We start from the raw sequence: 113785 nt of genomic DNA, 5'->3' as shown, positions 1-113785 counted from the left end.
AGAAAAACAAACGAACATAGGAGAAGAATCTTTGGAATTTGGGGCTAAGTAGAGTTCTTAGCCTTGACACCAAAAGCACTCTCCATAAAAGGAAATATTGATAAATTGAGCTTAATCAAAATTTAAAACTTTTGCTTTGTGAAAGGCCCAGGAAAGAGGATAAAAAGATAAGCTGCAGGAGCCCCCCCGGGGGGGGGCTCAGTTGGTTAAGCAGCTGCCTTCAGCTCAGGTCACGATCTCAAGGTCCTGGAATTGAGCCCCGGGTCTAGCTCCCTGTTCAGCAGGGAGTCTGCATCTCCTTCTCCCTCTGCCCCTCCCCCCCCCATGCTCTCTCACTGCCTCTCTCAAATAAATAAAATCTTTAAAAAAAAAGATAAGCTGCAGACTGAGCGGAAAATATTTGCAAAACACGTATCTCACAAAGGACTATCATCTAGAATACATAAAGACCTTTCAAAACTGAACACTAAAAAAACCAACCCATTAAATTAGAAAATGGGCAAAAGACATGAACTGGTATTTTACTGAAGAGAATATTCTTATGGTAAATGAACATATGAAAAACTCTTCACCATTCTGAGCCATAGGGAAATGCTAATTAAAAACCACAGGAGATAGCATCACACACCTATCAAAATAGCTAAAGGAAATATAGTGACAACCTCAACTTCTGCCTGGGATGAGAAGAACTTGGATCACCTGTACTTTGCAGGTGGGGATGTAACATGGTCTAGCCACTGGGAAACAGTTTGGTAGTTTCTTAAAAAACTAAACATGTAACTTTGATTCGACCCAACAGTTGTATTTTTGAACAATCTGTACACAAATGTTCCTGACAACTCTATATGGAATAGCCCCAAACTGGAAATGACCCGCCCAGATGTTCTTCAACAGATGAAGGGTAAGCAAAGTGGGTGCATCCACACCAAGGAGTAAATATGTCTCAGCAATAAGAAGGAGCAAACTATTGACACCCAAAACAACTCGAATGATTCTCTGGGGAATTATGCTGAGTGAAGAAAGCCAATTCCCAAAGGGGAATTGGAATACTGTGTGATTCTGTTCATAGAACATTCTTCAAATGACAAGACTGTAGAAATGGAGAACAGATTAGTGGTTGCCAGAGTTAAGGATAGGGCGGCAGTGGGGTGGGGTGTAGGAGAGCGAGAAGTCCATGTGGCTCTAAAGGGGGAACATGGGGGCTCTTTGTGTGGAAGGACTTGTTCTGTATCTGCCCCAGTGTCAATGTCTAGGTTTTGCAAGCTGTTACCACTGGGGGAGAGCGGGTAAGGGAGGCTCGAGATCCTCTGTATTATTTCTTTCAACCACATGTGAATCTACAATTATCTCAGGATAAAAAGGTGAATTAAAACAAATACAAAAGAGGGGCACCTGGCTGGCTCAGTTGGTGGAGGGTGCGATTCTTGATCTCGGGGTTGTGGGTTCGAGCCCCGCGTTGGGTGTAGAGATTACTTAAGAAAAAAATTAAAATCTTTAAAAAACAACAATGGCTACAAAAGAATTAGAGAAAAACATAAGATATTATTTTTATGGATTTGTGACGGGGAAAGCTTGTGAGACAAGATACTCCACACAGAAGCCATTGAGGAACGGATATCAGTAAATTCAACCGCATCAAAACACACCATCACGGAAACTGAAAACCAGCAACCAACTGAGGGAAATACTTGCAACAGTTATAATATGCACACAGTTGATATACAAAAATGTAAGTATATTATAAATCAATATGAAAAAGTAAACAATACACAAGGAAACAGTGTAAAGGATATGAAAGGACAATTCACAGAAGGAGAAATCCAAATGGTCAAGAAACACAGGAAAGGGTGTAATATCTCAATAATAAAGGAAACGTAAATGAAAAGAATGAGAAGCCACTTTTTATTCTAACAGGCAAGGAAACTAGAAAGTTTGATTGATGTAGGGCTGATAAAGATGTGGACTAGTCTCATATTTTGTTGGTGGGAATATAAATTAGTAGAATCACTTCGGAGGGCAATTGAAAGAATCTATTAAACTTTAAAATGCACTTACCTTATGATCCAGTAAATCTGTTTCCTGGTACATTCTTAGGGCAATTGTCCTGTGTACCCAAGGCAGCAGGTAAAGGGCTCTCTTGTAGCTTCCCTTCTCATGGTGAAAACTGGAAATGGCCTCAGGGTCCATCACTGGGGGGATGGTGACACAAGTCACTATGGACTAGTGTGTGTATAGTCATTGAAAGTAGTAAAAGCAAGTTGCTGAATAATACGTAGAGAATGGGAGATACCATTCATGTAAACACACACACAGTTCCTGGAGGTAATTTTCATTTTAAGTGGATGACCACAAACCTCAAATGATCATTCCACATAGCCTGGTAATCCTAAAATGTTTCCCTAGTAAGTTTATTTTCTCTTTCTAAAATTATTATTTTGTATCTTCTCCCTCTTCACCTCTCCCACATCCCCTACCCACTTTACATCCAGCTGGTGACCTTGCTTAACACTTCCACCAAAAAAAAATAAAAATAAAAAATAGAATTACCATATGATTCAGAAATCCCACTTCTTGGTAGATGTCCAAAAGAACTGACGGTAGGATCTTGAAGGGTTATTTGCCTGCCCATGTTCATAACAGCATTATTCACAGCAGCCAGAAGGTGGAAACAACCTAAATATCAACAGATGAATGTTTAAACGAAAGGTGGTATATACATCTCATGAAATATTATTCGGCCTTAAAAAGGAAGGAAATTCTGACACATGCTACAATGTGGATGAATGAACTTTGAAAACATTCTGCCAAGTGTAATAAGCCAGACACAAAAGGACAAAGAGTGTATGATTTCACTTACATGAGGTACTTAGAATAAGCAAATTCATAGAAAGTAGAACAGAGCTTACCGGGGGCTGGAGAGAGGGAAGAATGGGAAGTTCCTGTTTAATGGGGACCGAGTTTCTGTTTGGAATGATTAAAAAGTGCTGGAAATGGATGATGGTGATGGATGCACAACGTCATACATGTACTTAATCCCACTGAACTGTAAAACTAAAAACGGTTAAAACGGTAAATGCTACATTTTGTATATATTTTATCCCCTCATACCTACAAAAAGAGTGAGGGGATTTATTATTCATCTTTCTTCCTGGCAGCAGGACCCACCAGACTACTAGGGCAGGTTAAAAAAAGTCTATCTTGTTTCCAGAGATACCCCCTCCTGCCGTCAGCACTAGCACAGAGGTGACAATTGGTAGCTGTGTTGGATGACGGGCGTCTGCGTGCTCCGTGAGCACCAGCAGCTAGAACCCGCACGCTGATCCTGCACGCTCGGTGCTCTAACGAGTCCTGCCCATTTCCAGGAGGTCTGCAAGGTTTTGGAGCCACAGACGACCCAGCCTCCCGTGCCTGTCGGCACACCCCCATCCAAGATAGTCCCTGTGTGGGTACCACTGACAGAACTTCTGCCAGCAAATAGGAAGTGGGGAATAAAAAAAAAAAAAATAGGAGGATCTGAGGGGAACTTGTTTGTAAATTGATGGCTTATTCCAGCCCAGTCTCTGGCCTCCACATGTCCAGGTTTTAAGCCTGCTCCGTGCAGCTGAGGTTTGCATCGGGATCTGCCAAGCAGACCCTGCAAACGAAACCATGCAAACGAAATGGCCTTTGGCTCCTCAGATTTTATACATCCTTCCAGACTCCCACAGCCCACATCTTCTGCCCGCCACCATGTGCTTTAGGAAATGCATGAGCCATAAATCAGATTAATCTCAGGAAGGTCCCCTCGCTTAATGGAACACATGTACTCCATCAAAGTGGCTACAAGGCGATGGGCTTTTAAGTGAACCTCATTTTCCCACTGATTGTCATTCTGAAATCAGGAATATGCTCTTCTGGAGAAAAATGATTGGTCGTTTAGGCATGATTTTTCTCAGCTTTATTGAGGTATAATTAACACATAAAGTTATATATATTTAAAGTGTACGAGGTGATGATTTGATATAAATATACATTGTGAAATGATTTCCACAATCAAGTTAATTAACACATTCATCATCTCATGGTTACTTGTGTGTGTGTGTTTGTGTGTTAAGATCTATTCTTAACAAATTTTCAGTATATACCACAGTATTATCATCTATAGTCCCCAAGCTGTACATTAGGTCCCCAGAGCTTATTCATCTTACAACTGAAAGTTTGTAGCTTTTGACCGAAATGTCGCCATTTCCCTCCACAGCCCCAGCCCTGACCACCACTACGCTACTTTCTGAGTCTGTGAGTTCTATGGTTTTTTTGTTTTTTCTTTAGAGTCCCCATATAAAGGGGACAGTATTTGTCTTTCTGTGTCTGACTTATTTCACTTAGCAAAATGTACTCCGCGTTTATCCATGTTGTTGCAAATGACAGGGTTTCCTATTTTTAATGGTTGCATGATATTTCATGATATACAATCACAGTTTCTTTATCTACACCTCTGTCAACAGGCGCTGAGGTTGTTTCCATAGCTTCGCTCTTGTGAATATTGCTTCAGTGAACAGTTCCTCTTTTTAGTAGCTGAATAATATTCCATTATGCATATAATAAAAATAAAAATATATTTGTTGCAATGCACATATAATGCTGGGAGCACAGATATCTCTTTGAGACAGTGATTTCATTTCCTTTGGATATAGACCATAAGTGGAATTGCTGGATCATATGGTAGTTCTATTTTTAATTTTTTGAGGAACTTTCATACCGTTTTCCGTAATAGCTATACCAATTTACATTCCCAAGGTTCCTTTTTCCCACATCCTTGCCAACATTCTTTTTTTTTTTTTTTTTTTTAACAATAGCCATCCTAACTGGTGTGAAATGAATTCTCCTTGTTGTTTTGGTTTGCATTTCCCTGATGATTAGTGATGTTGAGCACCTTTTCAAATACCTGTTGGCCATTTGTATGTCTTCTTTGGAACAATATTTATTCGGGTCCTTTGCCCACTTTTAAATCAGATTATTGCCTTTTTAACCTGTTGATTTCTGATGCATTTTCTGTCAGTTCCTCTGAGAACTTTATTATGAAAATAGCAGCTCAGAAAGACTTGACCTCTCTAAGAATTGCTTGGCTATTTACACATCCATCACAGATTTATTAAATACCTACCACACAAATGTCACTAAGAATATCATGGTATCATCCTTGCCCTTATGGAGCTTATAGTCTTGTGGGAGAGTCAGACATTAGACAAAGAATTATATATATATACACAGACATAAATACACATATAATGAAGAAAAAGGTCAGGAACCAGAGCACTTAATAAGAGGGTTATAACCCAGAGAAAACTGAACTGAGGAAGTAAGGTGTGAACTGAGGTCTGATAGATAATTAATTAATTTTCTTTACAGATATTTATTGAATGTTGACTGTGTTCCAGGCACCATTCTAGGCTATGCGGATGCAGTGATGAGCCAGCCAGCCAAAGTCCCTGTCCTCATGGAGCTTCCCTCTAGTCACAGTTCATGAATGACGTTGGGGTCATGAGAAGGGCAGTCAGAGGGAGAGCAGGAACCAAGGGCCTGGGGCAGAAAGGAACACGGCACTCTCAAGGGACAGCTGTGTGCTGTTTGGCTGGGGCCCAGAAAGGGAGAGACAGCCACAAAAGAAGCTGGACTGGTAGACAGGGGCCCAGACCAGAGCCTTGGGACTTCGGATGCCGGTAATGCAACCTTCAGAACACATCGGCCTTAATGGTCCCATTCCCAAGTGCCACCCACCGGCTTTATACCCATTGATGATGGTGGCTTGCTGGACTTGGCAATGGGCTGATTGCTTCAGACGTCATCCGACCAGCTGGGTTTTGCTTTCCCACGTGCGTGTGAGGCAGATGGCAGCAGCCTCAGCACCCAGCCACCGCAAGATGGACTCGCGGGACACCTGCACTCCCTAGAGTGTGTGTGTGTGTGTGTGTGTGTGTGTGTGGTTCCTTTGAGGACATCTTTTACTTGCTTTTACAATGCTGCTTACCAACCTGCGACCATGAGAGAGTTACACAACCCCCCGGGCCTCAGATTCTCTGCTGTCCTATGGAAGATAGTAATACCTCCACTGTGGTGTCGGATGACACGTGGGAAAGCGGACATGCGTGTGGAACCGCCCGGCACAGTACCCGGGACTCAGGTCTCGGGAGACGGGCATCCCTAAAGCTATCGCCTCTCATTTACCCCTATGCAGTTTGGAGTTTTGTTAAGTGAATTTCTGTGAAGCAAGTGCTGTGTGTTCTCAAATTACAGTTAACTGCTATTTTCCGGGGCAAGAGGTTATTAGCAAGGCTTCCTCTTGCAGTGGTGCAGGACCGGCCGGCGGAGATGGTGGAGGGGGGACCTTCGAGCTCTAAGGGTGAGACTTCATCCCGTAACAAAGAAGCAGCGAGGATCAAACCCAGGCCTTTGTCTTCCCCCTTTCGCGGGGACCAAAGTCATGTGCGGGCATGTATGTGAGAGCGAGCCATGTGACCACGTCAGGGCTCTAAAGCTGGTGCCTCTGAACGCTGGTCTCAAAACAAAATAATTGCATACAGACATTCCTTTTGATCACATTCTAATATCGATTTACAACTCTGCTTCCTTGTAACCCCAAAGAAAGCCCTAATCATGGGGCGCATACCAAAAATGGGACTTTTGGCGGTGTAGGAGTGGGTGTCTGTAAGGATGTATTTGTGTAGGGGCAGTGAGTGGAGATTTACTAATGTTTAGTTCTCCTTCCCCAAATTAAGCTCTCCATGTGGCTAGTGGGATATTTTCATCTGAATGGCTCAGTTGAGCACTGGAAGCAGAAGACAATTTTTTTGTGGTTTGCTGGAGGCCAGGCAGTTTTTCCATTCTGTTCTTTTATTATGATCATGATTACTTCATTACCTACCCCCGATGGGGTTTCTCTGGGTCCCAGTCTGTTTTTAATAAGAAGCAGACTAAAAACAAAGTTTTGGTTGTGTTTGAAATCTTCAGCTCTTTTTCTGAAATAATAGGTTAAAGAATTCTATTTGTCTTCTGAGGTTCTGAGCTTGGCTCAGAAATGCTCTGACCCAAGTCCTTTGGGAACAGGGTGATGGCACTTAGAATACCACCATCAAATGCAGATTCTTGGGCTCTGTGTCCATCCACTGAAGCCGAAGCTCCAAGGGGAGGCCCAGGAAACCGCACTTTTACAAACATTGCAGGTGATTCTTGTACACATTAATGTTTGAGAACCGAGTAAAGGAAGAAAAACCCATCAGCAGTATTTCTTTCTTTTTTTTTTAGCAATATTTCTAATTGTGATATAATCCAAATGCCATAAAATTCACCAATTTAAAGTGTACAATTCAGCGGTTTTTAGTGTATTCACAAGGTTGTGCAACCATCACTCTCCGATTTCAGAGCATTTCTAACGGTCCCCCTCCCCTGAAGAAACCTTGTACGTATTAGCAGCTAGTCCCAATTTCCCCCTCCCCCCAGCCCCGGCAACCACTAATCTCTTTTCTGTTTCTATGGATTTGCCTATCCTGGGTATTTCTTTTCTTTTCTTTTTTTTAAATCCTGGATATTTCATATAAACGATATAACTTATGGCTTTTGGGTTTGGCTTCTTTCACTGAGCATAGTGTTTTCAAGGTTTATCTATATTGTAGCATGTTAGAATTCATTCCTTTCTGTTGCTGAGTAATATTCCCTTACGTGGATGCATCACATTTTCTTTATCCATTCATCAATTGATTATTAATCAATATTTGCCAAGTACCATTTATGTGCAAGATGGTCTGTTGGGCTGCCCAGAGGATGGAAATGGGTTCTCTCCAATACTGCAGGGAATCAAGAATGAATGAATGAATGAATGAATGAACGATGAGCCAGAGGCCACACACACCAGAAAAGAAAGTTACTTGGAGAGGCAGCATGGTGCGCAGCCAGGTGGTGGGTGATGCTGCCCACGTTCAGGGCCCACAATGACGGATCACTCAGCCTTTACTGGTGGTTGGGTCTAGGCCCCGAAGTCCCAGAGATGAATCAGATGTGATCCACCCCACAGAGCTCACAGACTATGAAGGAAGCAAAACATGGACCCAAATTAGTATAATTTGGTATCCATGGAGGGTGGGGCAGAGGGGGTGAGGGGGGAGGCCCCTTTCAGCTCAGGGACTGGAAAAAATGAAGGGAGAGGTAGCCTTAGAAGTGAGCTTGGCAGCTTGGGTAGGACTTAAATGGGTGATTGACAGTGAGAGCAAGTTACCGAAAGGTCATAGAAATGTCTGACAGGAGCTCAGGGACAGAGTTCCAGGACACCTGTCTTACTTAGGTCTGTTGTCGTGAACCCTGGCTGCACATCAGAGTTGCCTGGGGGCTTAAAAAAAACTCCCAAGAGCCCTGCCCCTCAAGATTCTGTTTTAATGAAATTGCTTGAGGGTGACCCCAGGCAGTCATCTTTATTAAAACCTCCCCAAGTGATTCTAATGAGCAGCTAGAGTCGGGAACCACTGACTTGGATCCGAGGAGAGACTGTTGGACATTAGCCTGGAGCATTAGGTTGAATGGACTGGAGACAGGTTGGTCACATCACCTATTGTCCAAACTGGGACCCTTCTTTTTTTTTTTTTTTTAAAGATTTTATTTATTTACTTGGGAGAGAGAGAATGAGAGAGAGCACATGAGAGGGGGGAGGGTCAGAGGGAGAAGCAGACTCCCTGCCGAGCAGGGAGCCCGATGTGGGACTCGATCCAGGGACTCCAGGATCATGACCTGAGCCGAAGGCAGTCGCTTAACTGACTGAGCCACCCAGGCGCCCTGGGACCCTTCTTTTGCATGAGAGGAGGTGTTGTTAATTATCATGCCAGGGCAGGGGCGCCTGGGTGGCTCAGTCGGTTAAGCGTCTGCCTTCGGCTCAGGTCATGATCCCAGGGTCCTGGGATCGAGCCCCATGTCAGGCTCCCTGCTCGGCTGGGAGCCTGCTTCTCCCTCTCCCTTGGCCTGCCGCTGCCCCTGCTTGCGCTCTCTCTATCAAATAAATAAATAAAATCTTAAAAAAAAATCATGCCAGGGCAGCAGGCATAAACCAGACCACCCCAGACAAACTGGACTGCATGGTCACCTTAACCGCAGAAGACCCTGAACGTGGGCTGTGGGATTTGTGCTTCACCTCATCACAAGTGGGAGCCGTTGGAGGTTCTGGAGCAGAATACTGACACCTAATAAAACTGGTGCTTTAAGAAGATTAAGGAAACAGCAGGCTTAGGCAGATTGGAGGAGAGAGGCTAGAGGCAGGAAGGCAGAGGCATCTGGGCAGGATTGACCTGGGACAGCGAGAAGGCAGATGGAGTGCTGGAATGAGAAGTGCACCCCCAAGACCACTCCAAGTACACCTGCCGTTTAAATAAAAGGTGCACTTGCTGGGCAGTCTTTGCTTCAAGACAAGTCCATTCGCTGAGTCATTGTCTCTTTCTTCTACACGAAGGTAAGAAGTGGGGGGTGGGCAGTCAGACTCCCCCAGCGCCCGAGGCAGCCTCTCGTAGGGAGGTCCTCTGAGGACTCTGCACAGTTGCCTCTGCTCATTTGTGAACTGTGAGAACTCCAGGAAGTCGGCCTTGGCGCCCTGCCCCAGCCCTGCTATGTCCAGGCCACTCCCTTGAGAGTTTCTGCCCCTTAGGAAGACCCCAGTCCTTCTTTTCTCCAGCTTCCGGATCAATCCTTCTCTCTCCCTTTGTCTCCTGCCTCATCGTAGAGCTTTAGGTGAGATATACCTCTGTCCCACACAGCCCGAGGCCCCAGAACTGGGTGTGTTTGGCTGTGAACATGAGAGTTCACAGCCTCCCCTTCTCAGAGGCTGGCACCCCAGCAGGTGGCACTGAGTCAGGCCTTTGCCCTCCATGTCCCCTGATCCCCAAAGCAGAAAGTGGTGGCCCAGGAGCTGGAGTGGGAGAAGGAAGACGCAGACCCCCCCTACCTCCCCACCACCAGGCTGTGCTCCCTAGCGGAATCCAGTGGGGCACACAGGGGTGGTCCACACCCCTCTGCGTGGTCGCACAGTGCGGGGTGGGAGGTTGGGAAGGGGAGAGGAAGTGGAGAGCAGAATGACCAGCTTCCAAGCATTCCACCTCTTCATTTCCCTCTTTTCCAGCCTGGGGAAAATATGTTGAATTATCTCAAATAATCTCAGAACATCAACACATAAATGCATACCAAACTGCTCCTCCCTCGCACTCAGCCTTGTGGTGGCCAGGGAGGGCACTGGCTGCAGGGACAGTCCCAGCCCGGCTTCTAGCGTGTCCGGGAGTTGACAACAAGATGCCTCCCTGGCCAAGACAGCAGGGGACAAAGTGTGGCTGCCTCTGGCCTGGAAACCACATTCTCCCTGCCCTTGGACCCGAGGGGTGACCACAGCTGCACCTGGAGCCCAGGAGCGCCGCGGGTAGGCCAGCCCTGGGTTCCGTGGCCTGGGGGCTGGGGCCAGAGGGCAGCTCGGTTCCTCCCAGCAGGAGAAGAGGAGAGGAATTCCCGACGCGTCCGTGTGCAGCTCTGTGATAGAATCTTCAGTGCTGGAGGCTGGGACTTCAGTCTCTCAAGAAGTAAGTGGATGGTCTCCATGTCCTTATCTGGAGAATGGGCATACTGCAAATTTGCTGGTTCCAGGTAGTTTACCAGGCCAGAACGTTCCCTTCTTTCTAATGCAAGTTGCTGTCAGCTCCTTCTTTGTCTCGACAACTGGGTAAGAGCGACTTCTTTGTTCAGGGAACTGTCCCACGAGTGGCCCCTCGTGGTTGCCCACAGGTTAGGCTAGTGGGTCTTGATGTCTCTGGGGAAAGGATGGAGCCAGTTCCGGGGGGGAGGGCCTACAAAGGCAAGGCCCCTCTATGTGCCTGTGTGGAGGAGCAGGGAGTTCACTCTTTCGGGGCCAAGGAACATCTGGGAAGAAAGGGATGGAGACAAAGCCCCCTTCCATGTTGAGGCTGGAATTCCTCTGAGCATGTGCCCCTGCAGGGGAGGGCACCAGGAAGAAAGGGGGGGTCAGAACTCGTGGCCTGGCTTAATTTCAGGGCGTCTATGTGCCTGGGCCCGAAGTGTGGCTGAGAGTAGAATCCGCCCTGGGCTCAGCTGTCTCTGCCATGGTCACGCTGTGTGTGGGAACACGGCTACGTTCAGAGAGTGAGCTCTCGGCCTGACGCTGGGCACCTCTGAGGGCCCGGTGAAGGGCAGATCACAGCAGAGTGCAAGACCATTCTCCATAGAGACACCATAGTGCTGTTCCAGAAGCAACGGGAATCAGGACCTCTTGATTTTCCAGTGTGTCTCCGATTGCCATTTGCAGTCAGAATTACTCCTAGGACTGAGTATGCCCCCAAGTTCCTTGGGGAGTGGGTGTGGGATAGTGGGTGTGGGATGAGGTTTCCTGTTAATATGGGTAGATGGAGCTCAAGTGATTATTGAATAAATAGAAGTGACTGAATTTAAGCCCCAAACTAATGAAGTATGTTTGCTTAGGAAAAAGTCCAGAAAGTTATACAACAAAAAGTCATTAGTCATTGCCTCTAGCTGGTCAGATATCAGGTGATACTATTCTTTTTTCTTTTAATTTATCTGTGTTTTCCATTTTTTTCCTATAGTACAAACTCATGTAATTACTTGAGTTATTAAAAAAACTTTTATTTTTTTAATTTTTATTTATTTATTTATTTTTTAAAGATTTTATTTATTCATTTGACAGAGAGAGACACAGTGAGAGAGGGAACACAAGCAGGGGGAGAGGGAGAAGCAGGCTTCCTGCAGAGCAGGGAACCCGATGTGGGGCTCAATCCCAGGACCCTGAGATCATGACCTGAGCCGAAGGCAGACGCTTAACGACTGAGTCACCCAGGTGCCCCTTAAAAAACACTTTTATAGTGGCTCAAAAAAATAATTATTATCTAGAGGTCCCAAGGAAAGGCTACATTATGTCTGCTCTCATCTATCTGTTCCAGGAGGTGGAGAAGAATACATCATGTTTTGGAAAGATATTTCTTTTCTTTTTTTAAAGATTTTATTTATTTATTTGAGAGAGAGAATGCACATGAGGTGGGGGGCAGCAGGGAGAGGCAGGGGAAGATAAGGCCCTGAGATCATGACCTGAGCCAAAGGCAGATGCTTAGCCGACTGAGCCACCCAAGTGCCCCTGGAAAGATTTTTCTTTCTTTTTAAAAATTTATTTAAATTTAATTAATATTAATTATTATTATTATTATTTATTAATATTATTAGTTTCAGAGGTAGAGTGCAGTGATTCATCAGTCTTATATAACACCCAGGGCTCATTCCATCAAGTGCCCTCCTTAATGTCCTTCACCCAGTGACCCCATCCCCCCACCCTCTTCCCCTCCAGCAGCCCTCAGTTTGTTTCCTATGATTAAGAGTCTCTTATGGTTTGTCTCCCTCTCTGATTTCATCTTGTTTTATTTTTCCCTCCCTTCCCCTATGCTCCTCTGTTTTGTTTCTTAAATTCCACATATGAGTGAGATCATATTCACCCCAAAGATACAAATGTAGTGATCCAAAGGGGCATCTGCACCCCAATGTTTATAGCAGCAGTGTCCACAATAGCCAAACTATAGAAAGAGCCCAGATGTCCAACGACAGATGAATGGATAAAGAAGAGATGGTATATTAGAAGAGATGGAAATATTTTTCTTAATCACAAATGGTTAAAATAGGGAAGTGAGGTGCCTACTCGTACGTGTTCAATTATCTGGAGAAAATCAATTAGCAGAATCAGCTGAGCAGAGCTTGACCCACAGCGATGAGGGAGACCGAGCCACGGGGGGCTAGTTAAAGGGGAGGAAGACAGAAGATGGGGGTGGGGCCAGGTGTGGAGCATGATTTCCAAGTCTCTGAGGACTGCTATGGAGCGGGGGGAGCCAGGGTCCCTACTGCGCAGGACTTACAAGGGATGACATGTCAGGCAGGCCATACACGGAAGCCTGTCCAGCACGCCTGTGAACGGGATGTCTTAGGAAATGCTGTAATGAAATGACTTCAAACTTCAACTGACAAAGATGTTTTGTCCGGATCTGATTACATCATCTCAAACATGACAGGAGAGTCAGTGAGGATGGGCAGTGAGGAAAGAAAAGGTAGGACAGCTAGTCCAACCAAGAGGCTCCAAAGAGAGAAGACAATCAGGGCATGTGTGCCACCAACAATCATGGGCAGCTTGGGGGGGCTGGGCTCTCGCTGATGCGGGCATGTGGGGACAGTGCAGGTCCAGCTGGTATAGGTAGGGAAGAGGCAAGCGGAGGTCCAGCTCAGAACGAAGGGACCTGGGGGAAGGGAGGTGTGAAGCTCAAACACTGGTCCATATCATGCATTTGTGCAAATTAGGAAAAGGTGCCCCAAATGGGTGGATGCCTCCTTGCAGTAGGGGACATGGGTAAGTGTAACGTGGGCTGGATTTTATCCCTCCGTTGGCTCCTTCGGACAGCTGCCCTTGTTTGGTATACGGCCTGTGCATGTGTGTCCGGAGGCCCCGGGCAGTCCCAGGACAGTAGCGGATGGCTGTCCACGAATGACCTCAGCCAGCCCTGGGGATACAGGGGCAGGAGGTGGTACCCAAGTGAGGAGAGCAGCCCCATGTATGGCATGGTACAGAGCCCAGTTCTAAGGCCAGTAGTGAGCTGGAGTTCGAGTCAGGGAAACTGAGGCAGCATCCTATTTGTATGGACAGTGGCAAGGATGCAGGCAAATGGCTGGAGGGTGTGCCTGGAGGGTTTGCCTACCCATGCCTTCAGGACATATCTCTGGCCGTGAGACCCCTCTGGAATGTCCCGCCTGCAGAAGTCCTGCCTGCTTTAGAGGGAAGGGATCCCAGCAAGGGCCAGCAGAGTGGGCTTGCAGGAGCATCCGTGAGCCCCACCGGGGACCAGGACTGGCAGGTACGGACCAGGTACCAGACCCACTGATGGCCTTTGCTATTTACGTCAGGAAGAAGAGCCAAACTTGAGCATGTGTCCGAATCATCTGGAAGGTTTGCTGGGCCCACCCCTAGGTCTGGGGTGGAGCTGGAGGATTTGCATTTTGTATTTCTAACAAGTTCCCACATGCTGCTGATGTTGTTGGACCAGCGACCAGCGACCACACTCTGAAAAGCCCTGCTCTGTGAGCTGTTCTTACCTCCTGATGCACAAGGCATTCCCTGGGAGGTGGCAGACACCTGGTTCCTGTCTGCTTCTCCTTGTCAGCTCTCGGTCCCTGGAGGGTCCCCTTATACTATCCCTCCAGGCCTTTGTGAGGTGCACTCAATCTCCTCTGCCTGGTAGGATTTTACACCTGTTCCCTCCTTCTACTCTCGAGTTTCTCTGAAACAGCTGATCTTTCTGAGGAAGAAGGATTGGCCACTCCCCGCTTTGGGCAGTGGTAGGAGCTGGGGTGGTCCTTTGATCTCCTGCTGCTCCTGGCGCCTCTGTGCCCAAGGGGCAGCCACAGACCCCAGGGAGTGTGGACCCCGGTTCTGGGCCCTCCTGGCAGGTGTAAGGACTAAGAGCTTAGTTACTGGCTGAGCAGTGATTCTTTCCCCTGACATCCCGCTGCAGCCCTAAATCAGCCCCGTTCAGTGGGAGAGCCAGGTTCGAAGCGCATCACAGCCTGTGATGCTGGAAGGAGCTCCTGCCCCTGCCAGGGCCCCAGGGCCCCCGGCGCTAAAGGGAAGCTGCCCCAGGTACTCCCAAAGACCCATCCCCGTTCTGGCATTTCTTGACTCCGAGGAGAAGATGGATCAGAGAAAAGAGAGGGTTTGCTGGCAAGGGGTGGGGTAAAGGTGATGTCAGCCGTGGTGGGCTGGGCCTGGGAAGGCCGTGTGAGTCACCGGTCATGACAAGGAGGGGCTGCGGAGCCAGGGAAGGCTTTAATGAGGAGCCATGTGGTCCAGCCGCTGGTGAGAAGGCTGAAGGCTGGGGCTGGCAGTGGGGCTGGGCGTCGGGGCCGGTTAGCCTCTGACCCAGGGGGCTGGATCTTTAAGGCAGCGCCGGAGCCCTGACCCGGGACTGTGTGGGTGACTTATGGGAGGCCTCTGTGTGGCCAGGCCCTCCTGGCAATTCTCACCGGCAAGGGGCCTGCCTGACCCTCTTTGCTCGACGCTCCAGTCCTGGGGTCACTTCACAAAGGTTCCTGTTCCTCTGCTGGTCTCTTAGTGCCTCAAAGGCAGGGACCAGGAGTCCCCCATTTTGCATTGTCCTGCACGGCTTAGCTCAGCCCAACGCAGGACACACTGTGGGGACCGACAGTCCGATTCAGTCCAAAGGCAACTGGGTTGGAGGCTGAGGGTCCGACGGGCCCCGCTCCCTCCCATCCTTCTTGCCCTTGACCCTTCTCTGCCCGTTGTGGCTTTTGCAGAGACCCCGGGTGCTTTGCTGTGCTGGCCACCATGTGGAGAGGGGCGGGCACACCCAGGTGAGAGCGCCTTAGCCTCCCAGGCTCACAGACCAGGTGGAGACGCACCCATGCTCCCGCAGCTCCAAGGCCAGGCAGCCCGGGGGCCTGCGGCTCGTGCTTCCTGCCCAGAGGGCACCTGGCTCGTGGCTCCCCGACCTTCTTCGCGGCTCCAGCTCTGCCACACACGCGTGCTCCTGAGGTCCCCTTTCTTTTCTGGCATCGGTTTCCTCCTCTGTAAGTTCGGAGCAGTTACCCCTGAGGGACCGGGTTTCCTGACGCAGGGGGGTGCTACACCAGGGGTCCTGTTGTTGTTTAGTGCAAATCGCCATGGCAGGCAGGAGAGCCAAAGGGCTTGCGTCCCTGGATTCCTGCGGCTGGGCCGAGCTGGGCCCAGAGCCCCGGGGAGATGTTTGGGGGTGCGCAGGCATCTTGGGCCCTTGAGAGAAAAGAAGGTACTGGGAGGGAACCCGAGGTGGGGGGGCGTCTCCAAGTGGGTCATGGCTGGGGGAGGCAGTGCCCCCTTAGCAGGGGCTTCTGGTCAGGTGGAGGCTGGCTTGGGAGGTTATCTGAGGGCACAGGAAATATGTGGAATCTATGGGAATGGGAACTCAGGTCAAAGGGCACCTCAAATTAAAATTTAAAAAGCCCTCTGTATGAAGGGAATCAAAGGAGGTAAAGACATTTGCTCTTCCGGAGTCTCCTGTACCTAGCTGTTTGCAGTTAAAATTCTTGTGGGGGCAGACAATGGGCGCTGAGAACGGCTCTTGAGGCCCCGTGGGGCAGAGCTGCCCAGCGGATGAATGTGATTCTCAAGTGCCCTCGAGGACACTCACCCCAGGTTTGACTGAGCAAGCTGGTGCTGTGGGGGGATGGGGCGCTCTGGGCTGGGTGGGTTGGGGAGGGGGCCCTCTGTGTCCCCCCGCCCCCCCCCCCCGCCCCCACTCTAGGCTGGCTTCTCCTAGAATGAAATAGGATCCGGGATCCTGCTCCGGTCTGAGCTAGGGCAGCTTGTTAGCTGGAGGCCCAGCTCCTTTAGATTTATGGTCTGGAGCCCCTCATCTGAGGGCCAAGGTCTTTTGATCTGAGCCCAGGGTTAGGGGCAGGAGATGCCTGGGTTTTAATTGGTATCAGCCCGGCTGATGCTGACCAGGACTCCGTTCCAGCCCCAGCCGCTATGGCGGATGCTGATTGGCCATGCAGGGGTCTGGGAGGAGGACAGGGGTTTGGTCCTGCTCTGGGACCTCAAGTGCAGAAAGACCAAGAGTGAGAATTAACAGCTCCTGAGCATCATCTTTCTGCAGCACCCCCCGGCCTTGACCCATCCCTGATCCTGACCTCTTTCACTCCCCGCTCTGACCTCACCCAGATCCAGTGTCACGTCCTTCCTCGAGCGGTCGTCCTGTGCCTAGCCTGGAGCTGGGCACCGTGAGGCTACAAGGCCAGTTTAGCAGACAGGCAAGATACACACCCAGCTGGAACTAACAGACAAAATAATAGGCCGTGGTTTGAAGTCCTAGACTCCCTCAGTCCAGGGTGTCAATTTGCATGAGGGTTTTATTATGTGTTGTTCTTTTGTTTTCTGGCTGAAGGAGGAGGAGGGAGGTATATATATGGGGTACTTGGAGACAGAGAGACTTTAGGGAGAGGAGGGGGAGGAAGAAGAGTGGGGAGGGAATTCAGCTATTCCAAACCCTAGCTTAAAAGGCCGACTTTTCACATCTCTGTGCCCCACTAAATACTCTTTGGGCTTAAGTTAGATGGAGCTGGGCTTCTCTCCTGAACAAGGTGAGTAGCGAACAAATGAAGGAATGACAGTGTTGATGATCATGGACATTTTCTCTCAAACATCGGTAGGGTGTCCCACTCCTGTCCCATGCTGGGCCTTCGTGGGATGGGCAGCAGCTAGGACGAAGGTCCTGCACTCAAGAGTTGACCTTGGTTTCGAGGAGCCAACACTCCAAAGTGAAAGTTGCCAGAAGATGCTGTCATTCTGGGCCAGAAAGGCAGAGAGAAGAGACCAGGGCCCACGTTGCCCTGCTGGCCTGGAGATGCCTCGGGAGCAGGCTGAGGAGAGAGATGCCATTGTGTCCCAGGCTGGTGACCCATGTCCCCATGCTGGCTTTGGGGAGACACAATAGTATCTCACTCATGAAAGGCTAGCTCTTTATCACTCATGAAGGATGGATGAGGTTCTCTCCGGCAGAGCAAGGAGGAATGAGGGTATCAGAAAAGGGATCGAGGGTGGGGTTCAGGCAGAAAAGAGGGGCATACTTGCACTGAGGCCAGAGTCCATTTATCTGTGGGGCCTCTGTAAGGTCAATTGTTCTAGGATGCCCTGCTATTGTGTTTCTTCAAGCCCTCCCTCATCTTTGCTGGTCACCCAATCTCTTATTTCTGGGAAGTACTAGACACTTCCTCAGGGTTCTCTGGGTAGGAGAAACCGTTCCTCACGTATATGGCCTAGACCCCATTTTCCACGCTGAAAGAGCTCCTCCCCACCAGCTTCACTGAAGTATAGCTTACATATAGTAAAATTCACCCATTTTAAGCATATAGTTGGATACGTTCCACCAGATGGAAATCGCCATATACCTACCACGGAACAAGATATTGAGGATCTTTACCCAAAGATCATTTCGGGAGCTCCAGTTGCCCTGTCTAGAGTTCACATACACAGAACCATACATGTAGCCTTTGGTGTTAGTCTCCCTCCATTTAGCTGTGAAACTTTTGGCTAAAGCTGTTGCCACGCACCTGTGTGGCTGGGCTACGTTACTGCTTTGTTCCTTTTATTACTGAGAGTCACTGTCCCTTCCCCAGCTGATGAATGTTTACTTTTCCCATTTTTGGATATGATGGCTGAGGCGGCCCGAAGGCTGGGTGTCTGGCTGTCACACTAAGGGGCCCTCTTCGCTCTCTCTCACCCTGCCCAAGTGGACTGGGTGGGAGGGAGGGCAGAGCCTTACCCCGTGGCACCATGGCACCCTGGGAAAGGGAGGGCCCAGGAACCTGAGGGTCGGGATGTTGAAGGGACTTCCTAATAATAACAACCACTAAGCGGGATCTAAAAGCCCACTCTCTGTGAGCCTCTCCAGTCCTCATTGAAACCATGCGGGGCTGGGGGGCTATGGCCCCACTTGACAGCTTGAGCAAGCTTACCCATAAAGGCCAGGCACCTTGGAATCACAGAGCTATTGGCGGCCAGTTAGGATTCAGGCCTCCTTAGTCTGTGGGCCTCTGCTTCCTCACATTGTCTTCCTGAAGGAGGTGGGATTATCCTGGGAGTTTGGGAGGTAAAAGGCCATGAGACCAGCAGGGTCGGGGAGGCAGGTAGAGGTCTTCTGAGGTTGGTAAGGACCCTGCTCAGAATCCCACGTAACTGGTGGTAGGTAGGCTGTCTGCCTCCAGGGCCTGCAGAGGAGGGTGGGAAGCTCTCCTGTCTCCTGAGGGCCAGGGGAGTGTTCTCCCTGCCACCCTGGGGTGTTCGGGTGAGCTCTGAAGTGGGGTGGGGGGCAGCTTTGGAGGAACTGAGCACCACAGACCGGGGAGGGAAGGTCCCTGTTGCCCCAGACCCGGGCAGACGTGGACCTTCCCGCTCCACCGCCAGGTTCCTGCCGTTCCCAGGGAGTCTTAGGAGCAAGGCCATTTCATGTGGGTCTGAGAGACTCACCGGAGGCTTCCCTTGGGCAGAGTGGCTTCTGTTCACTCTCAGCGGCCTGGGAGCCCCTCCTGAAGGTCTCTGCTCGGCTTTTCATGCTGCTCCGTGGGGGCCGGAGGGACCGGAATGGGGCTGGAAGTTCAGAAAGCTGAGCTGTTCCGGCTCTGCGACTACCTGACCGTGACTGCTCCCTTCCCCTTTCTGGGCCTCAGTTTCCCCAACTGTAAAAGGAAGCAGTTTTAGAGACAGAGGACAAGGGTCCTGCTACATCTGATTCTAGATCTTTGTGGAGTCGTCAGCGAGTCAAAGAGACTGAAAGCGAGAGGCCCCTCGAGGGAGGTGCAAGGTGCTGTCCCTCCCTCTCTGGACACTCTGGGCATCTCCTGGTGGAGCCTCTCTAAGGAAGCAGCTTTTCCAGGGCCCCTCTGAGAACACCCCCTTTGCTCTCCTGCCGGGGCTCCCTGGGGCTGCAGTGAAGACCTGCCCCCCCCCCCCAGAAAGCAGGTGGAGCGGGGAGAGATGGGGGGCGGAGAGAAGCAGAAGCAGAGCCACAGTGTGCCAGAGCAAGAGCCGTTCCCTCGAAACCAGGTCAGCCTCTTGCAGCTCCTATTATTCCAGTGAAACTGGGAGAACACACACCTCGGGCCATTTGCTCGGCGTCCTGGTTTTGTGATCAGGGTGCCTGAGCTGGGGAAAAAATGAGTTCATTCCTGCTGCCTCCGCCCCTCTAAGGCGCTGGCTCTGCGCGGCCCCCGCCGGCCCTTCGGCCCCCGCAGCCTGGCCCCGGGCACCCCATCCTAGGAAGGTGGGAGGAGGCCGGCCCCGCCTCAGCCCTCAGCCCACGGGGCACAGTGGATGTGGAGAAGCTGCCAGCCTCCCATCCTGTTTGAGGGTTCTAGAGTGGGTTGCAGAGGCCGGCAGACATAGAGCCACGCAGGGCAGGGCTGGCCCCTCTCCCACGTCCCCCAGCCCCTGTCTCAGACCTCGGGCCATGCAAGGCACTTCTTTCACAGATGGGGCTGGAGTTAGAGACGGCACGGATGGTTCTTACCTCTCCTGCTTCTGGGATGTTCCTCTGGGAGTCCTTGAACACTTGTGCACCCTGGAAGGTGGCCTTCCCTTCCCCCCCTCTCCCCTCCCTACCAAACCTCCCTCTCCTGCTCTGGTCCCTGACTCCCTGTTGTTACACCAAAGACCCCAGCCTGAAGGATGGTGATGCCACAGAACAGATGGACTTCGGGGAAGAAGTGCCCACTTCCTGAAAGGTTTGTGCACATCTTGGTCCAGCAAGGCCCTTCAGTTGTCACTTAGGGCCATCCCCTGCCCGATCAGGCCACAGATGTTCCCGGAGCTCTGGCTGCCCTTGCCCCTAGGCCCCCTCTCGGGGACCAGCTCTGCCGGATGTCTCAGAGACTTGCCCTCAGACCCAAAATGTTCTGCGGACTACAGAAAACCTTTCTCCTGACCTGCCCCACGGCCTCCGTCAGCAGCTCCGTGACTGCTCTCAGCCTCTGGTCCCTTGGTCAGGTGCTGGGAGAGGGTTTCTGGGCCCGAGGACATAGGTAGTGCGGTGTGCGGAGCAGGGTGAGTTGGAAGATGGTAGGACCAAGGCCATGGTCCTGGTTCCCAGGGGTAAGGGGTGGCCAGTGGAATGAAGGACAGGCAGGGCAGCAGGCACATGGAGCAGCGAGGACGGTCTCGGGGGCATGGTCCCAGGATAGGAGCTTGAAGCCAGGCAGGACCGAGGATGGGGAGCCCAGAGTCTGTGGGCGGCCCTCCTCCCTTCACTTCTGCTTTCCTGGCTTTGCCTTGGGCTCAAAAATAACCACCTCCACCCAGCAGCTCCGCTCTACCCGTCCAGTAGCCTTTGTCATGTCTGTGGCCTTCCCGTATCTTTTGCATATACTTCCTACGTCTGGAGAATTTTCCATGTTATGAGTCCGCCCAGTTAAGGTAGAAGTCAGAACTTGCTCCTCTGCCCGCCGAGGGGCAGTTACTATGACCAGGATCTGCTGCTTACACATCCCTACATGGGAGGGGTCCTCTGTGGGAAAGCACGGTGGTGGGGGCATCTGGCGCTTCTGGGCAGCAGTGGCAATTTCTGGGGCCATGCCTAGAGTAGGGTTACGTGTGGTATGCTGGCGCCATTTTGTCTTCTCTAGGCAGTTCCTGCTCTGTGGCTTGGCGGTATTGTTCTTGGCTTCATGGCATCCAAGTCTGACTCTTTGATCTCCTGGGGGTTCCGTGAGCCTCGTTATATCTTTTAATAACTTACTTTTCTGCATAATCTAGCTAGAGTAGATTGTGTTGTTTGCAACTCAGATCCCTGATTGGTTTACCTTTTCTCCCCACTAGGACTCTTAGAAAACTCACCCCAGAAGGGGACAGAGAAGGAATCCCAGCCAATACTAACAGTTATTAACCCTGTAAATTAGCTGGCGCTTATAAAGCATGTCCACATCCACCATCTTACTTGCTCCTGTGTGACCCATCTCTGAGTTGTTAACGCACCTCCAAATTCTCAGAGATTATGGGATTACCCTTTCCTGTAATATTTAAATACATTGGCTTGAGTCCCTATCACAGATAAGGTTAAGACCTCAAGATGTACCCCCCCCCCCAGTGTCTTGGGGAAGTCTTGGAAACAATGAGGTTTATTCCGGTCTGCCTCCAGTGTTCTGCTTCTGCTTGAAGCCCTTACTGTCCTCCTCTCCTCCTTTTCTGCATGGCATCACCTCTGCCCAGACTCCCCTCTCCCTCTGGGCTCCCTCTGCTCCCCAAAGGACCACCACAACAAGGCTGAGACCACCAATACAGGCTGTGGAGCAGAATTTAATGAAATTTAGGAATAAGAAAAGGGAGATGACATCACATAACAGCATGGTACACACACATAGAAAAGCACGTAAAACATCGATATATATTTTAACAAGTTATTTTATTTAATTTATTTTTTTTAAAGAATTTATTTATTTATTTGACAGAGAGAGAGACACAGTGAGAGAGGGAACATAAGCAGGGGGAGCGGGAGAGGGAGAAGCAGGCTTCCCACGGAGCAGGGAGCCCGATGCAGGGCTTGATCCCAGGACCCTGGGATCATGACCGGAGCCGAAGGCAGACGCTTAACGACTGAGCCATCCAGGCGCCCCTTAACAAGTTATTTTAAAGTGAACGCCTGTGTAACCATCACCCAAGTCAAGACATAAGACATTGCCTCCAGAAGCCTCCCATGTGCCCCTTGTATTCTATGTATTGTAAAATATATTGTACATTCAGAAGAGTGTGTTGAATGGATAGATGCAATCTGAAGGACAATCATGAGATGAGCACTTGTGTGTGTGTTACATGCGGTGTTACTAGTACCTTAGAATACTTTTGTGTGCCACTCCCTGATCGTATCACCTCCCCCACCCCCAATCCTTTCGTTCGATTTTCTGTGTGTATACGTCCTCCCAGATAGTGGAGTGTTTAGTGGTTGTATCCATCAGCACTCTGGCAGGAAACAGCACACAAGCAGGGCAACCGGGGGAAAGATTAATGAAGAGACTGTCTACAAGGTGTGAGCAGAGTTAAGGGAAGCCAGGGCTGGTAACATTACTACTCTTAGACCTGAGGAGTCAAGAGGAAGAAGCAGTTCCCAGAACCTGGAGGGAGAGAACCCATGCTGGGGCCTTGAATAGATGGTGGAGCCACCTTCTGTGATGGGACCAGAAGGGGCCAGGGCCAATCTGCTTGGCCTCACTCTCCTTCTTCCACGTCCTGCCGCTAATTCCATTGGCCAGACCCAACTGGACACCAGTGAGCTCAGCGCACAAAGGAGCCCAACCAGGTGACTGTAAAGGTCAGCTCCTGGGTTTGGAGTGGGGTGGAGAAGGGTGAAGAATGGATCTGGATTAGGTGAGGGAGAGGGGGTCAGATAGAGCCAGAATTGAGAACCAGAGTGGCAAACACAAAGCTGGCATCTAAGGGAAAGCCTGCTGGTGTTGGTTGAAGATAGAGAAGATAAGCTGAAAGAGTCCTTGGGGCACTGTATGGCTTCTGAATCGCCAAGAGTTTACAAAAGCCCTTTCTGGAGACATTGCTGGAGAAGGCCACGAGTGAGCCAAGGGCATCTGGTAGGGCTGGGCTGTGGGCCACATACAGGACACCTGGCAGAAGAGTGAGCTGCTTTACACTTTTCCATTCATTATAAGCTCCTACAGCCTACGTCCTGTTCTTGGGAGCAGGGTAAACCAGAAAGTCCTGTCCGGTGGCCACAGACCAGGACAAGAAGCCATGAGCTTCACCAACACATGGTCAAGTCAAGTCCAGGGCAGAGCAGATCTGGGCCAGGCTCACCCAGGCCTCTGTCCTCAGGATGGCAAGACAGCCCAGTGCCAGTGGGCTTGCTGGTGGTGGGACAGACTCCCGGGGGGTGGCTCTCTGCCTCCTATCTGGGTGGGCTCTGCTGTGTCCTTTCTTTTTCCCTCAGTTTACTCTTAAGTTTGGGGGACATATTGTCCAGCAGTTTCCTGAAAACATATTGCCCAGGAGGGGTTGTGACGTCACACATCTCAAGCTGTCTTTATCCTCATACATTATTGGTCATTTGGCCTGATGGAGGGTTCTAGATTAGAGAAATTTCCTCTACCATCTCAGCTATTCCTTCATTGTCTTCTTGTGTCCCCAGTACTACTGAGGAGACAATCAAAGCCATTCGGATTCCTTGGCATGTGACCTGTTTTCCGTCACTCCCTAATGCTCGGAGAAGTGTGTCACGGCCCTCGTGCGTGCAGTGTTGCACAGCTGTGGCTGGGGTGGGTCTGTTTTCACCTTTCCTCCAGGCTCTTCTCCCTGTGATTTCTGTCCCGCCAATATCGGATCTCCTGGGCCAATCCTCCAATAGCTGAAAGCTTTTCTCTCCTACTTTCCATTTCTGTGTCATCTTTTTTTCCTTCTGATTTCTAGGAGAATTCCTCAATTTTTCTTCCAATTTTATCTTCCAAACCTCCTACTGCTGCTATCATGTTTTTAATTTCCAACAGTGTTTTTTGTTCTCAGAGCTTTCATTTTCTTAAGTCACTCTAGGGTGGGGCTGGCCAAACATGGTCTTTGCTGGGGAGAGATCTGGGTGTGCCATTTGTCGGGACAGCCCCAAACATCAGTACTAAGGTTTTCCTCTTGAGCAGGCCAGGCTTTCCAGAGAAGACTCTTCTAACCTCTTGCCCAGAGGGGAAAGCTGTATCTGCCAGCATTTCAGGGTGCTTGGAGCTGAGGGAGTGCTGGGGATAGGGTCACAATATGCACAGAATTCCCCAATTTCCCTGCCTTCTCTTCAGCACCCCCCCAAATTGTGCCTAATCCCCAGCAGGATGGGGAAGGGGATAAGGGTCCAGGCATCTGACTGTTCCTTAAACAATCTCCAACCCATCCTCCCTTGTAACTCCCTCTTCCCCCCTTCCACCTGCAGAGAGTCCCCCTACCCCAGTTTCTGAGCCTTTTGAGCATCCCGCTTGCCCCGCTCTGCCCACCCCCGCTGGTTTTGGAAGAGCCTTTCTCTCTTGGTTAGGCCAGTTACTGCTCATCTGCTGGCTTCCCAGGCTGGCCTGTGGTTCTTTCCTCTTTGGTTTTCCTCATGCTTCCCCTCTTGCTGTTTCCGTGAGATCTGGGGGAAAGTGACACTAGATGTGTATGTTTAAGCTGAAACTTTAACCTGAAACCCTCAAGTATTCGTCTTACACGAGCCCCCTGGGCACGTCCTGAGAGCAGGAACTCCTTGGCCCTCTCCTCCTCCTCCTCAGCTCCCCCAGTGCTGCTTGGATGTCCCCCTCTCCACCCACCCCTCTGAGCCCCCGTCCAAGGCCCTTATCCCACCACGAGGTCCAGGCCACACCCCAGGTTCTTCTCAATGTCCTACTCCAAGCCGTCTGGCCCTCCCGCTCTCCTCCCCTCTTCATCCAGGCCGGATCCCTGTTGTCCGCTTAAAGCGGCCATCCGTGGGCTCTGCCGTCCCAGACCACGGAGCCCTCCCACACACCAGGCAGGCGCCTGGCGTAAGGCAGCGGGGCGCCCCTGGCCAGGTGGCCTCTTCAGAGGAGCCGTGGGTGTGGGCTTGGGCTGACGCTTCTGGGGTGTGAGGCCACAGCATCTCGGTGGGCCTGAGTCCGGCACAGCCGTGGTGGACACTGCCAGGCCCGTGTTCAGGTCCCGCCTCAGCCTTGGCCTCAGCGGCTCTCTGCATTTTTTTCCTTGAAGGTTCCCTCTGACGCTACAAAAACTAGGCATCCCCTGCAAGTGAAGGGTGGCTGATGCGCCCAGGGGCCACCCTCCACACAGGGGCGGGGGTGGTGAGGAGTTTATGGAGAGATGCCCAGACTCTCCTCCTCCACACAACCCCCCTGGAGCTGAGCCCCAGGTGCCCATGTCAGGAGCCAGCCCTCCCAAGCAACCCCCGCTTCTTCCTGGAGTCGCAGTCCCAATAAACTAGTTGAGCCCAAATCTTGTCCTAGGCTCTGCTAATGGGCTATCCCAAACTAAGAGAGCTGTGAATGGGGATATGGCAGGTAGCCCTTTATGTTAATGTTCTTCCTAGGAACCTTCCCCTAGCTCCCAAATCCACATCCTGAGCCTCCCGCCCCCCCATCCTTTGCCTTCACCAGGGGTTCCTCCAGGGGCTAAGTTTGGCCAGCGCCCTCCTGCCAGCCCTACCCACTGCGGCTGGGCCGGCCTCCTCATCTCTCTTGAGAATGACAGCCACATCCTCCTGACTGGTCCCCTTCAGCTTCTCTGCCCCAACTCGGTCAAGTGACTCTGTGAAACCCTCCAGATTTGGGGAGGTTTGTCACAGTAGAAAACCACCCTGGATTTTTATAATGCAAAGGTCTTTCTGCCCCCAAACACTTCCCACGGTCCAGCCATGGAATGGGGTTGGCTTGGAGTACTAACAGCTCTTGGGGTGTGGGGTGCAGGGGGGTGGGGCATGGCCATGGAGGCAGCAGTTGTTTTTATTTCCAATCCTGGGGTGTCTGCTCCCTCCCCACTCCTTCTCTGTCGGAGACTGCTATCCCCCATTCTGGCACAGATCCAAGCTCCAGGAGGGGCTCATGAGTTTTGAGACCTGTCCAATGAGTCTACTCAGATTCATCTGGAACTTTGCCCCTAGGAAAGATGGATGGTCCATGATGGACAGTCAAGAAGAGAGACAGACTGACAAGGGAAAGACAAAAATGGAGAGACAGGGGGACATGGGAAGTGGGATAAGGGGAGGGGAGAGGAATAGGGGAGGTTTGGAGCCCAGGAGAGGGCTGGAGCCCTTGGGAAAAGAGTGAGGTACCTGTCCTCTGTGTGTAAGTAGGGGGAGTCAGGCTGTGCTGGAGGGGGCTGAGGAGAGTCAGAGGAGGAAGGAACAAGGGTGGTCTCTGGCACAGCATGGAGCTGGGAGCTAGGACACCAGGGCTCTAGGACTGCTCTGCTGGAGGCTTACTGGGGGGCCTTGGGCAAGACCTTCCCCTCTCTGTGCCTCTGTGGAAAGAGGAGGCTTGGGGCGCCTGGGTGGCTCAGTCGTTAAGCGTCTGCCTTCGGCTCAGGTCGATCCCAGGGTCCTGGGATCGAGCCCCGCATCAGGCTCCCTGCTTGGCGGGAAGTCTGCTTCTCCCTCTCCCACTCCCCCTGCTTGTGTTCCCTCTCTCGCTGTGTCTCTCTCTGTCAAATAAATAAATAAAATCTTTAAAAAAAAAAAAGAGGAGGCTGGGAAAGCTCCTCTTTCATTTAGTCTGCATCCCTGTCCGTCCTTCTCTGCTCCTTCCTCTCCCCTTCCTGGAGATTGCCTCTTCCATGCAGCCTCCCTGATTTTTCTCACCTCTCTGGCTAATGTCCCTTCAGCCACAGCCGGGGCTCCTCTGGCAGCAGGACCTCAGCTGATCACAGTGCACTCTGGGGTTCTGTGTTTAGGAGGTGGGCTCCCCCTGGGGCTGGGAGCACTGCTGAGATAAGGACGGCCTCCGCTTTCTTTCCACTTTCTTCATGGGGACTCGATAGCCCCATCTGAGGCCTGTACCAGGGAAGATGAAGAAGGCAGGAGCTGAAAGACCCTAGAAGGGGCATCTGCCCCCTGGAAATAAGGATGACAGGGCCTGGGGAACAGCAGGGCACCAGAGGGAAGCTTCTGGGCCGGGCCCCGGCTCAGATCTTGCCCAGGCAGACTTACAGACACTCCCAATGCCCTGTGGTCAGTGCCAGGATATGAAAAGTCTAGGGTAGAGTGGAAGCCCAGAGAAGGTGTGACTGGCCCAGCTGGGAGTGTGGGGGGACCACCAGGGAAAGTTAGGGAAATGTCCTGGGCTGAGCTGAGTCTTGAAGAATGCGTAGTTTTTGGTCAGGTGGAGGAAGGGATGGAAGGGGGTGGGTGTTCCAGGCAGGGCCTCTGCTGGCCCATATGGTACCTTTGTGTGAATTAGACAAAAGTGCCCCCTTGGGGCAGATGCAGCCGCATGCCTGCGCACACAGCATGGTCTGGATCTGAGCCCCAGAGTGAGCTCGCAGTCAGCCATTATTCTGCATGTCACCATGCAGAGCGATCTCTGACTGGCAGAATGACTCCCGAAGATGTCCACGTCCCGATCCCCGGAGACTGTGAATGAGCTGCTTCCCATGGTCAAGGGGACTATGCAGATGTAATTAAATTAAGGATCTCGAGATGGGGAGATGATCCTCGATTATCTGGGCCGGCCCTAAAGGCAATCAGAAGGGTCCTTATAAGAGGGAAACAGGAGTGTCAGCCTCAGAGAGAGAAGGTGTGACCCAGAAACGAGGTCAGGAAGAGAGAGACTGGAAGAGGTTACCCAGCTGGCTTTGAAGATGGAGGAAGGGGCTCTGAGCCAAGGGAGGAGGTGACATTTTGAAGCTGGAAAAGATCAGGAAATCGATTCCTTCCTAGAGCCTCCAGAAGGAGCTTCTTGATTTTAGCCCCTTAAAACCTGTTTTTGGACTTGCAACTTCTGGAACTGGAAGATAATCCGTCTGTGCTGTTTTGAGCCAGCATGTCTGCGGGGGTTTGTGCCATAGGAGCTCAGGTTTGAGCCATGGTGCTTTTGGAGAGCACTGTGTCTGGAGCCCAGCCTGGCTGAGAAGGGAGACAGGAGAGGTATTCCGGGATTACCAAGGGCCTCCTCAGTCCGAGAAGAGAAAGACAGCACAGAGGGCAGAGTCCTCTCCTGCCTCATCCTCTCGTTCCTTGCCTCGCCCCCCCGTGGGGCCAAAGCTCCAAAGGGCCACTTGAGATAAGGAATAGGAAATGCTGGAGAATGTTCCTGAGGGTCCAGTTGGGAAACGGTTATTGGCCCCCTGTGTATGCCCAGCATGTGCACACCCGTACGCACGCACACACGGACACCGGGAGGGGTTCTAGTCTGCCCATGGCCCGTCTCCTCATTTACCTTCTTCCTCACAGAGCCAAGGTGAGGCGGCTCACCCTCAGCAGTCACAGGTGCGGCCCTGCGGGGACTATCTGATGCCAGGTGTCCCAAGGTGACTGTCCTTTGGGGCAACCGGGTCTCACAGATCTGAACCCTGGGCGGGGATGCTCATGGGGTGCGGGAAACTGAAACCGATTTTTCGTTGACACCTGTGATCACTGCTTGGGTGAAAGTCTGGTCGCTTCATCTGAAGGATCGGGATGAATCGGATTAATCACAAAGCCCCACCTGGGATGCTAGAGGGTCTTGGAGTGCCTCCCGCTTCCTCACCTCGGCAGACATCTGGCTCTCTGTCTGGGCACCTTCCCCACTCCTGATCTGCCTGCTTCACCCCTCCTGAGTGCCCGGGTGGCACCCCATGAACATCCACGCCCCCAGGGGGCCCCTCCACCGTCCGGCTCTCCCACCACCACCGGCAGCCTCGCACGGTCTCTCCTGGAGGCAGTGACAAACAAGCTCAACCCAAACTGATGTGAGCAAAAACGCCGCATGTTGGCCCCCTTCTCAGGCGGCCCAGGCCTGTGGTCCCAAGGCAGCTGCAAGCTGTTCTGGAGCACACCCTCCCCTGTCAAATTTTATATTTATGTTTATATTATGTATATATAATATTTGCATCATTAAATATTATTAAATTTTATTTATACTCTAAATATGAATTTCATAGACAAATATGAAATGTACATAGAACATTTGTATGTGAACTTTATATTTATAAGATAAGGAAAAAAGAGAGAATTTTAAAGGAAATGCTGTTCCCTTTCTTTCTCTTCCTCCTCTGCTGGCCTGGGTCTCTGGGCCATGGCAGAAGGGAGTTGCAGTAGGAGATTAGAAGAAAAGCTTCGTAAAGCTTAGTAGTGTGTCTTTAAGAACGAAATGTCAGATGGAGGACCATTAGAATTCTAAATGCACTTACCCTTGACCCAACAATTCCACTTCTATGAATGTCTCCTGTAAATATATGACACTTGTTCAAAACAACATAATCAGAGGGTTATTCAGTGTAGCATTATTTGAAGTAGTGAACAGTTCGAAAAAAGCATTAATTGCCATTAATAGGTGATTGGTTAAACAAATTAGAGTATAGTCATACAATGGGATACTATGATAATGTGCTGTCATTAGCCGAGAGTGAGGTATCTCTACACTGGTATGAAATCTCTAAGATACGTTAAATAAATTAAAAAAAACCCCTAATGCAGGATATTGTGCAACCATTTATACAAAGACTGCGTGTGTGCGATGTGTGTGCATGTGGACACTTGTGCATGCAGACTTAGATTTATAAAATGTAGCATGTCTGGAAGGCACAAACTATGGGCAAGGATGTGCTTCTCTGGGGAGCCTCTTCAGGTAGCATTAGCACCGTTTGAACTTTGTACAGTTTGTTTGTATTTACCTATTCTAAAATAATAATAGTTGACTCTTCTAAGCAGTTCAAAATAATGAAAACATAAATAAAAATAAGTGAAGTGCTTAGAACAGAGCCTGGCATGCAATAATCCCTAGGGAATTTCATATGTTAGTCCGCTTCCCCCAAGGCTGACCCGGGCACTTCTCAGTGTCCCCACTGCATTGTGTACACACCTTCATCCTAGCCTTATATTAGTGTGTAATAACTGCGCATAACCACGCTTGTCCATCCAACTGGACCAAACACGCCTCCAGGTCAAGCACAATACTTTTTCACCTTCTGTACCAAACAGAGACACTGGCAGATAGATTGTTGAGTGAATGAATGTATTAGAGGGGAAAACAAAGCCATAGGCCCTGCCCTCTAGAAGCTCAGGGTCCAGTGGTGGGAGAAGAGTGACACATGACACATTTCAGTGAATACAAGCCGCATATGGCAATGACCCTGTGAGCCTGGAGATCTGGAGGAAAGAGAAGGAAAGAGTCCCGAGCGCAGAGAAGTGACCGTAGTTGTAGGGATGGTGTTCAGGCCTGCAAAGACAGGAGTCAGCAAAGAGCTGGTCCAGGGCCGATGAAACATGGAGGCTGCAGCAGAAGCACTGGGTCTGGGGTGGTGGGACAATATCGGAGGGACCTAGTCCTGAGCAAGCCAGGGGGGATCTGCTCAGTTGGCCCACTTCTCTGTCAGCCAGGCTGGGAGGGGGCTCAACCATCCTATCCCTCCACTACGGCCTTCCCTCTCAGAGCCATGCAAGGGCATCTGAATGGTACCTGAGCTTCACCATCTGCTTCTCTGGGCTAGCACTCAGAGTTGGAGCTGGGTGGCCAGACAGTCCCCCGTCTTGGTCTCCAGCCGTGTGGGAACTGGATGTTTTGTGATTTTTGGAAGTTCAGTCCTAGAGTCTGACAGCATGTATGCATCGTTTCTAGACTTGTCCCAAAAATTGGCCGACTTGCTTGGAATGGTTATCAATATGATAATTCACCTGGTCATTAACCAAGACCTGACTTAAACCTGTCAGGTCTTGGGGGGCAGTGAGGAAGGGGCCACAAGACTCAGGAATACCAGTCAATCTCCCCAAAGGGAGAATGTTCTTGTTAATCTGTCACTGCATAACAGACCACTCCAAAACTCAGTGGCTTTAGAACAACCACTATTTAATTCTCTCTCGTGGTTCTGTGGATTGACTGGGTTCAGCCAGCTGGTTCTTCTGCTGGTCTTGCTTCAGGGTGTCTCATGCAGGTGCATTCAGATCAAGGTTGGGGCCGAAGTCATCCGCAGGCTCAACAGCTGGACCTCTCTTCCTCTCCACGTGGGCTCTCCACATGGTCCCTTCAACAGGGTAGCCCCATGTCTTCCATGGTGACTCCAGGATCTTAAGAGAGAGGAAGTAGAAGTTGCTATTTCTCCTAAAGGCTAAGGCTGGAACCGGCACTGAATCACCTCTGCCACATTCCGTTGAATAGTGTGTGTCTCAGGCCAACCTGGATTCAGCGTGGAAGGGGGCCTACCTCATGGCCTGAGTGTGCGTCATCGGGGACCCTCGTTGGAAACCAGCTTACACAGCCCTGCAGAGCGATGGAGGTGATAGCTGAGGCAGCAAGGAGGGACTCACGTGAGGGGTGGTCTGTGATGTCTGTGACGGATCCTCTTCCCCCCCACCCCATGCTGATCTCGGCTCTCTGGCATGGAAGAGCGGAGACCAGACAGATCTCCTTTATACAACCCCCTCCCTGCTCTAGCCACCCATCCTGCCTGTGCTCAGGGCCTTGACCCCACTGTCCTCTGAATGGGTGCCCCCTGACTGGCCCCTTTAACGCACAGGCTGAAAGAAGCCTCGAGTTTGGGAGTGAGTGTCCGGCCATCGTGGGGGAAGTTCCAGGCTCAGATACCCAGCTGCTTCCTGGGTTCTTCTACCCGATGTCCCAAAGGCATCTCAAACTCAGTGTCAAGAACTAATCCCCCACCTCCTGCTTCTGAGGGAAGCTTTAACCGGGAGCTCCAAGCTCACTTGTCATTATAGAGGAGATGGCTCAAGGGACTTCAAGTTGACTCTATTATAGTAGAAAAGAAAAATCAAGTTCAATCAAGTGTGGAAGTGCTCTTGATCTAGAGTAAAATGTGGGTGATAATCGTGCCTGGCTCAAGATTATCTCCTGATAAACACACTGGATAAATTATGTGGAAGAGTTTAAAAGTGTAAAATGCTATAACGGAGGGAGGGACTGAAATTTAAGGAGGGGTATTTGACTTCTGTTGGTTTATCTGTCTAGTAGCCATTCCTCACTTCTGATAACAGGACCTCTCTTTCTTCCCCTTAAGAAACCTATTCCAGGTGGTTTGGATGGGGCTGGGCTGCTTGAGAAGTAGATACATGCTTCAGGCTTAGCCAGTCAGAGAACTCCAGATCTCTGACCATCAGGACTGGTTCGGAAATGGGTATGTGACCTCAGACAAGACTGATCAGAATCCTCCATGCTTTTTCTGCTGGAGTTCTTGGCAAAGATTGTTTCTATCCACTTAAATTGCTAAAATCAGTCTGGCTTCCCGCATGGGGAGACTCAAGTTAGGAAATACAGAAAGACATCATTCTAGCCTCTGGATCCAACACTGCCTGAAGCCAGAACAACTCTGACTTTTTAGTTCCATGAGTCAATCAATACATTATCTTTTTTGTAGCCTGATTCAGTGTGTCTAAAACCAAAAAACCAAAAACCCTCTTTCTATTCATTTTCACCATTCCACGACTGACTTAAAGACCTGACTCAAATTCTCTTTTTCCAAGAGGCCTGCTTGAGTAACCCCATCATGTAGTATACAGTGGTTCCGATTTCATTACCTTGTACTGCTTTGTCTGTAATATTATAAACGTTTTGGGGAGTGAGTGTTTCTGGAACCCATGGGGTCCTTCCAAGTAGCATGGGAGTTTCTGGAGGGCTGGAGTGTGCTGTGTGAGCTGTGGAGACCTGCATATGGGGTTCCCTGCCCGAGGTGGGGTGGGTGAGTGTGTGAGGACATAGGCACCTGTGTGAGGGCATGAGGACAGGCGTGGGTGTGTGCGTGTGACCAGAGCAAAGGTGATGTGCATACCTGCGCGTGTGAGCACGGAACCAGAAAGACAGGTGGTGAGACTGGCTCGGGGACATGTTCCCTGCAGGGCTGGCAGGAGTGTCCCTGCTTCAGCCTCAAAGACCAGGCACGTGTGTGGCAGAGGAACCCAGAAGTGCCCTCCGCAGAGCGGCTGCAGTCTCGTGGTGTGGCCTTTGGCTGAGACTTCTTTTACCTCCACAGCTCAGCTCAGATTCTCCAGCCACAGAGGCCTCAGCCCTTTCATTTCTGTCTCCCCAGCAGCTAGCGCAGGTCCTGGCATGTTGTCAGAGCCCAGTGGGTCGTGTGGAAGGGGTCGATGAAGGAAGGAATGCTCTGCATCAGATGATGGCCTCCCCTCCTTCAAGCAGCCCAGGGAGGAAGTAACACCCCTTCTGCAGTCGGGCAGGTCAGTGGTCTGCAGGGGTGATCCTCTGACCCACTCCCTGTGCTCTCCTCTCCTCCTGCTTTGTATGGTCAGGTGTCCCTGCCCGAGACACGCTCCTCCACCTCCCCCGCCCCTGCACAGCCGACCATCCGGTAGGTCTCAACTTAGACACAGCTCCCCTGGGAAGCCAGCCCCTGCACACGCTCGCACACACTCCACGTAGGTGCTTTTTCCGGGGGCCCCCCCAGCACTGGTCCTGGAATTTATGGAAGTGCTTACCACATTGCGTGATAACTGCTAGTTTGTCTCCATTGGGCCTCCATGTTTGAGTGCCTGGGGGCTGGGATCGTGTCAGATTCTGTTTTGGTTTTCTTTCCACTGCCTGGTCTCCATTTGTTCATTTATGCGACAGTTATTTATTGAGTTCCCACTAATGCGCCAGGCACTGTTCTGGATGCAGGCGGTGTGGAAATGAACGTGACAGAGAAGCTCCCTGCTCTTGTGGAGCCTCCACCTTAGTTGGGTGGGGAGAGAGACAACCGACAAGCAAACAAATACTCAGATCAGAAACAGATCATTTCAATGAGGCTAAGTGCTGTAGAGGCAAGAAATCCTGGTGACACCACTGAGAGCCTCGAGAGCCTGGAGGGGTCAGAGAATGCCTCTTTCAGGAGCCGATGTTTGAGTGGAGACAGGCAGAAATCTGGGGGAGAATATTCTAAGCAGAGGGAAGAGTTGAAGTACTCCCCCGAGGTAGACACTATACCCTGCCCTCCAAGTTTGCACAGCAGGATGGAGGCTGATGTAGAGGAGGAGTGGGGAGAGCTGAGGTCAGAGAGGCAGGCTGGGGCCCTATTTTTATAGAATTGCAGGCCATGGCAAGGAATCCGGGTTTTATTCAAGTTACAATAGGGAAGTGCCATGCTCCTATTTAAAATCTTCCAAAATCATTCTGGCTGTTATGGTAGGATGGATTGTAGGGGACAAGAGGAGGCCAACAGTCACATGGGGGGAGATGGGCAGTCACGGACATGGGGAAGAAAGGACAGACCAGGATACACTGAGTTGAATTTACAGGACTTGCCGATGAATCTCATGTGGCTTGGAAGAGAAAGTGGGGAACCCAGGAGGCCTGCTAGTCTTGAAAGACTGAGTGTGTGCGGGTGGCGGTTATGAAGATGGGACAGATCAGATTGGGGTGGGGACAGAAAGCAAAAGTTTTGTTTTGCCTGTGTCAATTTTGAAATGCCTGGTAGATATCCAAAAGAGATGACAAGTAGATATGAGCCTGTAGCTCAGTGGAGAGGTCAGAGTTGAAGATGCAAGTGTAGGAGGAATCAACATACAGATGGTTTTAAAGCCTTGATGAGATCATCTAGGTAGAGCATGTCTAGAGAATAGTAGAACAATGACCAGGCCCTAACACCTGACAACGTTTAGAGGTTGACTGAAACCAACAAAGGGGCCTGAGATGGTCAGAGAGAGAGACACAGGAGAAGAAAAATAGGGAGGTGGTTTTCCCCGAAACCAGGAGAAGAGAACATTTCAATGAGGAGACACAGGCAACCATTCTAGCAATGCTGATAGATCCAACAAGCTGGCAAAGAAGTGACACGGGTTCCAACAATGTGAAGGTTGCTGGAGATCTTGACAAGGCAGTTTTAGTGGAGTGTTGGTAATGGAAGCCCATTGGGGGTGGGTATGGAGAGAATGGGGGTGAAGAAGTAAGAGCACCGGGTAGGGAGATCTTCCTAAAGGAATTTCACTGTGATGGAGAGCAAACCATCGGGGCAGAAGCTGCTGGGGGAGATGGGGCATCCAGGGGAAACTTTTTAAATTTCTTTTGTTTTTGTTTTGATTTTTGCTTTTAAAGAGATCAGAGCTCCTAGAGCATTTATGTATGCTGATGGGAAAAATCCTGTGGAGAGGGAAAGTTATGCTGGAGAAGGGAAGATAAAAAGAGAATTTCACAAGTGAAGAGGGAGCAGGAAAGATGGCATCCAGAGCTCAAGACCGAGCTGGATTTAGAGAGGAATTGGGTTGAGTAGATGGGTACAGATCCAAGTAGACTTACAGTTTTCGTGGTAGGAGAATGAAGCATTTCTATTTTCTCAATGTCATTTAGGACAAAGTGATCAGCTGAGGAATAAGTGGCCTTTGGGGACGAGAAGGTAGAGTGAAAATGCCAGAGATGTATAGGGAGAACGCCATGTTGGGTGCCCCTTTGAGAATTCTGTCAGTTGGGTGCCATCACACAGTGCATGTTTCTCTCCAGCCACATTCCGCCACATGGGTGCAGGCAGAGAGGAGGCAGAAAGTTAAAGCACATGGCCTTTGGACAACCCAGGGTTTGGGCCTGACCGAGAAGATGAAGTGTCTCAAATGTTCTCGTTGAACTTGGCCTCGCCAACAGAGAAGTCTGTCCCATCCCTGCCAGCCCCCACTATGTTCAGAGCCAGGCCTCTGAACTGCTGGGGGAACTACCTGGGGGCGGGATAGAAGGATGAGATCACTGAATGGAATGCTCATTCCTGCTCACCCAACCCTCCTCACCCCCGCGCAGGCACAACATAGAGTAATCACTCCCATATGGTGGACCCAGGAACACAAAGATAGCACAGTGTGGGGCTGGGCCCTGGCCTCTGACAAACAGGCTGTCCTGGGACCCAGCCCAGCCACAAAGAGCTTCTCAGAGGAGTTTTATTGGGGTGCATGTGTGTGTCTCTCTTCTTCACTGTCAGGCACCCACTTGCCTCTGGAGAAAGGGCTCCTTCATCCCTCGGGTTAGTCATCCACCCCCCGCACAAACAACGGGCCCTTTCCACAGCTTTCTCACCCACCCTGGGCCAGGGCCTAGCACAGTAGCTGGCACAGAAAGATGCTTCATAAATTCTTACTGAACAAATGAATGAGTGGACACATCAAAGCAACCATCCACCCAAGGCAGGAAAACCCTTGCCTTTTGCCTGGCCAGATACTGAGCAGTCCCTCCCCCATCTCTTCCCTGCAGTGGAGCCAGGATGAACGAGACCGGCTCAGGCAGAGCAGGAAGGTCTCCAGGTTCAAAGGAAGCTCCCCCTGAGAGGGGAGGGCAGAGACAGTTCTCAGGGGCTGAGGAAAGAAAGAAAGCCTTTCCCTGCCGTGAGTCTGGTACAAAAGGGCCTGGTGTCAATTCAGTTCTGGACACCGTGCTGGGCATCAACTTGACTGCCTTCTCTCGTGATCTCCTGGTCATAACCCTTTGGTGGCCGGAGCAGCCTCTGGTCCACAGGCCCCGGCTCCACCAGCCGTAGTGAGGCTCTTGACCTCAGGCTGAGGGCCCTCGGAGAGAATGGCCACCTGCAGGGCCAAGAGGTCAGCCAGTCAGGGATCCCACCAAGAAGCAGCTGCCATTTCCAGCAGGGCTCCCAGTTCTGGTTTAAGCCGAAAGGATTGCTGAAGAAGACCTGCCCCCTGTGGGGACCAGGCCTGAGGGGAGATGGGCCCTCATGCCCATTCTCCTGCTCCTCTATCCATCTCACCTCTCCTTTGTCGCCAGGATACCCTGGTCCTCAATACCCTGGTCAGCTAGGTGAGAAATGGAAACCCCAGTTGGCGTTCTGGAAGAGTTCTGAGCCGTCAACCACAGGGAATACTTGGTGAGCCCTCCTGGAGGGGTTCTCAATCTGGCTGGGAGCCAGGAGAGAGAACAAGGCCAAGTGGGTTAAGGGCCCAGACGTGGTACAGGTGAGAGGTGCCCACACCTGGCCCCAGACTCCCTTGGAGGGGTTAACAGTGCCCTGCTGGGCAGGGGTGGGCCTCGGCTGCTAGGCTGCTAGTGGGAGACAGGCCCTGGGAGCCGGGGATGCTTGAGAGGGCTGATGGCCTGGCCAGTGCTGGGGAGAAAGGGGGAGGGCCGAGGGAGCAGCCAGGTCCAGGGAAATATCACCTGTGAGAAGACCTTAGAGGAGCTTCCAGGACAAGCAAGGAGGCCCCACGGGTGATACCTTCGCTAAGTGTATTCCTGTCCTGGGGTTGCCGGAACGACAACGTCCACAGACTGGGCGCTTAAACAACAGAAATTTATTTTCTCACAGCTTCCAGCCTCACAGGGAAGCTGGAAGTCCAAGATCAAGGTGTCAGTAGGTTGGTTTCTCCTGAGGCCTCTCTCCTGGGCTTGCAGACGGTCACCTTCTCCTTGTTCCTCACATGGCCTTTCCTGGTGTCTCTCTCTCTTCTTACAAGGGCACCAGCCAGATTGGCTTAGGGCCCGCCTTAACCTTGATCTCCTCCTTAAAGGCCCGCTCTCCACATACAGTCACAGTCTGAGGTACTGGAGGTCAGCGCGTCTACATATGAATTTGGGGGGACACGGTGACTATGGGAAGGCTACCCTGATTGTGACTGTGCGTGTCGTAGAACAAATAATTGGGCCCAAATAATAACACCAACAGTAGGAGCGGGAGCTCCTCCTCTGTGTGTGAGTGTGTGTGTGAGTGTGTGAGAGTGTGTGTGTGTGAGTGTGTGTCTGTGTGAGTGTGTGTGCATGTGAGTGTGTGTGTGAGTGTGTGTCTGTGTGAGTGTGTGTGCATGTGTGTGTGAGTGTGTGCATGTGAGTGTGTGTGAGTGTGTGTGTGTCTGTGTGTGTGTGTGTGAGTGTGTGAGTGTGTGTGTGTGTGTGTGTGTGTGTGAGTGTGAGTGTGTGTGCATGCATGCACACAGGCATAGCAGCCTGCTGTTTACCCAACAGGCCCACTTGCTTTGGCTCACCTGATTTGTCCCAGAGCCTTGGAGAAGGACAGCCATTACTGGCCCATTTTATGGATGAGCCGAAGGAAGTTGCCCGGGTCGCACGGCAGACAAGGGGCAGCCCTGGCACCTCTCCCCAGGCTGCCGTGGTGTCCTGGGTGCTCCTGGTCCACTGCCCCGCGCTCTCCAGCGAGGTCACGGGTGAAGGTCTCACACCACGCAGGGGGAGGAGCCCCCAGCAGGCACCTGCGTGCTCTCTACCCGTGCGATGAAGAAACGGAGGCGGCAAGCTGCTCCCTGGAGCTGAAGGGATTCACGAGGCCCGTAAGATTCCTGCCTGATGCACTCTCTTATCTCCTTGACTCACTTTGTTTTCAGGCTCTGACAAGCTCCTGATTTGCCCAGGGTCGGACAGGTCCTGGCACCCAGAGGCCAGGGCTTGTTTCCAGTCCCTCTAGACGCCCTGTGCTGGCTTCTGGAGACTTCCCCTGAGTGGGTCCCTCCGGGGTGGGCCATCCCGCCACAGCTCCACCCTGACAGCTCCTGTCCCTGCTCTCTGGGGTCTTTGTCCCTCCCATGCCTGAGAGCCCTGTACCCCGGGGCCTCAGCCTGGTCCCTCCATGTGGGTGTGAAGGGGCTCAGCTCACCAGGAGCCGCCCATGGAGGGATGACGGCTGTGGCCCGCAAGGTCAGGTGGGAGAGGCAGCCAGGAGGCCGCAATGCCCAGTCTCCAGGACACTAGCCGGTTTGTCATGGAAGCCAGAAGAAGCCTTTCCTTGAATTAGCCCTGCCTGGTCCCACCTAGTAGGGAAGCCTTGACCGGCTGAGGCCTTGCTTTGGTTTCCTATTGGAAAGCTTCATCTAGATACTTCCAGGGAGCTCAAGCTCTCCAGTGCCTTCCTCTGTGGCCATGGCAGATGAAAGGCCAGAGGGCAGATCCTTCCCTGACCTGGCCATGGCAGTGAGGGGTCCGTGGGAGGAGCACCGTGGGCCTGGAGGTCTGCTCATCTTTGATTGTCAGTGTCTTCCAGCCAAGCAAGCACTGAAGGGACCCAGAGGGTCCCCATCTGCAACTTAGGGTTTAACCACAGCGGCCTGTGAGTGCATCCCCAACCCCCAGATGGCTTGGGCTACCTGGGATCTCTTCTAATCAGCCCCAGCATTAAGGCCCGGCCTCGCCGAGGCTAGCACATAGTAACCAACCACTGCCGGCCGGATGGTCCCCTAAAGATCCTCTCACTGACAGTGTGGAAATGCGGCCAGAGAACCCACTTGCTCAGGTCAGGTCCGTGACAAAGCGGGTGCCACTCGGTTTGTCTTAATCGCTGCTGATCCCCAAGCTGACCACAGCGCCTGGAAGGTGGTGGACATTCAAGCATCCTTGTGGATGAATGGATTCAGGTCCCCAGGTAGTTCAAATCCCCTTCTCTGAGCCCCTCCCACCGGGGGGCATGGTCAAGGACTTGGTGCAGGTGCGAGGGGGACACCTCTCCATTTTCACCAGGAGCCCACAGGGGGTTGCCTGCACGGGAAGAGACTGCAGGTCTGACCAGGGCTGTTGCTGTGAGCGTGGGGCTTTTCAGGAAATAAAGAGGCATTGATTGTGTGAGACCTCTTGGCAGGTAATTGAGACAGCCTGATTCCCCTCAGACCAAACCCTGAGGTGCTCGGGGCTGTGAGCTGGCATGGCGGTGAAAGGCGCTGACTGGGGCCTGGCCGGACTCCAGCAGGAGCGGCGTGGGAACGTGGCCTTTAGCCCCTGCTGGGCCCCATGTGAGGGAAGTTGGCCATGGCGGGGGCGGGGGGGGGGGGATCCATCAAGGGCCCAATACCAGGGCGGCCTCTGATGGACGCTTCTGCGCAAACCAGGCTTCCAAGGGCCCTGCGGCAGCCGCTTCTCCATGCCTTTTGTCCCCCTATGTGGGTTCCCAGGACCGCCTTTGGGTGGCTGAAGGGGCTCATGGGAACTCCCCCATTCCCATGAGTGGATGTGGCGGGGCTGATCATCATGTGCTGTCACCGCCCCTCCCAAGGACAGCATCTGGCCCACTTGGGGGAGGGGCGAGGGTGGCCAGGGGACCCTGGCTGCACCAACCCGGTCCTCCCTTTCCTCCATGTCGTTGAAGAAGGTAGCTTTCTAAGCTCTGACACATCAGAGACTATCACGGGGGACAGGGGCCGGCGAGGGTGCGGGGAGGCGATCATGTCTAGGGGTTGTGAGTGGGTGGCCTGGCAGGCAGTGGTGGCCGCGAATGGGCCTGTTCTGCTGGATCTTCTTGGTCTGGCCTGGCTGCCCCAGAGCCCGAGGCCAAGGCCACAGGAAACCTGCCTTTCCTGTCCAGCCTTCCTGGCCGCTGTCAGGCTCCCTGGGTGAGGGCAGGGCAATCGCACCAGCTCTCCCACAAAGCTCTCTGGGGCTGGGTTCCCAACAAACAAGATCTCACCCTAGGGGGCCCACTTGCTTTTTCCTTCTTGTCTGCCTGGTTCAAAGGAAAGTGGTAGATAGCCTTGGGTTCACATTCTGGCTCTGGCTCTTCCTAACTGGGGCCGGAGGCAAAGCCATTTATTTTCTCGAGCCTGATTTTCTCATCTGCAAAACCAAGTGGTGGTGTGAGGATACTTTGAGAAGGTATAGACAAAAACACCGGGCACCCTGGGGGCTGTTCTTGGTTGGTTGTTCCTCCCCCCCGGCCCCCAGGCCTCAGAGTCCTGAGCCCTGAGGGGTATCTCCCCCCCACCCCCCCACCTCGCCGGCCTGTCTTGCTGGCTGCTCACCGTGCCCTGAGTCAGGCTAGGCTCCTGAAGCCCTTGCTCTCGTCCCCTTGCGCCCCAAGCCAGCAGCCCCTGTGCCCTCCTTGGAGCCTGCTGGGCTAAGTCCCACCTCCCAGCCTCGTGCTGGCGTTGACCCTGCTGAACGGGGATGCCCGGCTCCCTGCCCTTTCCCTGGGCCCGTCTTTCTTGCTCCTGCAGGCCCCTCTCCTCCTCCTGGCTGAGTCAAACCGCATCAGGGCACCCCCTGAGACGGCAGGTGCTCCGTGCTGGCCGCGGAGGTCTGTCCTGTGCGCTCTAACCAACCCCTGCGGCTTGTCAGGGAGCCCCGTCCACGCCTGCGCAGAAACCTGGCCACACGGGGTCGTCGTGGAGCAGGTCCTCCGCACTCCCAACTGGTCTGGATCAACCCCACCGCGGTGTCCTGCCCTCCGAGGGGGTCAGGACAATCATGCTGCACGGTCATGCCTCCCATCTGCTCGGCTCTGAGGGCTTCGTGCTCGAGATCGCCGATCCTCCCAACAACAGGCAGGTGAGTAATAGTATCCTCATTCGCAGAGGAAGAAACTGAGGCGCAGAGAGGTTAAGACACTTTCCTGAGGTCACACAGCTAGGAGGGGGCCCATCACGGACCTGACCCTAAAGTCCATGCACTTTCTGCTGAAGGGAGTACTTCCTGGCGGGGGAAGGAAAGAGGGAAGAGCTCTCTCAGGGGCAGTCACGGGGAGGGGCTTTTCCCCTGGGGTCTAGCTAAGCTGTCCAAAATGGACAGCAGCACCTCTAGCCTTCGAGATTCATCTTTAGGAGTCCCCTCACTTTGGGCCTTTAGTGTCTGAGGCAGACTTCCCCTTACAATCTCCCATGGTGGGGAGCCCCTCCTCTTACCCGCCAAAGCCCACCAGCCTGCCTGCCACTTTGCCTGTCACCCCTTGCCCCAGCCCCCTGGTTCTGGTTCTGTCCTGCGCAAAAGGGACTGAAGATGGGATGGGAAGCTCCCAAGTCAGGTCATTTTATGGGCGCAGGGGCTGCCTGCCAAGGCCCAGGATATGTCAGAAACACTTCGTGGAGTACTGCAAACAGACAGATCTAGACTCATGTAGTGGCTCCCACATTTATTAGCATGACACAGGGAGAAATGTATTTTGCCTCTCTGAGCCTCAGTTTTCTCACCTGTAAAATGGGTTTATTGTGAGGATTAAATAGTGAGGAGAGAAGAGGGCATTTGGTATTGTACTTGGCTCAGTAAGTGCTGTAGTTGTTATTAACCTTCCTCTAGGTCTGGGTATTCTGGGTGAAGTCAGCCACCCAGCACTTTAGGAAACTTCTGGATTTCCTTGCTGCTCTATACCGAGAGTTCACAGGTGGGGAGCTGAGATCAAGAGCAATTCACTAGATAGAGGAGCCTCCTGTGGGATCAGAAGAGCCCACAGTGGGATGAGCATTGCAGGGGCAAGAGAGGCAAACCAGAGGCAGTGAAATCACAGTCAGGGGCAGCAACCCATCTCCTCCAGGGGCCTCCTCAGTCCCTCAGCTCACCTGCAGTCTCACTCCACGCCTCCAGTGAGCAGAATGGGCCCATAGGAACCTGAGCCTCGAGGATGTGATGAAGGCGTTCTATGCTCTGTGGTCTTTGTGGAAGGCCATTCCTGCCTCTCACTGCTCAGACCAGAAGGGGCAGGGCCCAGAGTAACACCAAGTCTGGGAGGGAGGAGGTGCCCAAGAGGGCCTTGGGTGCTAGGGTTAGGAGGAGGCTGTGCTTTATGCAGCAGGGATTGGGAGCTGAGGTGAGAGAGACCAGAAGGTAGCCAGCAGCTGGCTGGGTCAGGGAGCCGTGGGGAAATGGAAGGGGCCAGCTGGGGTAGGAGGTCTTTTCCCAATCCTGTAGCTTGTAGCTTAGGGCTGCCAGACTGGATCGTGGCTGGTTACCAAGCCCGCCTGGAGGCTGGACATAGGTCCCCTGAGAGCCAGGCCCCAGCACAATTGTGCTCTCCAGCAGGAAAGCTCTCAACTGGTTTGACTTGATTTCCAGAGCTCCCTGGCTAGGGGCTGGGACCTCAGAGAGGGGGGCTGGGGAAGGCAGAGCTTTTGTCGGCATAAAAAAAAAAAGCTGGTAATGGGAAGATTTAAGATCTGTCTCCTGGTGGACAAAGTCAAGGGCCTGCAAGATTTCCAGCGAATGCACCCATCCCGGAGGGGGCCCGGCATTCCCACTCACATGCCCTGGCGGCTTTGCTGGTCACAGCATGGCTGCAAATTACATGTTATTAGAACAGTCCGGATGATGAAGTCACTGCAGCTCTAATCCTATTTATTTCAATGACAGCTTTGGCAGAGCAGTAAATCTTGCTGCCAATCCTGTCTCTTGTGGCCGGTTCCCCGAAGGAGCTACCGTCAGACGTGACTATAGGGAGGGGCCCTTGTCCGAGCCATAATTCACATTACCTTTTTCCTTCAAATACAAAATTCTTCCAGGAAAGCCTGCCATGAGGCACATTGTATTTTATAAAGATGGCCCCTGTGGCATATCCCATCTTGCACACTCCTCCCCACAGGTAGTGGTCTATGTCCCCTTTCCTTGAACTTGGATGGGATTTTGTGACTGCCTTGACAAGCAGAAGTCACCGCAGAAATCACTGTGTGACTTCCGCAGCTAGGTCAGAGAAATGCCATACACGTCCACCCTATTTTCTTGGAGCTCTTTCTCTTGGAATCCAGCAGTCATGCTGGGAGGAAGCCCAGGTCACCTGGAGAGGTCACATGTGGGAGTTCTGGCCGACAGATCCCACTAGGTCCCGGCTGACCACCAGCATCAGCCAGACCAGCTGTGTGAGTGAGGAGATTGTCCAGATGACCAACCCAGCCAGCATCTGACTGTAATTTCCAGAAGGACAGAATTTCCTCTCCTGAGCGAGAACCATCAGGCTGAGCTCAGCCTGTCCCCAGAACTGGGAAAAAGGATAATAAAATGATTGTACAGTTGACTTTGAACAACACAGGGGTTAGGGGCACTGACTCCCCCCCATGCAGTTGAAAATCCCTGTATATGTTTTGACTCCCCCAAAGCTTAACTACTAATAGCCTACAGTTGACCAGAAGCCTTACTGATAACATAAACAGTTGATTAACATATATTGTGTATGTTGTATATATTATATACTGCATTCTTATAATAAAGGAAGCTGGAGAAAAGGAAATGTTATTTATTAAGAAAATCATAAGGAAGAAAAGATACACGGACAGTACGGTACTACATTTATTGAAAAAAATTTGTGTATAAGTGAACCCATGCAGTTCAAGCTCATGTTGTTCAAGGGTCAACCGTAGTTGTTTTAAGCCGCTAAGATTTGAGGTTATTGGCAGAGCAAGAGGTCACCAGAACACTCACGAATGATGATAATGGACAACCTTTGCCTCTTAGGCTTCTCCGCTATGGAAAAATGTAAGTACACTCCTTCCTCCCAAGCTTTCCTTCTTAGGTTCTGGAACGTTGTAATATCTGGGTGATTCAATCTGTCAAAGCAGAATTTGAGAGCAGGCCTTCCAGTTTTCAGAAGTGGGAAGACTCCTCTCTTACTCACTTTCCCAAGGAAGTTATTCTCTCGGGCATTTTGACTGGGACAGGCAGTTACGATGTTCCGGAAAGATCATGACTCAAATGTCAGGTAGACCCAGTGTCTTACTTTGTTCAGGATGATATAACAAAATACCAGAGGCTGGGTGGCTATAAACAACAAACACGTATTTCTCACAGTTCTGGAGGCTGGAAGTCCAAGGTCATGACGCAGGTAGATTTGGTGTCTGGTGAGAGCCCACCTTCCGGTTCATGGCCAGTGCTTCTGGCCAGCTCTCCGGGGCCTCTCGCACAGGGCACTAATCCCAATCATGTGGGCTCTGCTCTCTTGATAAGGAAGTACCCCCAAAGCCCCACCTCCTAATACCCTATATTGGGGGGGACGCAAACATTCAGGCCATAGCCCCCAGGTACAAATCCCAATTCTGCCACCTCCTGGCACTCTGTCCTCAAGTCGGTCACTTGACTTTGTTCTTCAGGAGTCTCAGCTGCAAAATGGGAAAGCTGATACCTACCTTACGGGATGGGTATGACAATGCGAGATTCTTTTTTTTTTTTTTTTTAAAGATTTTATTTATTTGATAGAGAGAGACACAGCGAGAGAGGGAACACAAGCAGGGGGAGTGGGAGAGGGAGAAGCAGGCTTCCCCCGAAGCAGGGAGCCCGATGTGGGGTTCGATCCCAGGACCCTGGGATCATGACCTGAGCCGAAGGCAGACGCTTAATGGCTGAGCCACCCAGGCGCCCCTGCGAGATTCTTTATAACTAGTCTTGTTCTAAAAAAGGATTTGAGACAGGTTATGGAGATGGTGTATGTAAATCGTCTTGCATTAGCAATAACAACTCATATTTGTCAAATGCTTACTAGGTGCCAGGCACAGTTTTAAGCACTTGGCACATATCAACGTATTTGACAGTTACAACAACCCAGTGAGTGATTACTATCATGTGTATTTCACAGATGGGGAAACCAAGGCACAGAGAGATTAAGTAACTCTCCCAAGGCTACACAGTTAGGAGGTAGCAGAGCTGGAATTTGAACCCGGGAAGTTTGACCTTAGAGCCCTGTAGGCCATTCTGTCTCTTGGTAAATGGTTAACTCTGGGTTAGACGCGCTGCTGGCCTGAGTGTCCAGCACATTCCCTTCCCGAAGAACCAGTCTGAAGAGATCCAGGGCTTGAACCAGAGCGATACCAATGGTGGGTTGCCTCGTGCTGAGGTGTGCTAATGCGGGAGACACAGTAGGGGTGAAAGTCACGCCCAGGGCCCCCCGGCTGCTGGGGGCGGGCAGTGACTACCAGAATGGAAAGAAACAGCTAAGCGGACATTTTGCAACATCGGGACAGTAACGTCCATCTGGAGCCCTTGGGGGCTGAGTCACCCCCGAGAGGGGCAGTCATGGGGAAGTAGAGCAAGAACACTTGATGCCGAGACTTGCCCTTCTACTTCGGCCATGGGACCCTCCAGTGAGTCACCCACCCTCGTCTCCCAAGTGCTGAGGAACTGTGCACCCTCCAAATGAAAGGAGGTGCACAAGCGGCTCAGACACCAGAGATGGAAGCTGCCACTTCATTTTCTAGCTAGCAGAGGACGCATTCTGTTAAGCTTCCTTAAAACAATTTTAACTGTTTTGTAGGGAAACAAACGTAAAACAAATAAGGTGCTTCCTTGACCTCTTAACCAGTCATTCGAGCATCATTTAACTTTTCTTCGTGATTCAGGGTTAATCATTATGAGCATCATTTCCATATTGAGCTGCAAAGTGACACCAGGTTAGAAGGCACGGCCTTGCCTAGGTGTGGCTCTGTGCCCTGTGCCGGATGGCCCCAGGCTGCTGGGCTGGAGTCCTTGTGACAGCCCAGTCCCAGCTGTCACCTCCCAGTGCCGTCCGCATGTCAGCCCAGAGCAGTTTCACGATACTTCGATTTGTTCCTCCTAATCTGTTGTGAATTTACTAACCAGATGCCTGTGTGTGTTAGAAATGTTCATAAAAGCAGGGATTCCTGAGTATGAATCATGGATTCCAACAGCTCCAGGTAGGGGAGGTGTTACCATAGCTGGTGACCTGTCAGTGACCCTCTTTTATTTTGTTATTTAGAGTCTTGGTTTTTACATAGAACTGTTTCTCTTCCTTCCTGCAACCAGTGTGTACTGTCATTCACAGTAACTTCAGGGCCGAGACTGCTCCTCCAGTCCCACACCCCATACAATCTCTGGCCTCCTTAGGTCACACCTGACAAGCATTTTCTAAGTGCCCCTCTATGCCCAGTGCCTGGCCGGGCACTCGGTGTAGGGACTGCTAGGGCAGGCCAAGCCATGGGCCTGCCTTCCAGGGGCTCACGGTCTGACTCAGGAGGCAAGGTCAACACCGGGAGCAGTTAGGGGACACACAGGACGGCCAGAAGTAAGGTAGAGGCTGGCTGGTTGTGGCCCCATGTGGCCAGTATGTTAGTGCCCTGCGTCGTCAGGAAGGAAGGCCGCCAAGAGTTTCAGGGAAGGCTCTGGGGGGGACCTGCAGGACACACGCTGGACAGCTAATCCTGGGCAATGCTCAGGTTCCAAAGGAGGCTGGCAGGTAGGAGGAGTGGGCCTCCCAGGATCCCCTGAGAGAAATGAGGAGTGGCTAGTTTGGGAAGTGTGGTTGGAGCCCCTCAGGATTACTGCCTGATGAAGAAACTGTGGGCCTTCCTCCAAAAGATTTGGGGTTCGAAGAACACCAGGAAGCAAACAGCAAGAGTGGATGGTGCAGACGGGAGGCCAGAGTCCAGGCTGGGAGAGCCCCAGTGTGGAGGAGGCATGGGAGGTTAGGAGGGGGCCAGATGGCCCTTGCGGAGGGGTGCCTGAGCTCCCCAGCATCCCTGGGAGTCTGCCCAGGCTGAGCTCAGACAGAGCTAGTTCAAGGCCCAAGGGAGCCTGCAGACCCCCGGGTTCTCCAGGTTCTGGCTGTGGTGCCGGGTCTCTCCGGCCTGTTGGAATCGGGGATTATCAACGCGAAATGGAGACAGCCTCATATGTGACCACCTGCAAGTTGGTTTCAGGCAATATTAACTGGGCACGCACAAAATCTCTCCCCCACACACCTCCTGCACGCACACACCAAAACGAAGTTTTCGAATTTCCCGTGGCTGGGGAGCTCACCTGCACATGCGCAGGAGGGGCTGGGCGGCCATTGTTGCCCGCGCCTACACCGACCAAGCGGCTTGGTTCGAGGGCAGAGATGTCCCCGAGGTACGGTACTGAAGGTCCCAAGAAAGGCCCTGGAAGGGCTTCAGAGGTGCCTTGTGGGTCCCCTGACATCGTTGGCGCTCAGATGATCGGTGCATGATCCGCGCCCATCCCGAGAGGGGCCCTGCCGCAACATGCCCGGCTCCCAGCACCCCCCTCCCCCCCGCGCCGTGCTCTGAGGGCCCCGGAGGCAGCGGGCGAGCGTGCAGGAGCGGGGTCCTAGGAGGGATGCCGGCCCTCGCTCGGGAGACCTCAGCGGTGGAGCAGGGGCGACTGTGCCGACGTCGCAGCCCGCACACCCTTCACCTTTGTCCGGAATCCTCTGGGTAGACTGTTGCACCCCTACTCTGTGCAGACGAGGCCACCCAGGCCCAGAATGGTGCAGGGTCACAGCGGCAAAGTACCGACTCGCTGCTGCTTTCAGGCCCGCTATGACCCAGGAAGGCCACCAGCGTGGGATGGCGGGACGCGCATCGCCATAGCTTGGAAATATACAGAGGCTCCTGCGTTCCACGAGGCGACAAGATAGAAGGGCCTCCGGTCGTCCCACGCGTCCCCAGCCGGCCGCCACCCAGGGAGAGCCGCGCCGCAGGGTCTCTGCCTGCGCCAGGTGCCCTGCTCGCCCCGCCGGCCCTTCCCAGGGGGGCGCCCCGGGGCGGGAAGCGCCGAGGACTCGGCGGCCACGGGAGCGGGAGCGCAGCCCGCCGGGCACGCACCCCCCCGCGCGGCCGGAGCGGGAACTGCGGCGCGTCCCCCGCCCGCCCGCCCGCCCCGCTGGACTCCAGCACCCGCCTGACCTGCGCCGAGCATCACCGGGTGCAGGGAAGCCGGCGTCCTTCCCGTGGCCGCCCGGAGTCAGGGGGCAGAATGGGCAGCAGTGTGACCGATGCCATAGAGGAGCAGTGGCAGGAGAGGAATGTTTGGAGGGGAATGCCACCAGAGATCCAGGAAGATCCATCCCCACGGGACAGGAGCCTTCCACAGGGAGAGAAGAGCAAGCGTAGGGGCAAAGGCTGGAGGGGTGAGGCCCCAGGGTCCAAGGCGGGGACGCCTACCAGGGGGCTTCAGCACCCCACGGAGGAGCTGGGACTTCTCCTGGGGATTATTGTGTCGCAAAGGAAGGCGGGGTGGCCCCCCTGCTTCCAAGAGGCGTTTGGTGACCTGCGAGAAAATCCAGAGGCCACAAAAGAAATGTGACTTGCCTTTCTTGCGTTTGCACGAGAGCACATAAATACATAAATTTTTAAAGATGGATAGCTTATGGAACCTATAATGCAAAATCCCCATGCACTTAATGCTGGGACAGGAGACTCGCCTTCTGTGTGAGCTGTGGCGGGCTGCTTCGGGATGTGTCCTCAGGTCCGGGGACACCATTCTGGCCATCACGCTTGGACAACGTGTCTGTGCACATGCAGGCAAAGCCCTGGGAAGTACTTGGGGTGGGGGGAGGCTTTACTGGGAAGTGAGAGGAGTTTAGGTGGCCTTTTACAAAGTGTAGGGTAAGGAGTTGGGGGGCTGCTGCCGGGGCCAGGGAAGAGGGGAGCAGCCATGAAGCCTGTTTTAACCTCAGGGCTCCCTGAAAGGGTCCTGGGGGACCCCCAAAGGGCCCCAGACCACTTTGAGAACTGCTGAATGGAGAATATGGTCACGTGTACCACAGGCCTGGGTACAGATCTAGCACGTACTTTTTTTTTTTTTAATGGCTCTCATTTGGAATTCAGATTCCCTTTCCTTTGCTCATCCAAAGAACCTACGATGCACTGAGACGGGCAGGGTTCATGCTCCTGTGACTTTCTGTAAGCTGAATCAGGACACTGGAACAGGACCCTTGCTCACACATTAAATAATTCATTAAATGCAGGCAAACAAACATATGTACAGATATTATTTTGTTCTCACAAGGCATTTTCCAACATAGGGGCATAAGCAGAGTTATGGGAGATTAGAGCTAGTAGGACCTTGAGAATTCTAGTCCAACTCCCTCATTTTAAAAATGAAGTTACAGTCCAGAAAATCATTTCAACTCATTTCAACAAATACTGAGCACCTACGATGTGAGGAGTAAAATCGAGCAGAGTAGGATGCCAGGGACTGACAGATGGGATGTTTCGATAGGATGTCCAGAGAAAGTCTCTCTGAAAGGTGACTTTTGAGTTAAGGCCTGAAAGAAATGAGGAGACAATTCATGTAATGTTTGGGGGAGGAGGTCTAGGTAGAGGGAATAGTAAGTGCAAAGGTCCTGAGGTCAGAGGATGCCTGACATGGGGAAGAAACAGGAGACCATTGGGGCTGGGGCATGGGGCATGAAAGGCAGTGGTGAGAGGTGGGAGGTGAGCTCAGAGTGGAGATGAGGCAGATCCTGTAGGGCCCAGGAGGCTACTGAAAGAACTTGAGTTTGTTTCTGAGTCAGATGGGAAGCTAGTAGTGGATTTTAAGCAGAGCCATCACACAGCCTGACTTAGAAATCAATTCCGGTCACTGCAGAGAGAGTAGACCAGGGGTTGGGGCAGAGGCAGAGAGGTGAATTAGGAGGTTCCTGCATTCATTCAGACAAAAGATGACACTGGCTGGGGTCAAGGATGATAACAGAATAGATGTGAGGAGTGGTCACAGTCTAGAAACATTTCAAAGTAGGGTCTTCCTAAAAGGAACTCACCCAGGTCACACACAATCAGGAAATGATATGGCTGGGGCCTCAGGTCTGCTGAATCCCTGACCACCGCCTCAGTGCTTTGCATATATGATCTCTAAATCCTACCACAACTGGGAAAGGGGAGTCTATTAGTTTCACAGTTTTACAGATGAAGACACTTGAAGCTGAGAAGGACAAAGAGACCTTCCCAAGGTCACATAGGTAGGAAGTGGCTGGCTCAGAACCACACCAGCCAGACTCCTCCAGAGACCCCTTTGCCCAGGCCTGAGGTATCACGACTGACCACCTCCTCCCTGGAAATCTCAGTCAACACCGTCATGGGGTCAGCCTCAGAAGTGAACATGCCCCAAAATCCCCTGCCCTAAAATGTCCCCTTTGATGGTTCTTCCAGTTGTGTGAAGTCCCCATCACTAGAGATTTCTCTGAGGGGCAAGGCCCTATAGGCCACTGTCTACTATGTGGAAAGTGATTATTAAATCTGGTGAAGCTCAGGGTTTGAGGAGTTGCCCAGGGACCTCAAGGGGGGTAGAGATTAGAGTGCCCAGGGCCAAGCCCCCTGAGCAGTGCTGTTGGGTGGCAAGGGTTAGCTCAGGGACAGGTCTGTTTCTTGGGACAAGCAAGAAATCTTTCTCAACTTCTTGTTTGAGAGGAAAGTGTCCCCTGCTTCTTTCTGCTCAGGGGTCCAGGAGTATCCCGAACAGAAGGTAGGGCTCTCTGACAATGTTAGCTGCCCGGCAGGCTCCAGGGAGTGGCCAAGCAGGAGGGTGGGTAAGAAACACTCTGAAAAATGCTCACCCAAACGTTGGTGACTCCCTGGAAGGCTTGCCCTCCTACCCGGGGTGGGCCTGCGGTCAGGATCTCACGGGACACAGGGACCATTTGGGGACATTTCCTCCTCTCTCCTGCATATAGGACATTGTGGGAGCATGCACCCTGCCCATCTCAGGGCCATGTGTTCTTTGGCTAGCAAAGAAAGGGAAACGTGAACATCGAAGTTGGCCATTAACAAAAATACTATGTTCTAGACCTGTACCCAGGCTTGTGGCTCATGTATCTGTATTCTTAACAGTTCTCATAGTTCTCTGGGGCCCACTGGGGGTCCCTAAGACCCTTTCAGGGGGTCCTGAGGTCAAACCTGTTTTCACAAAAATACTAAGATGTTATTTGCCCTTTTCACTCTTATCCTTGCACGAGCATACGGGGGAATTTTCCAGAGGCTAGGTGACACGCGACATGGCAAGAGACTGAATGCAGAAGTGAACATAAGAATCTAGCTCTTGTCTGCTGAGCCAGACGTTAAACAGGTTTGCAAAAGTGTGAAACACCCTTTTTACTAACTTTTTTCATTTTAAAAAATCTAGTTATTTTTCATTAAAATGTGTTAATATGGGTTTATTATTGTGATTTTTAAAAAGATTTTATTTATTTGAGAGAGACAGGGGGAGAGAACAGGGGGAGGAAGCTGAGGGGTATGGAGAGGGACAAGCAGACTGTGCTGAGTCCACAGCCCAAGGCCGGGCGCAATCCCACGACCTTGAGATCATGACCTGAACGGAAACCAGGAGTCAGATGCTTTAACGACTGCGCAACTCAGGCGCCCCTATTATTGCTATTTTAAATGAAGTAATGCATACTTTTCAAATTCTCAGCTTTCGTTTCTAATAGAGTATAAACCAAGAGATACAACGCACACCAACATCCTGGGATCCTTGATCATTTCTGATTGTCAAGGTGTGTCGCGTGTAAAGGGAGAAACGTTCAGTCGGGCTGGAGAGGCTCTCACGCAAGCCTGGCTGCCTCTCCCACCCGCAGGGGCCGACCCTAGCCTGGCGTTTCTCTCTCAGGGCCCTCAGTGGGCCCACTGGCCGGAGACAAGGAGAAAACGGCAGGCAGGAGACCAAGGAGACCATTGCAGGGAGATTTATGTTGCAGCCGCAGGGACCTAGTTGACATTACCCCGTAGTAACACAGGGGGGCGCCCTTACCAATCAGCAGATTTGTCGAGATTACCGAGATTGCCAACGTGAGTTTTATTCACCGAATTAAAAGTATTTAGTCTCTTGTCAATGGTGATGTAATTTTTAACCTCTCTTGTGTTTCCCTTGCTCAGAGTGTGTGCTCCAATAAATTTGCACTTCCTTCTTGATGATCACCTCTGCACTGGTAAATGGCCCTGCCCGGGTCCCTAAGGAGAGTGTCAGGAACGCATGACGCCATGCATATGACACTGAGTCTCCTGAAGCCGCTGAAACCCCCAGCTCCCGTGGAGTCCTGGTGAGGAGGAAAGGACACTTACGACACGGAGCTCCCATCGAAGCCACAGTGCTCTGGCCGCCACCACCAGGCAGGACTGACATCAGACACTGCTGTGTCATGTCACAGGCTGTCTTTCTTGCTCTTTTTACTTTTATTTATTTATTTTTTCCTAATCTGTCTCATCATCTTTGTGATTATCCATACCTGAGACTGGTTTATAACAACGAATTAGATGTTGGCTTTGGAGGGGAGCAGCACCAGGAAGAGGATTAGCGGAGGTCAGGAACTTGGCTTCCACATATGTCTCCTGAGTGTCCCGGACCACTCATGGGTCCATCCTATGGGGCCAAGGTTCTTGTCTTCCAGAAGGTTTCTACCTGGGTCAGAGGGTTGTTATGGGTATCAGATGGCCCAACTGTGCAATGGGCATCATCAACCATAAGACACTAACCTAAGAAGTGTGGACATTTATGGACTTCTCTCTCCTACTTTGGGAGGGGAGGGGCAATGACAGGTTTTTAGTAGGGAAAGGATATATAGTCTGTTTTGTGTCTTAGATTTTTTGGAGGATGTTTTGCAGGACCACATAGGTAGAGGGACATAAGTTAGGAGGCCATTATTAGAGGCCAGGGGAGAGAAGATGAAAGCCATCCTGGGGAGGTGAAAGGAATGGAGGGGGAGGGGAGTGTGTTGGGAAACCTCAGAACCAGAATGGAGGAGGCCTGGTAATGATTAGATGGGACAGGGAGATTCTAAGATAGGAACAACCTGGGACCACTCCCAGGTGTCTGGAGGGAAAGGAGTAACATGTTCCTGGAGATGGAGGTCATTTTCCTCACCTGTTCCAGGCTCTGCAGGTTTGTTCCTTCCCTAAAGGTGGTGCAGGTTTTGTGACTTGCTGCCCCCAAGGGGGGTGGTATCAGTGCCACCAGCTGATGGGACACACAAGCCCATAAACATTATGCTAAAGAATTCATTAAACACAGGAAGAAAACACACACTTACAGATACTATTTTTTCTTATTTACAAGTCATTTTCCAACACAGGGACGTTGGCAGAGTTATGGGACATTAGAGCTACAGTAGGGCCCTGAGAATTCTAGTCCAACCCCCTCGTCTTAAAGATGGAGAAATTGCAGCTCAGATAATCCAACTCAACCCAGATCAACAAACATTGAGCACCTATGATGGGGCGAATAGAATCAAGCAGAGTAAGATAGGGACTGCTGGATGGGGTGTGCTATGTTCTGAATGTTTGTGTTCCCTCTAAATTCATATGTTGAAATCTTAACTCCCGGAGGTGATGGTATTAGGACGTGGAGCTTTAGGTCATGAGCGTGGAAACCCAAATGAATGGGATTAGTGTTCTTACAAAAGGGACCTCAGAGAGGCCCATGACCCCTTCCATCATGTGAAGACACAGCAGGAAGTTGGCAGTCTGCAACCCGGAAGAGGGCTTTCAGTGAACCTGACCATGCAGGTGCCATGACCTTGGACTTCCAGCCTCTAGAGCTGTGAGAAAATAGTTTGTTGTTTATAAGCCACCCAGTTGATGGTGTTGGGTCACTGCTGCCCAAATGGACTAAGACGGGGTGTTACCTTAGGTGGGCTGCTCAAGGAAAGTCTCAGTGACAAGGTAGGCCTTAAGGACAGGTTCCCAGGCACCTCACTGACATGAAGGACCTGATATGTTCTAGGACCACAGGATCTGGTTACATTTGAGAGAAATGGTATCTCCATCTACAATCAGGGGGTAGGAAAAAATACCTACTGTCAGAGGAAATCCTCAATGAGGCATTTCAAGAACATTTCCTAGACCTGAAGGAAGGGTTTCCACATTGAAAGGGACTGTTCTGGCACAGTGGATGAAAAGAGACCCACAGCAAGGCAAGCCCTTGTGAACTTTCCAGAACACTGGGGACAAAAGAAAATAAATGAGATTTAAAGGGAAAATCCTGTCTCATACAAAGGAAGCAGAGATCAAACTGTTTTCATATTTCTCAATAGCAACAATTTTTAAAGCAATGGAACAACATTTTTACAATTTTAAAAGAAAATGATCTTCAACGTAGAATTCTGTTTCCAGCCAAACTATCAATCAATCGCAAGAGTAGAAGAAAAATTTTTCCAGATATTCAAGTGTTGGCAAATTTACCTCTAATGCACTTTTCCCCAGGAAGCTACTGGGAGATGGGCTCCACCAAAATTCGGGGTGGGGGCAGGGGGCAACAAGAGGAAGGCAAGGGAATGCTAACCCAGGTGAGGTGATGAGCGTCCTCCACAGACCTTCAGGGTCATCGTTCAGATGGGAGCTTCGGGAGGGATTCCCAGGAAGACAAAATTGGCAGACTGCCACAGGTGTCTGAACATCTTGAAAGGAGATTTATATACTTTATCTTATCCCAGATTTATAAAATTGGAGTTTAATTTTATACTTTGGGGTTTAATTAGTGATAACTAATTAGAAACCTAACCAAAACAAAACCAAACAAAGACAACAATTAATTTCAGGAAAAGCACAAAAATAAGCAAGCAAGAAAAAGTTATTATAGTATATTATATAATTCAACACCATTGGCATATTAATAGTAATACAAAGGCAAAATATTTATCTAACTAAAATTATCATGTAACTATATTTTAAGGGATAGGAAATATGTTTATGCTTAGTGGGAAGGAGTAAAATCCTCATCTTCTATGGTGGAAATTCAGTGAATGACATTTAATATTGGAAAATCACATAGTGGTAATATATGTCATATTTACTTATTTATTTTTATTTTTTTAAAGATTTATTTATTATTTTAGAGAGAACATGCGAGCAAGTGCATGGGGGAGGTGATAGGGGCAGAGGGAAAGGAGAGAGAATCTCAAGCAGACTCCACAACTGAGCGGGGAGCCCAGTGCAGGGCTTGATCTCACAACCCTCAGATCATGACCCTGAGATCATGACCTGAGCTGAAACCAAGAGTCAGACGCTCAACCAGCTGCGCCACCCAGGTGCCCCTATATGTCATATTTAGAGCAAGGAAGATAAATACTAAAAGAACCAGCTGAAAGCTTGGGGAGGAGGAGGTGAGACTGGGTCTGAGGACAAGGGCCCTTAAACTATGAGCAGGTGTAAGTGATGAAGTTCCAGCTAAAGTTAAACACTCTCCCCTCTGTCAGGACTTCAGTGTTCTTTGACATTCATCCAAAAAATTAGGCTGTTTTTCTAAGCTTATTTTTCCACTCTGCTTCCTCTCCCCACATACCTATGATGTTTCAGCCTCCATTATATCTCCCATCCAGACACTGTCTCCTCTGCCTAGGATGCATTCCCCCACCTGTCTCTCGTCAACCACTGAGGTCATCCCACTCATCATGGTCTCTAGATCGGTGCATGAGGCTGCCTCCCCAGTGGGCCATGGGATCCTGAGACCCTGATCCTTGTCTCCTACAGGACCAGCACCGCCGTGTCTGGCCCCCACCAGACTTGTTGCATCTCAGCTTTTGGCATCAGGGCTGGATGCATATGTGGAGTGTTCCCAAGAGATCCAGAAATCCAAACCCTGGCCTGCGATGTTAACTGAATGGGACTTTCACCCGCCCTCAGGACCAAGATGGCCCTCCTTCCCCGCCGGACTGGCCAACAAGCTTCCCCGAAGAGGCTCCCCACTCACTGGTATCCCAGCACCTCCCCTCACAGCTCTGTCCCTCTGCCTCTAGGCGCTCACCCTCATTAAATGGCAAGCTGGTACAGGAGGGGTCAGATTTCCAAGAAAGAGGTGAGGGACAATTCACGGAGATATTAATATGTGTTCTGCCAGTGTTTTCTTCTCTTCATTGCAGGTAGCCAGGCCCTTGGTAAATTCTTGCCTGGGGGTGCTTTGCAAAGCAGGCCTGATGTGTCACAGAAGAGCTTGGCTGATGTCCTGCAGGGGGCGCCTTTGAGAGTAGCACTGAATTAGAGATTCCTTCCCCCCAGGCTTGAGGGAGATCCCCACCAGGCATGTGAACACAGGGCTGGGCCCTGGTGCATCTGGCCCTCCTGGACCACACACCTGGGGCTTCCAGCCGTGCCAGATATTCCTGAACTGGGAATGTTGCCTGGAAAGCACAGGGCCACCTGACCCGGAGGGTCCACGCCCGGCTGCCTAAGTCAGGTGTCCCACGTGGTTAAAGAGCAGGAATCAGTTTTATCCCCTTACCAGCACCCCCACGTCCTCAACAGTTAAATTAATCCCATGGTTAAATTAAAAAAGAGTGAGCTTGTAAAATGTGGCTTCACCATAGCTCTGAGTGACTGAGGCTTGGCCTGGGAAACAATAGGGCAAAATGAGTCATTTTTCCTGGAATCATGTGCCTTTGAAGTTTCCAGAGAACACAGCGCCTCTGTGGCACCTCGTGGAGAACCCTGCCTCCCGTCATGGCGGTGTCGCGGGGTCTCGCCGCAGTGGCCAAGCTTCCGGCAAGGGCAGGGGACCTGGAAGCTGCGGCTGAGCCCACGGGGATCTGACAGCACATCCCAAGTGCATAATGGTGGCCACTCCAAGTACCTTTGTCTGGACTCGCTCCCCAGGTAATGTCAGCCTGTCCTCGCTAGCACATGCAGCATCTTTGTGAGAATTAGAAGAAACAGGAGCCCTGTGTGGACAGATGAATTATGAAAAGGCACCTCTCCTCTGGTCCATAGCAAGGCTTGACCAACGGGTCTCAGGCTGAATTTCAGCCTTGCTCCGAGGCCAGTCACCCTGGACATCAGTGAAACTCCGTAGGAGAGCCAGGCGTGCAGAGAAGAGAACGTGGGATGTCATGAAAGGTGGTGGGGGGCTGGTGAAACACTCTGACTAGAGCAAAACATTTTTAAAATCCAGAAAAGTATAAAGAAGAAAATTGAAATCACCCATAATCTCGATATCTGTTGTTCGAGCCTCAGAAAATTTGATGTGGAGAGAAATCAGATCCAGAGGGCCCTTTGAAGGCCTTCCTTTGGATGATGATGTTGAGTCTTGCTTGGCAACCCGGGGCCAGGACGCCAGGCCTGCTGCTCCCGCACCAGCCTGGGACCCTAGCCACGGTGACCCCCAGGCTGGGCTGAACCACACCACTGTTTCCTCAGCAGCCTTGACCTGGGGATTCCGTTTCTCTTCACGCCCCTGGAAGTTCCCAACCTCTGGAAAAACATTCATTGACTCATTCTCATTCAAGATTATTTCTGGAGCATCTTCTCTGCCCCATTTTTACCCTTGAGAAAAAAAAAAAAATCACAGCATGTAACAACGAGCAGTTGAGTCCCTCCCCCCTACCCACGCGGGCCTGCTGATCTAATCCCTCTGCTCAGAGCCTGGCCTCCCTTCAGCAGCCCATCCCAAGATACTCAGCTGCATGCCAGAGATCGGCTTCATGCTGATTCCCTCCAGTAGGGGCCCTAACACTCCTTCACGTTGGTCTCACTTTGCCAACATCCTCTATACTGTCTCAGGAAGAGGCCCAGCCATTATCTGAAAGGTCCCAGCAGATGACAGGAAGTGGTCGTAATAGAAAGAAATATCAGACAAAACTCCAAGGAGGAGGTGCGTTTGAAGGACTGAGGTTCTCAAGAGGTAGAAATGGCAGAAGAAGGCTATGGACCCTTGGGACATACCAAGGTAGCCCGTCACCATGTTTCCACTCATGTAAACTTCACGTACATGCACCCCCATGCTTACATCTGTGCACAGGTCTTCTACTTAAGGATGAGCCCTAAAAGCTTTTTTTTTTTTTTTTTTTTTAAGATTTTATTTATTTGACAGAGACACAGCGAGAGAGGGAACACAAGCAGGGGGAGTGGGAGAGGGAGAAGCAGGCTTCCCACTGAGCAGGGAGCCCGATGCGGTGCTGAACTTGGCGTCCCTGGATGACCTTGAAGGAGCCTGTGAACTCTTTCAAGTAGCGTAGGGAATGTTGTGTTTTGGGGGACCCTGGGATCATGACCTGAGTGGAAGGCAGACACTTAACGACTGAACCACCCAGGCGCCTGAGCCCTAAAAGCTTTTACATTTGCATAGGGGGATGGGGTTGCAAGTGGTTTCTGACACCAGAGGTGAGTGCTTCAATTAGCCTTTAGAGCAGACCTGTTCTCTCCTTCCTTCCTTCCTTTGACCCTCCCTCCCTCCCTTCTTTCCTTCACCACCAAAAAGGGCCCTTGAGCCCCACAAATATAATATAACCATTATTCTTGGGGGAAACTTTAAAGTTATTAATTCATAAAGGTTGGTGTATGGATGTGTCTGAACTTTGTCACCAAAGCTGCAGGCAACGTGTGTGTGTGTGGGGGGGGTGGGCACAGAAGGAAGGGAGGAGAAAGCCTGCCTAAGGTGAGTGACAACACTGTATTTCCACCATTGTTCGTTCCTGAGGAAATAGGTGGTTGCTACAATAGGAAATAGGGGGCACATTGCGCCAGGCGTCCTGTGATCTTTTTAAAAATATTTTTCTGCAGGAATATGAAAATTCTAAGTCCTTTAACACCACATATATGTTAACAGATAATTGTATAACATTGTTTTAAAGCCAAAAGACTACTTCCTAAAAATAAGACTGTTATAAAAGCTGCATCATTAGCAAGCATAAATTAATAGTTGATGTGTGCAAATATATATTGTGAGTAAACGATATACTTTTAGTCCCTCCCCAAGCTGGTCCTCAGGCATGTGTATGTCGCATCTGGCAACCCTACTTGGAGAGAGGCTCTCAGGGTGCAGAGGGGGCTGCAGTGAACCCCCAAACACAACATTCCCTACGCTACTTGAAAGAGTTCACAGGCTCCTTAAAGGTCATCCAGGGACGCCAAGTTCAGAACAGCAAAAACTAGAGGAAACTCTCTCCCCTGGGAGAAGCACCCCAGATCATTTGAATTAAGTCCTTGTAAGAAAAATATGAAAAAGATATTTGGTGATCTTGAGTTTAATTTACAAAGAAAACTATATGGAAAAGGTAATCTTATTCGAATGCCATTGTGTGTATCCTAGGGAGAGCAGTGCAGAAAGCGGGAATTGAAACATCCATCAGAAAAGTCCCCACTCTGCCAGGACGGGACCCGAGACCCGGGATCCTGGATCCCTGAACCCGTGTGACACTTCAGCTGCAGGAAGAATTTCTGTCCCCAGAGCAAATACAGCAAAGGTTTGTTGAAGAAAAAAAATGTAAACAAACCGAGGTCATCTGATTCCAAAGTCTGTGTTTTGGGTTGTTGTTGTTGTTGTTGTTGTTGTTGTTTTCATTATACCACAAGTACCAAATTAGGCAGATCTTTAGTTATTTAATAACTATAATTAAATCATTGAATTATAATAAAAGGATGTAATTTTAAAGGAAAATCATTGTGTTCGCATTGCCAGCACTGTGCCAGAGGGAAAACTTAGAAAAAGAACCTTGAATTCTGGTCAGGGAAGAGGGACACAGAGACAGACAGCAAGTCAGAACAAGGCTGCCCATCACGAGAGGAGGGAACCCTCACTGCATCTCCAGGTTCTGGCCGGGAGCCCTTGCTGGCTTCCTGGCGCAGACCAAAGTAGGTCCAGGAGGGTTGGTTGACAGGAGATGAAGTAGCATTAAGTGTGTCCTTTCCCCTTACCATGCCTGAAGTTTCATGTCTTGCCCATAAAGCGGTGAGAACAGATTCCCCCGAGGGCCTTTCCAGCTCTAAATTCCATGACTGCTCAAGGGAATAGCATAAGCAAAGGCCCTGAGGTTGAGTCCAGGCACCGTGAAGTCCTTGTTCACTGGGAACCCTGCCGGCTCCGAGGAGGAGAGGGCACAGACTCCTTGGATGCTAAAGAGCTTGAACTTGGCCTTGTAGGCAGTGAGAGTCATTGTAGGTCCTACAGAAAGGAAGTAGTAATACATTTAACCTGAACCTTTGAAGGGTCAGTGAGGAGAGGAGAGAAATCTGTATGTGAGCTGTATTGGATAACTTTTGTCTGTCTCTCTGCCCAGATCTGTTCTCTGCCCTTCTTGGTGCCAACGACCCCCAGAATACTGCATCGGGGGGCTCCTTTGCTAAAGGGTGGTAGAGCAGGAGACCAGAGACGGTGGGCTCTGCCCATTTCCTCCCTGTCTTGCTGAGTTCTGGGCTGACTGATCTTCTACCTCCTGGGAGCTCCAGTCCCCTCCTGCAGGACCTCCCCGCCTAGTTCCTGCTGTAGTTAGTCCTTGGGTGTCCTTCCTTACACAGTGTTGCCAGAAAAAAATACAGGATGCTCAGTTGGATCTGCACTTCTAGTAAATCAAGAATAATTCTTTCGTATAAGTATGCCCCAAATATTACAGTATTTATCCTAAAAATATGATTCATTGTTAATATGAAATTTAAATTTAACTTGGCATCCTGTTTTTTTATTTGCTAAATCTGTTAACCCCATTTTAATCCCCCTAATCCTGCCCACACTCTGTAGTAGTCCCTTCAGTAAACCTTTCCAGGGTCTTCCACTTCCCGCCCTTTCTGGCCCCCACACTGACCTTCCTCTTCCCACTGGTGCTCTGGCTGTTACCATAGTGACGCCAGCAGCTGGCCTGCGCCTCAGCGAGGGGAAGCCTTCACCAGTCCCCAAACCTGGCGCCCAGGTCTGCTGGGGTGCGCCCCCTTCCCTGGCTGCTGCCTCCCACTGTGCATGGTGCACGGAGGTCTCCGGGGAGCCCCTCATGTGAGGCTTGAGGCGCCCGCACAGGTAGGGCCCACGCTGCCCTGTGCCTGAGAACCACGGCTGAGCAGACCCGGCCTCCCCCCAGGCTTCCCTGGTGATGCCCGAGGCACTGTGGCCACCGGGGGCTCAGGGCAGGGGGGCGGCCCGGGAGCTGGACGCCGGGAACCCGGCTCCACCACTTAACGGCAGAGTGCCCTGACCACTCTGAGCTCATTTCCCCATTGATGACTTGGAGGTGTATCCCCCCTGCCCCAGGGCCATCAGGAGGAGTGATAGAATGCACATTAAAAATGTCTATAAACTGTGCCACAGCGTCTAAAGGGCATTCCCAGAAGAGTAGTCACATCATTATTGTGGATGGTGTATCCGTCTGTCTCCCCTGAGGCCAGCAACTGTGTTGGCCCACTTTCGTCTTCACCACTTCCGCCTGGGCCTGGCAGAGGGCAGGGCTCAGACACGTCCATGGAGTGTGACTTAAGCTGCATGAACACCAGACAAAGGTCGCAGACCTAGCAAAGTGAGGGCTTCTGCTGTGCGCTGAGCTTCTGCTCCAGGTGAGGGGCCAGGTTTGGGCCTCTGAAGGCCCCGAAGGCTGAGTGTAAAGCACAGCAGAGTTAGCTCGATCCGATGGTATTTCTCCTTTCTCCCCTGTGGGTACCCCTCCCAGCCTCTTGTGTGCGCGTGAGGTCCAGCTCTGCGGTCACACTCAGCCCGGGCTTTACCTATTCCCTCGGAGATCCCGCACCGGGAGGTGGGGGTGGGGAGGGGGCCTCCCCCCAGATGGCAGGCAGGCCCACCCACAGCCCTCGGGCAGCTTCTGCTCCAGAGCCAGGATTCGTGCTGCTGGGCCACAATCGGGCAGAGCCAGCCTGATCTTGGCCCATGTCTCCTGGGCCACAGCTCACTCCTCAGCGTTGGGGTTTTGAGGTGGACTGTAGACGGGGTGGGGGCGAAGGGGCCCTTTTAGGGAACTCAGAAGGGCAGCTCAGACACCTCTAGGCCGAGATGGCAGCAGCGCTTCGGAGGACCCTGGGTGTGTCCCTGGGGTCAGCTGACTCTGGGTTTGATGTTGGGCTGGGCGTGGGCTCCCTCACAGACCACCCAGCACAGGCCTCAGCCCAGCTTTGCCAAATAAACACAGTTTGCGACACCTGGCCCCACAAAGCCGGACCCCCTCCCAGACTCAGACCTCCAAGGCTCCCGTGACTGCATCCAGGGCTTGGAGCCAGGCCAGGCCGGGACAGAGGTAAACCAGACAAGGGAGGATCAGAGCCTCCGCACAGATCTAAGGGCCCGTCCCGCTGCCGTGGGGACACAAGTCACAGACCCACCCCACCCACATTCCAGATGTCATTTTGCAGAGAGGCAGAAGGAGGGGATAGCAAGTCTGAGTAACATGGTCTGGAGGAATAATCGAAACTACTGTACCAGATGAAGTCTCTGGAATGGACTACAGGCATCTTGCTTTTATTTCTGCTCAGTGGGCAGTAGCTTGTTGGGAAGATTGGATCTACCCTTTACAAAAATGTAAAAAGCTGTTTTCTAGGCAGGTCTGACTTGTGGTGTAGACCAACTTGGGCCCCTGGGGCAGATGGGAAAAACGAGGCAATAGAGTGAAGACTTAGAGTGCCAGTGGGCCATTGAAGGAGCCAGGGGTATTTCTTTCTTTTTTTTTTTTTTTTAAAGATTTTATTTATTTATTTGAGAAAGAGAGAATGAGAGAGAGCACATGAAAGGGGTTAGGGTCAGAGGGAGAAGCAGACTCTCTGCTGAGCAGGGAGCCCGACGTGGGACTCGATCCAGGGACTCCAGGATCATGACCCGAGCCGAAGGCAGTCGCTTAACCAACTGAGCCACCCAGGCGCCCCGAGCCAGGGGTATTTCGAGGACACTTCTGGGGCTGATGTCCAGAGCTGCCTGCTTCTACAAGTGTTATGAATGTGGAGACCTTCTGAGTTGTCCCTGTTCTGTTGTTTTAGCAATAAGCTGTCTCTCTATGGCCATGTGTCAGGGGCCAGAGGACCTGGGCTCAGGATGTGCTTTTGGGTGACCATAGCTCTGGGGACAAGGCAGCTGTGTATAGCTATGGACCAGCTGGAGAGCCGGAGGGGTTCCCGCTGATCACGACCGAAACAGCCGATTCAATCCCACACCCACACCCAGTCCTCTTCCCGAGTGCGTTATCCTGGATCCATGTCAGTGTCGGGCAGAATCTTAGAGAGACACGTTTCCTTGTTTTCCAAGGGCGGCAGGGCCCCTCACACAGCCACCTGGACTTGTTTTAGGGAGGACCTTGGAGATCACGTGGTGTACCCCTCCTCCCACCAGTGGGTGAGCTCTCTCACTTGGCGGGGGCTTCTCCGCTCTCTCACGCTCAGGGTGCTGGTTCTATACCATTTGCCTCCCTTCTTTGCCCTGACTGCCCTGGGAGGCTGACAAATATGGATCTCAGCTGTTGGGCAATGATGATGCTTTCTGTTGCATTTCTCAGATTCTACTCCTTCCCCCAGACCCTCACCTCGGGTGGTTTGTAGAAGTTTGATGATCAAGAAGATTTGGGAGCTGCTGCCTGGGTGTCTGTGCACAGTGGTCACCTTTACTCTAGAGCAAGACTTCATTAGTCACTGGATGCTTTGGCAAAACCATGGCAACCTTTCTAGGAGACAGATCTGCTGCTGGACCTATCCTGGGACCCTGGGAAGATAGGGCACCATCGTGACCACCACCATCACCACTGCTACTTTAAGTACCTGACTAGAATAGCACCAGGGGCAAATTTGGGTCACATGTTGCAGAGGCTGGGGTTAACCGGGCCCCAGAACAACCAAGGAAGCCTAGGCCTTGGGCACCTGCAAACTGCAAGCTGAGAGTTTGCTCACTTTCCACCTGACATGATTATTCTAGACCCAGCTCAGTTCCGGTATGTCTGTGAGGTCTCATTCCCTTAGTGGAATGAATGGATCATGCTCCTTTGGGGTTTGGGGACATTGCACTGTGTTAGCTAGTGGTCTATGCTGATCTCTGTCCTCCCTCCCACTGCCATCCCAGACAAGAATGGGAGCTCTTCAAGGACAGACTTCATCTCATTCACTGCTCCATACCAGTCGAATGAAAGAATGGGGGAATGAACTAGTAACCAGTTTCCACTTACTAGACTAAGAACTAAACCATGTATTGTAATAGCATTGTAAGGTGACGGATGGTAGCCACACGAATGGGGAAGCATAGCATAATGTATACAAGGTGTTGAATCACTAAGCTGTGCCCCTGAAACTAATGTAACATTGTGTGTCAACTCTGTTTCATTTAGGAAAAAAACAACTGAACCGTGGATAGGTTGGATCAGGCAAGTCACCATTTTCTAGATGGTCACCGAGTATGGATTACAAAACATGTCTCAAATTTAATTTGCCTGGGATCCAGGCCAAGAAATTCACCCAGTGAGTTTCATTTGCCTTTCCTGAAGACGGGGGGCAGGGAGGTGGACCAGAAACATCCCAGGATTTGCAATGATTGGGAAACTTGCTCACTTCACAGGCATCTCCTTTGCTGAGAAGAATTAAAGAGGTAGAAGCCCCTAGCCTCAAGTCAGGAGGCCTCGGCTGTAAGGCAGCTGGGTAGCCTCAGCCCTCGGCTGGTCTGCCGCTCCGACTCCTCATCTGCAGGAAGTCAACGCGATAATGATGCAGAAAACCTGTGAAGTCGGAGAGCGCGCCCCCACGGGGAACCTCGGTGAGGACGGGAGTCCGGCTCGGGGAGTCCTAGTGTCGCAAACTCTGCAGGAGCTGCATGGCTGGAAGGCACGCGTGTGACGGAACAGCAGATGGACTGTTTGGACTTGCTCAGTGGAGTCGCGAGCAGCCCCGGACTTGGGGAAGGTGGATTTGGGAGCAAATTTGGGAGGTTCGGGAGGCAGAGAGGGAGAAGGAAGGAGGAGCTGCTCTAGGAGGACGACTCAGGGCAGATTTATAGGTTTTTCTGAGAGAGCACGGAATACCATCTCCTCTTCCCCAGGAGACCCTGGGCGCATCTACCCTGCACACCAGTCCTTCAAAATGGCTATGCAAGTCACGGGGCTCTAAGCTGAGACTGGTCACTAGGCAAATATGTGAGGAAGAACAACGGCTGTCCCCGAAGGCCTAGTCATTGGCCTGCCCGGGGCTGGGCTGATTTGGAAAGGAGTGTAGCAGACAGCTGCAGGCCTCCCTCCACACATTCAAAGCCTGGCCCTCTAGCCCCCTCCTCCCTGGAGTGTGGCTACAGAGTAGGGGTCAGATCTTGAGTTTGCTCATAGACACCTGGACTGGAGATCCTGCTCATTGAAGAATGAGCTTTCAGGTACTGGACTGAGACCTAACACGTTATTCCTCCCTATCTGAGTGTAGAGGTAGTAGAAGTTGCTATAGAAACAGAAGCCGGTTTCAGAAAAAAATAGAGGTAATCCAAGATTAAACTTTGTAGCTCTAGGAGGAGGGAGGATGAAGAAATGAGCTCATAATGGTTTAGTAAGCCAGATTTTTGCTGATCTGAGCTATAAGAAAATGGCTAAGAGGATAGATTTAATTTCCAGAGGACCTTAGGAAAGACTCTTGACATTTGAATATAAATATACAATATTTGCTTTCCTGGCAATGGTCTTGCCTCAATCACTGAAGTCCCACAGTGTGGGGCCAACACAGAAGGGTTGTTGTATATCACCATCGCTCCCTGTGCTCCCATTTCATGCTAGGGATGGACAGAACCACCTCTCAAGCTGTTGAATGCTCATTTGTGATTTCTGTTCACCTGGTTCATTCCTTCCCTGTGGCTGCTAACTGCTCAAGGAAGTAAGACGAGCTGGTGTGCCCGAGGAAAGTGAGCACTAATATTAATTGAATGTCTTCCATGTGGAAGGCACTGTGCTGGGCAATTTGCACACACTCCATGTATCGCTTGAGAAGGTGTCTCGTCTACTGTTGGGTTCAAGGTTCTACGAATCAAGAACTGTAGAGGGTCTGTTGTTTTATCCTATTTGCAGCATAGTGACTTTGCCATCTACAGTTTCAGGGATGCTGACAGAAGACATGAGCCTTCTGGATCAGAAACAACGGACTTTATTACCACATAGCAGGCAGTATGCGCTTCCTGGCTCCTTGCGCCTCAAGCCCCGCAAGGGCGATGTGGAGGAGCCCAGGTGGGTGCTGGACATGTATCCCTCACAGCTGAGGATCCCCAAGCTTAGGAAGCTCCAGTGTTTTATAACGGGCTGTAAGCAAACCTCAGATTTTGCTCTGAAGGGAAAAATTCATCTATGCTATACTGGACAATGAACAAATTATTCCTCAGCTCCAAAAGGGGACGCAGTCTGGATATTATTCCAAGGCCGTTCACTATGCAAGCATCCTTGAACCGATATCTGGGGTAAAAGCTGCACTGACAAGGTCTGCAGAAGTATGAGAGAGACCAATACTACATAAAACTCAATAAATGGTTGTTTCCTCCCTATACTATGTAAGTACATTAAATCACACTGGTTAACTTTTTTTTTCAAATCTTTCTAATTTTTTTTTGTACTTGATGTATCAGTGGTACGTGATGAAGATATGTCAAATTTGTTAATTTCTCCCTATAAGCCTTTCAATTTTGCTTTATGTATTTTGAGGCTATTTAAATAAGTACTATATAGGTTTAGAATTGTTATATCTTCCTGGGTGAATTGAACATTTTACCCTTATGTTGTGATCCTCCTTTTTCCTAGTAATGTTTTTTGTCTTAAAAATCTAGTTTATCTGACATCAACTTTCTTTTGGTTACTACTCCCCTGATCTATCTTTTCCTATTCTCTGATTCTCAATTTTTTTATATCCTTATTTCTAGGTATGTCCCATGTAAAGAGCACATAGCTGACTTTTTTCATCCAAGCTGATAATCACAATCTTTCTTTTTCTTCCTTTCTTTTTCTTTCTTTCTTTCTTTCTTTCTTTCTTTCTTTCTTTCTTTCTTTCTTTCTTTCTTTCTTTCTTTCTTTCTTTCTTTCTTTCTTTCTTTCTTTCTTTCTTTTTTGAGGGAGAGAGAGAGAGACAGAGAGAGAGAGGAGAGACATGGAGGGGGAGGGGCAGGGGCAGAAGGAGAGGGAGAGAGAGAATCCCAAGCAGGTTCCATGCCCAGTGTGGAGTCGGATGCAGGGCTCAATCTCATGACCCTGAGATCCTGACTTGAGCTGAAACAAGAGTCAGATGCTTAACTGACTGAGCCACCCCAGATGCCCCTTATAGTCTTTTAAATTAAAAATTAAGAACAGTCGGGGCGCCTGGGTGGCTCAGTTGGTTAAGCGGCTGCCTTCGGCTCAGGTCATGATCCCAGGGTCCTGGGATCGAGCCCCGCATCGGGCTCCCTGCTCGCCGGGGAGCCTGCTTCTCCCTCTCCCTCTGCCTGCCTCTCTGCCTGCTTGTTCTCTCTATCTCTCTGTCAAATAAATAAATAAAATCTTTAAAAAAAAAAATTAAGAACAGTCAAATTTATTGCATATTTCATACATATGGACTTCTTTTTAATGCTCTTACTTTGTGCTATCTGCCCCATTGTTCTGTTTTTCTCCCTGTCTCCTGCCTTACCTCTGATGGGTTCTTTCCTTATAAAGATTAGAAAGAAAATGCCAAAGGAGGATTGGAGTAAAGGGAACTAGGCTATAATGTTTGTCAAGAAAGAGAAAACAATACTTACTTTAATCATCCCCAACACTAAGCAGGGCGAATGGCTGGTTTTCATCATATCTACCAAAATAAGTGTCAGTCTCAAAAAATTTAATCTGCTTATTCGCCGTTTTTCTTTGGTAAAATAAAAAAAAGTAAAGAGAAAATTAAAATCGCAAAAAATTGCAGTCAGCCAGGAAACAACCATTTATTGAGCTTTATGTAAAGCTCTGAGCCAGAGTCTGGGAGCTTCCATGTTAAGGGGGAGACAGGCAATAGTCAAAGTACACCACTATGCTACCTTCTGCATGTGATAAATACCATGAGTAGATTAAAGAGGATGATGTTAGAGAGAGGGACTGGGGTCAGGGTAGAGCAAGCTACTTAAAGGGGATGGGGTGAGATGGCGGAGGGAGGTGGTGGTCTTGGGAAGGCTCAGGAGAAAGTCCTGTAAAGAAGTCCAGGTGGAAGGAACAAGAGGGAAGGAGCCCAGATTGAGAGACAGGGATAAACCTGGCCTGCTGAGGGCAGAATGGAGGCGAGGTGGCTGATGGCAGGGGTGAGGCCCAGAGTGGTCCCAGAGCAGAAAGGGATGAAGAGGGAGGGAGGTGAGATTCAGGTTACAAGAGGCTTGGAGGCCTTAGTAAGGAATTTGGATTTGAAACATGATCTGATTTTTAAAAAAATTTTTTATTTTAATTTTTAATTTTTAATTTTTTAAAGATTTTATTTATGGGCACCCGGGTGGCTCAGTTGGTTAAGCGACTGCCTTTGGCTCAGGTCATGATCCTGGAGTCCCGGGATCGAGTCCTGCATTGGGCTCCCTGCTCAGCTGGGGGTCTGCTTCTCCCTCTGATCCTCTTCCCTCTCATGCTCTCTGTCTTTCATTCTCTCTCTCTCAAATAAATAAAATCTTAAAAAAAAAGATTTTATTTATTAGACAGAGAGAGACACAGCGAGAGAGGGAACACAAGCAGGGGGAGTGGGAGAGGGAGAAGCAGGCTCCCCGCCGAGCAGGGAGTGGATGAGGGGCTCGATCCCAGGACCCTGGGACCATGATCTGAGCCAAAGGCAGATACTCAACAACCGAGCCACCGAGGGGCCCCTGATTTTTTTTTTTTTAATTTACCATTTTGTAGAAGGAATTTTGGATAGTGTGAACATATCATCCCAGATTGCCTTTCAGTCCTCAAAGTCCCAAGTCCTGAGAGACCCCGCTGGCTGGAGCAAGCTGAGATGACCCTAAGTGTATCATAGGTATGAATCTTGATCCACATTCAGATCATCAAGAAACATTGCTATATTTCTAGTAGCTCGGCCTAATTCTGCCGTAAGCCCCTTCCTTCCTGAAAGGTCATTATTGAGACCCCCTTCTCCTTTCAGGACCACAAGGAAATCATTAGGCACTCAGAAGCCTGGCTAAGGGCCTCTAGTTGACTTGGTTAAAGCAGGTCCCCTGACTGTTCAAGACAAGGGTGGTCCCCGCAGTGACTCTGTACCCCGGCCATGGCCTTGGCACCCCAGGCTGCTAAGCCGTCTGATCTAGTTCCTTCCTTCCCTGGAGCCTTGGCTGGGCTCCTCATGGCTCTCCGGAACCACAAAGAACTCTCTCCTTTCCCACTGTGGGAAAGTCTCAGGTCCGGCTCTGCTGCTGGGTCCAGATATACCCTCTCTCCCGACAGTCCCCAGGGCATGTAGCAAAAAAGCCATCTCCGATCCAGGCTCCTACAAATACAGACACAGCCTTTCTGTACTTCCAGGATCCTGGGATCATAAAGTCTGTTTACCTGCTTGAAAAATGAAATGTGGGGCAAGGGAGTGAAGCAAAGGATAGAGATTTAGAGAGAGAACTTTTCAATACATCTTTCTGCCACAGGGGAAAGCAGAGAGACGAGGGAGGAAGCTCTTGCATACTCCAGGTGACCGAAGATGGTAGCTCGACTGGAGCTATGGCAGTAGAGAGAGAGGGAAGAGGACCCTGGGAAAACATACTTTGGAGGGAGGACCCAGAGTGCATGCTGATGGAGGGAGGTGGGAGATGAGCAGACACTGGGGCTCAGGATCATGCACTGAGGAGTGGCTTTGGCTTGAGCATTTGGTGTAAATAACTTCAGTCCGATTTGGAGACCAGACAGGAATGTATGGCAGGCCCTGGATTTCTGCCTCCAGGGGACAGGCTCTGGCAGGGGGTGTATCTGGCTGTCCAGCTGAGACACAGTTCTGTCACATGGGTCACCGCTGGCAGTGTTATATCTTGGAAACTCTAAGAGGCCTTGGTTATATTTGTCTTTTGGCATGTGGCGGCAGACACAGATGATGCAAGACAGTGAAGATACGAGCTGTCCTTTTCTCAAAAATGTGCAAAAATGTGCTGAAACGAGTTCCAGAAATAAACAAGATTTTAGTTATCATTTATATTGGAAAAAAAAAAAACCCTAACATTTTTTAAAAACAGCTAGGCTAGTGGGACAGACTCCTTTAAAAATTTTTTTTTCCTTTTGATTTTATTGGGACTTAGCAGTTGTTTCTTCACTGGGTCCTGAGCCAGGAAATGCTGATTTTCTGGAAAGAAGGGAAACAAGAGGAAGAAAAAAAAAAGTCTATTAAAGAGTTCCCCTTGCTCCTCAGCAAGAAACTCCAACCAACCAACCAACCAAACAAAACCCCAAAGATCTGTTTGAAAATGTGCGCATGGGTTGACTAAGTGAGTGGCAGTTGGGGCTGAGGCTCTGTTCACTGCTTGGAAAACCTCCCACAAGGAGTGGGTGGGGTGGTCAGGGCAAGGTGGGGAAGTAGGGAACCAGGTCAGCCTAGAGTTTGGGGGAAAATTGGAGGATGTGGGAGAAGGGGACTAGGGAGGTAGGAGCATGGGGAAGAGGAAGGAAGCTGGAGGAATTTGGAGTCACACAGCAAACAACAGCATGCTATTAACTACTACCATATGTTGATCATGAATTTGCAACACATGCTGGCTTTTTTTTTTCTTTGAAGCGAAGCCCTATTATTATGGAGTCCAAATCTTTAAGAGCTGGAAAAGCAGAGAGTTTAGCAATCCACCCCATGTAGGGATTTTCTCTGCGGGGTCCCTTGTGAGGAGGGGGTCTCTTTACAGAGATTTGTAAGCCTAAAATGTCAGGGCAGAGTCTAGTCTGTAAACAGAAAGAGATTTCCTCTGGGTGGGGTTAAAGGCTGATGCGACCTACGTCATCTTTCCCGTCCCATCCTCCCCCATCCTCAGATCGAGAAGTGAGCAGGCCAGATTTCACTGCAAAGCAAAAAACACTGCTTGGTGGAGCCATGATGCTCCTTGGCCCACTCAGTCCCATCCTGGCTCTCACAGGCCCTTCCAAGCTCCAGCCATGACGTCCCGGTCCCTGGCCTGCACCATCCACCCTGCAGCAAAGAGAGGGGGCTGCACTCTTGGGCCCTGTCCATGCCACTGGGGAGCACACTCTGGCCTCCATCCCTGTCCCTCCCCCTTGTCATCACTTCCGCCCTAAAGTGGCTACTCCTATGTCTGCAGTCCTCAAGGGGAAAGGCTGAGACACATCTCTAATCCATGCAGCTGGGATCCAAGCCAAGGCTTCTGTACGTGCCATCAAATTTCAAAAATACAAAAGGCAAGAGAGTGAAATAAAAAATATATCTCCTTTCTTTCCTATTCCCGAACCACACAGTTCCCTTCTTCAGAGGCAACTTCCTCCTTCTCCATACCAATGTCTGGCATGTCCTTTAGGAGATATACTATGTATCTGCAATTATAGCCATGTCTTATTAAAATATTTTTATAATGGTAGTGTATTTTACATACTGTCTGCATCTGGCTTTTTTCACTTAATGTATCTTGAAGGTACAGGACATATAGCACTACACACACACACACACACACACACATGTATATATAGGCTGCTTAGTATCACATCCATACCTCTGATGGTTAATTTTATGTGTCAACCTGGCTGGGCCATGGGGTGGGTGCCCCAGGTACTTTGTCAGACATTATTATTCTAGATGTTTCTGTGAGGGTGTTCTTGGATGAAATTTACCTTTATTATTTATTTTTGGATGAGGTTTACATTTAAATTGGTATACTTTGAGTAAGCAGGTTGCCTTCCGTTGTGTGGGTGGGCCTTATCTAATCAGTTGAAGGCCTGAAAAGAACAAAAAGCTGACCTTCCCTGAGCAAGTGAGAAGTCTGCAAGCAGGCTGCTTTTGACCTTAAAACTGCAACATTGGCAGGGTGCCTGGGTGGCTCAGTCGGTTAAGTGTCTGCCTTTGGCTCGGGTCATGATCCCAGGGTCTTGGGGTCCAGCCCTGTATCCACCTCCCTGCTCAGTGGGGAGTCTACTTCTCCCTCTCCCTCTGCTACCCTCCCCCCAATTTGGCCCCCCTCCCCCCACGCTTGCTCTCAAATAAATAAATAAATAAATAAAATCTTAAACAAAAAACAAAACAACTGCAAATTGGCTCCTTCCTGGGTCTCCAGCCTGACTGACTTTGGACTTGAACTGCAACTTTTTCCTGAGTCTCCAACCTGCTGACCTCCTTCATCAGATTTTGGACTTACCAAACCTCCACAATCACATGAGCCAACTCCTTAAAATAAATCTCTTTTTATACATAACACACATCCTATGGTTCTGTTTCTCTGGAGAACCAGACAAATACAATATGGTAATCTATTTGACCAAGTCTCTATTATTGGACACTTAGGCTTTTCATTGCTTTGCTATTACAAACAAGGCTGCAATGAATATACTTGTAAGCATGTCGTTATGTACATGCCATGCCCATGTTGTAACCACTATGGTATTTTGCTTCTGTGTATAGGAATTTAGAAAATCCTCTCCCCTAGCAGTAGCCAGGGTAGCTCGGGTAATGCCTTGCTACAAATATTATTGTGAATGTCGTTAGTCGTTACGGAAGTGCATCATGAGATGCCCCACAAACCCACTAGAATGGCTAAAATTACCAAGACTGGCCATATTAAGTGTTGACGAGGATGTGGAGCAACTGGAACTCTCACACCCGGCTGGTGGGAGTATAAAATGGTGCCAGTATTTAGTAAGAGAGTTTGGCAGTTTCTTGTGAAGATAAAAGTACACCAGTGGTATGATCCAGCCATTCTGTTCCTAGAAATTTGCCCTAGAGAAATGCAAGGATGCGTCCACACAAAGACTTGTACACAAATATTCACAGCAGCTTAATTTGTAATAGTCCAAACCAAGAAACAACCAAATGTCCATCAATGGGCAAATAAGCATATTGTGGGACATCCATACAATGGAATATTCCTCAGCAGCAAAAAGGAATGGCCCACTGATTCATGCAGTGGGTCATGAGGTGAGTCCCAAAATAATTATGCAGACAAAACATGTGTAAATACTGTATGATTCCATGTGTATAAAATTCTAGAAGATACAAATTAATCTGTAGTGATAGAAAGAAAATCAGTGGGGATGAGGAATATGTTCACTGTCTTGATCGTGATGACTGTTCCACAGATGTATACATATGTCAAAACTCATCAAATAGTAAACTTTGAATATGTGCCGTTCCTGTGTTTCTCTTTCTCTCTCTCTCTCTATAGTGTTTCAATATAAAGCTCTAACATTGTATTTTAAGTGTCAAAAGGTATATATTAATGCTTTCTTCTTTCCCATATTTTTTCTAGAAAAAATCTTAATCTTCTACATGTAAATGAATGCCTCGGGACAATCGGATCATGTCACATACCCAGAACAGCTAAAGGGAAAAGCACATTAATATTTTTCCAAACTATTACCCTGCTTACAAAGTTACGTTGTGAGTATGCTGCGTAGCCCCCCCACGGCTCTTCAGCCTCATCTCCCATCACACCCCAAAGGCGAGGTAAGCCGCGTCATACCGAACCGTCAGTTCCCCAGATACACCAGCCGTGGTCCCTGGGACCTGCAGAGCAGGCCACGCTGAGCCCATCTGCAGAGTCTCCAGAGCAGGAACACACTGCCAGCCTTAAGGGCAGAGCCTGAGGACGTCCGAGGGTGATGCCCTTCCTTGCTCTGAGCTCAGCTCTCCTTGCCTGGTTCCAAGCTGTGGGCGGAGAAGGATGAGTCAGTGCCCCAGTGCAGCCTGCGAGAGGCCAGGGCACTCCTCACTGCTTGGCAGCCTGCGCAGATGCCCTCTGCCAGGCCCGGACAGGCAGATGCCCCAGATATAGGGCTGGATGCTGGGTGAGCAATCGGAAGCTCCTGTTAGGACACAGCCAGCCCTCTTGTGTGTCAGCACAGGCCGGAAGCGAGAAGAACACCGCTGCCTGCTGCAGGTTAGAGCTGAAGGGGCCAACACTACCTGGTCCGGCCTCCCTTCGAGGCTGCACACCAGAGGGCCAGGAGCCTTTTCAAAGTCTCATGTTTACTGTGCTTCAGCAAGCCCTGAGCCCCCAAGGCCTGGCACTGTCTGAAGCAGAAGACTCCAGCAAACTTTGCTTGTCTTCTATGCAATTTCCACTGGCGCCCACTGTTGGTGCAACCGGCCCCCCCGCCCCATTCCACGGCCCAGCCCGGTCCTATTTTCCCAACCCCTGATAGAAGGATCTGCTGGCCTCTTTATGTTCCTCTTGGACTCCAGAGGACAATATTCTCAATTTTATGAATTGTAGAAAGAAAGAACACATCCTGCCCAACCCCTGCTCACCCAGGGATAAATGTTAATGGAAACCGCATTGTTTATTACTTTAAAAAAAATTATAGTCCAAGTGTTTGGCCAGTTCATATTTGCAGGATGAAGAGAGAGGTGCTTGAAAGCTCAGATATTGAAAACAAAAAGGTGAAGGACTCTGGGTTCTTTGGTTTCACTTGGCTAAGACCCACAATTGTGTAGACTCTCCCAATCCGCAGGACTGCTTTAGCTTACAAGCATGGGAATCCTTGTATTCCCTGGGAACTCACAGGCTTGCTTATGCTCCTCGGCCTTGTCTGCATTTTGGAAGTTCAAGAAGAGCTGTTAAATTGAATGGTGAGGGTGGTGGAATATTCCTTTCTCAGTAAGATGTATTTGGAAGAGTCTACCATTAGTAACAACATTCGGTAAACAACATGTACAAAGAATCCCAAGATCAAGTGCTTGTGAGGCATCAAAGGCAAAAGAGTTCAGAGGTCTCATTTTATCTTGGCCGGAATGTACCTGAGAGTAGGGGCAAATCTATGCTGCCCAAGTAGAAACTGTTTGACATGCACTGTCAAGGTTATGAGGGCCTGGACAAGACGAACAGGGGGCCTCTATGCATAATTCTCAGAAATAATCTGGAGACTACACATCAGACCAGAGGTAGCACAGGACTGTATATTGGTCAGGGTTCAACCAGAGAGTAACAGAGTAAGTATATATTAAGTGATTTATTGCAAGGAATTGACTTATGTCATTGTGGGGGCTGGCTGGGCAAATCTGAAATCTGTAGGAAAGGCCACCAGGAAGGGCAGACTGGAACTCTGGGGATGGATGGAAGCTGCTGTCCACAGGTAGAATTTCTTCCTCAGGGAATCTGTGACTCTGCTCTTAAGACCCTTCAGCTGATTGAATCAGGCCCACCCAGATTAGCTAGAATAATCTATCTTATGTAAAGTCAACTGATTATGGATTGTAATCATACCTAGAAAATACGTTCACTGCAACACCTGGATTGGTGCTTGAATAAGTGGAGACTGTTACTCAATCAAGCTGACATCACAGATTCTGTCTGCTGGCCTCAGGCTAAGCCATGTCCGTGGAATCCTCCTGAGAAGTCTGGAGGACCAGTAGGTGAGTGGCAGCTGGGGCCCCGGAGGGATGGGTCCCCTGTGGTAGGTGAAAGCATGGGCCCCAGCCTGCATGGGAGTTGATACCCTGGGATCCCAGGAAGACCAGAGCCTCAGAGCTGGGTGAGCCTTTAGACACTCTCATTTGAACACTCCCTTTGTGCCTTGAGAAAACTGTGGCTCAGATCAGTGAAACAGCCCAGACGAGCTAGAACAAGAGTTGAGGTCTCCCATGTACAAGGATGAGGAAAGAAGGAGAAGGCAGAGGGGAAGCAAGGAAGGAAGAAGGCCTGATAGAGAAGGAAGGGCAAACAGGTTCTCACAGCTCGGAGCTGAGAGGGACCCTGGGGTTCCCTCATTGCACCTATGGGGAACCTGAAGCCCAGCAGGAGGGGAGTTCCTCTAGGTCACTCTGTGAGTTGAGGGTGAGACTGGAACTGAAGCCAGGCCCATATCTCCTGGGAAGGTGCTGGGTCCCCCCCCCCCCCCACCGCCCACTGCCCTCCCAGGGAGCGAGAGAGGCTAACAGTGACTTCTCTTGCCCTCAGGCATTTGGAGCTCGGTGTTCTAAGAAAAATAGAATCAATTCATCAATCTGAACAATTAGTTTCAGAGCCAGAGGGCTTGAGGATTGTGTCATGGGAACAACCCCAAACACAGTCTCTACCCTGAACAAACATAACCACCTGTGTCCTGAGTCTGCAGGTGACTCCCCACCTCAGCCATCCAGGTCAAGGGCACCAGGGACAGGCTGCGTGGCTCCATGCAGGCCTCCCCCATCCCAGTTCCCCAGTTCTCACCCCCAAAGGGACACATCGCTCAGGGCAAGCATCCTCTGGACGGCAGGGTGGGGCACCATCTTCTTATTTTTCTCCTGCCTCTTGCAAATGGCACCATGGAGCACAGAGAGGTAATTGGCACGAGGCCGGCCAACAAACTACTGCCTGAAAACGCTAGTCCTCTGAGTCTCAATTCAGCATCTTACATGTGCGTTTCTCCCACTATTTTTCACTCACTTCCAGCAGCCAGCCCAGCACATAGGTGATGCCGTAGAAGGGCCTGGAAGTGTTCTCACTGCGTGTTGGTGGGCAGATGAAGGAAGGCAGGCTGGAGAGGGCTCAATAAGGTATAATTTAGTTACTCTAACTCTTACGTTAAAGGAGAAGTATTTGAGTATGGTTTTGAGGCCTCGTGCTTCAAAAAAGTCACCCAGGGAAATACTGTGGGCCCCTGGGAGAAATGGGAGTCTTGGCTGCTCCGTGACCACGTCAACAGGAGTTATGACTGTGACTAATCCAAACCACACTCTGGGCTCTGCAGAGTGCGTCAGTTCTCCCTGTGGCTCCCCAAGTCCCCGCTCAGAATGGAACCCTTCTAGAAAAGAGGAAACTGATGCTTGCAGCAGGGGCATAAAGCTGCTGCGGGTCACGTCACACTGCTGCTCGGGGATGCCCTGTGTTGTGAAAGGTCACATTTCTAAATGGCTAATGTTAGCACCAGATGCCAAAGCTGGGCGTCAGGTTCACGGAGCTCTAACGTAGAGGCTTTGGCCAGATTAAATAGTCCTTTTATCTGTGATTCAGGGTCGATAACCCCATTTCTGGATTGTCCACCCATCAGCAAACATTTATCAGGCCACTTTTCATGCTAGGTGGTTTGGTATATAAAAAGATTGATAGACCTGTCCTGGCCCATGGAGGTAGTAAGACAGACGCATACAGATACTGAACAAAACCAGCCCGGGTGTGCACACAGAATGCCACATGAGTGGTGCCCTCTGGAGTTGGGCAGTGTGGCGGTCCAGGCCGAGAGCTCAAAGGGGGGCAGATCCCAGGGGGCTGGGCCGCTCAGGGAAGACAGCTGTTCAAGGACCATATCCCTCCTCTTCCTCTCTCCTGCTGGCAATCACTGGCTGGGGCTTTTGCCAATGAGGGTAGGAGCCTGGGAACAGCCTCGTGAAGCAACAGATAAAGGAGGGCACCAGTGTGATAGGTGGAGGGCCCCTTCCCATCCTCCTTTTTTGAAACATCAATAGGGAAGTGGAGAGGGTAAAGCTGCTATTACCTTGTTGTGAATTGTTCAGATTCACTGTCTCAGTAGAAACAGGGTCTCCAGGAAAGGCAGGCTGTCCCCCTGTCGGGTCTGTCTGCTCTGGAACACCCTGGGAAGGGCCCCTTCTGAGACAATGACCCCTTGCCCTGTGTCCAAAAGAGAGAAGAAAGCAGGGCAGACTTGGGGAGACTTGAAATCTCATCCTCTGAGGACAGGCTAAAGGAAATTTTATTTTCAAACCATATGAATATATTTCTTGATAAAATAATTACATTTGAAATTGTTCTGAGAAAAAAGGCGGTGTTATAATCACAATGATGTAATGACCGGAACCAAAAGACCAAATCAGGCACTTCGCAGGGCTGACAGATGCAGGCACATGACCACTTCCTGTCACCAGGCTAATGGTGACATTCACACGGGGAAGTAAGGATGATGAAGGCAAAGACACCACTCTATTAGAAAGCTGCTCCGAAAATTAGTTTCCCCTTTCTTTGGCTCTCCAGAGACCTGCCTGGCTCTGGTTCTCTCTGTATTCTGTCTATTTCAGTCCATTCCACCCCAACAGGTGGATTTCATACTGTCCTCAGTGTGGCAAATGATGTGCATGTGGATAGACTTGGCCCTGCTTCTGTAGCTGGTCAGTCTCCCCAAGGTCACCTCCGACCTCATGCACTATCACAGCTCAGAGGAATCTGATTCCATTCCCATGATGCAAGTTTTGCAACACTGAGCTTTTATGACATTATATCTGCGTCTTGGATGAACTTGGAAGCAGCCAGATCACGTCCAGTTGCTTGAGCTTATTCTAGGCTCAGATGTTAACAAATACATTGATGAAATCAGCTTCCAAACTTTTTGTATTTTCTTGTTTTTGATTAAGTAATACACGCGCATAATTCAACAGTCATAACCTGCTCAGTGCTCAGTGAAAATCTTCCTCCCACTCTTGCCCCTCATATGCTACCCCCTTCCAGGTTCTTTCTTATTAGTTTTGTATGTCTTTTCCAGAATATACTTATGCAAATATACATAAACACGAATATATATTTTATCCCCCCCCCCGTTCTTTGTTTACAAAAATGGTATGTGTACATTGTTCTGTACCTTTTTTCTAAGGTCTTAGAGATCTGACTGTTTCTGTTTATACAGAGAGCTTCTTCATTCTTTCCATTAAAAGGGTGCAGATTGTTTATTAAACCAGTTTCTGTTGCTGTCAGGCTAAACTAGTTTGGATGGTCTCAAACTTTTGCTATCACTAACACCACTATGATGAATCACATTGCTCATTCACCATTTCACACATGTGCAAATGCATCTGTCCTATAAATTCCCGGAAGTTGGGTTGCTGGGCCAAGAGGTGTGAAGACATTTGAAATTTGATGAGTTTTGTCAAATGGCCTTCCACAAGGGTTACACTGGTTTATATTCCCACTAGCAGCCTATGAGAGGGACCAGTTTCCCACAGCCATGTCAAAAGTGTGTATTACCAAACGTTTAGATTTTTGTCAAGCTATTAAGTAAAAAATGGATTTCAGTTCAATTTTTGGGGGTAACTTAATTTTGATATAATTTTTAAATTCTTAAAAAATGTGCAAGAATATACAAAGAGTAAGCAAAGACTTCCTATATATTCTTGGCTTTAATTTGCATTTCTTCTAGTGAAGAGTTAAGTTGTAAATAAAGCCAAAGAACTGACTGACGGCATCATCAACACAACTAGGTATAAGGTGTTCCTATGGACTATGTAGAAGCAGGTAGAACAATTCCTTGCAAGCAGCAAGACCTGCTGATCCTGGTTTCCATGCAGGGATGGGGAGGGCATGGTGAAGGTAGGATTCTGCTGGGGCCTCCGCAAGCTGGAGAAGTTGCATTCCCCAACAGACGCTCACAGGAAGCTCGGCAGGCCACTCCCGGAGGGCAGCACCCTTGCTGGGAGGGTGCTCTGCTGGCTCCAGCTTGTGAGTAAGGGCAACTACACGCGGCTGGTAAGATGGGATGGTGCAGGCCCTATGAACTCTCAAAATCAACCAAACCACGATCTCTCCCAAGACAAAGCCCCATGTTAAAGAGAAGTGGGATATTATCCAACTTGAACAGCATGGGGACAATGGAACGGAGGAAGCAGGAGGTCCAATGGAGGGGGAAAACAGAGCCAGCAGGCAAGTATGAGGCCATATTTTTAAACACTTGTGAGAAGAGTAAGCCCAAAGACGTGCTGGCAAAAGTACAAAAAGATGTATGCCACAAAATTGACTGTAGCGCTATTTGTAACTGCAAGAAAACTGGAAACGAATCCAAAAATCCATCAATAAGATAGTCAGCCATGGCGCATCCACACAAAGGACTCTGGGCAGTTATAAAACGGAATGAACGATATGTGTTTACTACCAGGGTGTGATGTCCGGGATACAGGACTCACTGAAAAAAGCAAGTTGGAGAAGAGTTGAGTATGCCACTATTTATTGAATAAATGGGGGTGATGGGAACATAAGTACACATGTGCTTAGATTAAATTCTTTTTTAATTAAAAAATATCTATGGGAGAGAGAGGACAATATGCAGGGGATATAAAAACTGGATACCCATGAATATATTTTGTTTTGTAGATTTGACCTTGGAAACATATTGGTTTTACTTAACTGTAAGAAAAAGTAAATCAAAAGGAAAGAACAGCCCTTAAAGTTGAAAAAGAAGTCAATCAGATGTAGCTGTGTATCCAGTTGGTGACAAAAACTCACACAGAGAGGAATGACTTCAAGTTACTTTAAAGCCCAGTCATTCAACTTGTGGGGAGAGGCTCACATCCTTCATGTTTTCCTGCCCAAAGGCTCTCTCTTCTGGAGGGGGGGAAGCAACGGAGCACTTCTTGGGTATATGGTATTGTGGGGTGAAATGTGCACCCCCAAATTCACAGGTCGAAGTCCTCACCCCCAGTATCTTAGAATGTGACCTTATTTGAAAATAGGGTCATTGCAGATGTCATTAGCTAAGATAAGATTAGCTCATTAGGATGGGCCCTAATCCAAAGGACCCAGTGTCCTTATAAAAGGGGGAGTTTGGACAGCAACACACAAGTAGGGAGAATGCCACATGAAGGTGAAGGCAGAGATGAGGGCAATGCTTCTACAGGCCAAGAAATGCCGGAGATTGCCCTGGTCATATTTTGAAGGCTATGGATATCTGCTCTTAATTTTGCTGAACATCGAGTTCACTGATTTGGATGTCCTTCTTGATGTTTTTCTACCATTTAAAAGAGAAGCAACAGAAAGATGCTAAACCTATGTTAGCATGTTCATATCAGAAGTCCTTAAGGTTAAAATTTAATACCACAAGCCCAAGTCATGATTTTAGCCAAGTGCAGGGAAAGTCATTTTCCCATGGTGATAATTATATAGTACTTTTCATCTTCAGGGTTCATGGGCAACACTTACCAATTACTCCTTGCAATACCCTGGGGCAATGAAAAATAGAAACCACGTATTGAATTTGGCTAAAGGAGATAATTACCAATGTTAGCAGACAAGAAATGCCTTGAGGGACTGGAAATGAATAATTAAATTGTGGTAGAAATATTTCAGGGAATAATTGCCTTCTGCTTTCATTGGGGTAAAGAAATTATGGCTTCCTTGGGAAGCAAATCTTATTTGCATTCTATAAATGAAGAAACATACTCAGACAAGAAGGTTCTTGTCCAGGTAAACACCAATTAGCCAATAATCTAAACTGAAGTTAAGATGAGAACTGTATAAATCCACAGTATTATGAATTTTGAATCAATTTTCTTCTCTGTTTAAAAAAAATTGCTGAAAGCAGCTCTTAGTATCTCAAAATCCTCATTTTGAATATCAGTAACCATTGTCCACTGTGGTGGTGAGAAGGCTTAGGTTAGTGGTTCTCAAACTTTTTGGTCTCAAAACCCTTTATATTCTTATAAAGTATTGGGGACGCCAAAGAGCTTTTGTTTATCTGGATTATAGCTATTGATAGTTACTATATTAGAAATTAAAATTGAGAAAATTTAAAAATATTTATAAATTCATTTTTAAAATAACAATAATAAGTCCATCATATGTTAACACAGACAACATAATTTTATAAAAAATAACTGTATTTTCTAAAATTTAAAAAAAGCCATTAGAAGAATGGCATTGTTCTATATTTTGAAAGTCTCTTTTTAATGTTTGGCTGGACTCTCACATCTGCTTCTGATTCACTCTGTTGTGATGTGTTCTTTTGGTTGAAATGTATGAAGAAAATCGAGCTGCACACAGATATGTAGTTGGAAAAAGGGAGTATTTTAATAATCTTTTTGATAATTGTGGCTTTTTTTCTTTTATTCTACATAAAAAAACTAGTAAGTGGTAATTACTTTTTTTTTAAGATTTTATTTATTTATTTGAGAGGGAGAGAGTGGGGGAGGGTCAGAGGGAGAGGGAGAAGCAGCCTCCCCACTGAGCAGGGAGCCCAAAGCGGGGCTCGATCCCAGGACCCCGGGATCATGACCTGAGCCGAAGGCAGATGCTTAATGACTGAGCCACCCAGGCATCCCTGCAGAAGTGCTGTATGTGGACTTCCCATTTTGTTACACAGAGTATTTAAAAAATGTGGTCTCAAAGGTCAACATAACAAAATTAATAACGTTTTGTTCATCATGAACTTTCTGAATCCAAACTAGCATTTTTAAACTGCCGATGTGTGATGGTGAAGAACACCAGGATGACTAGTTGCGCTCAGTACTAGAACCACTGTTTTGATTTGTGTTAAAGCTCCAGCAGGTTCATCTTCCATTGATTGTGTGCCACCCACCAGATGTCAACACAGTGAAACAAGCAAACGATATATTGTTATGAAATTAATTTTGAACTCAGGTCCTCTGAAAGGGTCTTGGGGATCCCTAGGGATCATTATACTTTGAGAACATTTGGATAATGTGCCTGAGTGAATACTGAGCCCAGTCAGTATTTAAGAAATTGACATTTTGAAATCATTCCTGACATGATCATTAGGAAAACAACGTGAGAGAGACAGAAGCAAAGGCAGATGATGGGTGGATGGATGGATGGATAGATAAGATTTCAGTCTGGCTTTGGAGGTTTGACACGTTTCATATAAATCCAGCACTTCTTTATACCTACTACCCTGTCTTTCTCCTCACTTTATAATCTTGCTTCTTGTGAACTATAATTTATTTTTAGTGCCTCTCCTTCTCATTTTTCACCTCTATTTCCCATCGCCACTGCTCCATTGAACCTACTCTCATAGACCTCACTGAATCTCCCAAAGGTTGGGAGTTGCTAAATCCAACCTTTTCTTACTTGAGACTCCTAGAGATCTGACACTATTGACTACTCTCTCCCTTTTATTCTAAGTTAATTGCATTTTTATCAAATTAATAATACATATAGTTATAAAAACTGAAATAATAGACTTGTTACATCTACACACACAAATGTAATGCTGGCAAGAATGTGGAATGACTGGTTATTAGAATATACTTCTAATGGTAAGTGATACCAATTTTCTGGAAAATAACATATGTATATATAGTAATAATATATTAGCTAAGATTTTTTAAGAATTCTTTAAAGAAATTTTTAAGAATATCTATAGTAAATAGATATAACAGTAAATAGAATAACTTTTTTAAGAATATCTATAGTAAATAGATATTCTTCAAATGGCATTAAAATGTTTGTACTTTCTTATCCAAGAAACCCATTCCTAAGACTCCATCCTAAGAAAATAATAATTTTTAAAATGGCTTTAATGCAAAAAAGGTGCTTTTTGCAATGCTATTTATAATAGTGAAAATACTAGAACAGTTAGTAAATTATGGTTTATCCACCTGATAAAATATTATATAGCCATCAAAATGGATTCCCATAAAGTCTATGTAAACACGAAGAAAACCATTTATTTTTTATTTTTAACCATAGTTAACACACAATGTTACATTAGTTACAATATATAACATAGTGATTTGACAAGTTTATACATTATGCTATGTTCACCCCAAGTGTAGCTACCATCTGTCACCATACAACCTTGTTACAGTATCATTGACTACATTCCTTATGCTGTATCTTTTCTTCCCCTGACTCATTCTGTTACTGGAAGCCCATATCTCTCCCTCTCCTTCACTCTTTCTGCCCAACCCCTTCCTCTGGCAAACTGTCAATTTGCTCTCTGTATTTATAGGTCTGATTCTGCTTTTTGTTTGTTTATATATTCATTTGTTTTTTTATAATCCATGTATGAGTGAAATCATATGGTCTTTGTCTTTCTTAGTCGGACTTTTTTCACTTAGCATAATATCCTCGAGGTCCACCTATGTTGTCACAAATAGCATGGTCTCATCCTTTTGTGTGGCTGCATAATATTCCAGTGTGTGTGTGTGTGTGTGTGTGTGTGTGTGTGTGTGTGTATCACATCTTCTTACCCATTCATTTATTGATGGATATTTGGCTATTGTAAGTAATGCCGAAGTAAACAGGGATGCATATATCTTTTTGAATTAGTGTTCTTGAAAGAAAACCAGTTAAAAACTAGATATAAACTTGTATATGTGCTGCTTGTTACAAATGTTATCTAAAAGACCTTTAGAGGGGCACCTGGTTAGTTAGGTGTCTGACTCTTGGTTTCAGCTCACGTTGTGATCTCAGGGTGGTGGGATCCAGCTCACGTTGTGATCTCAGGGTGGTGGGATCCAGCCCTGAATTGGGCTCAGCACAGAGTCTGCTTGAGATTCTCTCTCTCCCTCTCCCTCTCCCCTTCCCCCTCTCTCTGTCTCTTTTAAAATATTTATTTATTAATTTATTTATTAGAGAGAGAGAGAGAGCACACGCACAAGGGGGAGGGGCAGAGGGAGAGGGAGAGAGAAACTTAAGCAGACCCCGGGCTGAGCACAGAGCCCGAGGCGGGGCCTGATCTCACGACCCTGAGATCCACTCTGAGCCGAAGCAAGAGTCAGCCGCTTAACCAATTGCACCACCCAGGCGCCCCAATAAGTAAATCTTAAAACAAAAAATCAAAGGCCTTTAGAGGCAATTGCAAAAAATATATACAAAAATAAGATGGGCTCTGCCAAACAATAAAATAAAATAACATAGTACTAAAATGCTTATTATAAAGTACAGTGGTTCCCTTCCTTAGTCCTCCCAGCGCTCCTCAATCTCCCTACCCACTTTGCCTGTCCCTGCCTCGCTTCCTCAGATCCTCTCTGCAGAGACAACTACTACTGATGCTTATACTACATATTCTTTCCATCCCTGTGTTTACATCCTTCTCCAATGTGACTTTGCCGTTCCTAACATCGAGAGGGAGAGTCTAGTTCTCCATCCCTTGAACCTGGGCTTAGCTATATGATTTGTCTGGGCCAATGGAACTTTAGCAAATGTCACACAAGCCCTGCAAATGTGCGTGTGCATTGGGTTTGCCCTTTCATGGTATTCTTACAAAGCCTGCAAGAACTACATGAAAGAGGGAAGCCTGGGTGGCTGTCAGTTAAGCATCTGCCTTCGGCTCAGGTCATGATCCCAGAGTCTTGGGATGGAGCCCTGCATTGGGCTCCCTGCTCGGCAGAGAGCCTGCTTCTCCCTCTCCCTCTGTCTGCCGCTCCCCCTACTTGTGCACACTCTCTCTGATAAATAAATAAATAAATACATAAATAAATAAATAAATAAATAAATAAAATCTTTTTTTTTTTTTTTAAAGAACTGTATGAAAGAGCCTAGGCCGTCTGCCTGCATGATGAGACACAGTGGCTACAATCATCACCACCACCCCAGCTGACATGGAACCAACCACCAGATGGGTGAGAACATTCCAGACCATCCAGCCTCAGCTAAGTTCGCCAGCTGACCACACAATTCAGCTGAGCTGACCTAAACCAGAAGAAATGTCCAGCTTATTTACAGTTATAAGAAATAAAAAGATGTGTGTTGTTTGAAGCCACTAAGTTTTGTGGTGGTTTATGACATAGCAAAAGCTTACATATACGTTCTTGCAGCTTCCCCCCTGCCCCTGCATACACACACTTCCATATTTTTAAATAATAGGTATATATGCTATATTTTCACAAATCAGCTTTTGATATTATCTATTGGCTTCTGTTATGATAAAGATGTATTACTGTTGCTGTCATCTATTCTGCCCCCAAATATACATATTTCAATGTTTTGTGAAATCAATAGTCAGTGTTTATTTGATGATGCCATGTAATCATTATCCACAACTAAACATTGTGGTATCCTCTGGTTAAATTTCTTTCCCAACTTTCTGTTTTTCTCGAACTTACAGTAATTGCCTTGTTTACTCATGTGCTTCGTTTTCTTGGCGCTTATTGTTCTCTAAGTCTTGCCACACTTTCCCAGGGACTATCATGACAGCTTAGTTGGGGGGCGGGGTGCCAGTTCTGAATGTTTTCTTCCTGACTTACCTTCTGGTGACCTTTCTCTTCGATCTCTACTGGCTGCTCCCCAGGCCTCCCACACAGCTGTCATCCCAAGACTTCCCTTTGCACTCAGGCTTTGAAATGCCCTTTGCTTTTCTCCTAGATTTGATTCCCTCTTCCCTAGTTCTCATGTCTTCCTCTTTCTTGGTTTTCGCCTTTGTTTTGGTGTCGTACATCTTCGAGTAGCTTCCTCAGGATGAAAAGCCCGTAAAACTACAGAAGGCAACCATGCTCAGATGTCCAGTTTTCACCCTGAGCCCTTCATCACCTTTGGGAGTCTTCATCCATATCTCACCCCTGTCAGATCTCTTGTCTGCGCCTCATGCCTTCCTCTTTTGCGGCTTCATTTCACTTCTTCTGGTGGCTTTCTGAAGTGGGAAGTAAAATTTTTGAGCCTTATCTCAAAATATAGTTATTCTTTCCCCATCCTTGATGGGCAGCTTGGCTGTGTGTAGAAATAAATTGGAAATCATTTTTTGCTCAGACTTTTAAGGACAACCACTATTATGTTCTAGTTTCCAGGGTTGTTGCTGAGAATTTCAAGGCTGTTTGATTCTGATTCTTTCCATATGGCTTGTTTTTCTTCCCTCTCTCTGGAAGCTTGTAGAAACTTCTCTTTGTTTCCAGTGTCTTGACATTTCACTCTGATGTGCCTTTATGTGGATCTGTTTTACTCCAATGCTATGGTCACTGAGCCAGCCTTTCAGTCTTAGAAACTCATCCCTGTAGTTTTGAGAAATGTTATCATAGTAATGATTTTCTCACTTTTATTTCCTCTCTCTCTCTTTCAGGACTTTTTATTATTTACATTTGGATATCTTTGACTAATCCTCTTATTTTCTTTTTGTTCTTATTATATCTCAGTTAAACTTAATACAAAACTCTGTCGATATGATTTCTTTCAAAGCTGGAAGATTTGGAAGTATTCTGCACAGACTAGTTTCTGTCTCTGAGTATTTCAAACCTTGTTTCTCCTCCATGATCCAGGTACTTCCAGAGCAGGTTGTTGAAGGACATGCTCACATGTAGGGAGACCCCTGGCTTTGCCTTTCACGGCACATCACCAGGTGAGTCAGCACAGTGGGAATGACAGCAGTCCTGGAAACCATTCCCAAGACAAGGAAATGCAACTGAGGCACATAAATTTCCATCACACTCAAAATAATGATACCCCAATTCAATTTCTCCTTCCTTGAATGCCCTATATCCCCATAGCCACTAGGACACCACGTGATACAAGAGGAAATGTTGTAAAGGAAAAACAGAGGAGGAAATAGCTGTCTTACCCAGTGGGAGTCAAAATCTCTTATTTTTTGCAAATTAAACAAAAACACATGATCATTTTTTAACACACAGAAAGAGACTTTTCCAGGCCCAAACAAGAGAAGGGTCCTGAAGCTGAAGCTTGTTAGATCAAAGTCTTAAACAATTTGAGAATTAGTAGGCTTAAAGCATTTTGAAAGCCTTAATTTAGAATCAGAATTATAGATCTGGAATTTGACATCATTTAGTTTAACCTACTAGTTTTGCCCATGAAGAAAATAAAGCCAATTGAACTACTGAGGCTATGACCCAGGAAGGTGGCGTAACGTAAAACCCTCAAAAGTAACAATAAGGAAATTTAAGCAATGGAGAGAGTTCCTCAGAACACCCTGATAGGGGCTGAGGCACGACCACAGAGTTCCCTACTTACCAAGTCGGAGTCTGGACAAGGAAAACCTTACTCCCATTATAAAAATGATCATAGGCGACTAACATGCTGATCACAATTAAGCTTACCTATTCATCAGTTATGTCTTAGAAAGGAATAAAGCTATATTTCTTTTAAAACATTCTATAACATGTTCTTTCCACTGATTTAGACCCTGGGTAAGAATTTAGTGTATTTTAAGGTTGCCTGATATTTTATTATGAAACGAACTTTTTCAGGGTGCCTGGGTGGCTCAGTTGGTTAAACATCCAACTCTTGGTTTTGGCTCAGGTCATGATCATGAGATTGGGCTCTGTGCTCAGTGAGGAGTTTGCTTGGGATTCTTTTTCCTCTTTCTCTCTCCCTCTCTGCTCCTCCCTGCACAACCCCCCTGCCCCGTCTCTCTTTAAAACAAATAAATAAATAAAAATATTTAAAAAAAAATAAATAAAATGAACTTTTTCAACAACCAAACACACACACACACACTTACTCATTCACTGGAAATTAGATAAAAGGAATATCATAAACCCATAATTTCTACCAGCTTAACAACAATAGTGTTCATTTTAATATATTTACTTTTGGTTTGTGTTTAGTATTGCTGTAAACACAGTATAGACAATTTTGTATTCTCTTTTCACTTAACATTATATCATAAATATTTTTCCTTGTTTCACAATTTTAAAAACATTAGAGTATCTCATCATATAGGTGTATCATAATTTACTAAACTATCACTGGTCATTTAGGTTGTTTCTACATTTTTCTATTATAAATAATGATAAAGGATGTTAAAAGATGTCCTTGTGCAGATCATTTCTCATTTTTTAGACTTTAAGAATTGATTTTTAGAAATGGCATCACTAGGTTAGAGAATGTGAATGTTTTGTGGCTCTTAATACATACTATCAAAGACTTTTCCAAAATGGTTGTGCCAATTTACAATCCCACCAGTTATGTACAAAAGTATTAATTTCATGATATCATCAGATCAGGATATTATCTTTTCAAGTTATATTCCTTTAATAAAGGGAGGGGAATAATATTTCATTTATATTTCAATTCTTTGATTTTTCGTTTTCCTGTACGTTTCTTAGGAAATTTTGTTACTGGTTGTGAATTGTCCATTCATATCCTTTGCCCATTTATCTGTTTCTGCTGTGATCTTTTACTTATGAATTTCTAGAATATATTTAGATAGCAAAGATATTCAATTTGCTATAGATTATCTTTCACTGTTGCCCTTAGTTTGTTAATTTTCTTTGGTACTGTTATTTATACTAAAACTCCATTTTGGGGTGGGAAGGAAATCAATTGATTTCAATTGAAATCAATTGATACAGCTTAAATGTTCTATTGACTTCTAATATTCTGTGAAGCAGAAATCAAAAATTCCAGTTTTCTTCTCTCTGTTAAGCTTCTTTCAGGTATATAAGAAATTCATTGAGGGGTTCCTGGCTGGTTCAGTCAGTAGAGCATGCAACTTTTGATCTTGGGGTTGTAAGTTTGGGCCCCACGTTGGGTGTAGAGATTACTTAAAAATAAAATCTTAAAAAAAAAAAAAGAAATACATTGAGTACTATCTCTACTAACGTACAGGGAAATAACAATTCTATCAAACCATAGACTTTGGGCAGGTTACTAAGTTGTTTCCATAAGGTAGTTGTGTTTGTTTTGGGGCCACCATCCCATGTGATTAAAAGGGAAACATTTCAACACAACCATGAAATACGCCAAGTCAGACTTTTAAGAAATGGACATGACATCAAGAATTCAAAGGAAAGAACCATTTGAGAAGATGGTTAAGGACGTCTTTTGAACAAAGGAAGTGCTTTTTGAAATATTTCAATAGAACATTAAAGGAAAGCAACTGGGTTCTTTTATTTTTATTATTTTATTTTATTAAGGAGCGTTTTTCAGTCAAAACGATTTTTGCTTCATTGAAGGGGATGGGGGAAAGACTAACTTGAATCCATATTTTCCAGCTGTCTCACACCTGATGAAACAATTTAATGAGGAATAATGGGGCTTTAAGTTGATTTTTAACTAATCCTCTTATTTCTTGGAAGTAATGAATATACTGTATTATAGATCCATTCATCTGCTATAAATGCTTTTATTGACAATCAGACTCTCCTTGGTAGAAGTCTTTAAAAATTATCTTCTCTAAGAGTATTATGATGAAAGTTTATAGAGAAGGATAATATAGAAGAACACATTTTAACTGTAAATTATGGTGTGAAAGGTCAAATTAAAATAATATAATGAAATAATATCAGTTGGGGTGGGAGTTTTACAGCTGAAGAATTGCAATCTGCTCGTATATCCTTTTTATCTACCTTCCATGTCATCACTGCTCATATTTTATCTCTGTCTCTCTGTGCTGAGTTCTGGGTCTCTTTGTCAGTGCAATCTTCTGATTCATTAATTTTCTCTTAAAATGACTCAATCAAGAGTTTATCTGATCTATTGAGATTTTTGGTGTTTGTCTCATAGTTTTCCATGTCAGTGTAGTTCCTTCTCCTGTTTGACCCTTCCATTTCTCCCCAGTAGCCTCCTCCACCCCCCCTCTAGCAGTTTATTGAGATATATTTCACCGAAAGTGTACAATTTAATGGCTTTTAGTATATGCAGAGTTGTGCCACCATCACCACAACCTAACTGTAGAAATTTTCATCAAGAAAAAGAGAACATTTCCAACACTGAAAAAGAAACTACATTAAAAACAAAAAAAAAAAAAAGAAGAAGACGAAGAAACTTAATCCCCTTTAGCATTCATCCCGTCCCCCACCAACACCAGCCACTGGCAGCCACTAATCTACTATCTGCATATAGATTTGACTCTTCTGGAGATTTCATAAAAATGTCTTATACAATATGTGGTCTGTGACTGCCTTCCTTCACTTAGCATAATATTTTTGAGGTGCATTATGTATCATTCCTTTTTATTGCTGAACTATATCCCATTAGTATTAGTATTTATTTTTCCATTCCTTGCTTAATGGACATTTGGATTGTTTCATTGTCAATGGACATTTTTTCCTATGTAAGTAATGCCACTATGAACATTTGTAATGAGGTTTTGTGTGCACTTGATTCTCTTCATACATGTAGGAGTGGAATTGCTGGATATTACAGCACCTCTATGTTCAACTTTTTGAAAAACTGTCAAAACTTTTTCACAACAGATGCACCATTTTACATTCTCACCAGCAATGTATGAGGGTTCCAATTTCTCCACATACTGGCCTTGTAAATTTGGACATGTAATTTAACTTTTCTGTGGCGTTAAATAATGTAAAAGTACCTGCCTTATATTGTTGAAAGGATTAAGTGATTGGATCCAAGCATGGAACACAGTGAGGGCTATGTAATTTTTTTGGGGGGGGAGGGGAGTGTTACTGTAGTCTAAAGTGGAGAAATGTCATAATTCATTATGAGTTAAATTGCTTCCACTGTACTCCATCTTTCAGGGTAGCCTGACTTAACTATGGCCTCCCAGATAGTTTGGAAGTATTATCCAAACTAGGATAATTGTCCATGGACAATTCTTTCAATGTTGCAGAAGTAAACAAAGTCTCTGCTTTTCTAGAATTTACATTTTAGTGGCGAAATAATCAACAAATCAACATGTAACTTCAAGCAGTGTTCACTGAAGCCGTATCAGTGCACTAACCTTTACTCTGAATCCACTGGGGTCTCCATCTAAGAATATACTTGAGAGGAAGGCCTTTCTATTCCCTAAAAGGTAATGTACTTGCCAAAGAGTTAAACCATGTATTTTTTTATAAGACTTTATTTATTTATTCATGAGAGACAGAGGGAGAAGCAGGCTCCCCAAGGAGCAGGGAGCCTGATGCGGGACTCGATTCCAGGACCCCGGGATCATGACCTGAGCCGAAAGCAGACGCCCAACCATCTGAGCCACCCAGGAGCCCAAACCATGTATTTTTTAAAAAAGGTAAAAGCCTTAAGTCTCGTACAAATACAAAATGAACACGTGTCAGATTTTATTTACTCACTTAATGAGGAAACCAGTAACATATCAGAACCAGTTTAAAAGGAGAGTTTAAAGTACTCATATTGTTAAATTGTGAATGGAAGATGAATTTGCAAATAGAAGCAAAATGCCTTTTTCTGAGGAGCGGTAAGATTCAATGTCAAGTTCAACGGACAGGAGTATTTCCTCTTGGTATTCGTTACCTACAATAGAGCTGTACAGAGTTCTACAAAGAAAGGTGGACAGCCCATATACAATCAGGATACCCAGAAAGGGGTGTCAGACTATGGCTGGTTTTTCACTGAAGGCACCCAGTAGTCTTCTGGTCCATTTTAATGAGCTTCACAATTTTTCCCAGTAAAGCTCACTCTTATCTGTATAAACCCAGCAACCAAGCAGTTCTTCCACTTTATCTTGCTTCTGTTTTCCTCAATCCTCTTAGTTGCCTGAGTTAGGTGTTATTTCTTTGCTCCCACCAAAAAGCCCGCAGAGCGAGGGAGTGTGGAAACCTAAGCCTATCCCCTCCGACAAGCCCCCAGTTTCCTCTCCCGCAGTGACGAAGGCCCCCGGGCGGGGACTAGCAACGCCCCTTTCCCCCTGGCACCGCCCCCGGCCAGCCAAATAATCGAGCAGCGCGCAAAGGTCACGTGAGCAGTCGCAGTCCCGTGACGCCTCCAGAGCAGAACGTGGCAGACATCACTCAAAAAAGTCCTTCATGCCCGTTTTCTGCCACCATCCTATCTCGTCTCTGCCTCTACGCATTAAATGCCTCTTTTCTTGCCGCTCTCGCCCCAGGGATGGTAAACTACCAGGTTACCCCGAACCTTTCTAGGCCTTCGAGCCAGCCCTTGCCCTCGCGTAAGAGGCGGGGATCCTTTAGCGCTAAAGGGACTCGCACTTCTGATTGGGCGTGACGTCTTGTCAATCTCCAAGTTTTCCCAATCAGGGGCCGAGTCCACCCCGGTAAACCGAGGTCGCGCGAGAGCGGCGCTCGGCACTCAGTGCGCAGGTGCAAGGAGCTGGCTGGGGCCCGGGCCGGGGGCGGGCTAGAAGACGCGTCGGTTGGTTTTGGAGACTGTGGCAGAGCTATCTGGGTTCGACTTCTGGGCGGAAAGCGTTTGTCAGGGGCACATCCTAGAACGAAGGTTGTGAGATTCCCGATGGTGTCCATGACTTTCAAACGGAGCCGCAGCGACCGGTTCTACAGCACCCGGTGCTGCGGCTGTTGCCATGTCCGCACCGGGACGATCATCCTGGGGACCTGGTACATGGTAAGGGCGGGCGGGGCTGGAGGGTTGGGGCCCAGGGGAATGCGCATGAGCGGGAAGTGGGGGAGCCAGGTCTGAAATGAAGGGAGTGTTCACTGGGAGGGGGTGGGACTGAAAACGGGGTCTTGGGTGGGGCGAGAAGGCATAAGGGAGCCTCTTTTTAGGGTGCTGTAACTTTGAGGGAGGGGACTGTGGCCAGGAATCGGAGTGGGGGTGGGTAGGAATGGGGAGATTGTTCCTCGGCTCCAAGTAGAGGAGAAAATCGAGGTGGGGAGAAGCGGGGGCGTTGTGGGCGGGCGAGGGGGGCATGGAGAATAGGGGTAGGTGGGAGAGTTGAGGATACTGGGATTTGGTGGGGAGTTCTGGAAACTACCTGATTTCGGTCCTTTTTGTAGTTCCGTGATCAGAAAGAACACTCTTCCACTTATGTTCCCTGGAGTTTTTTTCCCTACAAAACAATTAGGAGTAGACCTTGAGAAATGCAGCCGAGTTTCGACATTGTCTTACCTGGAAGGAAATCGAAAGATCCAGCTGTAACGCAGTTGCCTGTGGTTCCTGGACTTTATTTGTTACGGTGTGTTTGTGATGCAGGCAGAAAGGCCTCTGTTGTAAATCTGGAGATTGTCTCGGAGGCCGTACCTTTTTGCCAGGATTTACACTCGATCGGCCTTTTCCTGGTGCAACTACCCCCTGCCCATTAGACGCTTTTTATTCCGTTTTTTAGGAGACCTTTATTGAGAGCCTTCTCTATTCTGGCCACATACACTGGCATTTCCTGGGTTCCAAGATCTGTGTAATTCTATGTCATAACCAAGTTGACAGTGTTATTGATTGGTGGTTCACCAGTAATACTTTTGTGATTTCTTACCACCATCTCCAGTATCTACACATTGAAGCTAATTTATGACTGTTGGGATAGCTTTAGGCTATAATAATGACTTTACTGAAGCTTTGACAAACTTCTCATATTGTTGACTTCATTGGCTGCTTTCACTAGTGACTTTGTAATTGGTTGTTTTTGTGGGGTTGTTTTGGTTTGGAGGGTTGTGGCATTAGTGATACTGTATGGTTTCTGTTAACTTGCGTGAACTACAAAAAACAAAAAAGGAAAAGCTTTATCACATTCTTTTTGCCTTTCTCTGTTACCATTACTTCTTTACCCAGTGCCTTGAAGTCATTACCATTTGAACAAACACCAGATGAGAATAATCTTAGTTAGGCAGATACTGTTTCATGGCCGACCCCCAGGAGACTACTACTGATCGGGGATTATTTCTGACCGCCCTGTTTTGCTTTATTGGTGTACATTAAAAACAACAAAACTTGAATGTGTAGGCTTATTTGCTTGTTTCTAAATTTATTTTAGTATTTTCTGTACTTTCATATTCAGAAACATCATCTTATTGGTATAATATCAGATTTCCCCTCAAAAATTCTCTTTTGTTTTATATTTTAGCTGATTTGTGATATTAGACATTAGTCAGTTAATGGCAATAGCAGTATTTCTAACTTCCTTTTCTCCTCCATTTTGCTAAGGATCTGGGTCTTCAGTTTCTTTTGTTTGTCCTTAGTTTTGCCTTCCATTCCCCTAAATGAATCATTCAAATCTTTAGGGTCCTCAAGCCTCTTACTCGACCCTGCCTCCCTCATCTTGAGAAGATGACCTCCCCTCCTACTGAACTGAGAAGTTGTGTCCATCAGCTGGGACTCTTGCCTGCAAACCTAATCTTCCCATTTCTTCTCAGATCCTTCTCTCCATTCACAGAACAAAGGATTTCTAACTCCTTCTCAAGAAGGAAATAAACACCATCCCAGTTTCAACCATCTGAATATTATTGGCTGTATTTCTTTCCAGTCTTTTCTAGGCAGATTTTTTTTTTTTTTTTTTGATGCTGTGGGCTCTGCTCATAAAAATGAAAGGAATAGCAGGGAAAAATACGAGTTATATACAGCAAAACCCAAAACGCAGGGAGAAAAACTTTAGTAAGGGCATTTATTTTCCATTGGAGGCACTTGATGTGAAAACATTTTACATCTCTTCCTTTTCCCCTGCTTCAGTTTTCACAATTTTAGAAGGAGGCCATACCTGTTCTTCCGTTGCATGGACTTTTGGGTTAGCAGAGCATTATAAACTGCTAAAATCAATTCGTCTGTCTTATATAAGGGATTTACTGATCATTTGCAATGTAAAAGGCTTTAGTGGACATACAAAAAGAATAAATTACAGGGACCGTTTGTTGTTATCTTTTCTATTTCTATTACCTGCCACACAAAGGCTCTCAGATGTTTCTTGTCTTGAAAGTGGTATCTGCCCTTAAGATACGGTATTAGAGATTTTTAGAGCACGTATACGAAAATGAAACGGTACAGTGACAAGAGGAGAAGGTGATCAGTAACATCAGATTCTAATTGGATGAAGGACTGGGAAAAGGCCATTGGTTTTGTTGGTGACTTTCAAAAGTGTAGCTTCAGTACCACAGCAATATAAAAAAACACAATTTCTGCCAATTGGGAAGGCATGTAACCTTTTAGAGAACAAGGCCACCTACACGAAAGTGTAGTATAATACCTCTAAACAAAGAGGACTTGTCCAAGCAGTGTATTTTGTTGCTGGAAACTTCTTTACTAAGACAGAAGTAATAAGGGATTGAGTGAGGTAGAATGCCACTTCCCTCTTCCTCCCTTCCTCAATTTCAGGTGGGAGGTTATTTATGATCTTCTTTAGATTGCCTCTGTGCTGTTTGAAACCTGGGATGATGGGGGCAGCCCTCCCTCCTGCTGGGCCAAGACACTGTATCAGTCAGTCAATCTGATACAGTGTCATTGCTTTCTGGCAACTGGTCTAGTGTTGAGGCCAGTCTAACACTGTGTTCTAAAGTATTCTATGGTATTAAGTAGTGCAGTAGGACATAGAGAAGCTGGAGCCAGTTTTATGCACCAGAGAGGTACCAGCCCTGAAGTGTTAGCTTTTGGCGTTTTAGATTGGAAAGAAGCATAATCCCCGGTTAAGGGATACAAAATTTCAGAATGAGCTCTAGTTTAAATTCTGGCATTCCTTAAATTGTTTTCTCTGTTATTTAGCCAGATGATTTCAGACAAGTTTGTTACATAGTGTAAGTTCAAATGTTCATTGAATAATTGAAAATAGGCGTACAAGTGGGCTATAGGACTGTCCTCATTCATGATTGATGTTGTTACAAGAATACATTTTGAGCATTTGTAATAATTTTAGGTCTTGGAAAGACTTAATATGTGGCTAATTTTTAATGAATGTCTCAGGCATAAACAATCTGGAGTTTATAGCTGGGAGAGAAGTGAAGACAGCTTTCCTCAAGCTCTATTCCTTTCCAGACCTCATTCCTGGTTTCTTTAAATAAGAGTAAAGCTTGTTTATATTTCCAAGTTAATATTCTTCCTCAAACACTTTTTTTTGTGTGCCTCAGTACTTTTGCATGTGCTATCTCTTCTCCCCCCTCCCCCAAGTCACTTTTTAAAAACTTTTTTAAAGAAAATGTCAAATATAAAGAATAGCGAGATAGCATTAACATCTCCCATTTACTCATCACCCAACTGTGACTAATAACAACATTTTGCCAATTCCGTTTAATTTTTTAATGGTTAGCTCAGATGTTTTCTTGGTGAAGCTTTTCTTGTTTCCCAGCCAGAGATATCTGATTTCCTCACTGTGTACCTAGAAAAGTTCCTACATACCACTTGTATGTGCTCATTAAATAGTACTTATTACACGATTACGAATGATTATCTTTTTATTTTTCTCCTCCACAAGATGTTCTCTTGAGGGAAAAAGATGATAGGTCTTACTCTATAAAATGTGTGTAGTAGCTAGCTTGTTAATTAACATTTGAAGTGTTCATTAGACGTTTGTAAAATTGTCTCCTCCCAAAAGTAGTAGGAATAACTCATTTGTAACTGCACGTACCAGTAAACAACAAAGTTTATATGTATGTGAAACACTTAACAATTTTTAGAGGTTGGCTATTTTGATCTTTACCTGCTGAGAGTGCTTCACTGAGTCGCTCCGAGTGGAGCCTGTCTGCCTGTGAGACCCTTATCAGGATGCCCTGAAGCACGTACATTCTTTTAATTATAGTCTCAGCAGATACTGAGTTGTGGCAGAATCCGTGGGAACCTAAAGAATAATGACTTAAAACAAAAACCAGCTCCCAGAGAATGTTCTGGGATGGGTGTGGCAGTGAGATGAGAAAGCAAAGAGGAATTCCTTTCTGGAGGCTGAGTACTTCATGGGTCTGATAACTGTAACAAGTAAAATCTACACATCTGGTTTTTGTAATTGTTTGTTTACTTATACAAGGTGTGCAAAAGGCTTGCAAAAATAATGCAAACCATATTTGACCCAGTAAATTTACAGGACTCCTTCCACATTGAATGGTATGTCCATAGTCCATACCATTGACATATTTACTGTATTCTGTACCTCCATATTGTGAGGTTTAGAAGTTAATCATTATTGTAATTACATTTTTGTTTTATTTCCTGAATAAATGAAAAAAATCAATTGGGAATAAAGATTCTGAAATATAATTAAACTACTTGCTCTTTTCAGAGAAATTTTGTATCAAATTTTATATTGTAAGGCTGTAAAATTGATTTTTTTTTTTTTTAAATGCTCTGTGGAACTTAGTAGAAATATCGACTGTAATCAAAAGTAAATAGCACAGGACTGGAATAGGAGCACAGGATGGGTGCTCAGTTTAAGATCACAAGGATGGATTTTCCAGGTTAATACTTTAAAATGTAAGGTGAAGTTCTAATGAAATATAGTGATCTAATGGAATATAATTAACTCAGTGAAGATTCGAATTGTGTGAGCTTTAAAGAAGTAACACTGCAATTTATTTTTTCATTTCTTGGTCCTTTTGATTAGAGCTGTGATTTTTGTTTAATACTCAGGGTTGTGACAGTGAAGTGAAATTTGAATTGTCACTAATTCTACAAGAAGATAATAGTGGATGAATCTGGCTTATCCATGTAAGAGAAAATAGATGTTATAAGTCCTACGTGCAATAAAAATATTTAGGAAGGGAAAATTAAACTCCTAAATATTTTTGGTTGTGTCATTTCCTTCATTTAGTCATTGAGTTTGTTTTTCTTGATATGAGAATGTTTTTTCTGTACTGTGCAGAGCTTTTTTAACTATGACTATATTGTGGTTAGCAAAGAATAATTTGCTGAATTGATTTCAGACTGATTTTCGTACACAGAATCTATAAGGTTTAGGTATAGATATCTCTAATTGCTCAATAATTAATTCACCTAGTTGGATGAACTACTCATACTCGGTAGCCAAAACCCATTGCAATGAAGATGGAAAAAATCAGGCTTCAACCAGGGAGCCACCCTTGCAAGTATGATTGTCCTTTGTAAGACCTTTCAGGAGTTGGAGGATAAAGTACCTTGCTTTTGAGCATTGCGTGTTACTGAACATCTTTACTTGGACAGTAAAGTATAAACATCTTATAACCTTAGATAATAGTTTCTTCTGGAGAGACCTCAAAACAGGAGTTGCTTAGGAATGGGTATGAGTAATCATGTGGTGCTCCGAAGCAGGTTGTCCTAAAAAGAAACAGGTTTGTATCCTAGCTTTCTCCTCTACCATATCAGTGAACTTACCACAAGTTATTTCACTTGCTGAAACTTAGTTTTCTCGTCTGCAAATGGGCTTTAGTAATATTTTCTTCACCAGGTTGTTGTGAGGAGTGAGTGAAGTAATATATGTGAATATGCCTGGTATATAGTATATCCTCAGTAAATGTCAGTTGATTCTGAATTTGGTATTGTGACATTGTTTAGATCTCCTAATCTTACTGAATGATAAAACTTGGGTTGCTTGTCTTAGAGAATGTGAAGTGCCTTCAATTGAGAAGCTGTTATTTTTCATTCAGGACAAACAGGAGAGAGCTACCTAACAGAGTTTGTTTAAAGTACTGTTGATGATAAGGCTCTAATGTTTCTTAAAAATACCAAATATTCAGATTTTCACAAAAGGAAGAGGACAGGTTCTGTGAACTTTTAGATAGGGAAGCCTAAGTCCAGTCCTAGGTGGTTTTCTGTATTGAATCATTAACGGGACTGTTTTTGAGCACCTCAGGGAAGGGTGCCTCCTGGGCTACTGCAGGGATTCACTAACCACTGGAGGCATAAATAATTGCTTCTTGAAATAGAGTTACAACCTTGGTAAATTAGGAAAATTCACCAGATATTATGATGGAATTTCGGCAAGAAGTTTGACAAAGACTCAAGATGTTTTTCTGAAAGTGATAAAGAATTTTATTCAAAGATTGCTGGTTAATGGGAAGAGGACAACCTCTGACAGCTCCTGTGATTGGCCCAGTTCTCCTTTACTAGTGACTGAGATGGAGATACTGATTACATGCCGACCATATTTTCAAATAATGAAAGCTAAAAGAGATAGGAAATCTGTAGGGTATTCCGAATCTAGATCCAGAACATCTTGACAGGCAAGAATATATACGGTGAAATTCCATTGCAAATGTATAAGGGCTTATGCTTGGGCCTCTGAATCTAACTGTACAGGTTCAGGTGGTAACTTAGCAGGATCAAGTGTGAAAAGAATTAAGGGTGGGAGTTACTCTGACACGACATTCAAAAAATTTATGAAGCCAGTACGATTTCAGGCTGTGCTAGTTGAAATTTGTTAACTTAGACTGTAGGAACTGAGATCCCTGTGTGCTCTGACCAGGCTGATCTTACCTCATTTTCATGATATGTCCAACAAACTGGAGTGTGTGTATAGAGGAGAGCAGAAGGAGGTAGTGAGGTAGCTGGACAGTGTTAAACCATTAGAGAAATGGTGGAAGTACCTGAATGTTTATTCTAGAAAAGATTATTTGACGGCCTGTGTCAGCTCCCCTTAGGTGTTAGAGGTGCACTTACTCAAAAAGGGGAGCACATTATTTCAAAAGGTAGAATTAAGGACAGTAGGCAAAAGTCAAAGTGAGCTAGTTAAAATCTTGGAAAGTCTTTTAAGCATTTGAGTCAGGCCTAAGAGGAAATGAAATAGTTTTCTATCATTAGATAGGACATACTGTAGAGGAGTGTCAGGCTTATCTGATGGATCACTATTTACTTAACTGATGGCTATTATATGTATCTGATGGATAAGTATATTGGATGAACTGTAGTTTCTTCAAGCCCAGGAATTCTGAGATTGGTGTATGAATAAATACATGACTGAACACAAACAATTTGTAATGATTCCTTTTAATTGTTTTGCCATTTATTAACATAGGTTCAGTCATGTTTAAGTTTATACTTTAAGAAATACTGACTTTTAGGGTGGTATTGCATATTTTATCTATAGGTAGTCTGCTACTGTTTTCTGTCTTTGTTACTCCAAGTAAAACAGGTTAAACATGGGAAGACCTCTGAAGATTGTGGTGAGGACTGTTTCCTGATTAATAATATAATGGATAACATCTTATCTTTCACAGGTGGTAAACCTGTTGATGGCAGTTTTGCTGACTGTGGAAGTAACTCATCCAAACTCCTTGCCAGCTGTCAACATTCAGTATGAAGTCATTGGCAATTACTATTCGTTGGAGAGAATGGCTGGTATGTTTTTAGTTGGAAATACCTCCTGCTCATCACACACACACACACACACACACACACAACACAGAGATTATTTAGAGGATTGATTAAATTGTATTTAAGTTACTCTACTTGCTGAGGCGTAAAAGTGTTTTTGTGGGTTTTTCAAAGATACTCAGTGAGAATTGTAATTGAGCACTTCTGGCCAGAAAATGTTAAGGACTACCAGAAGATTTTTTGAGAAATGTACATTGTATACCTTGATTCTTATCAGTGCTGTGGAGAGAAGAAGAAATTACAAAAAGACTTGTAAGCCTTTAAGGTCAGCTGGCAAGTGTAGTAGAGGATGGGAGCAAATAGGCTTACAGGAAAATAGGAAATATGAATTATTGGAATATTTGCTGATACCTTTTGCCGAGGGTCACAGTTCTAAATATATTTCAATCATTTAGATGAAGAAAGACGATATTGGAGTTAAAAATAGAAGACATTCATGGAAATTGCTTTTTTAAACCTGTTTATTCTCTGATAGCATTTTCATTATCTTGCTTTCTCTGAAATACAGGTGCAGAAAGATTCTAGTTAAGATTTTATATTGGGGGGCGCCTGGGTGGCTCAGTCGTTAAGTGTCTGCCTTCAGCTCAGGTCATGATCCCAGGGTGCTGGGATCGAGCCCCGTATCGGGCACCCTGCTCGGCAGGAAGCCTGCTTCTCCCTCTCCCACTCCCCCTGCTTGTGTTCCCTCTTTCACTGTGTCTCTCTCTGTCAAATAAATAAATAAAATCTTAAAAAAAAAAAAAAAGATTTTATATTGGGCACCTGGGTGGCTCAGTCCATTAAGTGTCTCCCTTCACCTCTGGTCATGATCCCAGGGTCCTGGGATCAAGTCCTGCATCTGGCTCCCTGCTCAGCGGGGAGTCTGCTACTCCCTCTACCCTCCCCCCCTGCTCATGATCTCTCTCTCTCTCTCCCTCAAATAAATAATAAATAAAAAATAAAAAAGATTTTATTTTATAAATGTTAGAAATTTAATATTTGAACAGAAAATTATGCCTCAAATTTTCAGTGCAAAGTTTTTTGCATGTTTAAAATATCACTTCAGAAAAATGTCCTGAGTACTCGTGTGTATTTATAATGTTACAGGATCTTAAGTTATTTTTAGGTTTATTAGCTTTTATTATAAATTCTTGAGCTTCATTACATTTATGATCTTCTCTGATAAATTTATCAAGTGGTTTTTAAAACAAATTTGGTTGTTAATTCACATAATTCACTCACTGTCTACAGGGCTAACTGCTGTTTCTAGGATTCAAGTAGAGTTTTGTGGCCATCTGTTGACATGATAGTATGAAAACACTAACAGTTGTTTAAACTGTGTTCAAGTGCTTTTTAAATGAGTCTACTGATTGTCTATTCAGATATATATAATCCTTTAATTCTGTTGTTAAATGCGATAAAAGAGATACCAAGAACATACTAGAAACATCCCTCCTGGTGTTTGTTTTTTCTTCCCAAGTTAGTCTATTTCTGTTTAAAAACCAAAATACAATAATGAATAAAACGTTAGTTTTTAATGGCTATTTTTGGTACTTTAGGCTGTAAAATTATGCAAAACCTGATGTCAGCATTTTTTCAGCATGCAGTGTCAGCATGTGTTTCTCTTAAAATCAAGGTGTAGGAAAAGATTTATGGTTATTGACATTCTTGTAGGTCTGTACAACTGGCTGCCTTGGCTAGAGCTGCAGGGATGGAGTCACGGGTTTCCTGAACGGTCTGTGAGCACTGTGCCTGCTGTAGAGAGAAGCAGATGTATTCGTTATCATACTAGTGTTGATTATAATTCTGCCAAAGCCCCCTATTCTTGACAGAATATAAAAATGCATAGCACTTGGTCATATGGTAGTTTTTGTGTCTCTTTGCAGGTGGAAAGTTGATTTTCCCATGACCCAGTGTTATAATGGCAAGTTAAGTTCTGATCATTGGCCTGCCAGCGGATTTTATTTATTTATTTTTTTATAGCCTTTATTTATTTTTTTTATTTTTTTAAAGGTTATTTATTTGACAGAAAGAGTGAGAGAGGGAACACAAGCAGGGGGAGTGGGAGAGGGAGAAGCAGGCTTCCTGCTGAGCAGAGAGCCCGATGCGGGGCTTGCTGGGCTCCATCCAGGACCCTGGGATCATGACCTGAGCCGAAGGCAGACGCTTAATGACTGAGCCACCCAGGTGCCCCAAGATTATTTTTTTGAGGGGGAGAGAGAGCACGCACAAGCTGGCGGAGGGGCAGAGGGAGAGGGAGAAGCAGACTCTCCGCTTAGCAGGGAGCCCAACGCGGGGCTCCATCCCAGGACCCTGAGATTATGACCTGAGCCGAAGGCAGACACTTACTTAACCGTCTGAGCCACCCAGATGCCCTGGCCTGCTGGTTGATTTTAAATAATAAGGTTCATGGTTATTTTTAATCAGCTAAACAGAATACAACATTCAATGTATATGAAATGCTTCTGCAAAATATACAAGCTGTTTTTCAAATATGAATTTAACTTTATATTCACGTTGGTAATGGGTGAACACTTGGGGCCCCCTGGAGAAAGTTCTTAAATGTGGTGGTGGCTGGAAACCGGAGGTTCACATCTGGGTATTTAGCCCTCATATTTTGTTTGCTTTATTGACTCACAAATACTGGAGCATCTCTTGTTCTCGGTATTATATATGTATTTTTCACCTGTCATCCCATTTCTCCCCTATTTGGCTATAGGGCATCTAGAGGATATTCTCTATCCTCTAGAAAAATTTAAAGAGGGCTCTTCTTACCTAATATAGTGCCAGATATTGATGATGTTTGTACTGCTAAGTGACAAGATGGTACATGACATTTATCTAATAGTGGGAATGTTCGGCAATTTTTCAAACAGCCGTTATTATTAGCACCCTTCTGGTTCTTAATCTCTATCCAGAGTCAAAGAATTAACTTTAAATCTGTGCTAAGAAACTCAAGTCGTGTGTGACTTAATATTGTTGAGATTACTCTGGTGTTTTGTGAGGCAATTAATGAACTTGAATAATGTAGAGGAAGGGGACAACCTGAGAAGGAGGTGGGGAACAAAGAAAAGGCCTGTAAAGTATCGGAGAAATCATGAAGAGGGGATGGGGAGCAGCGAGTTCACATGTTGGGATGAGGGAGAGGAGGTTAATGGAGAACCTTGAATTTCTGATTGTGTAGTTTATCTGAGGTTAGAGGGGGCAGCTGTAATGCTCTGTATTTAATATATTTGTGTCTTTCAAACAAATACCAGCTTTTCCCTCGTGTGGAACCCTGCTTTGCTCACAAGACCCAACTTGTGTCATTTCGTATTTTTTTCCTGATTCCCCCGGGAAAGCTAATTGTTTCTGCTTCTGTTGTAGCACTTTGCCACATTGGATTATAATTCTCTGTTTGCACACCTTCAGACTCTGGGCAGAGATCTGTCTCTTTAGCTGAGTGACTGGTTGATGATAAAAGTCAGTGAGTTGTAGCCAATTTAATAAACAAAAACAAAGGCGTGAGTTCGTCAAATGTCATTACTTAATGCTGAGACAGATTTTTTTTTTTAACACGCTTGGTCTTAGATTTTTTCATAGCCAATCTTGAAAATACTCATTTTTTAAGCTAGCTTTAAAACATCATTTTGTCATGAAGAGTTTTGTTCTTTTTGTTATGTTTGTTATGTAAGTAGCTTAATTAGATTTTTGTTTTTGTTTTCTTAGATAATGCCTGTGTTCTTTTTGCCATCTCTGTTCTTATGTTTATAATCAGTTCAATGCTGGTATATGGAGCAATTTCTGTAAGTATTCTATATTTTCGACTTTTAGAGTTTGACCTTTACTGAGTGGTACTTAATAATTTCATATTTATGTTGTGATGTTGTGGTTGTTATTTTTTGTCTTCAGTATCAAGTGGGTTGGCTGATTCCATTCTTATGTTACCGGCTTTTTGACTTCGTTCTCAGTTGCCTGGTTGCTATCAGTTCTCTCACTTACTTGCCAAGAATCAAAGAGTATCTGGATCAATTAGTAAGTGTGTATGCTAATTAAACCTTTTTTCTTTATTTTAAGTAAAATATTTAAATAGAAAATTTGAGTCAGCTTTAGGTACTATTTTTATTTTATTTTAATCTACCTACTTCTTTAAAGTGTTTTAAAATAATTATTACTTCTGTTAATTACCATGTTGAAACCAGTAAGATACAGGTAGAATATCCTCTAACTAGTACCATTTGAATATTCCAGGGTTAAAAGTCTCTAAAGATGGATATCATAGAACGTAAGAAGTAGTTCAACTTTTGTTTTGAGTATACTAGTGGTATAATAATTTGGCTCTAGAGGTTTCTCCCTCTCTTCAAAAGTAGAGCATTCCTGTGAAATCTTATTTAAGCAGAAATGTTGTAAATGTTTATTCCCAGACCCCCCAAATAATCTTCTTAGTCTTTTCTGATACCCAAGGGCACACCTTGCTAACGGATGCACAAAATAAAGTGCGGTAAAGCAAGGATGCCCACAGACTCCGTTCACCCCTCTGGCGGTTGGACGCTGAGACGCTGGGCGGGGCTCTCAGGGAAGGAGCTCTCAGGGAGGGGGCGGGGCGAGGCTCTCAGGGAAGGAGCTTTCAGGGAAGGAGCTCTCAGGGAAGGCGCTGGGCGGGGCTCTCAGGGAAGGGGCGGGGCGAGGCTCTCAGGGAAGGAGCTCTCAGGGAGGGGGCGGGGCGAGGCTCTCAGGGAAGGAGCTTTCAGGGAAGGAGCTCTCAGGGAAGGCGCTGGGCGGGGCTCTCAGGGAAGGTGCTCTCAGGGAAGGGGCGGGGCGAGGCTCTCAGGGAAGGAGCTCTCAGGGAAGGGGCGGGGCGAGGCTCTCAGGGAAGGAGCTCTCAGGGAAGGGGCGGGGCGAGGCTCTCAGGGAAGGAGCTCTCAGGGAAGGCCCTGGGTGGGGCTCTCAGGGAAGGAGCTCTCAGGGAAGGGGCGGGGCGGGGCGAGGCTCTCAGGGAAGGAGCTCTCAGGGAAGGCCCTGGGTGGGGCTCTCAGGGAAGGAGCTCTCAGGGAAGGGGCGGGGCGGGGCGAGGCTCTCAGGGAAGGAGCTCTCAGGGAAGGCCCTGGGTGGGGCTCTCAGGGAAGGAGCTTTCAGGGAAGGGGCGGGGCGAGGCTCTCAGGGAAGGAGCTCTCAGGGAAGGCGCTGGGTGGGCCGCTCTCATTGGGGTGTGCGCTGTCGCTCCCAATAGCTTGCTTCCATACGGACGCTGGATGCTCTTGTTGCTCTAACCCCTTTTTTCTTTGTAGGCATCCATAGCTAATACTTGAATGCTTACTGTATCCTTCACTCTATTTGAGGCAAATCGTTGGTGAATAGTGTAGGTACAAACATAGCTTCCCTCTCTCTGAGGAGCAGCCCATGGATTGGGGGAGTTAAGAGGTTATCTGTGATAACGAACTGGAACTGTCCACTGCACCATTAAGTGCGGAGCTTAGATTAGTGCTGTATGATGAAGCGGCAGGGAACCTTCTGGGCTGGAGTAAGATCTGGAAGGAGGCATGGAGTCCAGAAAAATAAAAGTTCATTTAAAAAATGCTGTCTTGGGGCGCCTGGGTGGCTCAGTCGTTAAGTGTCTGCCTTCGGCTCAGGTCATGATCTCAGGGTCCTGGGATCAAGCCCTGCATCGGGCTCCCTGCTCAGCGGGGAGCCTGCTTCTCTCTCTCCCACTCCCCCTGCTTGTGTTCCCTCTCTCGCTGTGTCTCTCTCTGTCAAATAAAAAATCTTAAAAAAATAAAAAAAATTAAAAAAATAAAAAATGCTGTCTTTTAGGAATTTTCTCCCCGCTTCCAGATTTCCTGCATAGTCCATCTTGCATACCACAAATTTATCATTTGTTCAGAAAACATTTGGTGGTTGCTTCTTATGTGCAAGGCACTCTGCTGCATTCTTGGGATACATCAGTAGAACTTACTTGCTAGTGAAGGAATTGGAAAATTGACAATTACTCCATTAAAACTGTGGTAAAAAGCTGTGAAGGGAAGGTAGGTTGCGCGAGTGAATGTCACAGAGCTGTCAGATGTGGGCTGGCAGCAAGACTTGAATTGCACTCAAGAGTCTGAGTAGGAATTAAGACAGGGAAGATACAGAAGCAGAGGTCACAAAGACCCCTCGAGGTGGGAAGGAACATTCTGTGTGTAGTCAGAGGACTGTAAGGTGACCGTGGTGGCTGGCACATAGATTAAGGGAGGGAAGCAAAGCAGCAGTGATGAGTGGGAGAGAAGCAGCTGGGGGCAGGGCCTAGTGTCCGGGTTGGCCGTGGTCAGAAGTTTCCTCATTCTAGATCTCTCTTGTCATGTCTGGCTGAAAAATTGCAAACCTCCTGAATAAAAGCTATAGCATTCCCCCATGAACCGGTCCCATTCAGTTTTTGTCTTTCTATTTATAAATGAAGGCTTAAAGAACAGTTTTGTCCCAAGGAGACACTTAGCTAGGGTTTGGAGTTGGTGTGTGGGTACTTTTCTTCTTTTTCTTTTTTGGTCCTTTGGGATTTTTGCATGCTGCTTTTTTATAAAAATTATTTGGGCTTTTGTGTTGACATTTCCAGTAAAAACATGTTTTCAAAAATTAGATGAGCTTTAAAGGAGAACATTAGAATTTTTTTTGCTATTCCTTTTACAGACCCCAGTGGTTTCTCCCCTCTGTTATATTCATTTGGTCTCTCAGACTGGCAAGTACCTTCTCTGTTGGCCAGCTTGTAAATCCTTAATTATTTTTTCGTAATGCCCTTCTGGAACCCAGCTCATTGCCTTGTACACGATAAATGCTAAATAAATATTTGAGTAAATAAAGTTGACCCTTCGCAGTAGAATGTAGTATGTCTGCAGTGAATCACAGAGGTTTGCTGTTTTTATAACCAGGGGCGTGCCTTCTTTTTCCCCTTTCTGATGAGCATTGAGACTGATGACTGGCTTTTAGAAAAATGAATTTCCCGAGATAGGACTAAATGACCCATGGAACTTAGATAAGTCTTAGCACCTCCTGACTTGGTGACTCAGGGACAAATCTACAGTTGTATACAGGAGATAGTGGTTTTCCAAAGGCCAGAAAGATGTAGAATAGTGAAAAGTAGAGGATGAGCTCTTCTCTTTGGACAGCAGTACTCAAATATGTTTTAAGTGTTCAGTGGCATGCATTAATGATGATGAGGCTTAAAGGTACCATGAGTTAAATTCTGTTTATAAGTTTTTATTGGAAATCAGTTCTGACTTCAGTGCCTTTTCTTTGTATTTTTAAGATGCTCTCTAGACTATCATGAAGTGCAAGTGCCATAGCTGAATGATGAGTGTGTGTGTTTAATTAATAAACTTCGTGGTTTAGAGCAGTTTTAGGTTAACAGCAAAACTGAATTGGAAAGTGCCCTCCCACCTCCCCCACTGTCCACATCCCAAACCATAGTGGTCCGTTTGTTACAAGTGATGGGCCTGCATGGACACATCATTATCACCCAGAGTTCATAGTTTACTCGAGGGTACACTTGTGGTGTACATTCTGTAGGTTTGGACAAGTGTGTAAAGTAGTCACTGTGGTATCAAACAGAACAGTTTCACTGCCCTAAAAATCCTCTCTACTTTGCCTGCTCACCTCTCCCTCCCTTCCCCCCCCCCCCGCCTTTTTTTTTTAATAGCCCGATTTTCCCTACAAAGATGACCTCCTGGCATTGGACTCCAGCTGTCTCCTCTTCCTTGTTCTTGTGTTCTTCGCCTTATTCATCATTTTTAAGGTGAGTTGCTGACTAAATGTTTGGGCAGCCAGTTAGACTGTGACACAGTTCGTCTAAAACCTTTTTGTTGCCTTTTCTCCTTAGAGTTCACTGTTAGGGGACAGTGTTCTGACATAGTAGTAAAGGTAACTTCTGGGGGATGTCCTCCCTCTTGTTTCCGGAGAGTGGTTGGAATTCCAGGATCCTTCCTAAGTGTAAGGAACATCATGTTTTTGGATCAACAGATCAATGATTTGATTGAAAATCTGTTAAAATTCCAAAGGTTCAGAGACAGAATTTCTTTTGCAGCACAGTGGTTATCAGACCTGAATTAAAACCCTAGTTCTGGTTTCTCTGTAAAATGCTATCAATAAGACTTGTGATATTTAAGTGTGAGCAGGTAGGGAAAGGGCCTGGCCTGTGCTAGGTTCAAATGGATGTATGTTCTCTTCTCCATGGAGCACATGTGGGGGAAAGCATAAGCCACCTTAATTTTAGAGCAGGTAGTCTGTTGAGTTTCTAGCATATGGAAATTTTGTTTGCCTCTTTCAGGTGTATCTAATCAACTGTGTTTGGAACTGCTATAAGTATATTAACAACAGAAACATGCCAGAGATCGCTGTGTACCCTGCCTTTGAAGCACCCCCGCAGGTGAATGACCGTTTTAATATAGGAAATCTTCAGTAGCCATTCTTGATTATTCTCAAGAGCCTAGATCTTGACTTCTTCTTCAATGCCGTATGTATGGTTCGGGCATGGATAGCTTACATCCGCAAGATTTAGCGTTTCCCTTTGGAAACCTGGGTGTGTGGGTGAGGGGCCTCCTGCACTGCTCGTTCAGCTTCACTCCTAGGGAGTCTCCAGGATGGTTGCATTTGCAGGGGAGATCAGACAGGAAGCAGCCGTGTGAGCCATATCAGGCTCGTGGCTTTTGGAACTTCTAAGGATGGGGTACTGTCATGTGCAGCTTGTGTTGCTTTCAAAAAACATCCACATGATCAAAAGGGGAAGCTGGTTTTTCTGTGGGGAGATGAATGCAGTGGGTTCCGTGAGTCTGTGGGGAGGCCTACTTCAAGGGCCCTTTAGTTGCTGCTGTATTAGCTCTTCCCAGTTTTCAATATGTAGAATGTATGTGGCCCATGTAGGGTCAGCCTGTCACACTTGGAGACACTTGGGTTGGAATGTCACTCCTGCATAGATGTGCCCTTTACCCTAGAAGAAATGATAGAAGGGCCTGATCCTTTGATTATAGATTCTGATGAAATGCAGGATCCAGCATCTTATTGGAGGTTTCCTTTAGTGTAGTTCCGTGATGCCCTTAACCTGGATTTGCAGCCCCTGAGGCACGGGTACTTTGTCAGTCACGCTGTGCGGGGGAGGAGAGAGCCGTGCCACCTACTTCCTTTCCTGTCAAGGTGTCCTGGTAGCCTCAGGGTCTGTTCAGAAGCAAAATTCTGCCCCTCTCCCCTCCATCCCTCTGTCTTTAGCAGTCTTGGATCAGACAGCTCACCTCCAGTTACCAGTCCTCTCTACGCTCAGGAACTTTTCAGCTCACAAATTCCTCAGCTAAAATCTGAAAGCTGAATTATTCCAGGTAGGATTGTAAAGATGCTTTAAGTCAATATAATTTTTTTCTCTCTTCAGTATGTTTTGCCAACCTATGAAATGGCCGTGAAGCTGCCCGAGAAGGAGCCGCCGCCTCCCTACGTACCTGCCTGAGGAGATCCTGCCTTTGTCAATAAACCCTATACCAGCTTTTTGTCTCGTTTATTGTACAAGATGCTGCAGTACAGGGCTCTTCAGACTTGTTTGATATAAAATTCGTTTTCCTTTGTTGAAGCATTTATTTTCAAACACTAACAAGCTCTTTGGACATCTGTTCAAAGTCTGTTTTTTTTTTGTTTTTTGTCGTTAAGTCTATACATTTTAATAGTTTTTGGAGACAATCTAGGTTAAGCAAGAGCAAAGTGCCATTGTTTGCCTTTAATGGGGGGTGGGATGGGGGTATTCTCTACACATTTTCTTTTTTAACTTTGCACTTTCTTTATATAATAGTTTGCATTTTGGTTATTTGCTGCCCTGGATACTTTCAGGAAGAATGACTTAAATATTCAGGGTGAGTGAGTTGGATATAAGATCTGAAGTTTTCAGCTATGAAAACAGGAAAAATACATAACCTTTTAACTTGACTGTGGAAGACGTTGGTTGCATGTTTCTAACTTGTATGTGTTTCCATCTTTGTGATAAGATGCTTTAATAAATCTCTTAAATATTTACTGTTGTCATTTTTTAAAAAGTCCATTACCCTTTTTTGGTAGATAGAATTTAACATCTTCCATTACAGTAAATTCAGACTGTCAGGGTCTTTTGGTACTTCGAGAATATAATGCGGCTTAATTAGAAAGCATTTCTTTAGTCCAGTAACTCAAATCTTATTTAACGTTATGGTGAAGATATTACTTGAATCACAGGCCAGAAATTACTGATGGTTTGTTAGAAAAATTATATGATGAGGGTAGCAAGCTGTCTTTTTATGTAGAGATCATTTAGTATTTAGGTAATGAGTTCATCAAGAATAATTCAATAGGTGCGCCTGGGTGGCTCAGCCATTTAAAAAGTGCCTGCCTTCAGCTCAGGTCATGACCCCGGAGTCCTGGGATCGAGCCCTGCATGGGGCTCCCTGCTCAGCGGGGAGCGTGCTTCTCCCTCCCCCTCTGCCTGTCGCTCCCCTTGCTTGTGCTCTCTTTCTCTCTGTCAAATGAAAAAATAAAAATCCTAAAAAAGAATTCAGTAATTCAAGAATAATTAAAAAATGTATCAGTTGACCTTCAGAGTGGAGCCAAAGAGAAAGCAAGCAAACTGCGGCTTATATGCACAACTAAAACTACTCCACCTTGCATCTTGCTAAGAATGTAGTAGTAGTGGCCTTGCTCACATCGACCATATAGACACATGAGCGTATTTTACACATTTCTTAAAGGGTTAATGGAATTGTTTGGCTGCAGTCTCACTTTTATAAACACCTGCCACCACCAAAATAAAGAGTAAACTTTATATTTAGAAAGGACATACAGTTGTGTCTGGGAGTATACCCAGTTTCGGGTAATATAAGATATTTTACTGATCTTACGATTTTAGAACATTTCAAAATCATAACTTTTCTGGGCTAGGTCTCACTTTGTTTCTTTATAAAAACTGAAAAAGAAATCTTAGAGATCCATCAAGTTACCTTAGTTATTACTGTTGGTTTAATTGTGTTCTCTGTTAAGATCATGCTAAGCAGTGTTTAGATATTAACCAAACTCTTATTAGCTCTTTATTAATGGTGGGATTACATCAAAATGTGAACACATCAGGACCCTGACTTGGTGGGGCTCCTTTTAGCGCTGGGGGTGGGAGTGGCATTTGCCTGTAATCCATAGCCAAGCTCGGTGGGCCCAACTGGGCATTGTTCCTCCTGGAGTGGAAATGGTGGGCCATCGTGACTTTTAATCACGACTTTATTTGGAGCAGGTTTATCTTCTGGAAAAGGACACAGGCCTTGGACTTCATGAAGGACAGTCACAATGTGTTAAACCCAGTCATTTTCCCTAAGGCAGGGGAAAAACTTAGATTGTTAAGGGGTCATGTTTCCAGTAAAGGGAAATTTGTCATATAACAGTTAAATATCCTCCTGAACATGCCAAAATTGTTTGCCTTAAAAAGGTAAATTCCCTCTGCTAGTTTTGCAGAAAAATGTTAGTAGACTAGTGTATTTGATTCTAAAATTCAGGTAGAGATAACACTGAAAGATAAATGTTTAGGCGTTTGGCCTTGTTTTTTAAAATAGGAAGCAACTCCAGCTTAAGTAAGGAGCTCATAAATCTCACCATTCTGACTTGAGTTTGGCACTGCTTCTGATATTCCCATAATAAAGTCTCATGAGATCCTGATGCCTTCCTAAATCACAAAGTCCTGTTATATTTGCTTTTTTAAAAAAAATATTTATCCATCAGGAGACAGAGTGCAAGCTTGGGAAGAGGCAGAGGGAGAGGGAGAATCCCAAGCAGACTCCCCGATGAGTATGAGTGCAGAGTCCCAATGTGGGGCTCGATCCCAGGACCCTGAGATCATAACCTGAGCTGAAATCAAGAGCTGGATGCTCAACTAAGTAAGCCACCCAGGTGCCCCCCTGTTACACTTTCTAACCTCAGTTTTGGTTTTTATCATCCAACATTGTTGACTACCCAACCTCTTGGCTTTCACAACTTTTCACTGAGTTTTGCCTATCTTTGTCATCTGTTTGGTTTCCTTTTGTAGCTTTTTCACCTCCATCTGCTTTGTCCACTCTGTGCTCTGGCCTTCTTGCTTCACATTCTCAACATTTAGTTATATGAATGTGGCTAGCTGTAAAAGCTCCATAAAGTTCCAGGTGTTTCTGAGACCTATGAAACAAAACTTGAGCCCTGTGAGGCCCTTGTTTCCAAAATTGAGCTCACTGGAGCATGCATTTTCTCTGGCATTATTAGCACATTTGACGTAATGGAAAGAGGATGGTGTTAGGGATTATCTGCTGGGTTCAGTACCCAATTCACACTCTAACCCTGAGCAAAAGTTTAACTCAACTGGTATATTTTGAGCCTGTACTTTGTTCCAAGTGCAAGAGACACAGTGATGGGCAAAACAGTAAAAAAACAAAACAAAACAAAAACCAAAAAAACCCTCCTTGGTCTCCTTTTAGTGGGGAGAGACAGATGATTTAAAACGATATAGTAAGTTAGTGACAGAGCTACGGAGAGGAGACAAGAAAGGGGAATGGGGTGGGTACAATTTTAAAGGATGTCAGGAAAGGCTGCACTTGGAATAAGGTGACATGTGAGTGAAACCTGAAGGAGGAAGATCTTAGGCAGAGGGATATGTACGAGTGCACTGGGCGAATTCAAAGAATAGCCAGCTTGAGTGAGGAGAGTGGAAAGGGAGGAGAGCCAAGGGCAGTGGGCGGTGAGCTCGGGGAGGTATTGGGTTGGCCACTGTAGGTCATTACGATGACTGACTTAGTAGAAGGGGAACCTACTGGAGGGCTCCGAACAGATGAGTCCTAAGAGGACTTGTGGTATAACTTCTCTGAATCTGTTTTCTCATCTAGAAAAAGACTCTGCTAACTCACAGAGTTGTAAATAATAAATGATATAATTCATGTGCAGAATCTAGAACAGTGTCTAGCACGTAAAAAAGATCAGTAGATATTATAAAGCAGGTTGTATAGAGGAGTTG

At 47.4% G+C, this 113785-nt stretch overlaps 1 protein-coding gene and 1 long non-coding RNA gene across 4 annotated transcripts; both read left to right on the top strand.

Moving 5' to 3' along the window:
• Positions 1–64708: 64708 nt before the first annotated feature.
• Positions 64709–85723, top strand: LOC118548804 (uncharacterized). 3 transcript variants are annotated; one of them, XR_004923766.2, is made up of 4 exons: positions 64709–66759; positions 73615–73745; positions 75575–75719; positions 85484–85723. It is a non-coding gene; the product is annotated as an uncharacterized LOC118548804 (long non-coding RNA). The 3 variants fall into 3 exon arrangements; XR_004923758.2 differs by having other exon boundaries at positions 73615–73811; XR_004923755.2 differs by lacking the exons at positions 64709–66759; positions 73615–73745 and adding an exon at positions 74069–74244.
• Positions 85724–92921: 7198 nt separating this feature from the next.
• On the top strand, positions 92922–110806 carry LAPTM4A (lysosomal protein transmembrane 4 alpha). Its single transcript, XM_036112990.2, has 7 exons — positions 92922–93186; positions 100677–100797; positions 104521–104597; positions 104704–104826; positions 108458–108553; positions 109085–109183; positions 110177–110806. Exons 1-7 carry the CDS (start codon positions 93076–93078, stop codon positions 110249–110251), a joined length of 702 nt encoding a protein of 233 aa, XP_035968883.1. The 5' UTR covers positions 92922–93075; the 3' UTR covers positions 110252–110806.
• The last annotated feature ends 2979 nt before the right edge of the window (positions 110807–113785 follow it).

Source organism: Halichoerus grypus, chromosome 10 (assembly GCF_964656455.1).
Source record: "Halichoerus grypus chromosome 10, mHalGry1.hap1.1, whole genome shotgun sequence".
In the NCBI taxonomy this organism is placed as follows: domain Eukaryota; kingdom Metazoa; phylum Chordata; class Mammalia; order Carnivora; family Phocidae; genus Halichoerus; species Halichoerus grypus.
Note: the sequence above shows the minus strand (reverse complement) of the source record. Positions and strands in the feature narration are given on the sequence as shown.

What these genes read in the sequence shown, in the direction of transcription:
- LAPTM4A (XM_036112990.2), top strand. Translation starts at nt 93,076, where the DNA reads ATGGTGTCCATGACTTTCAAACGGAGCCGCAGCGACCGGTTCTACAGC. An exon ending in TCCTGGGGACCTGGTACATG is followed by an intron (nt 93,187 to 100,676) that starts GTAAGGGCGGGC and finishes TATCTTTCACAG; the next exon opens with GTGGTAAACCTGTTGATGGC. An exon ending in AAGAGTATCTGGATCAATTA is followed by an intron (nt 104,827 to 108,457) that starts GTAAGTGTGTAT and finishes TTTTTTTAATAG; the next exon opens with CCCGATTTTCCCTACAAAGA.